Here is a 127,902-nt window from a genome sequence, read left to right as displayed (position 1 = left end):
AGAATGAAATAAGCTAGCATTTTCAAAACAAAAATGTGAGCAACATAAATCAATAAGCACGTGTAGGTCAGTATGCAAGTGTGTGTGCATGGACTTTTCAGATGTGCAGCACAAAGTAATTGTTTTATAGTCCTTCTTTGGGGGGTAGATTGGCATCGCTTCCTCTTTGCCTGCTGCAGCCTCAGGTGGATCAGTACAAGATTCAGTCCCTTGAACAGCTTTGACAATTGCTGCAGAGGCTGCTGTGTGGGAGAGGCACTCCTTTTTTTGAATGTGTAGGGTTACAATTGCTTTTCCTAGCTGCTCCAGGAACCCCTTCCTCTTATTCTGCTTATCCGACAACTAGGTAAGGTGGATCACGTCAGTGATATTATAGAGGATGACTGGGGGCCAGGGGCAGTCATATTCCTGCAGTTGTAAATTACAATCACCTTGTCCAGGTTGTACACATCTCCTTTGTTGTGGTCGTAGTCCAGGATGATGGTTGGCTTCCTGTCCTCACAATCACTGCTCTCTGCCATTTTTTACAGTGTGCTCAAGAGGACCACAGTCTTGTTCCTCTTTGGGTGGTGATAGGGTGAAGGCAAACTTTGATTCACAAAAATTTCCCAAAGAGCAAAAAACACGTAGGACTTATAGGACCTAGCAGCGAAACTCGTGAAAAACATGAAAGGCCCTTTCTAGAGCCAGTGTTTGGTTTGTCCATTCAGGGCTACTGTAGAAACATGGTGGTGCAACATGGTAGGCTCAAACAATTCTTATTTTCACGTGATTATAGGCTTGAATTATACTTGAATGAATATTATATTCCATTTCTGTCTAAATGTCGCTAAATTATACTCACTGCACCTTTAAATTTGTCTTTACTGATATTACATTTTTTTTGTTGATTTTATAAAAAATGTTTTTTAAATTCTAAAGTAATTCAGACTAGGACATTATAACTGTAAGTCAAACATGTGTTTGAAGAAAGGCTTCAGAAAATAGAGATGATCTATTTTTGACACTTATGACAGGTCTAGACCACTTGTACAAATCTGTTCGTATGAGTGCTTCTTGTATGAGGCCCATTGTTTTTTGTTCCTCCTGGACATCTGAAATGATCTGCAACCTGCTGGGCACTGCAACATGCATTCATGGTTTCAGCCAATAGAGAACTGGGTGTACTGTCATCAGCAGAACCTTTGCTAAACAATGTTTTCAAGAAATTTGCATTTCAATTGTGTTGTGTCACTTTTTGGAGTCAAAAAAAAAATCATTACATCTCAAGTTGAAAAGAGATAATTTAGGGGGTGCTATTAAGCATAGTGGCAGGTCATTTTTGACCCTTAAGAAAACAGCAGTAGACACCTACACATGCTGTATCATGCTGCATGCTGCTTCTGTTGAACAAGGCGTGAACCGATTTCCTTCCCCTGCATTGGTTACCAGCAGACAATTAAAGCATATGCATTAATTTGTTTTGCTTTGAGGTAATTAAGCTCTTCCGCATGAGTGATGTTGTCCTTACTGTCCCCTGCTTCATGCAAATATGATTTTCTTCCAATCCTTTTATTACGTTCACTAAAATGCCATTTGGTGCACATTCCATTAAATGCTGAAGACAATACACACAACACTAAGTTAAAGATGGTTAAAGATTTATTTTCATTTTCAGTTAAAGTTAAAGAGCATGAAGGTTGTACTGTAAGTTAGTTAAATAAGGAAAGCACCTGCAATACAACTTGATTAGCAATGAAATCAAATGACCTGCAATAGACCTTTGGTTGATCTCTTGTGGAATGCATCAGGCAGGATTCTTTCCCTTTTCAGAGTGAATCTCATTCCTCCTCACAAATATGCTTTTATTAAGTTCTCCGAGTTCAATTTGAAATGGTTTTGTAATTAACAAGTACTGTAAGCCAAGCTTTAAAATGTCACATTTATTGTATTTTCATATCTCTGAAATTCAGTCCTGAAACAGAATGATGTGTGTTTTATAGCAGTTATGATAAGAGGCTTACACAGTCAAAATCTCTATATAGATCATTTGACAAACGTCTTTGGTGGCCACTCGTTAAATTGGTTTCACCCGCATATTTGGGCCTTATTTAAAAGATATCTTTGAATAATGGTAAGCAGTTTAGCTCCTCTGAAAAGAGGAGGGTGATGCAAATGAACTCCATTTCATTCTGTTTTGTTTAATCTATAACGCTGTACGTTTCTTGCAGTCCTTTCTCAGAGAGGTTCTATATTCCAGCATAGATTAATACAGTTTAGGCATACCTATCTGGAATAAAAGTCTGTATAAAACTCTTCACTGCATATCAAGGACACAAGAAATTATTATCTGACCATTTCTTGCATTCATTACATTAATGAATCAAATATGAATAAGTGTTCCTCTTCACAACTCATTACCATAAACATTAATATTAATGTCATTATGTGGTGATGCTGAGCTAATATTAATTATTTAATGATGTGTTTCAATATGCCAGTGTTTGCAAAATGAAAAAGGAAACCAAAATACTCTTTGTAATTGTTGCTTCAAATACACAAATTAGTTGATGAGAACAATTGTGCAAAACATTTCCCACTAATCATAATTAACATGCTCACAATTTGCAGTCCGTCACTGAGCTGCAGACAGGTAGGGGCATTGTCTGCTCTCGATCTTTAAGCTTCTCACAGACACATCTGTTTGGAATAACAATGTACATCTGCTGAAAATCATTGGATTTCATGCAGCTGCATTTTTCTCTGCATGGAAGCTTTTTAGTAAACATGATAAAAAGTGTGTGATGGGAAAAAATACATAACCATCTCTAGAGATTAAATTTAAAAAATAGACATATTTATTACATTTTACTGACATGGAGCTACTTGGTACATTGATATCAACACACAGTGATCACACTCAGGAAATGCTAGTCATGAAGAAAACAACATATTATGGCATACATCTCAGCTCTGTGCCCCAAATATTTTGAAAAGATGTTGCATGTTCATGTTTACGAAACCAAAGGCATCAACAAGCTGGTTGTATTTTACCGCTACTGAAACGCTGGCTGTCAGCAGAGCTCCCATCAAAAGCACTGGTAACATCCAGTGCCTAGAGCGTCTGGCTCTGTCCTCTTTTTCAGCCAGACCAGTCTCTGGCAGCTGCACGCAAGCACACTGGCCGAGGTCAAAGCTGTCACTTCAGAGGGCACTGTCAAATCTCAGCCAGCGCTGGATAATGTGTGAGTGCTCCCTACAATCACCCAGATGTTTTCAATCAGCTGGGCTTCGCCTATCCTTCTCACTCACTTTCAGCACTGTCTGAATTTTGGAGTGCCACCATCGCCTGCTGGAAACATTTTATGAAAGTGAAAGAGAAAATCTAATTAATTGAAACCTGTACTGACATTTTCAATGATAATTAGTAGTTTTTCCCCCGTCTCATCACCTTAACTCTTGGCACATGTCCATTCCTTTTGAAAGTGTGTGTGTGTGTGTGTGTGTGTGTGTGTGTGTGTGTGTGTGTGTGTGTGTGTGTGTGTCTGTACAATAAATTTCAATTAAACATTTTAAAAACTTGTAAAACCTGAATGTGTGTCTCTTAACCTTTACATCCATATCCATTCCCATCAGCATGGCTGATAGCTAAATTGCTTAATTAATCCCATATATGACTGTTGCGTGGTACAGATTATATATACGTAGGTATCTGGTACAAGCAAGTTTTTACATCTTGCAGATTGTGAGAGCTAAATCTGTCTGATTTGACAATCTTAACATTTCACATTTTACCCAGTGACCTTTTTTCTTAGGCAAATGGACCAGCAGCAATAGCATGATGAAAGGAATAAGAGACGTTACTCACAGTACATATGGATAGACAATCTTACTTAAGTAAAAACTATTTAATCTATAATTTGAATAGATTGTATGCTGTTTACAGAGCTACATGTGACACTGTTTTAACCCTGTTATAAATTAAATAACAATAAATAATAAAATATAATAATAAAAATACAAATTTACAAAATTCTGGGTGAATTGTATCACTGTGAACTCTTACTTGCCTTTAGGCGGAAGTGGAATCATTCTTTGTTTCATATCATCAATGAGCAAATATGGTGAGAAGTGAAGAAGATGAAGCAAGTGTGAAATACGTTATTGCAACTTTCATGTTCAGACAGTACCTGCATGCTACAAAATAAAAATGTGTTTAAATGCAACACCACAAACGATTGAGACACAACAAACAAATGCACTAGTGGAGACAAGGGTATCACAATGCATGGCAGGTGAAAGGCTTCATAGGAGCACAACAGCAAATTTTTGGCCAGGAGCCCCAACTTACTGCTATGTAAGCTTCAATATTGTTACATCTGGTGGATAATGTTCTGAAACTGAAGATAAATCTTTACAATGTCTCCATTATTAAAACAACAGTAGGAATTACTGCAAAAAAACAAACAAATAAAAAAACATCAAATGTGACTGATGACATTATTTAATTCTCTATACTTGTACCTCAAGGACCAAAAATGAATCATGCTTGACTTCACAATGGCACAACAGTGAGACAAGGCGTGCCTCAACCATCTAATGCAAATTACAACAATTTAGAGTGTTGTATTCAGCGGGAGACCATTGCTAAATGGTCAGACAAGCTAGTCACAGATATTAAAATAAATTATGTCTAATTTGAATTTTAGTCACGCTACATTAACTAATAGAAAGTTATTAACATTTCAAAAGACAGGGAAAAAAAGCTTTTGCCTGCAAAATTAACAGTGGCTGGGCTGACCTGTAAGCCATGCAGTCTGATCACTGTAATGACAGCGTAATGGCATATTTACATTAAAATCTGGGCAGCTAATATGGGATTCAGAATGGGAGGCTCAGTCAAGGATTATTTAGTCTGGCCTGCTGGCCTCTCGCTGAATGTTTCTTTCTTAACTTCAATACAAAGCAGAAAGTTCTCATTTCATGACTATTTATGTGGCCGGTCTCTGTGGCTTGCTTTCCCTCTCACCCCCCCTAATGTTCTCTGTAGTTCCAACCCTTTATCTTTCATCTCCTCTCTCTTTTCCCTCCTTGGTCTTTTAAAGGCAATTATCATTTCACTTCAGAAATGTCAGAATCCTACACTTCAGCTGTATCTTGAGGAGCCTTGTTGGGATGAATGAAATTCCTCACCGACAAAGATGAGTAACCCTCTCCAACCAAACCCAAACCTTCTGATATAGCAGCCTTTGAAACAAGAGAGGAATTTCTTTCCATTTTAAATATTCTTAATTTGTTTCCAACCTTCTTTGATATTCTCCAAGAAACTGCTGTGTTATTTCAAGATATAGGATGTTAGCGCGGAAGTGAATCACACTGGTGGGTTTTCTGGTTTAATTGGTGTGATAGCAGTGAAGGAATGACATTCTTGCAATGTAGAGCAGATTAAGCTTTGAATTTTGCCTGGTTATTTTAACAAGTATTGCCACATTATCTACAGAAACGTCAGGAAAAAAGTGAACAATGCCCATCACAAGTTCAAACAGCCCAATGTGACATCTTTAAATAGCTTGTTTTGTCTGACCAACAGTCCAAAACTCAAAGTTATTCAGTTTACAATTATTTGAAACAGAGAATAGGACTAGAACCTCACATTTTGAGAAACTGGAAGTTGTGAATGTTTAACATTTGTCCCATGTGTCCCACATGTTAAGTCTTTGAAGTCTTTGACCATGCTGTCTCACTTTACCTTGGGATGAATTTTGAAGTGCCACATTGCACTCTGCAGGACTGCTGGCTGTGAATATTGGACTCTGACATCCTGCAGGTGGGAGGAGGTGATATGTATTTAAAAATGCAAAATGACATCTAATGTTTAGCGTTGCTGCTTGTTTCCCAGACCCAGGGCGGACCTGACCATCTGCTCCCCTGGTCAGATGGAGCTAAGCTTTTGGCAGCGCTCAGAGTCGTTCCATTGGCCTCCATCTCAAAGGACACCCAGTATTATCAGATTTCTCTTGCCTAGAACAACTGAGACAGTGGCACTATAAGAATAACAATATGGTTAGAGGAGAAAGGGGGTGGAGGATAAAATGAGTAGAATGCAGGGAGTGGGACAACAATAACAACAAGTTGTCTTGCTAGCAGCCAGATACTGTCACATTATGGATGGAATCACTTCAGAAACATGGAGAATTAATACCCTAATGAAGCTTCGAGTGGCCATTAGGTGTGTGTAATGTGGCTCCAGGGGGCTGGGATAGATGTCCAGCAGCTTTCGGCCCTTATTTGCGCGCAGTCACCTCGCTAGTTGCTTTTATTAGGGTAACATTAGAGGAAAAGGGAGGCAACAGACAGATAGCGTTTTATTACTGTGGTTCCCAGGGAGCCATGCTCTACCTGTCACAGGCACACAAAGCATGCTGTTTTAGTTCATTTTGCAGCTAAATGTCTCTTTTACAAATGTCTCTGTCTATGGAACAACATTTGGGCTATTATCACCAGAGTGTTCCAGTGTTGTCTGGAGATGAGTTATTTGCTGTAATGTTTCAAACTGTGTGAAAGGATTTCTGTGTAGACCACCCTGAATACAAATTTCATTCACATTTTTCATTCACATTAATAAACTCCATTTCTCTCTTTTTTTCCCCCACCTCTCTCTCTTTTTCTTTTGACAGGACTATTGCATGCCTCTGCTTTTTATCGCCTTACATTTTCACGGAATGAATTGCTCTCCACTGTCACTGGGCTCTGACCAAGAATTCATTTTTAGTGGGTCAAATGTTTCAGAATGTCATCTTTGACAGGAACCAACCAGCACAATGAATACAACGAAAGACACGGCCTGCTGATTTTTTCTTTTTGTGTTCGATCACAGCATACACTTACGCATGGTAACCATGCAGTGCACAAAGCACGGGCACATAGTGTCTATGTGAAATCAATATTGAATTAAAACACTCCCCACTCATGAATAAAAAACAAAAAAACAAAAATGAAAAATGGTAAGGGGGGGCTATTGGAACTGCAGGACTCTACAGTCAGCTAATGAAGGTTATGTTGCATGGCAGAATTCAGTAATTGCAACACACAAGTGAGGTATTAGACAGGATGTAGCTAATGGAAAACAATCACATTTAACATGGCTCCTTGGTTCTAGCTGTTCAATAAGTGAGCAGCAGGCTGGCTCACAGCAAACAGGAGGCGGGGTGGGGGGGTGGGGGGTGTTCGCACGGCACAGGGTATTAATGTGATCGGACTATAACAGACAATCTATTTACAGTGTGCTCTGGGGAGCTAATAAACAAATGTTGAGTAATTTCAGCCAGCAGTAATTACCCTTGCAGCTGACAAGGAGAGTGTGATACTCTCTCCTTCACCTCCAGCTCAGTCCAGGAGGTGTGGGCTCGTCAGAGTGGTCCTCCTCTGCTCATATAGAAGTGGCTGCTGGCCAGCAGTCAAAAGCAGAGGATCATTTACAGTACACTGCTTCTCTCTGTGCACCAGGGTGTCAGATTCCACACGCCATTGTTCTGCTTTGCTTTGGCAACAGCTCAGCACAAATGAATATGGTAAAAATGGAGCATGTAATTAGTAGAAAATGCACAGATTCACAAGGTGTAGAAATTTTACATAGATGTGTTTAAATTGTTTCCATATAATCCAAGAAAACTCACAGAAAAGTAGTTTGCCAGCTTGAGTGGTAATTAATATGTGTACATAAGTTTAGTGAGACTCTTCATTTCCTTCAGCCACATGCTATTGCCCTCTAACCCCATTTATAAATCACTGGAGGAAGAGAACAAATATTAAGTTTAGGAAGCAAACAAATTACTTTGTAGGTTATACAGGCGAGAAGGCCAGAGGCATCTTTATCCAGGGGGCTCAGTCTTGATCCTTCAGTTACGGTGAAATAGATTTTTATGCAAACATGTCTATATTGATCACTGTGCCCTTCTTTGATGGAACAGGATGGAGAAAACTGCATTTAATTAGATAAAGATAATCATTACAGAATAATCATTAAGAGAACATGTTTACATCAGCCAAGAAAAGTCTGTTGCACACTCAACTATTTAAAATACTAATGTGTGGATAGAGTATCACCAGTTTTAGTGTAGTAGGTGGCCATTTCCACACTATGCTGAATTTATATGTTGTCATACTGATTACATTTATGATAATCTTCCTGTTAAAATGTGCTTAACAGTAGGATAATTAGTTTTAAGAAGTTTGTGCCAGACAGTGATATGTTTTGTTGCAGATCATGCCTACAGTGCATTAGCCGTAGCCCCCTCTGTCTTTCTGACCAGTATGGCACAAACAATGCCACATATCAGATCCCTACATTCTCTCCAGAATAACAAGGAGGGAGAGGAGCGGTGACGTGAGGGGTCCAGTCTGAGGGGCTGACAGACGGATAGTGAGCCAGCCTGTCCCTTATCCTCAGACAGGCAGATGTCCCCTCTCCCTGCGTGGCCGGCTGCTGACCAGGGGAGAGCCAGGCGGCTGCTGAAATGAAGAAACTTGAGAGCTCCTCAGGGGGTGAGCTGGTCATTTGATGTCCAGCACAAGGGCAGGGTGTGATGCTGAATGAGCTGAGAGAGAGGCAGCCTCTGCAGTCTGTTACAATGGCCCAGCCTGATGGGTAGGGAAGGAAGGAAAAATACTGAGCACAGACAGACCATTCCTATATTTCATCTTTTTTTATCAGAGGGGAAATGCTTGTGAAACACATGCAAGAATTTGGTGCAAGACTAACATGGGGCACAAATAATTAAAGCTGCACAAGTATCTGTTAACAAAATCCCCCCCATAAATGCATATCTATAGTATGTAGTATGTATCACTATTAGTTCACTTTGAATTGTTTGCAAAAATGTAGCTATGATCAACGTTGTTATGACTAAGAACTGTTCATGATAACACATAGACGATGGGGGAGTGACACTGACGCAATTTGAACTGAAGTCCCATTGAAATATGTGAAGTACAGTCACAATGGAGCCATGGCATCTTTCTTACCTGACCTAGGTTCAGTGTTACAGGCAGTGGAGAGCCCTTTGAATACTACAGAGAGGCTGAGATGAGAGGAAGCCCTGCCTGCAGAGGGATCAACCATGCCGAAGTGCCAGCACCACAGTGCTGTAATTAATCGCCAGTGATGGCAGCCTCAGTCCTGCAGCCCTGCTCAACTTCTCCCTCACGACAAAACCTGCGGTCAGGAGACGTTAGGCAACATTAACTGCCCGTACCATTTCCATTTTCTGAAAGGGAGTGGCGGTGTATGTGTGTGGAGGAGAGGGGGTGGAGGTGTCCTGGGGTGGGTCTGTAGATATAAGACTACCGTGGGGGCTCAGGCGAGGAGAGCGACGGTGCATAAGCCATGGCTGTGTACCTTTCATCTTGGAGGAGATTTGGAGAGGTTTCAGACCACAGAGACTTCTTAATTCTCACTAATTCATTTGCGTTCCAGATTCACTGGGCCTGGGATAACCTGAGAATGATAATGAACTCGCAAGGGGAGTGCATGGTCCCTTGCCTTTGAATGTGCTCAGAATAGATTCAGATAATCTTTCCTTCTGAATCTTTCTGGAAGAGAAGAATCCTATTAAGAGTGATTTCTTGTCATGAGACGTCCTCAAGTTGGGGAGGTTTAACTTAACCTGCACATATAACCTGCTGTCTGAGGACATACCCCTGACATGATCCTTCTTTTAAAACACAAAAATGCAATATGGATGTAACCATGAGAAAACAGCAAGTTTTCGATTTTGAAATCATACTTTTTTAATGAATATTTATTTGCAAGCCGCATGAAGCTTGAATCAATAAACTCTACCCACCAGCTTATATAAAACATTTTTTTTCTACTTGAAAATCAGGCTTCATCCAAACAATAAATTATCATTACAAACAAGGGAGCATGCCATTTACATTTATGGATTAAAATGCCAGTTTTCAATACCATACACAAGCAACAAGGCTTACATGTTAACATCCTCAAGGCAAGCAAAGATTGCTGTGCAAAAATTGTTACCATTACTTTTTGGCATCATTTGGCTTTAAAATGACAGATTGGCAACAGTTACCATTCTTTTAAATTTTTGTTGAAAAGCAATTATATTTATGACAGTCACAAGCAAACAATCAGATCATTACTGAAACTGGGACTGAAAGAATTTTCCATATGCTTCTTTATAGCAGGCTGACAATGAATAGAGAGATTTTCTAGAGATTTATAGGTCTGTGGAGTTCTGAGGGATAGATTGCAAACTCTTGTGAGAAAAAATAGGGGAAAGCTGCCTACCTCAGGGCCGGGCTCATCTTTGGTCAGACAGAAGCAAGCTTAATTTGGGGGTCTGCCTGGGGAATTTCAAAGGAAAAAAGCTTTGAGTGACGCCAAGCTTGAGCTCCCTGATGTTAGTGAGATGAATGAAAGCAGGGTCTATAGGCTACAGGCCTTCTCACACTCCCACATTAACAGAGGTCTTTCAAGTTCTCATCAAGATAATTGTATAGGATGCCATAAAATGCGAAGCACTGCTTTAGAGGAACCAGGCAGCACTTGTCATCAGTCTGATTAAGTCACATTCACTTACAGTATATGATAATATGTACTCACGTTAAGATAATTATTAAGTAACAACAGACAGTGTGTAATTGCTTTTGTAAAATAACTAGTTGTTATAGACTAATGAAAACTCACTTTAAGCTAACTATTACAAAGTAGTTTGCAGCTGCAACATTCCAATATAAAAATATTTTTCAAACTTATTTCAATTAGTCTATACTTTAAAAATGGGAAATTGTGGCATTTGCTCACATACAGAGCTATGTAATGAACAAAATGAAGGACAATCATTTCCTAGCAGGTTCCCATTGCAGAAAATACATGAATTCCTTCTCCTCCTCTTGGTGTTTTTAACAGAAGACTTACTGTGCCACTGTAAGGAACATTCTGGCCTTGCAATATAAAGACCCAACATTTTGACAGGATCTAATATAAAGCTGCTCTTTATTCTGCAAACAATTCATGAGACGCAGGCATGGGAATGGCTTTAATCAATAGAAATGTGGGTGTACATGATTTATTCTGTGCTTTATGTACAAAGAAATCTCAGACATTGCTAAGCGTACAAGCCATAATAGGCCCCACTCAATTTTCTCTGAAAGCCTGTGTTGTGATGGTTGTTGCAGCAAGTACTTACAAGTGCTATCTGATCAGCCTCAGAGGCTTCCCAACGAGACAGATGATTAGGTACGGCAAACGAGCCTCATCACCAGCTAAAATTGATGACTCAATGCTGGATGACAGACAACTCTATTTGTATCAAGATAATGTGTTGGCAGGTCTCTATCAATCAAAAGTGAGTTATTATTGAGCATAAAGAATGGCATTTGTAATATCATTAAATCCAGATATGCCTCCCTTCACATCTGGCAGGCAGCCATGCGTGTGAAAGGGGGGTTAAGGGACAGAGAAAGAGAGGCAAAGCAAGAAAAAGAAAAAACACTTGGGGCAATCATTCCTGGCAGTGTGCTGGCAGCTGCAGTGTTTTTTGTAATTTCAATATGTTTCTGTGCACCTCAAGCTTGGGTGCAATAACAGCTTACAGATTGCTTATGTCATCAAATTTTGACAAACTTCAAATTTCTTTTGACCTTCATCTTTAGCCATCTGCTTTCAACTCTATTCTTTGCCTTATTTTGCCCTTAGCCTATGTATTTTCACTCAACAGTTATTGTGTACCTGAAATAGGTCATGTTTTCAAGCTACTATCAGATTATTTCATACAACAGCAATTTACAGTTGTTAGTTTAGGTTCGATGATTGCTATTATTTAAATTAAATCTGTGTTAATAGGCTTCCTTGCCACTTGCAGGCATGGAAATGTTCTCACTTTTATTATAGTTATGTCTTCTGTCAAATTAAACAGCTGTATGTAGAAATTACATTTATCTGCAATTAAACATTTTTTTCCAGTTATTTATTTATTTTTTTAATGAATGAAGTGTTACATTTATTCACCACTCTGAAGTCAGCGTGAGGAGGTCGGAGTGGTATGACATGCATTTTAGATGCATGACTCCAACACCAGAGACCTGGGTTCATATCCGGAGTCCTGCGTGTGGTTAGGTTTAGGCAACAACAGCACATTGTTTAAACCTGCAGCATGGCACTTTTGCCTCTCCCTTCTGGCAGTGAGGGTAATTACACTAACACTTTCGACGTCATTGCTGCAGACCCCTGATGCCCTGGTGACAAAATGTGTGTGGGGCGCAGTATAGTCCGCCCTAGCCAACAGCCACAAACCAATCATTGCTGGATGATGTTAAATGCATCACTACCAGGCACTAGGAAAGTCACCACTGACACAATATCAAAAACTCTGGTATACTGTGAAATACAGAGAGATTTACCTGGTGCAGCATTGTGTGAACTCATTTGGCAAATGCTTAAATGTAGCAGACATTCATGTTTCACTCATATGTTAAGTATCAACATTTTTGCAACTTACCAAATACGTTGACAACATTTCCTCATTATGTTGAGACGAAACGTCATTCAGCCAGCTTCACGTTTCTAGCCAAACATATTTGCTGTTGCAATTTAGTTATATGAGCATCATTTCTTGGAGACAGGAATGTGTTGAGGCATGCAAAGACTGTCCTAAAACAATGCTATGACATACAAGAAAACCAAAACAGTGCTGAAGAGCTCAGAGCTATAGAGTCCGATGATAATTATTTGCGTATTTGTAACTATGAGCAATCTCGTTCATATGAGTGGACATTCAATCTTTTGTTAATATAAACATGTTGATTATGGCTGCTTTAATAAAAGAGTGTGAAATCCCCTTTAAAGTTCTCATTAAAACAGATCACCTTTCAACAGGAGTCCTCTTTGCCTTTGCATCAGTTAGATAACTTTAATCACGTATAGTGTGTATTCTTGTTAGCGCAGTCGGTTGTTGTCCTGTGATATAAGAAAACTATCAACACTCCGGCAGAACAAAAGCATAATAGGGACCTCTTAAATAGTCAACGTGGCATTAAGAAGTATCTTGTTCCATGAGCTGGGGATCAGAGTAAACAACACGCTGCGTATAATATAGTCCTTCCACAGTTTGACATTTCCCTCTGATTTTCATATCTTCGCCTGAAATGACAGTCTATGTAACATGTGGAGGCCTTAAAAATGCCATGGCTGATATGAAATCAATTTGCATTTCCCCGGTGCTGGGATTACATGGCCCTGTCAGAGGACCCTGCAGATCTGGTGGAGATAATGACGTTATAGAGGGTGGCTTGCACAGTGGAAAGGATGAAATTGAAAGAGTGACGTTCTGTGTTTCCCATGATTGCCTTGACTGGAAGATGTGTGGCCATGGGACATGTACTCGTCTGTCTTTGCTCCCCATTAGCTCTACTTGTTCCCAGCCAGAGGTTAAGATAGACTAAAGACATCCACAAATCTGACCAGTCAAATCTTCTTTCTGTCAGTGATGGTATTTCAACAGTACCAACTTTTAAGTAAAGAAATGATAAAAATGCATTACATTAATTTGACTCTATTGGTTACCTAATTGATGTTTCTAAACTTGTGATGACCTGCAGCACATAAGAGCTCCAAATACATTCAAAAAACAATTCATTAGATATTTCATAATAGTAATTAAGATATTAATGACACGTCTACTATCAAACGTTTAGACAACTTTTGATGTTGTGCTTCAATATATAGACAGTAATTAATATAGTGATTCACTATTCAACAGGAACAAAGAAGATAATTGAATGTGATATTATTATTATTTTATTATGAATAAAAGAAGAGAAAAAAAGAAGAAAAAAACCCTTCTGACTTTATGCTACAGCACTTGCCCAGTGTTACTGGAATAGCCCGTGAGCCCATCATTATATTTCTAAGAAGACTACACAGTAATAGGTGACTACGTACCACTTTGGCCACTTTGTGAAAATGTGGAAAGGAATAATCTGAATCGTGGAGATCACACACAAGAGTGTACTGCATTTATAAAGCCATATTATGGTGCACAACCCAGAATTTGTTATAAACATAGGAAGTGGGTAGTTGATGGCACAGACCCGAGGACATTTAGACGCAATCACACTGGTGCAGGGGGCCAGCTTGTTATCGAGCACTGTGTACACTGACAGAGACATCTTTCTTGCTGCTGCAACACTAATATACGCTGCCATAAACTGTAGGTGATTCCAGCAGATTTTCCTCACTTTGCCTATTTCAGGCTGTTGGATCTGAAAAAAGTTGACCTCTACACCCCACCCCAGACCACTTGCCTCCTTTGTAATGGCTGAGGAGAAAAAACTGAATGTTTCAGCTACACTGTATTCATTTCTGGTGTTCAGTGATGAATAAACTGCAGAGCCATCCAATTCTGTCTCAATTTTACCTGAACACAGAACCTTTTGTATACATTTGTTTTTTTGTTTGTTTGGTTTATATCATGTTGATAAAACCATAATCACAACAATGTAACAATAGAAGTAACATTAGAATAGGAACAAGCAAAAACATATTCAAAACTAAAAAATAATTTATTTAGTTGAAAATCATATACATTTACCCTTAACCATTGTTAAAATGTGTGATTGGAAGCATAAAATCATTGGGATGGGATTGCTAACTGAATGTATGAGGTGGGAAGTTTAAGATATGAATTACAGATATTTAGCAGAAAACAGATCCAGAACACTGTAGCTCATGTAATGAAAGACAGAAACAGCCTTGCAGCATTTTTGAATGCTGGTAAAAATATTAGAATCAGAATCAACTTTATTGGCTGAATGTTTTCAAGCAAACAAGGAATCTGACTCTGGCTTCTAATGGCTCTCAATGTGCTCACACACAACAACCCTAAAAAGTGTCATTTTTTTAAACTGGAAACAGAATACAAACAGTGTACAAAGAGTGCTGAATAAATACTGAATTGGTAAAATGTCATAAGTTACTTTACACACACACATACAGACACACACACACACACACACACACACACAGACACAAACACATGTATATACAAACATCTACATAGGCGTGTGTGTGTGTGCGTGCATGTGTGTGTGCGTGCATGTGTGTGTGTATGCATGGGTACATACAGAAGAAAGCTGTTTAACATCAGAACATTTCTCTATATTTGCAAATGGTGACAGGATGGTTTTCAATAATTACAGATGATGGTAAATTCTGGACAGCTGTAAAAGTAAATATTTAGGTTGGTTACATTTTTTGGTAGAAAAACATGGAAAATCACGCTGAAGACGTTCAGATACTCTAATTATATTCACGGGTCATGGTTTTATGCAGGATTTTTTTTCTTTGTTTCCATACATATCATTACTTTTTCAAATCAAGATAAAATTGCATTGAATGCCTGGGGATTAACAAGGTCATATTATAAGTATCTAAGAATATATAGTGGGTTTGATGTCGCAGAGGGATTAGTAAAGTACGAAATGTGCTGTTTTCCATGTTATTACAATGAATAAACACGTTCCACTCTGTTTACACAAGTGGTCCACTGGGTCTAATGTCCACCATTTGTGAGCTGTCATCTGTATTTTGAAATAAAACGCAGTACACAAGGATGTCCCACGTATAATAAGGACTGCACTTATAATATATGAAGTAGACAGACTGATAATGAGACTTGCTGACTCTAATCAACCTTATAAATGTCTGAAGAGGGGCAGAAATGTGTCTGCGGCACTAAGAACAACTTTCAATTTATAAAAACATAATTTTGTTCAGTCCCTGTGGGGATTAGGTATAACTTGAGGCCTTACTGCGTAGTGTGAACAAACCTTTATGCTCTGCAGCAGTATGAGTGTGTGCGTATATGTGAGAGACGGTTCCTCTTACTAGTACTCACAGACACACACACACACACACACAGCAAGGAATTATAGTTGTCTGTATGGTTTGTTAGCACTCAAGAGATACAACTTTACATGTTGCTCCCAATTAGCACAGCAGTGACCGTGCACTGTCTCCTGTGCTCAGCTTTCCTTCTGAAGAGGGGCTATTTATGTGAAGACTCATGAGAATGTGAGAATTGAGGCGAGAGAGAGGAGATATGGACTATGAGAGATAGACTGTGTCTGTGTATGTGTGTGTGTATGTGTATGTGTGCGCGTGTGGGTGTATAGGTGTGTATGTGTGTGTGTGTGTGTGTGAGTAAGAGAGGGAAAGAGGGTGAGAGAGAGAGAGAGAGAGAGAGAGAGAGAGAGAGAGAGTGAGTGAAAGAAAGAGATAGAGAGAAAATGAGAATTGAAATGGCTTAAGCATCCATTTTGAGTGGAGAGACAGGTCCTATTAACATTTAACAGCATTTGTGCAACTTGGTGCCGAGGTTATGATGCAAATGAGGAGGAATTAAAACTGGCCAGAGGTTTGTCATTGATGGATTGCAGTCTGGCAGTGCTCACACTTCCTAGTGTCCATCAGAAGCGATTACTGTGTAATTAAACCTTATTTCTGGACTCTCTAGTGCATAATTACTTTGTGAATGTAACCATCATCTAAAAGCTACAAAAATGCTTTACCATTTAGTTTAGCAGTCAGTTCCACGGGCTTGTGTCAGATATAGCCATCAGACAGAGCAAAAGAACTGTCACTTTTAATAAGAGGCAAAAAATTAAATGAAACAGTATGCTTATTACAGAAAAATTAGGCTTTCAAGAGTCCTTTCTGTTATTTGCATAATTTATCCCCCATCCCATCCTACCCCACCCCTCCCCCACACATACACACATTGCAAGCTTTAGGCAATTTCCCTCACATTTAAATAGATTGCACATTTAAGGCTACTTAAGGAAAATTATCACTTTGCATATTTTAATTGTTATGAAGGAAGTGATTTGAGAGAGGTCTGTGGCTCATCCTCTTGAGCCATGTGGTTGCGAAGCTGTCTGATTCGGCTGCTCAGCGCTGCAGCTCCACAGATAACCTCCGAGTTCACACACATCCACTCCAGTTTCATCAGAATGCAAATGAAGCACAGAATACTGGGACAAGTGGATCTTTGATATTTACAAAATAGCCACTAATAACTTGAGTGTAATTTGTTTGACTTAACTTTTTTTTTTTCTTATCAGCTCTGATTTTTTTTCCTGGTCAAATGGCTCTTGTTTAAAAATTCAGTGGGAGAAACAAAGGGCATGTTTGCTACTTGAATTTCTGAGACAGCAGGATGGAGGAAGGATGTGTTGTGTATATATATCTATAGCTATATATCTACTGTATATATATTTATATCTTCTATCCACAGTATGTGTATATACATTCATATCTATCTATAGTATGTCTGTCTGTCTGTCTGTCTGTCTGTCTATCTATCTATCTATCTATCTATCTATCTATCTCTGACAGTGCATTCAGCTGTCACAAAGTACGTCACATTATTTAATGACTTACCTCCTTGTTCAGTCTGAATTTAGCCATGTAGACTGTGGGATTATTGAACATTTAGCAAATAATGCGCAGAGAGAACATGTTTATTAGTATATCTTAGACTTAATTAATAGAACATAACATGTTTATTAAGGCACAGGACTTTTTTCATATGTTGTGTTTTTTTAACACAAGACTGTTCCAATCCAGAAGAGTAGAATGAGTGTTAATGCGTTTTTTCTCATTAAAATGTTGAAATTGTTTATAAATGTTTGTTTTTAACTTGTTTATATTATTATTATTACAAGTATTCAAAACCTACAGCAGACTACAAGTAACTCAAATTAATTAATAATAGACATGATTTGTCACACGTTGTGCTTACCTATTCTGAATACCATTCTGAATAAGAAGAATAAGTTTTTCTAGGGAACAGTTCCTCCAAGGATAACCCCCATGGGAGACAGTAATGTTTAAGTGTTACTAATGTTCCCACTTTGGCAAGCTTATCAGTGTGTACAAGGGAGAGTATTCGGACAGATAGGCAATAATATATATTTTTTTACACCCTTAGTTTTTGAGATTGGTTACATTTATTCAACTACTCCATTTATGTCATGTACAACTCAAGTCTTTATTTAGTAAGGCGCTATGGAATGAAAACATTTTATTCACATGTTTTAGTGCAAAATATGGATGTTTCCCCAATGAAAAATGAAAATGACATAATACATGTACAAAATTCTGTAAAACCACCCTGTTATAGACCCCCTGTTTAGAAAGAAATATATTACATCTGATGATAAACTGTACCCACTACAGCCCATATTAATGTACCCACATGATAAAAAAGAGAATTACCAACACTGACACAATATGCAGTGTCTTTGCTCCTTTATGTTAATTGTACAGAAAACTCCCACACATATATATCACCTACTACTTAATGATAACATGAAAGAGGAATTTTATGCATAGCTGTTTCATTTTCAAATAGAAAAAACAGCCAGTATGGATTTATAAATATTACTATGGATCAAGAGAGGTGTAGAAGTGGGAGTAGTATACTGTATAGAGGAGAGGAGTACAATAAAAAGTAAGCCTCAAAATCAGCCTCTGTAAACTGTTGCAAACTGAATTACTTGCAATATATTTTTGTTAACACCAGTGAAATAGAGAAATTGTGATTACACTGTCTTCAACAAGATATTTGCTTGGAATGGAAATAGCACAGGCTTAAATCAACCACACTGTTGCAAATTTAATTAAGGGTACAAAAATGCATTCAGTTTTCAGGAAGAAAAAAAAAGAAAACATCTTTATTCAGTATTTCAATAGCCTTTATGTACCTTGAAATTAAAATACATTGAAATTCACTGTACTGTAAGTATGGCCATACATACACACATATAACCATGTATGTGGTGCATTTTTGTATGTATGCTGTATATCATTAGCAAATGTACAATACGTACAGCTATGTGCAAGTTAATTCTCTGTACATGTATATGAAAAGTAAAAATTCAAATGTTTCATATCTTAATGTGATCCCCTTGTACTTGCAAGTAGAATTGCAAGTGCACATACTGTACATACACATTAACATGCGCACTACAATTCACAAAGGATTAAAGCAATTTGTTACTTTTTAGGAAATGAATTTGCATTGGAGACCTTGTAGAAGACCTACTAGGTCCACAACAATTCAGTGGAACATGATATTGTAAATAAACTGAACGCAATAGTCAGTATGTGCGAGTCAACTTTGCCCTCAAGGTGCCTTATTTTTTCTGTGACTTGTACTTGACAGTGTAAAGACAGTCTTTTTGAGGTAGACTGCTTAGATTCAAGGGCAAGCTTTTATTTCTTTTTCCTTTTTTTGTATTGTTTTTTTTAACTTTTTTTTCCACAAATGCATGACATTCAAAATGACAGGACATAAGTACTACATGTACAATATGTAGCAATGAGGTAGAAATGGTTATAAAGAATACCAGACTATAAAACAAAATAAGGATGGAATAAAAATATCAAGCGGTTCTTAACAACAACAAAAAGAAGGTAAACTACAGGGATACTGGTTTTGAAAAAGTGATTCAAGTGACTGAGTTGGCATCACTGTGAGACTCGATGTGCTTACCAAAGATTCTGCTCAAGTATTGTTTGTGACCACAGGCCCTTTCATCAGATCACCTTTAATAATGAATGATTTTAATGGTAACATCTACAGTATGTGAAATATACACCCTATTTGAATAAATATGTGATTAACTAACTGACCTCAGATGAGATTGTTGTAATATTTTTACTGTCTAGTTGTAATGACAATTCAAATCATGTAATTCCTTCTCCATGTGTCACGTGTTACACTGTGCTGTATTAAACTGTTTGGGAGACAAATAAAAAAAGCAAACTTGTGTTAACAAGTTTTCAAACCTGATCTCAGTGATTACAAGTACTACTTGAACATACTTTTAAACATACATCTCACCACAAGTTCATGAACAGCCAACCTCTTAAAAATGTGGAGCCTCTTGCTGGTCTCTTGTCACAAACCTTACAATGAGCAAATTACGTAAACCAATGAAACAGTACTTTGCTTGTTACGTGACATTTTTAGAATTTGTATCCAATTAGCCATATTCATATTAGTATTCCAATCAGAGGTGAGTGACTGCTCATAAACTTTAAAATTAACATATCCCTTCATATTCTATGATACAATAATTCAACAAAGCCCATTGAGAGAAGAATACTATTGTAGCATTAAGTGCACTGAAATTCTTAACTCAAACGCATTTTCATCATAATTGAAACAACTGTCTTACTTTGGTTTCAATTATTAAACACCTCAAAGTGCAATATTAAATGACAATATTTAAGGGGAGCACTACAATGTTGTATATTTCTGCTTATTCCATAAATTTGATCAAATAAAGGAAGTGGTTTAATTTTATATGTAATTGGTTATGGCCCCCATGGACTTGAATGATGTATACAACTCATAAATTAAACTTAAAAAAAGACACAAAAAAAGTTACTAAAAACAATTGAGTCTATTTAGAGAAACAACAATAAACAATGCATAAATATAGAAAAAAAACACATTGGAGTTCGCATGAGTTGTGTGAGTGGTATTCTGAGACCAGCTCCAACTAGCCATTATTGTAAATATAGTTTGTGCTGCTGTTAAAATTGACACTTTTTTTAAGCAATACTTTGTTTAACTTTTGCTATTTGTTGTTAAATTTTCACTGTTAAACTTTGGGTTACAAGTAGAAAGAAGTGACTCAGTCAATTGTGAAAACTTAAAATCACATGACCCACACATGTAATACAGCTAATCTAAGAATAACAATACTAATGTACATATGAATGGAAATTTATACTCTACACTGCTGTCTGCTCTCTTGTATATTCATGTAAATGCAGGTCAACATAACTTTCTTATAGTGCATGTTTTGAATTTACTACAGTGGGTTTACAGATTAACCAAATACTGTACTGTTGTGTGCATTCAACCCATCTTATGACTGGGGGATACATCTACATACACAGTGAAACTACATGAGGGGATCATTGTTGGCAAGCTTCCTAGCTTCCTTTGCTGTTGAGTAGTTTCACTGTTTGAATGCTCTCTATACATCCTGATAAGAGTTAATGAAGTCAAACCAGGTAGCTGTAATCAATATACCCACCATCTATGAACAGGTAAAACATGTGCAATAGGCAACAAACATGAAGGGACCTCATCTGAAAACAAACACAAGGTCCTGTAGCGCCTCTGCAGTATTATTCACTTACACCTACAGTGCTAACTACTTCAGTGGCAGTTTTCAATGTGCGAGTGCTTTGCTTTCCTTACTTCTCAGAGGACATAATACATTCAACAATTTTACGTGCCAATTCAGCTCCCAGACCTGCTCTTTCATAGTCAGAAATGCTGAGCGCAATATGTACTTAGTAATACCAACAGAAAGTGATAAATGAGATTGTAAAAGTTTAAAAGTGACAATGAGAACAGTTATTGTTTTGTGTATAGATCTTGTGAGATTAGCCTTCAAGACATGTTCTTAAAAAAGAATACCACTCAAATCACGAATGATACCATTATGGCCTAAAACTCTCAAAATTATTTTCTGTGAACTTAATATTAGATTAATGAAATTGGTTGTGCATGTAATATCACTGTGAATAATGTCATGTTTAGATTTTCCATCATGGAACAGAACAGTCTGTTTGACATACCAGATTCAGGGGTTAAACAAACAATGCAAACAAGATCCAATTGCAGATGTTAGCTAATACAGACAAAATTGCCCTAAGCACATAGTGTATCACACACCTAAAATTCAGTGGTATTCCCCTTTAAGAGCATTATGTGGTGAGAAACGGGATCCTTGGGAGTTATCAAAATGTAAAGCTAATAGATTTTGCACACAACAAAACACTGTTTGGTGTTCTCTCAAAAGGTTTCTTCATCAAACGAGCAGAATAGGTGCTGACATTTTGTTGTCTTCATGAATTTGTCTTTAAGAGATAACTAACAAACTGAGGTAGAAAGGAACTTAGGCTATACATAATCCTTAGGTTTCATTAATGATAAAACAGCAGCAGGATGGAATGAAATAGCTTGGGGCGGGTATATTCCTCAACCCCAAGATGTTTGTCTGCACCTTTCAAATTTCTCTTAGCTCTGCATCACCACAAGCTGAACAGTTGTGTCTGAAAACAGGAAACTAAAAACAGGATCATTGTAAATGACAGAAATGAAAGTATTCTGTCTGATAAACCACAGAAAATAAACCATGTTACAAACAGAAATTAGCTCAAGGCTACAATTAAAGATATATAATGGTTCCATCTTTTTAGGCAAATTTCTAATCATAATACAAATTTCTTTTTCAAACAAATCCAAACATAAATAACCCCGAACAAATTACTTTTTGTCTTGCAAATTAATCAGAATTACTCATACATTCACTGTTGGAACCTTCTCATTTCATTTTAAACTTCTTGAGGTATTATAGCCTTAAGTGGTGTGATGATGCAATATCAAATGCAACTCAAATGCTCTTGTGATGTGTAGTGCTTCGACACAAGCTTATGAGGTACTATACATATCATTATCACTTTCCTGAGTTTTCAAATAGAGAACATCAAATGAAATAATGGTAGAAGTTTACATTTATGTGAAACGTGAATTACTACTGCAACAATATTTTAACAGCAATTACATAGTAATTCATTGTTTAAATTGAAGTCACATTGTAAAATAATATTGTTTTTGTAATTTTGTCAATTGTGGAGAGGCTGGTACAGCAACCAAATTCACCTTACATTTGCTAGAAAACAAATCACTAGCATTGTTCTGGCAAAAAAGTGAATAAATGTCATAGTAACTAAATGATTTACACACATACATATACATAAATGTGAAAATTAATTGCAACTGAAAATATACTAATAAATTCAATTTAGCTCAAAATAATCACAACTGTTCACAGAGAGCACAAAGGAGACACAGCTGTAGAACACTGTTCTAATGGAAAAGAGAAAGCAGGTTTTTTGTCCCATTTTAAAGCTTTTTTATATTAGCACATGTCACCAATGAAGATTGTGAGGCAAAAAACAAAATTTAAACAGCACCACCTCAGGCACTTGATAGCAACTAAATCTCAAGATCAGCAGAATAGTATATATATAGATATATGTATATATATATATATCTATATCTATATATATATATATATATAGATATATATATATATAGATATACTATATATATATGGTATATATGTGTATATACAAAAAGAAGGGGTTGTCTTTTACAAGTTGTTTGAGTTTTAGTGGACACATGGCTTCAGCCATGTAAAGCAATGAATGAATTTTTTACCAATGTGTGATGTCCAGACTGTTGTCTTCTGTCTAAAGCCTTCAACCACAATCCCTTTGCTGTAAAAGGCTGTTCATGTCACCACTGGTTTTTTCCTTCCCAGTGTATGATTACTGCAGCCCAAACACTTACTTGTATTCGATTACTGGGGTTAAAGAAATTGTGTTTGATGGGTCTCATTCACTGACTACAACCAAACATTTTATTCCATTCAGTATACATGTCAAGTTCTTTTTGTGATATGCTGGGCTGGAATTTGCAAAACACATGGTCAAAGTCTTGGTAGGAGATTGGTCTCATCTGACTCGGGTGGATGCTTGATAGGTCAGTACCAGGAATGTCATGGAGAGGACCTACCACAGCCTCTTGACAAAGCTGGGCCACATCCAGTCCTGAAAAGCCCTCTGTCCTCTGAACCAGTAGTGACATCTCTTTGTCACCAAGACAGTAGTTGTGCTGTAAAAGCAGTTGGCTGATTATCTGGTGTCGCGCTGTCCCATCAGGCAAGGGGATGAGTAGTCGCTTGGTAAAGTACCTCCGTAGGGACTCTGGGATCTCTTCAGGCTTATTGGTGGAGCAGACCACGAGGACATGGTCTTCAGCAGAGGTCAAAATACTGTCAAGCTGCATAAGGAGTTCAGCCTTGAGGCGATTCACTGGGCTGTCCTCACTGAGCTGGGCTGACAGCAGCAGGTCCACCTCACTGATGAATACCACCGCCGGTTGGCGACACCGGGCCACCAGGAAAGAAGCCTGGATGATCTTGTCCCCTTCCCCCAGCCATTTGGTCACCAGAGTGGAGCCGCTGAGTCGCATGAAGGCAGCCCCCAGTTGGCTAGCCATGCAGCGAGCCAACAGCGTTCTACCAGTTCCCTGAGGTCCAAATAAAAGGAGGTTGCGAGGTAATGTGGGAAGTCCACTAAACATATCTGGCCTTAAAATGGGCCATAGTATCTCCTCTTTGATGGCCACTTTGGCCATATCAAGACCCGCGATGTCATTCCAGTCTACTGGAGGGCCCTGCTGAAGGATTTCTGCTGTCACCATCTCCACCAGGTTGGAATCACTATTCTTCAGTTGTTCCTCTGCAGCATGGATGGACGAGGTAGCCGTACCAATTTCAGGCCCTGTTAGGGAGTGAGAGAGGTGCTGTCTGTGCTCTTCAGTTTGTTCGTTCATGATGGGGGATCCAAACTTGCTGTAGGACTCGCCAGCTCTGAGATCGCCCACAGAGCTTTTGGTTGATCCAAAGGATGGAGGAGTTAGCGCTCTGCCAGGGTGTATGTTGAATTTTCTTTGCTGATCAGAAGACATTGGCTGTTTGGTTGGCTTAAATGCTAAAGACGAAGCCTCAGCATTTCTGTCAAAGCCATTGCCCCTGTTTGAGTCCGAGACACCACTGTCTGCTATTCTGTACATGGGGCTCTGTGAGGAACGCTGTTGGTTGTAGTTGAAATTACCATAGCTTGAGTCCATATCTCCATGACCACTCATGTAGAAAGCTTTTCGTTTTAATGAGTTGGATGTGCTGCCATTCAAAGGTGTTGGTGCAATTGGTGTATGATTATGAGACTGGTAGGTATAGCCAGGCAGTGTGGACGGAGGGATTGGTGTAGGAGCAGCAATACCGGATGGCAGATAAGCAGACGGAGGGGGTGCTCCCCCAGGGCTATAACCAGGACCAACAGTAGTCTGAGAAGGATACCCTGTTGGAGGATAATTGTAGTTGGGAAGGTTTGGAGACCCGGCATTGTAGCTCGGCACTAAGGTAGGGGGAGGAGGTGGGGGTGGTGGTTGTAAGAGCCCAGCACTGTGCAGGGGAGATGGGTGTGGGGAGGGGAGGGCTGGGGTAGTCTGGCCACTATAGCTAGAATGCAGGTAGGAGCCATTGTAGCTGGCAGTATATTCCTGAGAGGGGAGGCCCGAGTGGAGAGTAGTGGCTGTGTGGCTCCCACAGTTACTGCTAGAGAAGCTTGGCTCAGACAAGCTGCTGGACACCCCTGGGGAGCTGCCTATGCTAGCCGACACATCTGTAGGGGGTAGGGCAGCTGTCATTCCAGCTTTGCTCACAGATATAACATCTGGAGCACAGTTCATTGGGTAAATCCCCTCCTGCCAGGACTCATTCTCTGACTTTCGTCCATTCATGAGTCCAGTGGTGCTATCAGAGTAGGAACACAAAAGGGCTCTTTCATTTGGGCCCTCTAGGATCCCAGAGTACTTCTCTGCATATTTCTTAAGAAGATTGGAGGCAGTCAGTGCAGAGATGTCATCATTTGCCCACGCATACTGGTACGTTCGCTGTAAGTGCCCCCGGTAGGCCTCTACTTTGTGTGCTGGCGAGCGGGTAGTGGATGAGATGTCAAAGTGTTGTTCTGCCCATTGTGTGTGCTCTGGGGTCCACTGCATCTTTAGACCTAGATATTCCGCATAAGGAAGAAATATATCAAAGTAAGCATTAAATCATGGTTAACAATCACTCAAAATATGAATCTTTTGAAATATTCTATAATAATTAAATATTAAATTACTTTAATACTTGGAAATAAAAATGAATGAGTTCAATATATTTTGGCAGTTGCATGTCCTAATGTATCCCATATGGCAAACAGACAACACAACTCTTAGCAGAACATGCATATGAGGACACAGGACCCAACACCTAGTTAGCGTGGTATAATCCACCCGACAAAGAACAGAATGACACAGACATTGCGGGTCAGTCTATAATCCAACACTCATCTGAGGCATTCTGAGACAGTTTCAAATCTGCTTGGAGGAGAGCAGCAAAGCAATCTTCCTTGGCAGCGCTCTGTTGCTTTCATCACACAAACCCCTCAGCCCAGCATGAATTACATCCACATCAAGTCTACCTACTGCTTCCTATTTCAGAGTGTGGGGAGGGGAAAAACATGCTTCACTTTTTCTCTGCCGCAGCATCTCTATACAGCCATAAGACATTTTAATGAGATAAATAACCAAGTTAAATCCTAAAGTAAATATGCAAATAAGGTTTTTTTTTTACATATGCTGTCATCTTTTACTCTGCTTGGGATTATCAGAGGATGCACTATACCCCGAAAGAATGGAGACTATTAGCGAGATTATGGCTCAAAACAATCAGATCAGTCATAATGTGCAAAGGCTCACACATCTTACATCAACACTAATCAGTCCAAAAGCCACAAGGAGATATGGGAGGAGATGCATATAAGTAAACTTTCCCTGCCTGTTATAATGATCCTGCCTTTGCTGAGCAGGCTTTGCAGTACTTCAGTAGGTTAAGTTCTAGTCACATGATTTAGGCAAAAAAACGCTGCTTCTAGAGGCAGAATACAAACATAGCGATTGTCTGGAAAGAGTAAGGCATGTAGTTTCCCTTCTGACTCCCTCCCAGCCACTCGCCCACCAGCCACACCAGGAGCTAATTAGCAGGATGATGCTGCACTAATTGTGTTAATTTACAAGGTTTTAGTCAAAGGGATCCATGATATGGCGTGTGTGGTTGTCAACCGCCCAAGCTAATGATTAAGAAAAAAAAGGCAGAAAGCCCAGGCAGATAAATATAATAACTATACTGGTTCATCAACTTACAGAAAAAAGGACATGAAAATACATTTATTTATTACCGAAGACAATGACCAAAAAAAAAAAAAAAAGAACTAAAGAAAATCTAGCGATCAATCCCCTGAGCATAGTAAAAGTAAGGGTCTGTATATATATACTTTGCAATATTTATCGACTGCTTATTTGTATGACAAATTTCCAGCAACTGCCAGAGCGCCACAGTGCCCACAACCTTGAGTATTCCTGTGGCTCGTGGAAATATAATATTGTACATGGCTCAGTCCAACAATTAATGAAGCAAATCAGGTTATCAGGAGCATGTAGGTCTACTAAACATAAAAAAGAAATAACAAACTATTTCTTAGTTTTTAATTTTGTTTGCTAAAATAAAGGGATATATTAAATAGTCATGTGGGAGATTTGCATTCTTATTCTTATCAATCTCATCAAGAAGAACATAATTTAAACATTAAGTAATAATGATGAATGGAGGTTCTGACACAAATGTTGACATTGATAATTATAATGACATTGAATCCAGCTTAAACTTCTTCATGTCTGACGATTATTATTGGTCACAAAACTAGCTAATCAGGGCATTACCACCAACAACTGAACTGTTTTTTTCTACACAATATACCGGTGAGTTGTGGGATATACATGTTTCTAAGTACCGCTTCAAGTATTAGTAGTATTGAAGTGTGCATCGAGTGTGGGTTAAATGTACTGTGTGTTGGCACATTTCAAACGTGGGAAACAGTTACCTACTGCCTAGCGACATATGAATGTACGATTAAGTGCTCAAGACTGCAAGTGTGGGTATTAGGACAGATCCTGAGTCTCACCAACTATTGCTTTAGACCTATGTGCATCTTCATTCAGTAAGCATTAGTCACCGACAGATCTAGGTTAGCCTCTCTGTTACATTTGTAGGTGGGTACATGGCAAGACATTTTAAATGGAAAATTACTTTTCTACTCCAGCCTGACACACACACACACACCTGATCTATATAACCTATTGTTATAACCACATTATAACACCGTTTCACAAATTGTTGAATATAATATTTTTTCTGCATTATTACAGAAATCTTCATTTCAAAAAACACAAACAGAATTTGTACACTAGTGACTAGCAAAGTGTTCTCAGCAATCATCATTATTGACATTGCAGTGCAAGTATCGGGATAATGGTTTTTGTAAAATCATTCAGTAGAATTCATTAGCACTCAAGGCAAATTTTGTCAATAACAAAATTGCACACGCTTATGGAGAGAGATTCTTCTATTAATCCTCTCTGAACAATGTGCCACTTTGGACAATCAAAGTGCTACTCTCAAAGTGTACTTGAGATTTCTAAGTATCAGGCATTTTATAAAATGAACGATTCAAGATGATTATATAAGTACAGCACACTGCCAAAAACACTTTTTATACAATAATCCCCCCCAAGAGATTTATATTTGTAAATATTGAATCTCTACACATAATTACAAAACACTTCTTTCATATGGGTCTATGGATAGGGTTAAGGTTAGGGTTAACTATGGTAGATGAAGAATAGTTATTCCAGTGTCATATAGCGATAACAAAAGGAAAAGTTCATATACTTAACATTGTTTGTAAAATGTTAAGTAAAAGGATTCAGTGCATCAAACATTTTTTTCTTGAATATAAATGTACTATTACTGTACTGAAAGAGTATCAGACTTTAAATAGTTTAATTTTGTCAAAGGTTATGGAATGGTCCCAGGAGATAAGATATACAAATCTTCCTATACACACTGAGACATACATAGACAAATGTACTACGGTGGCCGAGACCCGCCATAGCTGCAAATAAAAGTAACGCTGCAAACAAAAACAAACGTTGCTGCAAATAAAAAGAAACGCTGCTGCATATAAAAGAAACGCTGCAAATAAAAAGACACACCGCAGCAAACAAAAAAACCCCGCTGCAAATAAAAACAAACGCCGCTGCAAATAAAAGAAACACCGCAGCAAACAAACAAAAAAAACAAAAACACCGCAGCATATAATAAAAAAAACGATGCAAATAAAACAAGCCACAGCGGAAGTGGATTACCGGGGACTGTTTTTGCCGAAACACCGGAAGAAGAAACAACAATATTATTTGTGTTATTACGTTACGCGTTGGACTAAATACATGGACATATTGAGGGAAGTATTTCGATGTTATGGAAACGGATTTCATATTTCACAAGAATGGATACTTGGCGAGCTGTACAGAAAGTCCTGAGTCATAAGATGATCGGTGTGGATAAAGGGAAGACTTTGAAGGTATGTAGAGATTATAGCTGTTTTTACTTTAGCTGAGTGGCTAGCCGAGCCAATCGCTAATACTATTACGGCTGTGAGCAACCAATATAATTCGTGAGTGGTCTTGAATGAATCAGGGCAACCTATGCTTTCTAACAATGTACGGCATGAATATATATGTTTAAGGGTTGGTGTTTAAAACATTCAGAAGGACTTGTGGCTACCTCCCAACCTCCGACCCGTCCCGTAGGTGGAACAGCGTGTTTTAAGTGTCTGCAGTTCTGATCCTCATCCCCATGTTGGCTGAAACAGACAAGTCACCCTCAAACATGCTAAAAAAAAGTACATGTAGCGACATTAAACACTACCATTTTCACTTACTTTCTAGTTCGTTTTCCAATTCGTAGTCCTGTTGTTGTCGTTTCTTCCCCGGTAATCCACTTCCGTTGTGGCTTTTTTTATTTGCATCGTTTTTTTTATTATATGCTGCGGTGTTTTTTTTTGTTTGCTGCGGTGTGTCTTTTTATTTGCAGCGTTTATTTTATATGCAGCAGCGTTTCTTTTTATTTGCAGCAACGTTTGTTTTTGTTTGCAGCGTTACTTTTATTTGCAGCTATGGCGGGTCTCGGCCACCGTACAAATGCACCCCCGTGAGCACACTTGGCCATTAGTATGAAGTTCTTGTATTTTGATATAATGGTAAAACAATATCCTTTATTCCACCTGCATGGAAATTAAAATACAACATCCACAGGTCTTTGAAATGGTATAATTACAGAGCACTCTATTTGAGGAATGTTTTCAGATAGCCTGGGGGCTCCAGCTCAAATTTCACTGATCAGCCACAATCAAATGCAGCCTTTGTTAGCCTATGGCATTGGTCAATTCATAGATTTAAATAATCCTTCATGGTAACTTCAAGATATGATAATATCAGAAAAATATCTTTTTCTGTGATGTTTGTGCAATTTTGTGTGTGTCTCTCTCATCAGATTAGAAATGATCAATCTCTGCTAAATGTGAAATACATTTTTGAGAAACCAAATATTTGTCCTAACAGCATAAATACCTACAGAATCATCATTATGATAAAAGCCGTATTCTGAAATTGTATGTTATATATTGTATATTTCATATGCAATCGTACAGTCACTGAAAAAAAAAACCCAGCCGGAGACGAAATGCATTTGACATGTGTGCTGCGCTATGGTGTTTAATTTCTAGTTCAGTGATCATCATCTACGAAACAGAGATGCTGACCTTTTTGGGAACTATTAATCTGGTAGCCTAGGCCGTTTTTAAGTAAACAAGAGTGGGCCTCCACTCTGTCCATCCAATTTCCCAGTGTGTAAATTGGACCGCCGCTTGCACAATTCTCTATTCATTACTGTGCTGCTGAAAGGAAGCACAGAGGTGGCAGAGCGGTTTTCTTTTCCCTTTTCCATGTCTGTGTGTGTGTGTGTGTGTGTGTGTGTGCGTGTGTGTAAGAGAGAGCGAAAAAGAGAGAGCAAAATGCCTTCCAGGAGGATTCCCAAGCATAAAGAGCTGGACTTTCCTTCCTCATTTTGGTTTAGGGAAAGGGAATGCGGGAGGATTGAGGGAGAGGGGGAGGGAAGTGAAAGCTGTCCTAATTGAAACGTGGCCTAATCAGACTCATTACCATTTTTACCAATTTGCACCACCAAAGATGCTTATTAGGTAACTGTGTTTAATAAGCCACTCTTTAGAAAACTAACTGTAATGAGCTCTTTAAAGTCTGACTTGAGCGTGATTATGCACTGGAAGTGTTTTGCAGAGCCAAAGCAGACTGGTACATTTAGTCATGTACAATGTCATAATTAAGCTGCACGAACTCTGCACTTCACACGACACAATAGTCCCAGCTGAAGCAGTAGACATGCTGAAAAGTATTTATAATTACTGATCATTACAACCCTGGGATTTTCATCGCTGGACGTAAACATAATTATGGCAGCTTTTGCTTTTATTCTGCGCACACAGACCACTCTACTTGACAGGCGTGCAAATATAGCAGACAGACAGTAATTACATTTATAAATAAAAACAAGCTCATATTCATATTTAAATTCACTGGAGATATTCTAAGTAGGGGTGGGGCAACACATTCTAATACAATGTGAAATGGTAATCGTTACAGCCACAGAGTCTCATTCATCTCACATATCAAGTTAAGACTATTTAAACTCAATTTAGAGCTCCAAGTGGCGGTAATTCCAATCTTTAGACGGCAGGGTGCCATTTAACCCCTCATTTAGAAAAGATATGCCTTCCTCAGTCACTGTATTTTCCAGGGCTACTGCCCATACATTTCACAGTCTGACCACCCACAGCAGCGAATTACAACATGTCTTCACACTATCAAAGCCCACCGATCCCAGTGGATTCTACGCTAATCCTAATATAACAGGTGGAAAATGACAGAACCAGCATGCACTTATGTTTATTGTAGTTTACCTGCCAGTCAAGAACGCAACTTCCTGTTTCTAGACCTCTCTTACTGTAAGTGAGCTGGACAATCCATTTTGTATTGATTTTATTGGAAACAGTTTAGATTTATCCAATATTTATATTTATTTACTATTTCAAAAATATCTAACCCTTTATATAATAATAACAGATATAGTATCACTTCAATTTAGTAAACACAGATTGGCTATTTAAAGAAGCTCTCCTGTAGGTCTTTGGAAACTTCGTTACCTGTTGCAAAATTTAAAAAGACACTAATTCTCTAATCACATGCTGTGTATTTATTTATAATATACTCTCCATCACTGAAAATATACCATACCTCAAACAGCTTTTTCTTGATTAATTATTAGTAATAAGATTAGATAAAACATGAAAATATTTTATTCATCTAGAGCAATTTTCTTTACAATTTAATCAGTTTATCATGTAGTCACTAAAATACCAAAAATAATGAGAGCATATAAACTGCTCTCTGCACTGAATAATGTCGGCAGACTGGTGTACTCCAGTTTTATCAATCCTATATTGTACTTCAAACAATAAATAACATGTCAAAATTAATTTTTCAATGTCATTCATTAAATCTTCTTTGGTCAGTTCCTTAATGATCATGTCTGTCACTGAATGTATAAATAGTTTTAAATTCATCAGACACTTTTATGTCTAAAATTCTGAAAGCAATGATGAGAAACATAGATAAGAACAACAATTCTTAACATGTGAAGATAAATATATATAAAAAAAAATTTATGCCATGAATTGCAATTTGTCAATTTTTGTCATAAGAATTGATTTGGCTAATTTTATGTTGGCAGACTGATAACATCATCCAGCTTGGAGCATTTAAATTGTTATTATAAATTAAATGTGTGTACTGTATAAAATGAAATGATACTGTTACTAGAAGTGTACACTGTAAATGTACATCTTAGAAGTTAAACATTTATTGTCACAGTCTCTGTGCTATCAGATTTAATTGGTTGTATCAATGCTACTAACTTCAATGCTTGAAAGCAGCATAGACAAGTCTATGTTACCTAAAAACACTCCTTAGTCAAATATAACAGTGGCTGGTATAACAGCAGACACCTCTTGCTTGTTGTGGAGCACAAACAAGCTTTTTTCTGTTGTGAAACTTAGAATACTGGCTGAAAGGAAGATACATGATCGGAGCGCAACATGTGAGGAAATATTAGTTAAATATACTGATGCTGTCAGCTCAACAAAAACGGTCCCTGATGAAACTTTCTATCTTCTATGATAAGATTGTTTTTGTAAACAGATCAGCCTACTTAACAACCATAACTGGCTGCCTCAGTTCCTCTCTCTGTATTTCCCTGCTATGTCTCTTTGTGTGTGTCCTCCGACAGTGGTTCAGATTTTACAACTGCTTTTTCCAGATGTTGAATTTCAAATGCAGTTTCTTCTACAGCGCAGCAGCTTTGTGTATGACTTTCCATTCCCTCCTCCCATATTTTGCTCATCTAAACAGGAACATCTTAAAATAGATATTGCAGAACATGCCATTTTCAGTGGTGCTTTTCTTCCATTTTACCTTTGCAAATATTCCCTCTTAATGTTCAATAATTTAGGTTAATAACATACTATATAATATAATATGTTTGTAGTAAATAAATCTACCTGTGTTGGTTTATGTCCGTTTAAGACACATCATAAACATTGGCTTGGTGGCACTTCTTTGATTTAAGCATTTGCTGCATATTAAGCTGTGCATTGGCTTGTCAGCTATCACAATGAACCAAGCCAGTTAGCTACATTAGGCAACTATTTCTGAGAAAGACCAAACTATTTATTTGAATAAAAGCTACAAATTGTCCTCTACATCTGGATAATCTAATAAATAAAATGCAGCTTATAGCTTCATTACTAAACAGTCTCAGTCTGGCCAAAGTAAAGTTAAAGTAGTCATTAAACACCTCTCATACACCATTTTCATTTACCTTAATTAGAAATCTATAGATACCAATCACAGTGATCTCCCTTATACTCACAGGCTCAAAACAAGAAGTAACACAGTAAGTGCAACAACGCAGGGCTAAAAACAAGAAAAACCATTTCTTAAGGCAAATCTATAAATAATTGTCTTGAAATTATCTTAAAAAAGACACATACTTTCTAAATGCAATTAGCAGTTTAGCACCTTAAGGGCTAACACATCAATGGGTTTGTTTAGATTAGTGTTGATTATGTCCCAATATCATCATATGGAGCAGAGAAAGATGGTCACTGCAGCTCTTTGGCAGTTCCACAACTGACTGAATAAAATCAGTTTGGCCGGAACATTTTTTTTTTATCAGGTTCACAAGTCAGAAATTTAAGATCGCAATTCCCATCTACTGCACTGTATGTGTATATCTGTGAGTGAAAATATGAATCCCCAGGATATACTGTAAAACTGAATGGCCTGTTCTTGCAGCTTATCCATGGTTTGTGTTAGTATTACTCACAAGATGATTATAAAAAAGAATGAGAGCAAATTCTTTTTCCTCTTCAACCTAAACATTCTGTTAAAAATTAGTTAAAATAACCCACAATATGACACATTATATTAACAGCAGCTGTAAGAGCTTGTAACGGACTAAAACTGTTTGCTGGCACAGAGCCGCTGATGGTTTGAATAATTCATCTGAAATGTAATGAGGAGATGTAAATGTTTCCACTCAGAAATCATTTCATAATTTAACTGTACAAATGGCCACTTTGGATTCTAAATGACTGTTAAACAACTCTGTCTTTAAGAGAGGTTGTATGAAATCAACATATAATTAAACGACCACATAGGTCGATGGTACCATGCACTCCACAATAACCCGTAGGAGCGTTTTCTACCAGGCCGCCTCTATCAGTGCTTTCTAAAGCTGTTACAAAATACTGTTAAAAAATAATTATGTTTTATGGTGTTTAGGCACAAAACCCACATGGTTAGGGTTAGGGAAAGATCATGGTTTGAGATAAAATGACCACTGAAAAGTGGTGTGTAATAAGATAACTACTTCCTTAAAGATATGCAGCCTTTGTCATTATTGCAACAGCAAACATCATGACAGTCGTAATTATGTTATTTTTTTAAACTGTCCCAACCTGCAGTTAGAACAGGAAGTGAACAGTAGTGTCCTGCAGTCCACTTTTTGCCAGCCAATCTGTCATGTCTGATTATTGAAAATTGTCACTTCTCCAGGTAATTACGACAGCTGCTTGATAGCATCTATCACTTAAATGTAACTATAGGAAGTTTTTGAATTTTCTTTTTGAGCACAGTTTGTATAATATCCACTGTGGACTGTTAGAGTGTACATCTTTCATGAAACATATGGTGTAGTGCTCACACACACACACACACACACATACAGTGTTGAGGCAATACATAAAGAAAGCCTTGAAGAGTACTGACATGTTTCTTCATTACAATGGACACGATGCACTGTAGTTTATCATGAGTCAGTCCCATAGTCTCCATGCTGCTGCTGTGAATACTCATCACAGCAACAAATGTGGAATGATTGTAGGGTAAAAATAGTCCTTCCTAACAGTCAACCAATGCACCACTCCTATTCGACAAATGTTTGCTAAAAAACTACAGTGCTGAGCTGTTTGAGGAAATTATGAGCATTTACATTATTGGTTTTCATGTGATTCGTTGACGTGATGTGTGTATATATATATATATATATATATATATATATATATATATATAGATAGATAGATAGATAGATAGATAGATAGATAGATATGTATATGTATATGTAAATGTGTGTGTGTATATATATACCATCATATAAATTTAGAGGAGCAAAAATGTGCAAAAGATGTTATTACTGTGCATGGCATTATAAAGTCTACTCTACAGCAATAGGGACCCCATGCTGTATGGTAGATTTTTCTGTGATTCTCTATAAACACAGCGATGTTGAAAACTTCAATTTTATAAGATAATGTATTCTTTGTAGCTTACCCTGGATATTGTCAAGTCCCATGGGTTTTTTGGGCTGAGATAATGATAAATTCTATTGGCTTGAGGGGAACATGTATTTCTCGTTTTTCCCTGTAATATAGTAAATCTTGAGGTTGAGAGATTCTATGAGCTGTCATTTCTCTGTCTCAGTGATGCTCATTAAACCATGACTCTTCAGGCCAAGAGGCCCCCGAGGCTACATCTTCCATTACTACGCTTAGTATAGCTAAATCCACACAAATGCTAAACTAACAGCTCTCCACACACAAGAAGAACTTGTACACTGAATAAAACTATAGACAAGACAATTATAGGAGACAGACTGTTCTGTAGTGCATAATACTGATGAATACTCAAATGGCTTGTTAGTTAAAGAACAGTTTAAAAATACAGTAGTTGAACTCAAGCACTTGGTGAAACTTGTTTAAGCAAAGAGCACATGTACAGTGGAAGCTGTGTTTTTTTAAGCCTCTATGAAGTTAGCTACTCTGCCTCTCGGGGGATTACTTACACACTTCAAAAGAGGGAAGAGGCAGATTGTGACCTTGGTACATGAAGGCTCATTGACCAAAAGCTACTCACTAACATCTCCATTCCCCAAAGTCCTGTTACCCCAAGGAAGACTCCAATCAAACAAAAACAAAAAAAAAAGGAAAGAGAATTATTTTGGTGTGATTTTCTGGAATTTATCACAGTTAGCAAATCTTGACTTTTACACTTTTACTGAAAGGAAGCAGTTTAATGGCACCAAAACCCAGTCATCTGGTTTACAAACCAACAGGGCAAGCCCCATTCGAAATTAACAGATTATCTTGTTCACTGGTCTGATTCACAACAGAGATTATTTCACACGTCTGACCATTAGACTTTACAGCCACGTTAAGCTGTTCAAGACAGGAGGAAATCACATTGTAAAGAAAGCTCATTCCTCATGGTGTGCCCTACAGACACAAATCATAAAAGAAAGCCACTGCCATTACAGACTTAATTTGTTTAAAGTTTCTAAATTGTAGGTGATGAAGATCTGACGAGTGGCTACATGTTTAAGCACAATAAATATAACAGACCAGTGCTTTGTCAAATGGTAAATACAAATGAAAAAAAAAAGATAACACAAAAAAAGCATATTTTCTCCATAACACAAGCATCACACAGAACACTACTAATTCCTATTTTCTGTATGATGGCAGGGAATGGCCCAATTTGTTTAAATTAGCCTAAAATCATTCCACACTGATGCAAATGCACTTCTGGAGTTCAAAAGTGAAATTTGTTTTTCTTGTACAAGCAAAGCCAGGGCCGTCTGTTGTTCTATTTATTGTTTCCTCACATTAAAGTGATTAAAAGTTTAAATTGAACTCTGATTGAAAATGCCCGAGTGAACAGAAGAAAAAAAGGGATGTTTGCCTGTAACCATTGCCAGCTTTTCGCTGAAGCATTCTGAAGCTTTCGCTAGTATCGACTGCAAGTCTCAAAGAAGGTCACTTCTCCAACACAGGCCAGACAAAAGGTGAAATGAGACAACTGAAACAATCTTAGGTCAATATGAAATAGAAATCTCTCAGCTATACTATAATAAAGTTACTGAAGTGAAGTAGGGAAGCCATAAAGGGGAACTTTTACAAGGAAAGAGCTGTCTAGGAGATTGGTTCGCCCACTGGCAAACAATGGCTTGTAGGAGCTGAGGTGGCATGGTCAGTACAATCACAGGGAGCTGAATTACAGCACTGACTTTCAAGCGTACATTTGTTTTTAACAAGGTATTTAATACTACTTATGTTTACAAGTGTGACAAAATTGTGTTCAGTTGTGCCTTTAAATCTTGATTTTAATAAAATGCTCCTCAAAGGGGGTTTACAGAAGAAACAAGAGAATATCCCATTCATATAATGTAACTGCTTGTTCCTACTGCTAACAGCTGTTATGTGATGCTCGAAATATTCACACCCAGAATGATACATTCTCTTATGGCTGCACTGTCAAGCAAATCAAATAGTGTTTAAGATGTTTTGTGTGTCATTTTTACACATTTACCCACAGTTAGTTTAATATGGTGGGCATCTTTAAACATTTGGTTTGAACAAAATCTGTCCATGTGGGAGCTTTTGATTGGCACTGTAAGAGTGTACGAGCTGAAAGAGGATAACATGGACTCCAGAGTCTTTCCTAAACAGAAATAAATATCAATGCCATGAAGAAAATTGTGAGCAATTTGTTGAGTATTCATTCTGCCACCAAAGGCAATCATTTCAGTATTTACTGCAAAGAAACAGACACAACAGGAATCAGCTCCAAGCTTATTTAGTTAGATGAGATCAAGTGCAGAAAGAAAAACACCTGTTGAGTGTAGAGATACTGAGTGAATCAGCTGGGTTTCCTTTCGATTAGAAGAGTGTACAGCATGTTGTCATCATCACACCCAATTGTCAAAAGCTGCTGCACTGAACGTTATTACATAGAGTAAATCTCCCCAGAAATGATTCAGATTTTTCTTCTATGGTTTAAAACACTTCAGTCAGGAACATTAAACACAGGAAAAAAAAGCAAGGACATAATGTTACATAGATTTCTCCTAAGGTATCCTTACCACACACGTCATGTACAACACACTGAACTGGCCGCCACTTCACTCTACAAGACACTTGCTCTTTGTTTTCAAATGCATTTACTATCCTTTATACTTAAACGATCTTTTGGTTCCATTCAGATAATCATATTCACTCAGGCACACTCATCAACTGTTTTTTATTGTGCCATGAATCTTTAAAGAAATTGGGAGATGTGCTTTTAAGTTTAAAGCACCATCAGACTGGAATAATTTGCCTAACTCTTTCTGATCGATTACTTCTTTCCATTACTTCAAGACCTCATTTTAGTTTAGATTCAGTACTTTGATAAAATGTCATTTTTGATATTTTCATTTATTTGATTTCTTGTTCATTCTTTGCACAGATGACACGTGTAACAGACGTAGCGGATGTGGTTCTGGATGGTGTGAGAGCCTTTATGTGTATGTCCCTGCTGATGTTACTACAGTATGTTGATAGTTTTGTGTATTGTACTGTTTAATTTATTATCATTATTATTACTTGTGTATTCTGTATATAAATGTTTTAAGTGTTGTGTTTTCTCCCTGAGGGCCCCCTCAAAAAAGTAGATGGTGCATCTCAAGGGGGTTTATTCTCTTACTGATTTTTTTTAAAAAGAAAAAAAAGAAAATAATGATAATAACAGGGAAATCACTTAAAAGTTCAATTTAAGATGAATCACACTATAACTCAATTTTCTGCTGCCAGATGGATGGGAAGAAGATGGAGTGGCTCTATGATCACATTTCATTGAAATGTGTAAAAAAATGTAAAAAAATAAATAAATTAAAACAAAATGAGGAAATGCATTTCTTTAATTTCATTTTGTGTGCAATAATACCAAACAAAAGTCATTTTGCATTTTTAACAAGGTAAACATGATAACTATTAAACACTCAAATGCAGAAACTATTGGTCCTTACAAAATATTTTACACTGGTGATGTAGACATAATCATTACTGGTAAAGTAAATAATACAAGTATGAATTATATGCACATATTTCTCTTTTGTACAAATTGCTGAAACTGTTACAGCATTGTAATTGTTATTGTTATTATGAGTGTAATTTGTATAAATGGCAGAAAGAGAGCTGTCAGTGTCTACTGAAAGCATCTGTAAACCACTGTAAGGCTGGTGTGTGAAGAAGGTGTAGCTTTCCCGCTATCTCTATGTGCTGAAATCACTTAAGTAGTAACCCGCTGTGGATGATTGATCAGAATCACGCACGATGGATGAGAGAGTTACTGCCTTCAAACACTTTGGTGCTTTGACAGAAATGAAGCAAGAAAAGACAATGAAAATCATTCCAAAGCATTCCTTAATAGATTATGAAGTAAGGGAAAGAGAAAAAAATAGGTTAATCTGTGGCACGAAGCAATTCTGAAAAATAAATTAGATAATTCAAAGAAAATGAGAGGAAGGCACTTAAAATATTTCTCGATTCTGTTTGTTTAACACATTTTTTGGTGTTATGAATCTGGTCCTTTTGCTAGTTTGGGGTGGTGTGAATTTTACACCACCCCAAACAGAAATGATCACCAAAAAAAAATAAAAAAATAAACAGACACAAAACATTTCTCACATTTCATTAAGTCCACCTAAATATGCAGTTCAAAGTAATGATTGTTCTACATTGTGCTGCATTTGCATGTTGAGAGCTACACCAATTAAAAGCTAATTAATTAGACACAATTCTATTAAGAAACAAATCCCACTCATCAATATACATAACCTAGGGTCACCCATTGCTCAAATGTGAATTGGCTATTTGCGCCACATGGACTAGAGAAAGGCACGGTAGCACTACTGGAGCTCACAATAAACAGTTTGGCATGGATATATTCAATGGAGCATGAACTCATCAGTGCTGATAGATTTTACCTCCCTGGAAAGAAAGCAGGACCAGGAGGTGTCACATGGACATACAGCCTTCTCTCCAATAGTCACTATTAAGAAAACAGCCAAATGTTCATCACAACTTAGAAATGCTCATATGTTATGAGATACACAATTATGTAATGATACTGAATTGGACCCTAAATATAATACACTGATACTGATCAAATGTTCAATCTGAACACACTAAAGCAATTAAATGTTTGAATTACTGTTCTCTCTGTGATGGCAGTCCTGCTTGTTAATTTGTGTTCATACTATATTATTCTGAAGTTGTGTAGAAGTGAAAAACTAAATTATGATGCAAATCTGGATATGTTTGTATGCACTAGCAGTGCTTTATGTGGTCCACCAAGGTGTTTAACAATCAAGAATAATAAAAAAGAGCCTCAGTTGTTCTTCCATATGATTGCAAAATGTACACATGAAGTTACTTGTCATTTACTTACTTACAGAAAGCACTAATTAGTGAACTTGTGACCTAAGTTACTGACTTCTTGTTGGTCCAGGGAACAGTATCTTAAAAGAGTAGGTGCTGTGTGTTTGTGTTATGGGTATTATTGCTTTGTTTTTATTTTTTACTACCTTATCCTTTAAACCCTGTTTGTAAAACCAAATTTGATTTACAAGACAACAAACCACAGCTCAAAATGCAACAGTATTATTATGCAACAGTATTTCTAATATTAACATTTTTGATAAATTGTCCTACTTTAACACTGACAATGGATGTTACATGCAAACTATAGTTGAACTAAAGCCATAGTTTCTAAAATATACTAACACATTTTCACTTTTTTGTTGTTGTTGTTTACATAACAAAAATAGTAGACATGCTTCATGGCCTATGGTTGCAATCTGTGCTTGCTAAATTTGTACTGCGGTTGAACACCAGGTGCTGGCTTTGCATCTTTTACAATGAATGCGTAGATGAGGAAAGTAGGCAAACAGCCTGTTGGCTGAAACACAGTACAAAACAAATACAACTGCATTGTTAATTTTGTATGTTTTGCCTCTCTTACAGGTTATGGGCATATTGTTAAATAAATCTGCCTCTGGCTAGTGTGAGTTCCCTTGATGAATTGTGAAAATCTAACAGTGAAAAGTCCAAGTATACTGGTCCACTTTGTACAAGGCAATTCGTACAGCCTTTCTCATTTGGGTATGCATGAAATAACAATATCCTACAGGGAGCATTCTGAGTTTCAAACATTTGGGGTCAACTACACAAGCAGATTCCACATGTGCAGCCTGTGGCCATTGAGGTCTGGAATCTACCTCCCTCCTGGCTGGGTGACGTTGCATATTCTATTTCCAGACCGAGGGTTGAAGTGAGGCTGCAGGGAGTGTAACACTGACCCACATGACCTGTGGCCTAGAAAAGCTGCCTGAAGCTCTGCACACTAAAAACTCTGCACTCCTTTGCTAAAGCCTTTCAAAGGCAAACAAAACCTTTGCGCATAGTATGTGTCTTTTCATGCCAAATGATTTGCATCCTTTATTCTCATCTTTGACTTGTTGTCAATGTATTCCGTGCTGTTGCAGAGCCTGATGCTCACTCTCTGAAGTCTCAAGTGGGAAGAGAGAAAGGAAGTCGAAGCGGCAAAACTGCTTTACTTTCAGGCCCAGTGTCTACAGGCCACATGTCTCCAGTCATCTGTCACTAGTTTACATACATACTATGACACTTCCTCTCTCTGTGGGAACCCGTTGTCACCACTTGGCCGCCAGCAGAGGCTGACTGGGTGCTAGATGGGTCTCCCCCAGGTACCTCTAGGGAGCCACATTAGGCCTAACTGACAGACTGACAGGAACACACAGTCACACACACAAGCAGGCAAGCACACTCACATACACTCCGTCACTTGCCTAAGCGCTCACTCCTCCAACTGTACACCAGCTCACATGCTCCCAAGGCATGGCACACTTTGCATAAAGCAGTGACTTTGCTGTACACAAATTTTTTTTTCTTTTTTCAGACAGAAAATTATTTTTCACCCCTCTAGCCTCTCCATGTTACATGGAAGTTTTGAAATGAATAATGGAAACAACAGAGCTGAAGACTCATGGGATCCATTTAAAGATGTGGGAGAGGCAATGCAGTCAGGGTTTGGACTGCAGAAACATCACGCTCAACTAAATGAATCCACCATTGTTCTTTACAGTATAGAAATGTTGCTATAAACCAAGTGCCAGTGTATTAAATCCCAACAATGATATAATGTTTGAATCAGGAAAGCATGAGTGTAAAAATGTAACAATAAAAATGATCTTATTTTTATTTTACCCTTGGAAATAATGAAGTTGGTCAACACAGTGCAGTAACAACCAGCTAAAAACTTGACGCTATTCTCTGCGATGCTGTCTGCAGATTTGATATTAGATTGCACACTTAAATTAACTTTTGTTTATTACACACAGTAGACAGCACAATTGGACAAATGGCTTGATTTTCTTTGCTAAAGTGGGGGCTTAAACTATGTTTAGCTTTTCTCAGCAAAACCTTCACTTGGTATTTCCACCTTGCCTCCCTAGATACTTGAGAGTGGAAGTGAGCGAACAAGAGTGGGGCAGTCCACTGTAACAGCTATTTTAGACGCATGCAAAGTCAACACGACTCCCTGAGGTGATTTCCTGTTAATGAACACAAAAGAAGTGTCAGCCCTCATAAAGCTCTGAGATGATGCTGAACTCTTGAGTGCTCGTTTTTTTTGCACTCTTATTTTTCTCATTTAAATTAATCGAATTCCATGTGGACTCTAAGAGGCGCTGTCAAATAGGCCACACGCCAGACAACAAGACTTTTAGTGAATATTCACTTATACCCTTACACCATGCAAGTGAGACTCTAGTAGCTTGGAGAACATAAAATATTCATCCATTTGTGTAACAGACAAAATGTTCACATGACAAAATTATTCTTTCATATTTAATCATTTCTGCATTGCATACAGCAACTGCAACTAACACAGCCCCTTATTCCTTAACAAGCTGGGCCCTATAACAGCAGTGCATAACATCACTGGCTATCCCCAAATTGTCCTGCCTCACTCCTGCGCAGGCTGCTGTGGTCACGTCACAGTGTCACTGCAGACACCCGCTGCTTTGCTGCAGCCTGACACGTTAAACCATGGCAGCATATACTCTCTCTCTCTCTCTGTCCCCTTCCCTTCCTCTCCCGCCGCTCATCCTCATCCCCATCCCCTTCCTCTCCTCCACACTATCAGGCAGACCTCAACCCACCCTCTCCCGTTCCTGGCACTCGAGCCTCCCTCTGCCAGCACCTGGCACAAAGCCAACCTGTCAGCCACACGACTCCACAGAGGATGAATGAATCGCTGAGATTGAGAACTTTGCGAAAACCACTGATAGCTCACATCTCATCTGATCATCATTTTAGCTAATGGTCTCAAATTGATATTTGAGACATGTATTTCAGTACATGAATTATAGTACTATTATATTCTCATAACTATGGCAAGATAAAAGGGTTGACATACAAATTTCTTCTGTGAGACAAATTTAATCAAAATGTATTTTTCTGTCAGTTACATATTTTATCTCTTTATCTATAACTGTTATAAGTTGTAAAAAAAAATACATTTCAAACATTTAGTACATCATACTTACATGTAATGAAACATTAGAATTTGTATTTAAATGTTCTATCTAGAACAGCAGCCTCTATTGGCAGATTAGTCAGACAATGTTTTGTGAAAACACAAGAGGAATTTCAATACAGCAAAAATATTGAGTTTTCTCTTATCCACTTGTGAAAGGCTTGTCGCTCTCTCACAATACAAAACTCCCCAACAGCATGCAATAAAGAAACACCTTGGAAGAAGGACAGGAAAAAACACCTCTCTTCACCAAGGTTGTTCAATGATAAGAAACAGCACTCAAGCACACAATGAGGCTCAAAGTGGCAGCTATTTTCAAAAGTCATGGAACTGTAGATTTTGTTAATCATAGTCCTTGGGACCTGGATATTCACAGTCTGAGAGTAACGGTAAATAATTTGGCCAAAGACATAATTTAAAGATATGGAGGTAGATCCAGTCACAAGGACTTAATGCTGAATGATTTCCTATGGATCCTCCTACAGCTGCCTAGTGGTATTCAGCCCTTGTGTGTAAAGAAACCTACATTATCAGCCATAAATTACTCTGTTATACTCTCTTATAATGGTATATAAAGAGGACTATATCAAGATGGTGAGGACTGTGGAACATCATCAAATATTTTGTGGGATGCAGAAACTATGCAATAAACTACTGAACCTTGGGTACACCCCGGCAACAATCTAGGCATAGTCTACCTTAAAAAAGAGAAATCTCTAATCTTTTTGGTCCCTAAAAGTCAAGAATTCAGTATGTCTAATTAAAATGTAAACAGTGTAATGAGGACATCAGTGATTTAGGCAAATGTTTCTGCGGCTGCCACTGGGGGTATGATAATTACAGAGGCAAATCTATGAATGCACATGAATCTCCTACAAGTCCAGATTAAAAGCCTTAGTGCTAAACCTAGTTTAGTACACCTGGGGATTGTCTATTCTAGCCAATCCCCAACAGGCTCTGAGCTGCCTCGTCTCCTCATGAGTGCAGAGAAACCTCATGTGAAAGAGATGAAACAAAGACTCTATTTCAATGTGTTCGAAACAAGAAGAACAATGAGTTTAAGGCAACACATGCTGTGCGCGATGTAAATAATATACCTGGCATGTATGGCCTGAATAAACTAACCCTACAACATGACTTATAAAAGTGTTTATGTTACAATCAGTCATTTAGTGAACCCTAAGCTCTATCAATGCATTACACATTACGGTATGGATCATAATAACACTGTAGAATGTATGCGTGAAAGATACGTTTCTTGATAGAAAGAAACAGAAAGAGAACAAGACATTCTGTCCTCCCTCCTACTGCTTCTAGAGAAAAAAACAAGCACAAAGAGAAACAGGCAGACCGGCATGCACACACAAGCATGCACACATAGAGTGCGTGCACACACATAATCATGTACAAAGGCCTGCATGCGCTCAATCAAATCAAAACAAAATTTTTAAATGATACAGTGTAAACTACAAAACAACCAGAGAAATCTATGGAGTTAGTATATGAATCACAGGCAGCAAGACACTAAATATTAACTTGGTTTCTAATGTGCAACCTGTGTTGTTTCATCCAGAATCTGTTAAATTTACTAAATCAAACTGTCATTCATTTGTTTGAATTAAGTGGAGTGGAGGGATAACATGACAAAATAACAGGCCTGTAGCTAGGAGACATTATGAAGGGTAAGTACAAGCAGCCAATGGTAGGCACATGCATTTTAGAAAATGTCCATGCCATATGCTGTCACTCAGAAGAAGAAAAAAACAAGTCTGAGCAGACAGTCGCTGTGTCTAAATGAGATGGTAGGAGGAGGAGGAGGAGGGGAGAGAAAGGGAGGATGTCAAGGATTCATGGTCCTTCATCTTCGTAGTAGAGCAAACACATCCCTCAGTATAGCAACAGACAGCTGCCTCCACTTTCTAATGCAGTACAACTTAGATCACTGCAAGGATTGTTAGCGCAGAGAGAAACACACAAAGATAACATAGCAAGCTGCCATGAGGGAAACGACAGAGATGTATATACAAGAGAAGGAGACAAAAAGAGAAAGAGTAAGGAGAAAAGGAGGGAGGAATACGTAAAATACTTAAAAGAAAGATTGGAGTTTTATTCATTCCAGTAGAGTCTTACTCACACTGGGGACTCCCTCCTTTTTATATGAAAAACGGAGAAAGATGCCATTTAGCATATTTGCTTAAAGATGACAAGCCTGCACAGATCTCATACAATATAGTCGAGGCTGAGTGGGAATTCTTGTTGCTACTGACAAATAGATCCATCTGCAAAGATGAACATTTCATCAATTTACAACAGCCCTTCAGACATCCCAGGGGGTGTCTACCCGGAGTCAACTCAAGGAAGTCAGGAGCTGGCTTTAATTGTCACCATTAGTGCACATATATAGAGTTTCAGTCTTACTGTATACTGCTTTCCTGTAGTAATGATTTAAATCATGCTGTCAATTTTAGCGATCGCACTTCAGATTATGGACATTGAGAGGAGCTAAATTGCTGCACAAAAACACATTACACTGTCAAGTCAAAAATTAATCTAACATGTGTTTACCCTCAATTTTTTCTTTCTGTTTTTTTTGTCTTCTCAGACACATTTTTGATCAAGTAAATATATTGTAATATTATAAATAATATTGATATAAAGCAGGGATATAGCATGAAATAGTTATCATACTATAAAACCAACATTTCTAATTTTATGTTTTATACACCAAAAATAAGCCCAGAAAGAAACATTACATCATTATTATTATATAGATTTTTTTAAGCGTCTAAATACATAAATCTGCACTATGGAAAGAAAAACACTGGCTTGGCCACCATTACTTTTGTCAATATAACAACTAAATGTATAATTCTATATCTTTCTGTCACTGTGGAATGTGTTAATGCTATGATCCAGTTTCTTGTTATTATTTACCTCCAGCAATTTAAGGTGTGAACACATGTGACATTTAGTAAAACGGGTGATGAAAACAGGATGGTCAGCATCTGTTGCCAGATTCAGCTCAGAGATTCATGTCAAATAACAGCTTTGATTGCTATCATAAGTGCTATCCTTTCAGAAATAAACAGAGCTGTCAACTTCTTTCCCTGCACACCGGAGGTGTCTGGGGTTAACTAAGGACCTGCAAGAATCACCTAACACACTGCAGGCATGAAACCATTAGACTTGGAACCCCTCCAGGCTTGATGTCTGGTAAATATAGTCACATATCAATTAGGATATTTCATACAAAAGATCAATTTCAATAAATGCAAGAAGTTTTTTTTACATATTAAAAACTGAATTTCTATTCAATTTATGTAAGAACATATGCCAACATGATGCATCATTGTTTTATTTTTGAAAGCTAGAATTATTCTGTTCTAAATATAAAATTGTAAATTTTAACAGATTGAACAGGGCATTTAAAACTGCAAGCTGCGGATATTCAAATTCATTGCTGTAAACACTTTGCCATTTTCAAGGTCCATATCTGAGCAGCTCAAATCAACATTCTTTTGTAATAACACACGAATGCAGGGTCTAATATGAAAGACATAAAAATCTGACCAACAAATGTAATGCCCACTTTACAAAAACACATTACAACTAAACACTCAAACATAATGGATGTGGTAGTAATGTACATTTTTTTCCCACAGAGTGACAGATGCTGGAATGCTGTTATTTTTGAAGAGGAGTGAAAACATACTTCAGTTCACTGCTGATGATGTTAATTTCCTCTCAAAGCAAAACATGCAAATTAAATGTGTGAATACAATTAAGTAAATTGTTGTATGGAGGTGGGAAAGGTTCACTTAGGACAAAGTGTTTGCAAAAGAGAGGCTGCACACAACTTGTTACTTCCCCTGACTTTGTATCCATGCTTAGATCCATTTCCACTGGAACATGAAGAAGAGCTATTTCAGACATTGTCATAGAACTCATTTGTGAGCAAATCTGAATTAGCTTTAACTTTGAATTGCTGAATAATATGAAAACATATACTTAAAACTAGCCCAACTGTGTGTTTCCCGAAAGTCATTCTGGACAACATACCTATACGACAAATATGTTCTCAACATTTTTTGTCAAACTATTTGCTTTTCGGTCACTGTTCATATTATAATTAGATGCCAATATGTACTATAATTGTAATGCAACATGGACCTGATAGATTTGAAACTGTAATGCCAAATGAATTGTACTGAGCATGTTTCATATGCACAGTGTTTCTATTTAAAAAAAAATGTTTATAAAAGATAAAGCCATCTTGTCAATTTTGAATTTTACATCATATATCTTTACATCAATTATTTTAAGGGCATTTTAAAATAAAACACAAAAGCAAATGATTCCTACACACAATAAAAATTTTGAAATGATATATCTTTGTGAGAAATTCATGCCCATTGTCTTTTAGATAAAATAATCATAGTGTTGTAGTCATGCATGCAAAAATATGAAAGCTGTAGAGTGAGAAAGAAAAAGTCCAACTGCACTTGAAGAATGTCAGTAACAGAAAGCAAACCAAATTAAAATGGGAGCTAATTTTGTAGTCCTTTGAACCTAGTTGATGATATCACTTCTATTAAATTAAGCACGACTTGCCCTCATGTCTGGGCTATGATCATGAAAAGTATAATAAGCAAAATCAAGAAAACTTTTGATGATCCATGCATGCACTGAGACAAAAAAAACTAAACAAAAAAACAGAAACAATAGCAGCCTCTTTTTTCAAATATGACAAAAAAAGAAGATAATAACAGTAAGGATAATAATTACAAAATGAACATACCATAAATACTGGTGCTAGTGATCATGTCTTCAAGCCTAAAAACAAGAGGAGAGGGAAAACAGCAGAATCGGAATTTTCACGAGGAGGAATTCCAAAGGTTGCTTCTCATTACAGGCACTTTTTCCCCTCAGATATCGGATTTCACAACTTTAAAAGAAAAAAAAAGCACGGTCCCTTGTTCTTTCCTCAGGTGTTCATTTAGGCCCGTTTACGTCTAATTAAGATCAACGCAACAAACAGAGGAAAACGAAACATGCGAGTATACAGGCTATATATATAAAAGCCCTGGACGGAGACGCGAGAGCTGCACAGGCACGGCTGGAGCCTGTCACTTCTTGCGCGAGTTGAAAGGAGAGAATAGGAAGCATGTGAGAGACTGGCGATGACATAAAACACATATTCTTCATGCCGCCCATTAGAGGAAGAGGCTAAACCAGCGTGATGCCCACCCCCCCTCCCTTAACTTTGAGAAATAGATTACTTGCCAGCAGTTGTCCCACCACCAGCGCAGTGACAACTCCTCTATTAACCTCCCGCCTGCAGATATTGCTGCAAGTTTTTATTCAGGCTGCGATGCAAAAACTTCTGGTTGAAGGGAAAGTTATTAAATAAGACTGGCTCCAGCCATACATGCAACCTTCTCCTCAAACTGCGGAGAGTGACACGTGAATGCAAAGCCGATCTAATGAAAGTCAAAGGCTTTATTTAGTTTTATCTAAAGCAGTTTTTTTTTTGCATCGGGAAAACGCAGAATGAGCGGCCACAGACTGCTGCAGCCCTGTGATGAGAAACACCGTCACAGCGAGCGAGGGGTTTTGAGCGTATAGAGCTGCTTCGCTGTTCTCTCCGGGTTTTTTTTTTTTTTTTTTTTTAATTGTTAACATCACTGATAGAGAGGACGAGACTTACCTGTGTAGATGACAGTGCAGCTTCAAGGTTTATAGTACCATCGATCCGGTGAGTGCGCAGATGTATGGCTGCTGAGGTTAAGCGCGGCTGCTCGCGATTTGAAACCATTCCAAGTTAGTGAGGGGAGGACTGACCACAGCCTCTGCCATGTTGGAATTCCAAACCCTGGACAGCTGCTCCACTGACTGAAGGCGGCACGCTGCACACTGCGCATGATCTCTGCGGCGGGGAGCCAAATTCAAAGAGAATCACCCCTAATGAGCAGTAGTTCGGAAGTAGCCTATCATGACAACACTTCGCCAAAGGCTATTCGACGTATTAATAGTCTAATTGCATGGTCTGCACGCACTACTGGGAACTGCTTTCCTCTGCCCTGCACTGGATCGGCACTGCTCGGCACCATCTGAAGTGCATCATGCTTATGTATATGTGCCTGTGCATTTAGGACGATTTTTTTTGTCTCTGTGAGTCAATCAAAATCCAAAACGTTGCACAACTGTTCTCCAGTACACCATGATCAACATACGCCTTCAGCTGCCTGCCTTCATCAGGTTGGTGTCTGAGATTCTTTTCTTACAACAGCACACTGATCTGTCATGTGACTTAAAGATCAACAAGATTCAGCTATATAAACAAATATATATAAATTTACAAAATAACATACATAACTACACGCAATAGAAAATGAGAATAAATACAAAGCATATCTGTTTACAATCATCTTTTATTCTTTAGGAAATAGGCAACAGGTTGAATATCGATAACAAAGCAACAAATGAAGGCAAGAGCTGAAAATGTTTGCTGAGATGAATAAAACATGGTGTAGAGTTGGAGAAGACTTGTGCTTTAATTTTGATTAAACTCACACTGGTCTGCACCTTGCTTTATGTTTGTCTTCAAAGTTAGAAATTAGTATCTGTAAACATCATCTGCTCAAGGATGTCAACAGCTTTTAAACACTGCTTACACTATATATCTGCCACCAAGAATAATTTGGTCTTATATAATATTAAATATCTTGTATCTTAAACTGATCTTGTATACTTTGATGTGATATTTTTTTGCTGATATGGCGAACTGATTTTTCACAGGGTTCATTGGAGGTACGTATCTGTCCTAGGCATTTTGTCCAGACAGTACTGATCGAGACATGTTTTTGCAGATTTTTTTTTTCTGCTCCTCTGTATTAACTGTGCACAACCTTGAAGGAGCGTTCTCTTCTCCTTTGGGGAAACAGGAAGACCCTGGTTAGACACATGATATGAGCAACGCCACCAGAACTCCTATTATGTCCTCTGATATCCATACCCAAGGCCCTAAGAGTGATGCATTGATTCAGCCTTCAGTACTCCCTTGACTGCACCATGCTAATTCCAACTGCATGAGGTCCTCGGAGAAATCTTACCCATAAGGCAGGATACGAGGCAGAAGCTGTGCTGCTCTGGACAATGACAGTTTAAGCTCATATCGTGCACTCCAGTGTCCCTAGCAGAGGGTCTCTGTTTTCCATCTCTGTAATTCCTCCTGAACATATTGCTGAAAACCGTATATTAGAATAACTGCAGTCATAAACCAAAGGTTAAAGAGCAACTACAGAATCTGTCAAAACTGTCCAAATATGAAATGATTAAACAGAACAATATATAGAATATAATCACAATAACAGAGTGAGATCATATAATCATCTGCCGGTTACTTGAGGACGCATAGGAGATTTTTCCATCCATTGTGGAATAATGGCCTGTTAAAACTCAGCTGACTCCACCAGAAGTGTGCGTCCACGCTTGTAAGAATAGCCTGTGAAAATCTCTGTGTGCTATGGAGGTCACAGTGAAAACAACAGCAGTGCATTTCCAGGTGTAGCCACGTCCATTGTCTTCTTCCTCATATGGGCATGTTCATCCTGTGCCTTTGTCCTTGTGTCAGCAGGCAGGACATTCTAAATTATTTTGCTCAGCTGCTTCCCTGAACTCTTGCTACGGCACGTCAATACACACATCACACGGACACCCGCACATACAGCTACAGGGTTTACAGTTCATGTCCATCACACACTTCAATCCTCCTTGACACAGATGAAACCTGCAGAGGAAAAAAAAAGTTATCCAGTTGCTAAGAGATTTGTCAAATTATGGAATGTGTTTATGATTGTTGGAAAAGATTATAGAGTGTAAGATGAAATGTTGTTGTTGTTTAATTTCAGAGAAAAAAACATATTCATCTTAACTCTACTGGAAAAGGCACATTAGAACATTTTATACACGAATGTCAGTTCTGTAACGAGCAGTCACCATTCGGAGGAATAAAAACAGAATGAATGTAAATCACTTACTGACTCTGTCCTGCATGCACACACACACCCACACACACACACACACACAGTGAAATTGTTCATTTCCCCAGGAACGAGGTTAGGCACGTCACTGCCTGCTTTTTTAACCTTACGCCTAAAGACTCTTATGTCATGTGTGATCACTTCAGCGATGTGGCTGGACATTTATTGTTTCTGCCATGAAACACTGACTTTAGAGAAACCAGCTGCATCATGCCCTTTCTCTTCAGGAGCATGCATTTTGATGTAACAAAGATTTGTTTTTATTCATGTGATCAGTGGTTTGTGGAAATATCGACTCTTCTTTTTGATTTTAACATTGTGTGATAATAACATCACCTAGCATCAATCTTTAAACCAAATAAGAATATATATTGACAAATTCAACTGGCACTGAAAAGTCATGTTTTCCCATCTCCAAACTGTGTTTATATTTTCTGTCATTACACCACTTAACCAAATGTGGTTTGCAGCTTTTCATGGAGTGATGCCATAATCAACATAATTTGCTGAGATCCTGTACTGTATCTCTGGGCTATCAACAGCCAATGACTTTGATTTGGAATAGAGATATTTGAGCAGAAATAACACATTTTTAAGTATGTGACACTGCAGCCTAGTTGCAGCAATGAAACATTTTTATTAGCACCAGCTATTATAGAGACAAAGATGTATAAAAAGTGAAAAATTACTGGCTTGATTTCTCACATTATTTCAAGATGTGTATCCAAGGCTCTGTATAGACTAGAGCTAAAATCCTAATAGGGACAAGCTTGAAGTGAATAGAGCCCACAGAGGATAAGCTACTAAATCTTGCAATAAAAGCAATGTGATTTACAGTAAATTCCACAAGGCTGACAGTGCCACAGCTGAGGGCATAAACACTCCTTTCAATGCTGCGCCTCAGTTCTGTCTGCTGTGAACTACAATCACACAGGCACGCTGCTCAGCAGCAGTGACTTTGATAAATCACCAGGAACTCTCACTGTTGGCTTAAAACTAGAACTTGTTCAGTTGCAATTCTGCATTTGTCCCTCTTTAATGTGTATGGAAGTGGCTTTAGCAGTAATCTGTCAGTGATTGATTAGGTGTAGCCAAATCCCCTCTCCGTTCTCCTCTGCTGGCTCACTGTTCAGACACAGCTGTGTATTTACAGAGAGATGGCTGTATTAGAGAAGAGACTGCCTTATTTACCTGCAGCATAAACGTAGTTACTTCCACTTGGGTGACTATACACTCAGGATGACCACCAGTAAAAGAGAAGACAAGAAGTGACATGTTCTTGTTGGCACTGAATTCATGCGCTGATGGATAAACAAACAGAACTTAAAGACTTATAGATCTATGACTGATTTGTTTTGGGAAGAAGAAACCACATTTGAAGCAGTCATGCATGTTCCTAACAGTCAACAATCACACCAGAGTGCAGTCTAGACAGCGGAAAAATACCCACTAATATCTGAGTGTTACACAATCACCTTTTATCCAGTGATATAAAAACAGGAATATGTAACCATTAAAACATATTTATTTTGTATGTGACACAATAGGTTGAAAAAGCAATTTAGAAAGGGTGCCGGTTATTGATTATAGTTACCAACAGATCCATTTTAATTAAATATTAAGAGAGTGTGCTGCATTGATAGTAACTGAGCAGCAACTGTTTCTTGCTTTACTTTTTGCTGTCATTTAAAAAAAATTGTAAACTAAAGAAGAAGACATGCTTTAATAAAACTCTCATATAATTAGACTTTAAGTATTTAAGCCAGGCTGGGCTATATCTGATACATTTTGTATTCAAAGAATATTTTAGTTATTTTTAAAAGATTGTCTGAGTATGAACATCCGTGCATGAATTTTAATGGAGATACTTAAATGGTAATTATTCCACTCAGGCTCAAACGTAGGTAACAAATGGAATTCAATCAGTGTCCGTGCATAATGATGGTCATTAGGAGAAAGAAAATAATAATGACATCCTATCTGCATTAAACCTGCAGACACTTTACACAATGATCCTGCAGCCATTATTGATCTCCATGGAGATAAGCAATTGTCACTTTTCAGCATTGTGCCTGAATGTTAAATACAGCTCATTTTGTTTTTCTGCAAACTATTTCAGCCAACACTAAATTTTCATTTAATTTACTTCACTACTTGAAATCCTTGGTCTCGTTCCACATGATTGTAATTTTGGGTTCATTGTCATAGCTGCCTCTCCAGTTCCCACTCTCTTTTTTCCACCAATTCCAGCTTTCATATGCCTTGCATAAAATGAACATTACTCCTGAATACCCTGATTGAGATGCTTCATGAGCTTCTCTTGTGTGTATCTGATATGTAAACATGCTATGTTTAAGGCAATGCAGTCACCCAGAAATCAATGCTCGCTTAGTAGGAACTGTTGTTTCCTCCTCCTCAACACAGCATTATGTTGTTTTAAAGGGAAAACTGAGGGAAAAATGCCAACTGATTGATGCAACATTCATTAGCTCACAAACTGTACTATATAGATATGAAAATATGTAGTCTACTACCAGATATTTCATGTATAATATAACAGCTCAATATCTATCTCGTTTTTATCTCTGCATAACTCAATATTAGTTGAATATTGTAACAGTTGCTTACACATATTGTACAGTAGGCAGCATGTATTGAGTCTTCTCCAAGACAGCCACTTGGTTGAATAATTAAATAAGATCTCCAATCAAATGATCCATGATTTGCATGCCTTCTGTTGCCAACGAGCTCCATCTGTTTGGTTTTGAGAGCTCTGACACAGTGGCTCTTATGAGTGAAACAGCAATAATGTAATTGTGGATGTGACAGATACACCAGATGATGCAGGGACTGTTCGAAAGTCTGGTCCAAGGCATACTGTACAGCACGGTGTCATATGGTCTGCAAGAAAGCATGACAAAAACAGTTTCATATTCTCTCTTCATCACTATTAACTTTAAAGACCCTCAATCTGCAGCAACTTGTTCATTCATTTGAATGCAAGCTCCTAAAATTGGAACTGTGTTTAAAGCACCTCTTGAAGCATGCATTGCAAAGTTACTGTATCTTAATTGAATAGCAGGCTTCAAAGCTTGGAGGGTGAAGGACAATAGTAGCAGGAAAGGTTTGGCTGGGTGCCAGTGGACAATGCAAAGCAGGCCTCAGCTCTCAGCAGCGGGCAGAACCCATGCCGGAGTCCGCATCAGGAGAGACAGCCTCCACTGCTTTGATGGATCTGTCATAGCAGCCAGTGTCTGCCCTCAGCTGGGGTTCAGGTATTCACCACCAATAGCATGTTACTATCTCAGGTTAGACTCTTTGTCTATTTTCTCATATTTGTCTTACTTTCCCAATGTGTTTAAAGGAATATACAAAACCTCTGATCACTTTGTTTTTAATATGACTTGTGAGTAACATGTGAAAATAGTGTTTAATTACAGTCAATTTTCTATCTGTACCCAGATACTCTTAAAGGTGAGACACGTTGCAAATGACTTATAATCTCCACTAGCCTCATTCAACTTTCTAAAAGCTGATTCCAATTAGCAGTTAAACATCATTTGGGCCAGTAATAAACAACATTCAAGAAATGGTCAAAGACCTGCAGCAGATGTTGAAATACTTGCTAAAACTCAATTTTCTCCAGGTGTATGCCTTTTGTATTGAAGTGTGTCTGCTTATTAAAACCAGTGATGCCAAGGTCATTCAATTAATGTTGCTCCCCTTTATCAGCTTCAGTGGCTCCACAGCGACTGAGGGCCACTTTGCCCATCACACTCAAGTGCTTTTGTGGCCAAGACTGAACTTCACCATGATCACACATTACAATTTTTTTTAAATCTAGTCAATAAAAATGGAGATGAATAATAACAATATTTTACTTCTTTTCTTTCTTTCTTTGTTTATAGATTTCAGTACGTATGGCCATCATTGCCATCATCTGTGGTAAAATGTATTAGTTTTTAATCATTTAATTGTCAGATGTTTGACTTTAAAACATCTAAAGTGTCTTTAGAGACCTGAGTTATGCAATAATGTATATTTTTTGAGGTGTACGGATAGCAGGTAGCAGGTGATATTGTGTTTTCATTGAGTAGTTACTGTATTCAACACATATAAACAAACTATGCTATATTAAAATATGTCAGTAACTTTTGAAAATCAACTTTTTTTGGCATCCATAAATGACTGAAAAAACACAAATAAATGAAACATGATAGCAAAAAACAAAATCTGAATCTAAAAACTATTTAAATACTGGCTGTTCATTTGTTCTGGGTTACATGAGGCTTACATTGTCATTAATACAAATAAACATTGACACCCAGCATGGGAAACATTAGCATGTGTACAGCCTGTGAGAAAATCAGAGGCTTGTGAAACACACTGCCTGGAGTTGGATTCATTTTGCAAGGCGTTGCTTTTCCAAACGGCTCCAAGACTTCCTGATCGTCTGTAATCCCCAGCTTTCACACATAAGTCATTGAGAGCGATGGAGTCCCCTCTGTTTACTCACTCCAAACCAAATGATCTTTCACAAGTAGACCACTTCAGATGTGAAATGGAATTTGCCAGGGTGTTCTATCCCAAGTCTATTTCTCTGTACGCTTTACCAATTCCCAAATAGGGTTCAGTCGCTCACAGATAATGTCTGTGAGGATTGAGCTCGGCTCCTCTGCTGTTTTAATGGCCCATGGGAAAAGGTATTTGACGGAAGTAAAGAAGTACTCTTAAGCACACATGCAGCACTGAATTTCATTTTGTTTTAGTTGCTGCAATGCATGTGTTGAACACTGAACACTAAGGGGTGTTTATATCAGCATGTGAATGATTTAATATTAAAGCACTTGCGCCTTAATGATTTTATCATCATTCAAATTCCATGCCAAAATGTACACAGCTCATCCAGTTAATAATATGAGAAAAAAAATGGAGGATATTGAATTTTAATAATATAATATATTGTGCATTATAATACAGTAATCTAATATAAAGCATAATTTCTGTGCTAGAACAGAAGTTGTTTACTCATATGCTCACATGTGAGAGTTAAAAGAGCGTAAAGTCGCTGATGGCTTTATCCTTTCAGCAGTTGACAGTGTTACTGCTTTGGTTCGTAGTTATGATAAATGGTTGTTTTAGGAGGGCTGCATTTACTTTGTAGAGTCATTATGAGAATATTATGTATGAGAAAACAGTCATTAATATTCATTATAATTGCAAACTACTGAGCTGAATGCTGATGGAGGGTGTTCAGATGCCAGCATAGGACCGTGTTTTCTACTGTATCTCTCATTGCATCTGTGCAGCAATACATGCAGGGGCTTTGGAGTCTGTTACAGAGCTGTTGTAACAGAATCTGACTTTTACTCAATTTTCCACTCAGTCAGTAAGCTCAAGAAATGCTTGTGGGAAGTAGAAATTAGCATACAAGAGAAATAACATGCTCTAACATTACAAGCATAATTGCTGTCATGGTAAGGTATAACTCAAAGATTATACATTCATCATTAAACTATAAAAGGCTTCATTCTCTGTGTATTTGACCCACTTTTGTAGAATCCAGTGCATAAGATGCCTCACAGTCTCCAAAGGATACAGTGTTCCTATTCCAGCTGATAAGGGCTCCAATTTTGTTTGTGTCTGGTAATTGGAGCAATGTTGAAGTGAGGAGCACTGATACCTTTCCCAGTCTATGTGTGAATGAGGCTGGCTATGGAAGGGAAAGGTCAGGCCCTGGACCTGCCTTTGTCCCCCAGGGCCCTCAGCAGTAGGGGCTGGAGAACACCACAAACAATTAAACATGTTGCTTCACAGGGTAAAGCAGCCGGACTCCTGTTGGTTAGAGAAGTTTTTTACCTTAGCAGGTTGCTGTTGGTCACTCTTCACAGCAATAATCTGCAGGTCTGAGCAATCAATACAGCCGAGAGTGCCTGTGCATGAGCAGAGGAGCACAGAACAGGCATCAACAAAGACATCCGCACGCACTCACATTCACATACACATATATTCAAGCTCATGCACAGATTCAGCCATTTACTCATGTACATTCAGGCACGTGGACATCAACACTTGTATACAGAGATAAACAGACATAGAAGAAGGCAATCGAGACTGACATAAACACATAAAACATATTAAACCAAACATATTTAACTTAATTTAATTTAATTTATTTAGCTTCTGATTCTGTAATATTTGTATTTATCTAAGTCGTTTTATATAAAAGTGTAAAAAATCAATAATTCTTGCTCCTCAATGTATATTTTTTCCCAGAGATTGTAAAATAAGCAGACCTCTTCAAGAGAATTGGAAGAGCACTAAAGACAAACGTACACTAAAAAGGCTGTTACCAATCCTCATTCCCAGGACGTCAAATACTGACGCTCTGTCACACCCCTTGGCATCTGATACCAATGCACAAGACACCCTTAGGCATCTGTATGGGACAACGTGCCAACCAGTTGCAGCTAAATGTCTCTTGAACATTCAGACTTCAACACAGGAATGATTAGACAGCTGTCTTTTCTGTTTTATGCATCTCTATTCATGCCATACATGAACTGAACCCCCCCAATCCTCCACTACCACCACAATAATCTTAGTTGCATCACCATGGATTGATGTGCTATAACTGTATATGTACTTTACCCTATCCTTTTCTTTAAAGCAGTTATTTATCTATTTATCTATTTTATGTGTGTGTATGTGAGTCTATGCTGAGTGAATAGTTTTCTTTTATGAGAGAAAGCAAATTTCATTGTATGTGAACATGCAATGACAATAAAGGCATTCATTAATTCATTAATTAATTCACACTGAAACTATTATATAAATGTCATTTGCTGGACATCCTGCTGAATTCTAAGTGACCTTAAAAAAGTCAAAAGGATGTTAACAGCACCAGATTTCAACAATGTAAGGATACTGAGCAGTACCTCACTGACAACTACTGTATATGGTCCTCTGTTGTTCCTGAATAGCAGATAATAACAATGCAGTCCTCTGAGCCTCAGAGCCAGCACTGTGTGTGCTGGGGCTCGTCCATCTGTGTGCTCTTGCTTGCTTTTGAGCAAGCACAGTAATGGACTCAACAAGTGAAACCACCATTGGCATATCTCCAACAAGACACGGCCCCAAGGAAGGCAGTGCTACAGCTTAGCTTTACAATTAAGCCAACAAAGAGATACCACACTAAATGCTTCCTAGTGGAAAATCACAACATAGAGTAGGATTTTTTTTCAATTACTCATTGATGTGAAAAACACTAATTGGCTACCTTGCCTATTGTGTGTTGTCACCAGTACAGCAGAAGTGGATGTGTCTTACCATTCAGAGTGTGAACACGGAAAGCCTACCTGCCAGACTGTTGCTGACTGGTGCTGTATAGAGCCGACTGCTCTAAAGGAATTATAAGAACAAAAACACAGTCTAACCTTATATGTTTCAATGGGAGATAATTATTTATTATATTTCATCACTTTGAATTAATATTAGGACAATGAAAACATTTTCCAAGATTTTTTTCTTTTTCCTTTTATATTTAGGCAATACTTCCATTTTGCTTTCTTTTATATTCTGCAATGAGCAGAAGACTGAATATCCATGCTGACAAACAGCAGAATGAATTTATGCCTGTTTGCAAAGTAATTGGAATGATAAAAGGAGAGCCATTCTGAATGTGGAAAATACTCAAGGTTGGTTTAAAAGAGGGCTGGTTTTTTTACATTCTTATCATCAATACCTTTATCATTGTACTGACAATAAGGTGCTGAATAGCCCTGTGGGAAGGTGATTCACAATCCGGATACACACCACAAAATTACATGCTTTTGTACTGAGCAGATAATGATTAATAAAAGGTTCTGAGTAGTTTAATCTGAACCAGAAACACTTTACACATCTATTGTGCAGAAAAGAGGTGTGACTGCAGCTTCCAGAGAAGCCAGCTCTCTATTTTATGATAATGTTTTGCGCTTGTCTGTCCTCTCTTTACACAGGATTGTGCTTTAAAAAAAAAACTGATACGGAAAATCTAACAGCAATTTTGCTTTAATAGAGTTTTAAACTGATGTATTCTGTCTTCACAACCCCCAAAATCACAGATGAAGGTTTTAGAAATAGGTTTACCTCAAAGGATCTTTTCTACACTTTTCATTCCAGTATGTGATCTATAGGCTACTGTAGTTTTCATTTTGTTTGCAGGAGGAGGGTTAATATTCGTCTTGTGAATTTTACTGTGAGCTGTGTGCACTCACAGTGCCCTGCAGGTTCAATTTCTCTTAATTGTTCTGTGACCTTTCTCTATACCGTTAGCAATTAGCTGATGAGTTTGTCTGTGCTGTGGGTCAGTGTCATTAGATTGTAATCAACACAAACACAGGGAGGCTTTTCATAAGAGGGACTAGCTTGGCATTCAAGCACTCTTACTCAACAACATTTATTAATTACAAAACAATAATCACATGCTGTTTGATGAAGGGAAGACACATAACAAAAGTTGACCTAGATGCAGTTCATGAAATGTGCAGCAAAATAATCAGAGTGAACCCCAGATGAAAGACATTCACCTCTGTATTTATCTAATTTAATCTAAATAAATATGTGTAATATTAAGAATGCTACTACACATAAGTGCACACATTCAACAGACAACAGTGAAACATCTACATATAACAGTCTTGTAGTGGAAAAACTTGCACAAAAAAGAGCATATTTTCTAGTAGTTGCCATGTGTCCAAAATGTCTACATGCAGAATTAGTTCAGTCATTGAACTTCCTGACACATCTTCGAGATACAGTCCTCATGGTGCCCTTGAGTTGCAAAGCACAACAATACTGGATAAAACACATGAACAAAACATAAAACACAAAGCATTAATTGTAGGTTCATTGCCACAAACCAATATTCTTTGCTGATCTGTTTCTTTTTTATAGTAATTATAAAGGGGATAGGTTTTTATTTTCTGAAATTTGGTTGTGTTTTTCTGATTTGTTGTTGTGTTTGTCTGATTTATAATTTAAAATAAAATCTTTCTTTCTTTCTTTCTTTTTTTCTGTTTGTCAGTTAAAGCCACTATACTGGCCCCAGGGCAGGAATAGAGATTAGAGAGAGAGAGTATCCAGAAAGCAACAGACTAACAGACAACAAACTGTCCTCGTTATTGTTCAAACCAGCAATTAGGTGTTAGTGCAGCAATAGTTTGGACCAGCTTTATTTAAATCAACGGTTTGACATATTGTCACCAGGCATATTGTCACCAGGCACTAGCTTAGTCCTACTTTGGGGGCAGTCTGTTTGAGGGGGAGACAGCATCAACAAAGACTGCTATGGTCTTGCTCAACAAGTGAAGCAGTCATTATTGCGTTACTATTGAAAATATATGTCACAAACACAGTTTTAACAAGGGTGTACAGCTCCATAAACGATTGGCTGAGCTACTGTAGCAGGACCAGATTACAGAACAGCTGTAATGTAGTTTGGTTAATGAGTTCCTTGAAAACCAAATTTCACTTCCTGTCCACAATATTCAAAAAAGTACTTAAACATTGCCCTCACTGTATCAAATAGAAACTACTGGTAAATAGATGCATAAAGGTGTTCATTGACACAGGGTGATCAAGTACACACAAAGTTGTGATATTCCTTTAAAGCTGCAATTATCAGAAGATTAACAAATTCATGCTGCTACGACAGGATGCTGTGAGAATGAATTTTGATTCCAAGAGCACTTGGCCGCCTGCCATCGCTGAAGGTGACAGAAATCTTGCCGATCTTGCACGACGGCAAAGAGGGATGGACAGAACAGGCTGGGTGGAGCTTAAGAATCTGAAAGTCATTGCTGTTTGGGCTTCCACCCTGCCCTTACTGCCCCAGTCCACCAGATCAGCTTTACTCAGCAGATTCCTCCCCGGTGGGAAAACAGAGACGAGGCGGCAGGAGGCTGAAAGCAGTCTAACCTAGCACGTGGCTAAAACCCTCGCTGTTCTGCTGCTAATTATTGATCAGATGATTAGGGCAGATGAAGAGATTTTTTTTTAAAGTGAGAGCTGTGATTGTGCATCTCCGACTTGTCTAGAGAGAGCTGCCAAAAGATCAATACTTTCAATCATGCCAGAGAGCTCTTCTGTCAGTCACGCTGAGTAAGGTGATTACAATTGAGTCTTAAGACAATGAAGAACTTCACGGGGCTTCCTCAGGCACACTCAGCGTCCTCGCAGGGAGTCTAATGAACTCAGACCTGCTAAATAGGCCTGCAAACCACTTCAGCTTGGATCCTGAGAGACTGGTCTTGCTGCACTGCTGCCAAATTCACCTGGTAACAAATTCAGTGTGCACACAAACACACTGATAGAGCAGCAGCAGTAAAACTGTAACCTTTCATTATAGAAAAAGAACAAGACCGGGTCAAAAACTGGTATATGGCTGGACCCGGTATGAAACAATAGACAGCTTTTAATTTGTATGTTGCTGGATAGCTATCAGACATTGACATTACAGCATTTTTAAGATGTTTGTTTTTATGTCACTTTAAGTTGATTTATTTCTGTAGCATTTTTCATATAATAATTGTAACTTAAGGTGCTGCACACCGGTAGGTAGGTAACCATGGTAGTATCCACTCGTCATAGATTGCTAGCTGCTAAGATGACTGGCTGGCAATTGGCCAGAAGCCCTCCTCACATTTCCAAAAACACAAATTATTCCTTGAGCAAATTTACAAATAGGTGTTATTCTAAATGGTTACTTACTTACAGTGACAATTACAACAGCTTTATCTCTGAAATTGGTGTCAGTTGGTGTGAGATGCATTCTGGGATACTTAGCTTTGGTGATCTTCGCTATAGGTCTGGCCCTTATGTTACAGTCCAGGCCAAAACAAAACTGATGACCACTGAAACCTCACAGTGAGCATTTATACAAATCATTCTTTCTTACATGTGAAATTTGAAGCCATGAGCTAGCAGGAGATTTGACAATCAGAAACAGCAGGAAAACCTGACAGAATGATGGCTCTTCCCTCAGTATATTCAAAGCAATCACAGCTTTTTAATTGATAAATTGATATGTATATAACTCCTACTTCAGTAGGACAAATCATATTTCAAAATAAAATCTAAACATCCTATTTTCTTAAACAAGGACCGTTGAATGTGGAACCACATGGAGTCTGGCTGTGACAGACAAGATTTTAACCAGTTCACTCCAAAGGTGCCGACCATAGATTCAAATTCTGGAGCTTTAATACCACCTGTGTCATACTCCTTAACAAGCTGAGACCTTCTAATGTAATGAGTTTTGTTCCTCCACAACTTTTGACAGAGACGCTTCCATTCACAGCAGCATAGGAATGGCACTGACCCTCAGTCGTCTCACTCTCTCCTTTATACCTGCCTCATGTTGAGTCGAGACAACATAGAGCGCCCCCTGTAGGTTTGGGGCACTTCTGTTGTAGTGAGTGATTATGCACTGTTTTCTTTATTTGCATCGTTTCTGGCTTTGCATCATTTCCTTATTTGCACCGCGTTTGACGTTTATGCATTTTTTTTGTTTCTTGCAGCGTGTTTTTTATTTGGAGCATGATTTTGTAGTTGTATTTGTTTTGACTTTTGTTTGTGTTTTGGAGTTTCTATACTTACAGCTTTTCTCCCCCAAATGAAGCGGTTGGCCCCGGTCGGCCACTGTAATGCTTGTGTTTTTGCATATACTATTTCAAGCTTATTTGTGTTTTAGTTTCATTTGATACTTCATGTATTTTTTACTGGCAATGTTGAACCTTTTCAAGTGTCATCTTTGAAGAAATTTGACAGTTTTTGCCATTAAGAAAGGACATAAATGATTGGCAAGTTTAACTTTTTCTTTTATACTGACAACTGAAAGACAGCTGACTGATATCAGCTCTATTTAAAGCACTTCAGTGAAAATCTGACCAACAAAGCAAATACAGTCAAATATAGTGAGAAATAGGCATGCATGTCCCCTGCAAGTGTGCAATAACGATCCACTAATAGTTTTGTGTTGGGGATCTTTCTATGTCTTTAACAGGCAGCATGTAGCAGCGCCCGTCCCTCTGTGGCTGACACCAGCCTTTCAGGGAGCAGGTGACTTGTTAGTACTCTAAGCAACAACGGGAACAGATGTGTCCCTGACAGTGGATGGATGGTCAGGGTCCATCTGGTCAGTGCAGCCCTGGACAGGAATGATGAATACAGCTTCATCAGTGAATAGCTGTCATCAATCGCATGGCGTGGCGATGGCCGGTGACAGCCACATGCCAGCGCCGGGCCCCAGGTGTGGTAAGCAGAGAGCGGGCAGGCTCTGGAATGCAGGTCAATCAGGCAAGTCTGGTCCAATGTTATATATTGCAATGTAAAGTGTATGTATTACAAAGCAGATGAAGTGCATTGCTTTGTCAGGGTGGTCTGCTGGCTCTTTGATACAGACACAGACTAGGCCTTAGATTTATTTCAATGTAATGCAGGGCTGTTATTGAGACACTGTACTAAGGACGAGTACTAGGTGTCTAGACAAGTCATGGCTCTACATTGTCTTCCCTGGCAGTCCCAAATGAAATGTGCTGCATCCTTGTCTGCTTCAGTGCATAGACATGGAGAGGTACTAAAACACTGACCTTGTGGTGGACCATTCTGAATATGTTATGGCTCCCAGGTTCCCTTGAACTGTCACAACTTTAAATTGACCACTTCTAATGGTTTAATACACTGTGTGGTGATCATTATGCAGGATGGCCCACCTGCTCAGTCCTGCTTTGAAGCAAAAATATTACTAGAGATCATACTGCACATCCCACTAATTATTTTATTTATCTATTATTGTTGCAAGAAAAGATGAATTAATAATTACAACTAAGCCTATCTGATGATCATAGGCTTGTGTTCTAGGACTTTGGTACAGTATAAGTGAAAACAGATCATTGAAGTCAAGGGGCAACTTCCTATAATTTTTACCTGGCAATTGCAAAAATAATTTGGAAGCATATATATTACACATGCAACATTTCATGACCATATTTAGTATTTACATAAAGTACTGAAGTTGTAAATAAACTTGAATTGTGTAAAAAACTAGAGGTAAAAGAGAGAAGTAACACAGCAGAACATTATACAGAATAAAAGGATTTTAAATATCAACCAGAACCTAAAATCTCTCCTCGCAGCAGCTTGACTAGATGGGGTTTTTTTCACAGTCAATTGCAGATTAATATACATTTTATGCAGCTGTCATTGGTGTCATCTAGACCTCAGTGTCAAGCTATAAATAGCCTGACCACTAAAGAGAGGACCTAAACACAGGTGCACATATGACCTATTACGGAGCAGCAGTCTAATACATATTTATTGGCACATTTCACCTCGACTGTTGTTGAACAGCAAGTGTGAAACACTTTGAATTCTGCTGTTATTCAAAGCCCCCAATCAATCACTTTTTTGATATTTGATATTACAGAAACAGACTTATAGATGGAACAGAGCATTTCTATGCTAATTAGCTGATCATTAATGAAAATCAAACCTGTTTTACTTGTGGGTTCACAAATGTTACTGATATAAACTTTAAATAGCATAATAATGTAGATTGAGTGGTTTTCTAGTATTAGCGTATAAGCAAAACATCTGTTAGACAGTTTACTAGTGTAAGCATATTCTGATCCTGCGTTTTGTAGTTGGTGGTAATATGGACCAACTTTACAAGTAAAGCCTTTATTCAGGTTAAGGCTATGTAAATAACATTTTTTTTTTCTTTTTTTTTCTTAAAAAAATACCTAATACATTAATTTTTGGCACAGTGTCTAAGTGATTTTAAATGTTTTTTCAGAAAAATAAAAAATGTATAACTAACAAGCATTTTAACATCATCAAGAATGTATGATGCAACACAAAACAGTATTTGATTAATACATTATCATAATTTGTGGTATTAGACCTCAATAAATTTGCATGGCAGTGAAGAGGATTGCTCCTCGATTGTTTATTCCTTTGGCTTGGTTCAAACATTTTCTCTGTGAGCAGAGAAAGGTGGTGTAAGCCAGCAGAGAGCTAGTTTTGTACATTTTTGCTGCCCTGTCGTTTTCTCAGCAGGGTATCTCTTGGGAAAATCAAGGGGAGGGGAAGGCCATGGGGGGAGGGTCTTGCAGAAAACACATACACAGGCATCATGTCTCCAAAACACATTGCCGTGTCGGCTGTCTGATGCTGCTTACATGTGATTAAGCCTCTGCCTCTAAACAGGATACGTTTGATGACCCTGTTGGTGTGTGGCTCTGATGTGTTGTATCGCTATCGCTCTCTCTTTTTCTCTCTCTGTCTATTCCTCCTCTTTTTTTTTCTCCCCTCCGACAGATGCTGCAGATGACCGTCTCAACAAGAATCATTCTCATGTTTGAAGCTATGCTTTGCTTTGTGAGGCTCCCTGAAACTGACATTAATCCACTTTTTCTTCTATAGACTGACAAGTGCATGAAATGGAGGTGTCACACTTGCAGACAGTGGAAGAGGCAGTTCAGCCTTGACGGCCCTGCTAAAGCACTGCTACTGCCTGTAACAGTCAAAGCACTGCAAATTGGAAATTTGGGAGAGATCATCTGTAAAGAACATGTCCAGCGGTGGTGTAGGATACAGTCAGAGAGTGGAGATGAGAAAAAGGCAGAAAGCAAACAACAAGATATAAACCAATAAAAGCATTCCAGGTATTCTATCACTAGCAAAATACAACCAATACATTGCCAAAGCAAAAATTCCAAACAGAAAGGAATTTGCTCACCATTATCCCATGAGGCATTACCAAAAGAATGTAACATGGAACAGGTAATTTATCGTGTCATGTGTGGCCATTCAGCTGTTTGTCAGAAGTGTATGGTTCACATCTTGGCAATCTTCAAACAAAAAATCTCCATCTCTCTGACATCTGCTGGGATGTTGAGCTTTGCCAGGTTCCCTGAGTATTTATTAGAGCATGTGGGGCAAATTGCATTATCTAAAGGAATGTGACCTGGTCAGATGCAAAGATTAACTACATGCATTAAAGTAACACTTTTCTTTGCAGGAACATACTGACTTCTTTGCAGGAATATCTTATTTTGAGTTCATACCGTCACTGGCCAATATCTTGGGATTTCCAAGGCATTCCTCTTCTCTTACATAAAAAGTGCTGCTTGTTCACAGCTCAGCACAGTAATACACATGATTACATCACAGTAGTACCAATGAATTGTATATTAGATATGCTTACTATGATGCAAGGACAGAGACAGACATAAGTGATAAGAAATGACAGAATTTGTTCAAAGTTTCTACCTATAATTGGGTTATCTAAATTGTAAAATAGACATGGTAAGCTTCAGCATCAATTACAATTAACATTTTCAATTTAGACTGATGCAAATGTTGTTGTTGTTTTCTTGGCATAGCACCCACACTAAATTATACATTTTAAGATAAGACTGTGCTGTCTGTTTTTATTCTCTATTCTGTGTGGAGTACCAGCTGCAGTGACAACTTTACTCTGTGATCTAGGCCAAGATCTTTGCTGTTGGGTAGAATCAGTTGAGTCATTTGGATGCCTTGCTTATCTAATGGTTTGGTGATGGCAGAAGCCTTCAGCCTGCATTAAAGTAGACATCAGCCTACAAGAGAGTGGCCCTGGAGAGAGAACTACAGTACAAACTAACAATGGCAGCTCCAGTTTTTTTTATATTTATAGCGCCCAGCAGGTGTCAGCCACAGCAGTCTCCCTGCCCCCTTTGACACCCCATGGCTGCTCCTCCGCTCCACCGTATGAAAGAAAAGCGAAGGGGGGCGAGCTGCCACCTGGGATTAGGTACCTGAATCCAATCTTGAGGAGCAGTGGGCTCCAGTGGCGTTAAAGTGTTTTCTGGAGAATTTCTCATGTTCCCCACTAGCTGATTATTTCCAGATTTTAGTTCTGCCTCAGCGGAGATGAGCTCCACACAGTTTCGCCAGTCGTGGTTAAGATGTAGCTTGACACTCGCTGGCCACACTCAAATGAGTTGTATAATCCTATTTAGAGAAGCACATCCCACAGGCAAATCATATTTCCCCAAACTGGTATTGGTGTTTGTCAACATGTTTGAATATTGTAAATGTAAACGCTGCATTTTAGACATGCACTAGGTAAATCGTTGTTACCATCTGTTATCTCTATTTCAACCATCAAATAACAAAGGCATTCCCTTTTCACCTCTCTTTGCCTTCTTCTTTCACCAGTGTCAGCACTGCTCTGTCTACTCTTGCTCATTAACCTTGCTTGTTCTTCCACTTCATAGCCTTGCTAATATGACCCCCACCTCCAACTCTTAGAAGACTCTGAAACCCTTTGAATAACCAAAGGGAGGGAGGTAGTTCTTGAAATGTAACTGTGCAGTGATTTGCTTCCAGCAGACATCACTTCAAAAATTTACCCCAGTGCAAGCATGTGTGCATGTGAAATAAACTGCTAAATGTGTGTAGCTAAGAAATAGTATATATTGGCATATTTAGCTTAATGGAGTTTAAATGAAAAGTAGCGTTATTTCAGTTTATTGATTATTATAATAATTATTATTATTATTATTATGATCATTATTATCATTATTGTTGTTGTTATTATTCAATTGAAAATGTAAGCTGTTTTCACTCCTGTGTCTATGAATATTACTTTAAACCTACAGTATAACAGCATCTTAAAACTTTAATAACACAGATTAAGTTTTTGTCTATAGCGTTTGTTTGGGTGTCAGTTTGGGTGGAATTTAATCTGTTTTCTTTTTCCTTTAGTTGTGTAAACTCAATTAATAGGTCTTTTTCACAGCAGACATTTTGACATTTATTTAGGGAAAGCACAGGTGTTACTAATAACATTACGATGACTCTGTTCTATTCAAGTACCACAGAAGGCCATAACAATGTGACAGTGTGCCAGCATGCACAGTACCAGGACCCTGAAACTGAAGCAGCTAAATGGAATTCAGTCATCATTAATGTTATTATTTACACCTGTGCTTTCCCTACTGAAACATGTCAAAATATTGTATAAGAGAGGCTATGTGGCAGTAGTGGTGCCAACCTTTTAAAATTAGATTAAATTAGATTAGATTATTGATGTTTTGCAGAATATAGGTACAAGTAAGTGCTACAGCATAAGTGGTGTTATATCTTCCAATAAATGCAATGATGGACAATGGAATTATAAATATTATAATGTAAGTTAATAGAGTTAGAGTGGTTGTATGTACAGTACAAACAGCATATGTACATTTGAAAAAGTATGCAGAGTTTAAACTACATATCTATAGTTTGTTAGATGTATAGTCACATTATTTGAATGTCTGAATATTCTCATTCATTCAAGTCATGATTATCCAAGGAGGGTTGAATGGAGGGCAACTGGACTTGGTTGAGGATACTTGCAAATGGTTCACCTTTTATCCAAGGGGCCTCTTCAGTTCCAACTGACTGGTCAGGAATACCAGGTGTTTAAGCTCTGCGAGGTGATCATCAAGGTCATTGATAGTACTTGGTTTGTTAATTCTCCTGGCTGTAGTAACGACAGTCATTGAGAGTTGTTGGACTCACTCGTGAGCAAGATATGACAGTTGTTGGAGTGGTCACATGAGGCCAAAAGTGAATGGCTGTTAAATGTCCTGGGGAAGGATGAAAGGACAGCATTGTAGGTGGGAGATAAGTGGAGTCATAGACCTTCTCCCCTGTTGAGAGATGGTTTCTCTACCTTGACATAAATGGCTTCCTTCACTCCTCTTTCAAACAATCAGTCCTCCCTATCCAAAATATGCATGTTGTTGTCCTCAAAATAGTGTCCCTTATCTTTCAAATGAAGATAAACTTGTCTTGACCTGTGGAGTTAGCCCTCCTGTGTTGAGACATGTACATATTTAACAGTTGTTTACTTTCCCCCAATACACAAGTCTGTGCAGTCCTCACTACACTGGACTGAATACAGAAGATTGCTTTTGTTGTGTTTGAGTGTGCAGTGTTTCAAGTGGACCAGTTTCTGTCTTAGTGCTTATTGCAAGGTTTGATGCAGTGTTTGTTGAAAATCCTCTTAAGTTTCTCAAATACTCCAAACATGTAAGGATGACTATGTTGTTGCATTTATTCTTCTTTTTTACATCACCCACAAAGTTGTTGTTCTTCCTGGATCTTGTGGCTGTTTTGAGGTTGTTAGGATATCCACAAGTTTTAAATTAAACATACAGGGGATTGTGTTCCTTCTCTAGGGCGCGGGCACTTGTTGGTACATTATCAGCTTGGTGGTGCAGGGGTCTGATAACTTCTAGCTTTTTCTCCAGTGTGTGTGAGTTTCCTGTATATTCCAATGTGGAGGTCCCTGTCCTCCTCAGTGTGTACGGCACAGTCCAAAAAAGTGTGTGAACTTAATGTATATCAGTACTGTTCATCTGAAAGAGTTCAGGGCTCTGCTTTATTCTTCTTCCATGGGAGAGGTTGGCCACAATGGGAGATACTTGTGAGCCCATCAGACAGCCATGCTTTTGTCTGTAAATCGCGGTCTTCAGACAGAGGTCCAACAGTTTGTAAATTTGGTCTGGGCTGAGGTTGGTTCTATTGTTCAGGGTGTTGTTATGTAGCAGTTTCATCTGGGTCCAGTTTCAATCCCTGAACATTGTTCACAAAGTCCATGGAGTTTTGAACATGGTGAGTAGTGTACCAATCAAGATGATAGATATATGTTGGCTTCCTATGTTAGCTTCTCCAGGATACAAGCAATGGTGTTCTCCTGCTTTGATTGTTGTAAACATTCTTGTATCCAGTGCATTTTATTTTATCATCTGTTAGGATTGTGATTTTTTGGTTCCTTGCTCAGTGCTATCACAACCTTACTTTCCTGGATGGTGAGGTTGGAAGGGGTGCCTTTCAACCTGGGTTGTTCTGCCTCCTAACCCTAACCCTGAATGATGCAAATTACGTGTTCATTAAAGTACCGTGAATAGTGTAGTATGAATGTAATGATGGTATCAAAGTGCTGTTGTGGAGTTTAGCAGGATCACAATTTCAGAGATAAAGCTCTCTCTGAGCCTACTTGTGCAAGAACGGAGGCTCCTATAACACCTGCCAGATGGAATAGGGTGAAAAGTCTTTGGTTAGCATGTGAGATGTCCTTGATGATGTTTCCTGTCCTTATGATAAATGTTTTCGATGGTGGAGAACTGCTGTACTACACTAAGATGCAGTTCATGAGTATACTCCCAATAGTACAGTGGTAGAAGTCCCCCAGTATCTTGGGGCCCAGGTGATCTTTCCTAAGGCTGTAGGAAGTAAAGGCACTGTTGCGCTTTTTTTGACCAGGATGGGTGAGTTAAGGGGTCAGTTGAGATCATTGGAGATGTGGATGCCAATGAACTTAAAGCCGGACATATGCTCCACTACCACTCCATTGATGTAGATGGAGGTGTGTGCGTTATTTACATTTTGATCACAAATTATACTAATTTTAGAGCCTCGACTTGAAAGCGCCCTATTTCAAACAGGGTACTTTTACTTGGTACTACCTTTACCATGACACATGAGCACAACTGGCAGAGGAGCATCTGAAAAATGGAGAACACCATAATGCAACACTAACAATACAACTGTGCACAACCTATAAACTATCAGTGTCTTCTACTGATATTCTAAAGATGTATTGCAAGCAGCAGCAACAGCAGTTGGTTTTGGCTTAGTGAAAAAGGAGCCAGTTTGCTCAATCTAAGCAGACTGAAGAGACGCCTCGACAACTTCACAACTTCATGGTATTTATTTCTCAACGCAGCTGTTAGACAAACACATGAATGTTGTTGGTGGTGATGGTGAAATATACAGCTGCTGCTTTGTAGCTGAAATCGTCAGCGAGGAAATGGGGACTACATTTATCTTAACTCTTTTACAATGTGATTGTATAGTTTGTTGGAAAAATAAAAGAACAAAATGAATTTGTATACACAAATGTGCATATTGCATCTCTATGAAATATCTTGTTTTAGCACATAAAATGCCATGATCCTATTTTCTAGATTTATATTAGAAATGTAAAAGCTGTTTCAGTGCTCATTAAACATGGTAATATTTCTCCTTATAGAAAATACAAACATACCTGTCAGACAGACACATGAATGCAATTAGTGGTTATGGTGAAACATATAGATCCACATGGAAGCAGATGCCATTTTACATTAATTGCAGTGGTCCAACCATCCACCATAGCATCTTTGAAAAATCGAATCTAATCAACAAACGACAATCTCACCATCACATTTTCTAACTTGTGGCTGCCTTTGTAATTGTGGGAAGTTGCCTTACTACTGCTTTGCTCATTTATATTACTTACTTATGCTTACTTTTAATTACTTTAACTACTTCTGCCTATACTTATTTACATATGTTTATTTAATTACTTCTTTACTATCTTAAACTGACATTTATTTTTGCTCTGTGACATTAAATTGTGTATGCAGGGTTTTCTACCTTGACATTACTAAACAAACATTTATATTGGTTCTATATTTACTCAGAACACTAGTGCATGAAGCACAGCACCTAACTGTTATACAAGCTAATGGACAGTCACCAAATGTGACAAGACTACTCATGTCTTTTAATATACACTTTGATCAAAGCTAATTTCATAACAGTATATAATAATGTTTACTAGTAGTAGTAGAATATAATAGTATTTGAAAAATCCCAGAGCTGTTTTCAGTACACAGCCCATCTGAAATGGTAAGAGGGACAGGGGCAATCTGATGACTTCAGCCACTATAGTTACACCCAATAAAACTAACAAAAGATAAGATAGGATATTTTCCATTGAAATAAAAAAGTAACAAGACGATATGCTTTCTTTGAAATACAGGGTATAAAGAATGAATATAGAAATTCATTTTGACGAACTTCACCAATCAATAACAGCCCTGTTACATTAACACATTAACATAATATGTGAAAACATGAACAGAGAAAGAACGACACCTACAGAGAGTCAAAGAGTTCCCTGTACTGGTCATACCAATTGATTGCCAAGATATCCGTGCAAAGGTGCAAAAACACCAGTGTTTATGTGTTGGTTACCATAGGAACTGCACAAGTTAGACCTAGGTGCTGTCATTACAATTAACCCCTTTCATCTTTTCACATTAAACTATTTCTGCTTGTTTAATCAGATGCAACCCTTTCACCCAGTGCCTATTTAAATTTATTGTCATGTAGTTGTGTCTTTGGTTTAGTAGATGTTCTTACTCACTGCTGTTGTTGAGGGCTTTAGATACTTGAAATTGTAGATTTAAACTTGACTTAAAACAGTTAAGATGCTAAATGTGCTTAGTGTGAGTGACAGATATTTTGATGCAGGTTTAATTTCACAATGAAGTGTAACTTTGCTGATGGTCTGTAAATTGAGCATAATCATTTTTATTTAAAATATTTTCCAAGACACCGCTGCAACAGACTCAGAACCTGACACTCACTTTCTCATCTGATTGTCCTCTAATTTTTGTCATTCTGGCCAGTCAGTCATCTGATTTAAAGCTAATTATGAGTGGACATGCAGAGTCCTTTTTACTAAAGAATAGACTGACTTTTAATTACAGATTTTTTTCTCATTTTCTGAAAGACCGTTGCAGTTGTCAAAACAGTTGTGGTCAAAAGGTGACCAAGCCTTTTCCATCCAGCAGATCTTCCCTGTCTATCACCATTTCTAAATCCCTTCTAAAGACCCACTTAAAAAAAAAAAAATGGGACAAGAAAAGAATTATAGAGACACAAAGTCCACTAAAGGTAGAGTTAAGTCTGTAAGGATTGGTCAACTAAATGTATAGGACATGTCCAGTCACCTTAACAAAGTGGTCATTTTAACCCAAATCGCAATGTTTCACTAACCTTAACTAAGTACTTATTTTAAGGTAAACCAGACTTATTTTCAAAACCAACAACCATAGAATGTTCTGATCATTAAACAAATGTTTTAGAGGTCACTGACAAAATTATGTCACCCTGCCCATAGGGGTGTCAGATCAGAAAAAAAACACTTGTATATGTTATTGTAGTATTTTGTCATATAATTTAGAGGACTTGTTGGTTCACCAAGTTTTTTTTGAAATGCACTACCTTGTCATTTGTAACTTCGGAAGAAACCACAATCTAAACCATTAAATTAAGGATTCAATGTATTCTCTTGTACACAAAAAGAAGGACCCTTTTTCAACTGTGGAACTCTTCATCAGAAACAATCTGGTGAATTTATTTCAACATTTTATTTATGATATACAAAAGCTCTTTCTTTCAAAGTTGCATACAGAAAGGAGCAGAGTTTCTTGTCTCACATATAGTCTGCTTCCTGAGTGTGCAGTATATGCAACAACATGCTGGTGTTGCTCTTAACTGAGACTGACTTAGTTGTGAGTTTAGGTACTGCAAAGAATGGCTACAAAATGTGTGACCATTCTTAATGTCTCATAGGTTTTCGACATTGACACAAAAGACTTGAGTGGATGATCATACATAGAGACTGTAATTAGTAGATGCCAATTTGACAAACACATAGTGAAGAAAATGTGAATGTGAAAAGAATTGGAAACTGGACATCTAGGAAAAACTTTAATTCATGACTTGCTTAAGCATCAAGAGTGTGAAAGCCAATAATTCACTGTTAGTTGCAAGATGATGACACAATCTACACATTAAAACCTCTGTGTTATTTCTAGTGATGACAGAGGAGGCCGATATGGCAGCAGGATCCAGGGGAATTTCACTAAATACTCATTAAAAGGTCTAATAATTAAAATATTGATTAATTAGTCTTACATTGATTTACAGTCACACTTGATCAAACCATGAAGCACTAATTACTGTGCCATTATGCCACAGCCTGACCTACTCATTTTTTTGTCATGTGTAATGAAAAAGAACATTTCTTTAACTGCCTTTTAAATTTTTGACCTGTAAAATTTTAATGGGGAGTACAGTGGGTGTCGAATCTGGATTGGCAGTAAAGTCATGGGTGGCTAATGTCTGTGAGTCTGGTTAAGTGGCTGTACACACCGGGAGCCGAAACATCTCTCTAGAGGGATTGGTCAGGGTTACTCTGTTTAAACAAAATTGCATTCACCAATCACTGCAAAGGCACAATGAATAATTACGCAAAACTTGACTTTTCTAGTGTTTTAGTGCACTTTTTTTTAACAAAGCATTAAAACATCTGTGAAATACCCCCAAAAATGCTTTTAAGAAGCATGAAAATCTAGTTATAAAAGTTGTTTGATAAAGGCTCTTTTTGTAGTTGGCTTTTGGTGGTTAGTCAATGAAGAGGTGTTGAACAGGAATTGAATCCTATTTTCCACTCCATAGAGTTAGAAAATGGTACTTCAGACACTCAGGAATCCCAATTTTCCTCCTGAAATGGGAAATGTGTAGACATGAGAGTGTGGTGCAAATCATCGACATAGTTTTGGCTGACCGAAAGTGCTGAATTCAACTGTCCATATATTGCTGTCTATCAATATGCTACAAATTATGTTGCACATGGTCATTTTGTATGAAACTGTCAGTTCAACTTACAGTAGCATGTTTTTTGTCTAATGCAACAAGCAGTATGCTATTATATTCTGCTTTTGATGCCAGAAATATTTGGAAGGGATACATGTTGTCCTATGGGAATTATCTTCTCCAGGAGAATGTCATCTTTTAACAGCAGGTCCATTTAATAAAAACCTGATAATTGTTTTTATTGTTATCAGTGCAAGCATCTCTTGTTAACAGTCCTGCAAAGAAGAATCCTTACTCCAGTGAGACGTTCAGGTTTTACTGTAATGACTTCTCATGTTAAGACTTGCTCACAAACTCTGCAGTGCAATTGGAAAAAACCTTTCAAAGAGCTTATTTATTTACATGAACATAACATATGAACACATAAAATTATACAAGTAATAACAGGTTATTATAATGTAACACATAATGGGGCACTTTTCATAAATTGCCTTCATACAATCACTTAAAGCCTCCCACCAACCTCCCACCTGATTTTAAATGCTTCCCGGTTGCATATTTTACAGGGCGTACCGCGTGATAGATAGATAGATAGATAGATAGATAGATAGATAGATAGATAGATAGATAGATAGATAGATAGATAGATAGATAGATGGATTTCAAAAAATGTAAAATCTCATCACTAAACCCCCAAAAACACCCATTTTAGCCCATTAATAAAAGGTTGATGTCTGATGTCTTTCTTATTTTAATGAGATATGAACAATATTACACCTCCATGATTTTGCTGCATCAGAACCTATATCCACTCCACCTTTGTTTGCACCCCGTATTTGCATTTCAAAGGGAGCCCCTGGGAAGCCGCTTTGCATATTTACATCTGATTAACAACTTTAAATGAACATGTCAAAATCTGAAAATTGACGTGGAGAGGACTAAGTGATTCTGTAACATAAGATGCAACACTAACAAAACATTGAACACAAGCTGTGGTTACAATGACTTGATATTGGCTTGTAAATGCTATGAGTTACTGTGAACGAAAACATTGTGTTAATTAAATATGTTTCTGCCGTGTACATAGATGAGAGGATCATGTTAGGAGGTGGAGAATCTGGGTCTTGTACAGGGACACATGAGTAGAATACAGCATGAAGGGAAAAACAATATGTTGCTTCCTCTGGCCACATTTTCTAAAACCACAAGTTTAAACTGGTAACTAAACTATTCCATGTCTGGAAAAGGGCTTAACTTAACTGGTCAGAGACTGGCTTTACTGATTTAGGTATACATCTTATTTCAGAGTGTATTCTTCCAAGATGGACTCATTCAAGTTTCATGACCATCCCTTAGTGATCTCATTATTATGTATTTTTTACACATCTGCCCATAATAGTGACTTAAAAGGAGGGTGAAAGAATGGTCAAGCTCACACATCATTAAAAAAATCCTAAAATCTAGCATTCGAAGGGAAAGAAAACATAAAGTTCAAAGTGTTAAGGCAAAGCTTGGTCATAGTTAGGAAAAAAACAATCTGTAAATTTCCAATGGAGCCTTTGTTCTACTGAGCTCTCTATAAGATATAAAATATGAACTAACTATGTGATTATTAATTGGGCCCATTGTAATTTGAGGATTCTGGGCTGCATATTGTTGGCAGCTCTCCACGGGGTCTGTCTGTGCAGGAACGTGTCGAGGGGGTACCAGCCAGAATGCCTCAGCCATTTAGAGAGCAGCTTGCCACTCGCACATCGGCATACCAATGAGTGGGGTTAAAAAGGCACGGCTCCTCTCAGAGACAGCCCTCCTTCTCCAGCTCAGCTCCAAAGGGTCTCCACGGACTAATTTCCAAAACCACCTCTTAATGTGGGCTTGTGTCAATCACCTGAACAGACAGCTTCATCCCCTGATATGGAGTAGTCACACAGTAGAGTCAAGCAGACCAAAGGAAATACAATAATGCTTTACAGTAGCAGCCGTATTGAAAATAATAAAGACAGATATTTATTATCAAATAGATTATAATTTATAGGTTTTATTTATATTAGAGTGGAAACACTGAATCAAAAGATACGTTGATTTTACAATGATACACTTTGTACCTGACATGAAATCTGAATTTCAGAGATTTATTCACAAATTATAAATCTATTGACTGTGATTATATATATGATTCCATTGATATGAATCTATTTCATATTATGAACATTTAAATAAATATTCACAAGTAACTACAGAGGATGATACTTGATGTGAAATGTATCCTAAATTATTTCATGTGTGTGTAATCGAGTCATGTAAATTATCTTTAAAAAGCAAGTATTTTACCATATTCATCTCATATAAAAATGCAGCAATGTGGGGGACAAGACTGCATGTGTAAAGAATGGGTGAATGAAAAGGAAATGTTCAGGTTTTGTAATCCACTGTTTCACTTTTGAGCTCTTTTAACTAACTAATACATGTCTCAGTGTGTCTCTAAATGACTAGCTATATATCACTGTATAGTTACAACAATACAATGAAATTCACAAGCAATAATTGCAAATATGTCAGTAAGCGCTTTGTGCGTGAATGTAAAAGAATTAATTACAGTGTGATGCAGAGTGAAGCTGATGAAGAATCTTACAATCTCATAAGAGCAATAACAGGGTTACTGCAACACGTGTTTGCAAATGAGCTGCTGTATTATTAAATGTGTTGTACTTTCCATCATTTTGTAGATTTTTACATAATGGGTTCCTTCTCAGTAAATATAAAACAGCCATGAAATAGAAATAGAAAATGAGTTCATACTGACTGTCACATGAAGCTTGTATAGACATACAGTTGTCTTTTCTGACTCACTATACACACTCTACTTAACTCCTAAACACAACTTATGCCACACTTCTTGTGAAACCCTTTCACGCTCTAGCTTCTCTGCACATTGACTTGCTGAGAAACCATCCCTCATACTGAGTTTTGCTTTTTGTGTTACAATCCAAGATGACATACGACACGAGATATGATGAGAAAACTGTAGGGAGGCTTCCAGTAGATTGATTCTCCCATCGCTTCATTCTTTTCTAGTTAGTCTTTTATTGGCTACAAAGGTAGAGTCGTTGTGAAGCAGAGTGAGAGAGGAGTGAACCAGCTTGCCCTGTTTAATCCACGGGGCATTGAAGGAGGGTGATCACTTCTTAAAAGCACAAAGGCCTACAAGGAAATCAGTGCAGTCTATGAGATCCCAAAGCTGATTTAAAGGAGAGATGTCCCAGCTTGGGCTCCAGGCCTTTAACAGGAATAAGGCCATTCTGTACAATAACAATCTAAGACTCCAGAGGAAAGCACTATTCATGGTCAAATAAGAAGGTCTCAGGTTTGGATGGAAACCCTGTGTCCCTTATAAAAATAGAGAAATTTGCCTCTCACAGAAAGGAAAAATGATATCTGAGTTATACACTCAAGGCATCAGAGGCATTGCATGCCGTAATTCTAGATTTGTGAAAATCTACTGAAGTAATTCAGTTACATGATGTGATTGTTTAGTTATATCTACTGGGTATATCAAACATTTCCAATTACATGCATGTACAGTGAAGAAGGAAATCCTGTGAAATGTGTGCTTTTTCCCTCTTACAGACTGATCAAGTCCATCTTTGCCCAAAACCCTAATCAAAGCAGAGCTGCCTCGAAATGAAAACCCACATTTTCCATTTTAGAGGGAACAGAAGATAAGGATGTTATTTATATGACTGTACTGAATATGAAATACAAAGCCACCAGATGTAAAAAGATTAGTGACACGACAGTTGGCTGGACAGCCAGTGGCAATTCTAGGGAGATAATCAGTGTTCTTGGGTTTTCCTGCGGCTTTGTCATCTTTATTTCAAAAGCATTGATTGCACTTATGAGCTCTTATCTACCTGATGATGTGCATTCATTCACACAATGTTAACATTATCCCAAACTAGTACGTTAAAGTTTATGTAATTTTTTGCAAATAGTTTATGTGGACAGAACCAGTATTGTTGCCAATACAGGCTGAGGATCAGAACATTTGTGCGATGTATATTTCTAAAGACTGAGTTCAAAATTAATGAAGGGGAACTTGGACTTTTAGTCAATGTAAAAATTTCATTAATGTGATTATTCAGTCACCTCTATGGTCCTGAATTTATATCATAGAGACCTCATGTGTTGAATCCTGATTGCATGTATTTCCATTTCTTCAACATCAGGGGACCTGAGAGCTGAGAGAGGGGCATCTGGGATGCTCCAAATGAGAAGCGCATGAGCGACATAGTGTAACTGAGAGCTGAATATATTTGTTGTACTGTTTCCATGCAAACCATTAACCTGTAAATCTCCTTTGTCCAGTTTTTAGTTTAATTTAATTGATCATATTTAATCTGGATGTGTTTGATATGGAGGAATAGTCACATATTTTGAATGGCATATTTTAAAACCACATGCGGTATCTTTAGAGATAGATTTGTTTGTTCATTCTAATACTCTTATGTCACAATAAAATTAAAATGTTCTATAAAGTTACATGATTTTAGGGCAATTTGCATTGTCATAGCTGAAAAGACCATATTGCTACACATTTGGTATTTCATTAAAATATGTGCAACAATGAGTGCATGATTAGTAAGGGTCATCTCAATAAGTGATGCCATTTTGATGCCCTATTATATGGAAATTTTATACAGACATGCTTTGTCATTTGGGGAAAAAACGGAAAAAGAAAAGAAAGGATAAATACAGAAATATACAGGCTTTAAACGTTGCCTTGTTGTCTCATTGATTCTTAATTTTTGTAACAGATCAGATTATCATTGATCTTCCTCAAATATGATCAAGGATAAATAATGGACAGACAGTGTTTAAATGACAGTGGTATGTCAGTGGAGTAGTGTCATTCTGCAACAGTATTATGGAGCTCACAAGTGCAGCACGCCTCAGCTTGTTATGAAATCAACTCAAAATGGCCTACTCTTGCACTTGTTCTTGTTTCCTCTTGTGCTGCTGCTTCAATTTATACAAGTTTTATTTTCATAGAATTATACTGAATACTCAATACTGTTTTTAAGCTGGTGAAGGAGTGAAGAGTTTCAATGACCTTTGACATTCAACTCAAAACATACGACGAGCTCAATGAACTGCAACAAGAAACACGAGCCAAGGATGAAAACCTCTTCACCTATCATGTATATTATTATATATACTGTCAAGTTAGTAAAGACGTTTCCTTCACTTGCTTGTGTTTTGTCTATTTGCATTGTTTAGTTGCAGTGAGTTGAGTTCATAGGGTAGGGCCTCCAAATAAAATAATCACATATTCAAACAGATCAGCATTGAAACATGTCAGTTAGGAGTAGTACACAGCAGAATTTATTGATGAAACTGTAATGTTGCTTAAAATGTAATAACTGTATCAACTGTTAGTTGGCAGCCAGTGTGTGTTAAGATTTTAAAGTTAATCAGTTGTTGATTGTAACCATTTGTCAATTATTTTGATGTGGCTTCGTAAAATTGTTCATGTTGACCAGTAAGCAAGGATTCCTGTTAAAGACCAAATGATCATTGTAATGGCTGTTATAGAGTATCTCCCAATGCACAAGGTAAGTTAACTCTCATTGTATGCTTACTGAAAGAAAAGACAATGTTCTCTCACAACGTCACCAGCATTAAGTCCTTTACTGTTTTCTCTGTGAATCAGGTATCCCGTCGTTCACAGCTCAAACCATTAGTAGCAACTTGCAACTACAGCTGTGCAACACAACCTATAATTTGCTCATCTGGTTCTATATATACTGTAATAATGGAAACTGCTGGGCTTTGCCTGTATTAGGCTCAGCCCTACATAACTCTGCATGGCCTGATTTAGACTCACAGAACTTAAAAGGTAAAAAGTAAACAATATTTATATGTCAGGTGTACATGAGGGGGTCGAGATGATATCTTTGTGTCCCTTGAAGACTTGTTTGGCAAGTAATACACTGAAATTGGGTACTGACTTTTTGGATGGAATGGATTAGATTACATAGGATAAACTGTTGAAACACAGTCGTTTGACCTAATGAAAAAATCTTGCCAGACTGTTTGTTAGAAATAAAAAAGGGGAATTCAATGTACTGTAACTCTACACTGGTAAAAAGATCAAAACCATTTGCACTGCTCAGTTTGTCACACTATAGCTTGTCTACTACATACAATCTATGGTTTACTCCAACAGAGGTGGCAATAAAACACTACACACTAATTACACCATCTACAGGTATAGCATTCAAGTAATTACAGCTGCCTGAGGTTTTTCTTAAAATGGCTTGAGAAATGCTCCCATTAAACACCCAGTCATTTTAATTAAGATATAATAATTGTTTGTTTGTTTTATTATTATTGGTCTGAGAGCCTGTATCAAAGACTCGTGGGAGCTGAAAAAAAGAACAATAAGAGAATATGAACAGAAAACTGTGCTCTATCATACTGTTAAGTGAAATATATAAATATATGCTTCTATTTCAGTGAAAAAGCCTTTCACCAATTGTGCTATCCTCATCTGCACATACATATACTGTACAAGGAGATGCCTGGTTGAAAAAAAAATACAATGTCAGATCTTCCTTCCTTTGAGACTGCTCTTCAGTTCATGAAAAGGGGGAACGTCTCAAGTTCACATTTTAAGATCATGCAAAGTTTGTTAAAACCTCAAGTAGAAAAGCTGGAAAACCAACAACATACACAAAAGATACATGACATAAATAAAAAGTAAATGTAACAATGTAATGATTAGATCTCAGCCATAAATTGACTATGAAGAGAAAAAGCATGTATTGATGAAGTTCAGTCTAGTTTAAAATGTACAGGATAAGATTGGAATAAGGGTTTACAGTATAACGAAACACTTTTTGAGCATCCATATGTAACTTGGAGCAGAGAGAACCTGGTTTATTTATTGGCATACACATCTGTATTAGCAGTGCAGTGCATACTGTGTCTACACCTTTTCTCAACAATATTATTTTCATGTTTTCACACATGGAAAACATGGAGTACATGCTATTGATTTTTGCCCACACTACATGGCCAAAATCATATAAATAGAATATAAATATTAATATATGGAAACACCCTGACATTATATTGATATGGAAAACATTCATCATAATTTATATTTACAGTAAATTTGATGTAATCTACAATTTTCATGCTGTATTTCTATTACTTATTTACATATTGAAGTAATGTGTGGCATTTATTATAAATACATTACATTTTTCTTTGCATCAGTTGTGCTATACGGCAAGTGTGTACTTCCGTCTAGGAAAAGGCAATGTGTTTTATGTCTTAGTAGCAGCATTTTCAATGTGAAATACACAGCTTTAATTTCATATTAAAATATATATTTATCCCTCAGTCAGTCTGTATGCTTGATAATGAAATCTGAGGCGTCAGGTATGATACAAATAAGACTCAGTTCCTTGGAAATGTTGTTTGCTACAGTTTTTACATTAGCTGTTGTGCAGAGTGGAAACATTTTTATGTAATGTATATGAGGAAGAGGGGACTCAAGGCCACATTTGGACACAGCAAGCTATTTCTCTGTTTATGTAGTTAAATTAGCAAACATTATGCATGGTCAGCTAAATTTCTTTGGCTGCCGCACCACCACAGGCCATGTCTTGGCTCATTTCACTGTTTGTCTTTGGAAGATTTGGCCATAAGAAAAGCAAAGGCCCACCTCTGGACTTTTGTTCAACAGCCTCAGCAATCCTACTCAGCACATCCACTGTACAGAGGAGGACAGAGCATCTGTGGCATCATCATCTTTTGGTGCACAAAAATGCTTCCATAACCAGCACCTCTCAGCAGTTGGGGAAACTGATGGACTAATGAGCGCCTTCATCCATGTGTCTTAGGAACCTCCTCTACAGCTTCTCATCAGCTGAAGAGAACCATTAACAGGTGGTTCAGAGGTACAGTAGAGGCCTGCTTTTGACTGTCTTCTGGTACTGTTTAAGTTCACTCTGCTTTTATGGGCAAGACTTTATCTTACAACCTCAGCTCTGAGAGACAGCCTGCCTTTTCACATAAACCACAGTTATGTTAGTGGAGGTACCTGGCTCCATCGACACTGAGGAAACCGTTTTACTATCATCATTACAATTTCATCATCTTGCTCAATGGCTGATGTTTGCACGTTTGCCATTGAAGTACAAACATGTCCAAGTATAGAAGCTTGGTCACATAATAACCAGTCATATGTGAGAATTTTCAAACCCAGCTCACATGATGACAATCAAACTATTTTGCTGATGTAAGAGCAAAATCCATCCACTGTGAAATGCAGTTGAATATGGACCATTTATAATGCCTAAATAAAAATAAATCAAACAAAGAAATAAAGTTAAAAACATTACACATGCATTTACTGTGTCAGAATTCATTGACAAACATTTGTAAAAGGACAATTATTTACCTTCAAATCCCAACATGGAAAACAAAGTGAAGAGGCGTATTTGCATTTCAGGGCTGACCAACAGAGAGCAACATAAACCTGCTAATAATAAATGCAAAGCGCTGTCATTCATTTTCATGACAAGGCGCAGAAAAGATTTTCTTGTTTTGAGATAGAGACGCATCCTCTTAACTTTGTTTTCTGTTCTGTGATTTGATTATAATGTGGCATGGAAAAATCATGTCACGTTGAGAAGGAATATATTCACTTATTGAAGGCAAATTGCAAATTATTGTCATCTTGACATACAGTCTGTTTTTCATTTAATTATTACAAAATAAATCATTACATGAAAAGGGAATGTAACAATGTGTATTGTATTTCAGATTGTCTTTGTTTGATTTGATTTTTATTTAGGCATTTTAAATCTTCCATACAAAAAGAAAAAAAAAAAAAAAAAAAAGACTGAAAACAGCTGTAAAACTGTATTGCCTCTGTGGACTAAGGGTATTTTCTTGACTTTTATATATCTTTTATATATTTGCCTTTTAAAGGAACTGGCCTATAAAATAATAATAAGTGTTTCATATCAAAATGTTCAAAACAATCTCAGCTTTCTCAAGTATGAGGCCCAGAGAATTTTGAACCAGAGCACTGTTTGAAAATGTGAAAACTTACCTTTACTAAAAATTGTTTTGGTGCTTGAAATGGGTTTATCAAAGTCTTAGTGTAGTAAAGCATGAATAATATATTAATATATATGTGTAATATATGAATAAAATAATATCTAAATATATTTAAAAAATCATTTTTTTGAGTAAAAGTGTTGTGTGTCACTCAACTTTCTTATGACACTGGCTAATTTGTGACATTTACAGTCAGTGTAACAAACAACATTAGAGGACAATCTTATTCTCTCTGGTGATAACATGGGTGGAAAGTCATTTGACCAGTTTTTCACCCAGGGCTAAAATGTGAAAGTACATGTGTATTGGCTTATAGCCATGTGCTGATGATGCTTTGAGCACCAAACACAAACTCCCATCCACCTCCTTCGTTCACACACAGGGACACACAAACATGTACACACAGAGACTATAGCTGGTAAATTCTTATTGCCGTGTTTCAGTCGTTGGAGAAATATGACAGCAATTACTCCACCACGATGTTAGTTGACCACCCCTGCAAACCATTACACATAAATATCTTGTGATCCCTGTTATGTGTTCAACAGTCAGTTATGGATAAAGATGCATTCCTTTCCTTTTAGTGTGCAGTAATGTCTGAGGTCATGGCCATTTTGTCCATATCCCATTTCCTGGTGCATCTTTAGCAAGCCAAGCAAACCGTGTGCTGTATCTCAGACTGAAGTCTTTCTCTGTTGTTGTTGTTATATGTGGGTCAAAGAGGAATCTTTTGAAAACAGGAAGATAGGAATACTGGCCAGCACTAAATGAAACACGTTTACAGAGCTAGAGTTATTCTCTTAAATGTCTGACCAGAGCAAACTGATATTCAGTGGATATACTCTTAAGTGCAAATATTGCTACACCTGCTCCAACACGTTTGTACCTTTATACACACAGAAGCATCTGGAAGGCAGTACTGGACTGAGATTCAATTAACTTGTGTTATAATAAGGGGCAAAGACAGGGAGTTAGCAGTACACAACTAAGGTCCAGAGGTATGATTGACGTTAGCCTCCATTCAACCTCAGCAATGAAAGGAAGCGCTAAGTAAACAAATAGCTTCATGCTCTGAAAAATATTCTCCCTGTATAAAATTGTAAAAAAAAAAACAACAAATATGTTTTTTGGTAACATGAAATGGTGTTTGCACACGATTAAAAGGTACTGTGCTGTCTACTAGATCAGTGCTGGAATGTGTATTGCATTGTGGCTTGTTGATGAATTGAATAAGTCTGTGAGCTGTGGCTGTAAATCTCTGAGTTGAAGGACAAGCTGTATCTCATACTCGCCTCTATCTGAAGGAGGAAAAAGCCTCTGGGCAATGATAAGAGAGGTAGAGAGGACAGTGAAGGGCCAGCGTTTTTAATTTTTCATTATTTATATCAAAATGGCAACAAATACTGATTGATCACGGAGGGTTTACTTTGTGTCATACTGGTGTTCTCATAGTTCTCTGCAGATAATAAAGATTCAGTGACAAATGGCTTTTTATGTGTGCTGAATAAATGACAGTGTCAGATCCTGTCGCAAACCTTTTATGTTTCACTTCACTGCACATTTCACAGCCTTTCTCTTCCCTACAACAGCCACAGAATATATTACTCCTGTTGTTCTGGTGCTTGGTCATATTGCAAGACGTACTGTACATATAAACTAAAGACTAATCTAACACATGTAACACTGATGTTAAGAGGCATGACATGTTCACTCATATGTTTTCACTTTGCAAAATTCTAACTTTTTATTCAGGACATCACCTCTTTTAAGCTGTTTGATTCCAATTTAAATTGCTACCATCATGGCAGTATTGCTTGTATCTGTGGCACAGCATAGGTGTATTTACACAGTATAACCACATGCTGTCACCTTAAACAGCAAGCCAGTCTGTCACTCAGTGTGGTTGCTTTGTTGGACTGTGTCAGTGTGTCAATGTGAGTAAATTAACAGCTAATCAGTGGGTTGTGTTATGTATGTTTGTGCTATTTTTATTCCTCAGTGTTGTTGTACAACTTGTGGGACTGTATCCACCCCAACAAGCATCGATCACCGTTACAGGGCCGATTAGTCAGCAAAGTCTCTGCTCTGCAGAGTGAAGACACACTCTCTGTGTGAGCTAAAACTGACAGCTTGTCTCTCATTTTGCATTTTTATGATTTTTATACTTTATACTTTATTTTTCTTTTGTGATTTTTCTTCTGTTACATATTTCTTTTTCAGTTTTATGCTTCATGAAGGCCAATTAGAGAGGACAGTTTTGCAAAATGTATCACATAGTGTAACTTATTGTCTGTGGATATGACAGTGAAGCTTTGAATCCTTCATCCCTTCATATTAAACTTTAAATCCTTTGTTTGTATTTTACTAAATTTGAACTGCCATTTGATTTGGCTTGATTCATGTTGTAGGATAACTGATATTTTCTATAATTCTCTTCACCTCTAGTTCAATTTCAAGTAAAACATTTCTGTATGGTAATCTTTTGAAATAAAGCGATTGTTTTACAACAAGCTGTTTAACTGTATCCTCTTCATCTCTATAAGATCCATTAAAACTCACTCATGCCTCTCTACCATACAGCTGTCTATCTGTACTGATAAGGAATAATGGACATATCCTCCAAAGTACTACACCGGTACCATCATTAAGAAAGTACACCCACACTAAACAAGGCCTGGTGGCATATACAGTCTAATATAATGAATTTTAAATTCATTAGATTGTGTGTGTTTGGATAGTCTCTGCCCTCTTGTGGTGGCACCTTGTAGAATGAGGCATTTCACATAATTTCATCAGTATGCGAGTGACCAAAATTGAAGGATTTACAATAAATAAATACATAAATACAGTATGAAATAGTGTATAGTATAGTGTATGAGTACAAATAGCAATAAAGGATTGTAAAGCACATAATATACCTTTGTAAAAATCTACTTGAAAGAGAAATAAATATGATTACATATAATAATATATAACTTAAATTATAGAGGCAACTGTCAGTTTCATGCAAATTCTAGTTTATTGTATGTTAATCACATTTTTAGGCTTTTGTTGCTAAATTCTTTTAATGCCTCTTTGACTTCTAAAATTAAAACAAAAGATTTAAATAGAGACATCAAAGTAAATGTACAAGCAGAATAGATTAGCATAATTTAGAATCAACAACATTATATAGTAACACAGATCCTCCCTGACTCTGAGCCAGATTATACGGAGAGTGAATCTTTTCGCAAATGCCTAGCAAAAGGTCAGCACGGTATTGAATTTTTTCAAATATTTTTCAAAATACCTCCTGGCATTGCAAATATTTTTGACCACTGCGTAATACTTTGGGGAAGGATGAATCCCCTCTCCTCCATGCCCCCATCTCTCTCTCTCTCTCTCTCTCTCTCTCTCCCTCTCTCTGTCTCTCTCTGTCTCTCTCTCTCTCTCTCTCTCTCTCTCTCTCTCTCTCTCCCTCTCTCTCTCTCTCTCTCACACACACACACACACACACACACACACACACACACACACACACACACACACAGAGATACAACCACACAATGGCTGCCAATCTGCACAGAAAAACACCGCTCTGGGTTATTCATCGATTGACCATTCAAATCCCAACATATGCTGCTCTGCTTCTACTCCACTGTGTTCTCAGAAATGGACCATTTCCTAATTCTTCCACAAGGCTGCCTACCCTGTTCAGGAGTCACTCGCACACCATGTAAATGAGAGAAAAAAGTAGGCAGGAATGTAAATTGATCCAACATGAGAGTAAATGTGCTTGTGCACATGCGCACATGTGCATCCGTGTGTGTCACTGTGAACATTTTGACCTATTTTGCAGAAAAATGCAAGGAAGATATATCATCCTAAGATCTACTCTGTAACCTTGAAGTAAATTGCCCCATGATATACAGTTAGGTCCATAAATATTAGAACACTGACACAAGTTTTGTTATTTTATCTGTTTATCAAAACATATTCAACTTACAGCTATATAATGAATATGGGTTTAATGTGCAGACCCTCAGCTTTAATTTGAGGGCATTCACATCCAAATATGAGAAAAGGTTTAGGAATTACAGCTCTTTAATATTTACCACCCTCTTTTTGAAGGGACCATAAATAATTGGACAACTGGCTTAAAAACTGTTTCATGGACAGGTGTGGACAATTCCTTTGTTATTTCATCATCAATTAAACAGCTAAAATGTCTGGAGTTGATTACATGTGTGGCCTTTGCATTTGGAAACTGTTCCTGTGAACCTACAACATTAAATCAAAAGGCTGCAAAAACAACAACAATTCCATCAGAGAGATCTTAAGAACATTAGTAGTATCCAAATTAACATTCAGGTTCATTCTGAGGGGGAAAAAAGGTCCTGATGAACTTGGTAACTTGGATCCTTTTCATGTTTAAGAAAAGCCCCTTCACAGCATCCAGCCAAGTGAAGAAAACTCTCCAGGAGGTTGGCATATCATTATCCAAGTCTACCATAAAGAGATGACCTCATGAGAGCAAATACAGAAGATTCACTTCAGGTTGCAAACCATTCATAAACTTCAAGAACAGAAAGGCCAGATTAGACTTGCCAAACAAACATCTAAAAAGCCAGCGAAGTATGGGAACAGCTTTCTTTGGACAGATGTAACTCTGATCAACCTGCGCCAAAATGATGGGAAGAAAAATGTGTGGACAAGGCTTGGAATGGCTCATGATTCAAAGCATACCACATCATCTGTGAAACTAGGTGTGATGGTTGGGCATGCATGTCTTCTAATGGCAATAGGTCACTAGTGTTTATTGATGACTGGATGAATTCTGAGGTGTATAGAGATATACTGTCTGCTCAGATTCAACCAAATTCAGCAAAAGTCATTGGACCATGCGTCATAGTACAGATGGGCAATGCCCAAATACATACTGTGAAGGCAACCCAGGTGTTTCTTATAGCAAAGAAGTGGAATATTCTGCAATGGACGAGTCAATCACCTGATTTCAACCTCATTAAACATGAATTTCACTTGCTGAAGACAAAACTTAAGGAGACCCACAAACAAATAACAACTGAGGAGGCAATCCTTAACATCTTTAAACCACATTTTTTTCCATTCCCTTGAATTAAAGCTAGTACAGAGCCAACATTTTGAAAACTGTGTCACTGTCCAAATATTTATGGACCTAACTGTATATCATGTTGTTTTGAAGTTTCTTTGCCAAACTACATGTTGTGGTATGAACAATAGAAATAGAAATAGAAAATACAACAAAGTGAATTTGAGAGTTTGGGTTTACTTTTACAATGTACAATAATATTCATCCCAAGTGCTGCACTGTCAAACATCTCAGCTTAACTTTGCTTTTCATGTCTTTCTACCTTTAAAGTCCAAAAATGTTTTCCTCTCCAAGATCCCCTCCTGATTTTACCCCTGTCGTTTTCCTTTTCTTATCCATCCTTTTGATCACCTAAAACATCACTCCATCACCACCAGAAGCTGTGGTTTATGTCTCCCTGCTGTCCATAGCTCACTGTCTGCCTTCCAGTGAGAGCTCCCCCCGCTGAGCCACTGCCCGTTTGCCAAACTCAAGTGTTTGTGGGAGAAGTGAGCAGGTTTTACATGGAGGACTGCCTTAATGTTGTTCAGTTGGTGGGCAGCCACACAGGGTGCTGCACTTCAGATTCACTGTTTGTTCATCTGTGTAGGGTGAAATTCACTCCTCTCTCTCTCTCTCTCTCTCTCTCTCTCTCTCTCTCTCTCTCTCTCTCTCTCTCTTCTTTCTCTCTCTCTCTCTCTCTCCCTCTCTCCTCTCTCTCTGTCTCAGTTTCTCACATACACACAAACACAAGCTATAACTAATACATAGACAATGTTTTCAAATGAAATAATTTGAATGAAATAAATATATCTTGATAGATGTCAGGATTATCGTCTGATATCATGTAAACACTTGGCCTGCTGGGATGTTACCATTTCGTCTGAGCGGTAGAGGTATGCCTTTCAACTGGGGATTAGGAGGGGACGTGGCCTCTATAGGGCTCCCTCAGAGCAAAGCCAGTCCTCCCATGTTAATTTCTCAAGGTCAAGAAAAACCTCTGCAATGTTTCAGCTTTGAAGGTGGACTGAAAATACAATAACAGGAACCCTGCTGTATAAGGAAAAAAGAACACACGGATTCAATACCACAACATCTACCTGTTTGCTAAGATCGAAGAGGCCAGTTAGAGAGGTGTTTCTGGCCAACTGACAAAAGACATATATATGTCTGCTTAATGTGATCATATAGGACTCAGTATTACATTAAACTTCTAGCTTCAACATAATAAAAGCAGTAACTCAGGAAGAAAAAAAACCCCACACTGATCTGTGTTATTGTAATAGAGCATCTTCCCGCTCTTGTCGTTGTTGTCTCAGTTCCTGTAGGAATAAGCATTAATATGACCATTTATCACTTCCTGTCTTAAACAGTTATTCTACAAGCTGCACTGTCGAGGTCTAATTGAGCTACTTTAAATTGCAATAAGGCAACAAAATGCACAGGATTAGAGCAGACCTTGTTCACTTGTATTTAAAAATAGGGCTTTGGAAAAAGCTACATTGTGTGTGTTTCGCCTTTTGAGAATTTAACGACTATCCTGTGACTCCACTGAGAATTACTGCCAGTAATTGATTATTAAAACTTGAAATTGCAAACCACATCCATTATATGACGAGTGCATGTGTTATCCTTGTAATTAACAAAGCTTGCTACTTACCGTTTGGCAGTTCCAAGACCCCTAGAAAAAGTATATCAGAGGTTAGAAAGGCGACTTATAGAGCACGTACTGTCTGAGCAATTATCTCAGACATAACATATTACCAAAGATACTCAATACACGAACAGCCCCCGTCCCCCCTCACACCACAGCAGTGTGTACAAAAGTATGAAAGACATTAATTGTGTGGTATCTGTGCTGCTATTGTTTCCAATATAATTTCATATATTTTTAAACTGCATATAACTCAGACCACTGAAAACTGCAAATAAACTTGCTGATCTTGAATATCAAGCACTGTGCAACTACTTAGAATTAATTTACTGATCATAAAAACCTACATTTTCATTTGATCAATTAATTACATGTAAAACAACTAACACATAATGTACTGAATGTACAGTATATTTAAAATATCGGTGGACATTCTGAAAGAACTGGAATAACTTCCAACATCCATAATGGATTCATGTTATAACATTTAATAGGAAGAAATACATCAAATATTGTGTCACTGTGCATTTATCCTTTTTCATTTACCAATTATTAGACATTTAATAAAGGTCTGTATTGTACTTGAAATAATCAGCACTATTGCTGGCTTTAATAAATACATTTAAACCAAGTCATATTTTATAGTATGTTATAAATTAATCTGTAAACTAAAGTGGTACCACTGTATCAATCTCTCTTCAATCTGGGTTTATATGCACAAAAAGAGAAGTGAAAAAAATTGCACTACAACTGTGCAATGTAGCCCAAAGTAAACTACAGTCCACAGTTTAAATATGATGCACAGATGAAATCATTAGTTAAACACTATTGTGTGTTTCACCCATTATCTGAAAATCAAAACAGAAGAATATCTTAGATGCAGTTTTTTTTTTTTCAAATCGACCTATGGTTATCTCTGCTCCGGTCCACTGTGGCCACTGTAGCCACAGTGAAGAGCTGCTGGATTTGCTTCTGGCTTTAGATATTCCTGATAGGGGAGCCCTTTGCAGAGGAGCTAACCTTTGCTATATTCAATTCCTCACTTTTATCTGGTCAAGTGCCTAATTATTTTAAATCCGCTACAGTTCAACCACTTCCCAAAATGCCATCTCTTGATCCATCAATTTTAAATAACTTCCGCCCAATATCTAAACTTCCCTTCCTGGCTAAGGTCTTGGATGAAATAGTTGCAGGCAGTTGTAGGCAACTCATCAGTCATCCAAATGGCAACATACTCTTTGATAAATTTGATAAAAGAGTTCTTAAAGATATTCTTTTAGCAGCTGAAAATAGCCAAACATCTGTCTTAGATCTTATGGCTGCTTTTGATATCTGATCATGTGATTTTAATTGATCATCTTAAGCATAAGGAATCTTAAGTTTCCATTGTTATGCAGACGACTCCCAAATCTATTTCTCATTTGATTTCAACAACACAACACAACTGGTCTAAATACAACTCTGTCTTACAGATCTGTCTCCCAAAACTTTGTTCATTAAACCCTCCATCAAGTTAAACTTAACTTTAACCAACACCTGAACTAGTTGTTCAATTATGGTTTCTACAACTTTGTTATACCTGTATCTCGAAAATTAGATCTTTTAATGCACTAAGAATGTGGAAACTGACATCCACACTTTAATTACGCCCCAATTAGACTACTGTAACTTGCTGTATTCCTGTCTCACTCAAAACAACCTCTCCAAACTTCAATTACAAGATTACTTACAAAATCCAATAGAAGAGCCCACATATAGCCCTATTTTAGCATCTCATTGGTTACCTGTAAGTTTTAGAATAGATTTTAAATTCTTAATAATTACTTTTAAAGATTACATCACTGACTTACTAACCCCTTAAGAGCCTGAATGCAGCCTGAGATCCTCCGGCAGAGGTCTGTTAGTAATTCCTAGGTCAAGGCTAAAGACCAGAGAAGACTGAGCCTTTGGAGTCAGGGCCCCTCGACTCTTGAACGACCCGCCGGAGGAGATCATGCAGGCTCTGTTTCTGCTTTTAAATCTTCCTTAAAAATGCATTTTTTTTCCAGAATTGCCTTCTCTTTAATTGACTATTCTTCTGCTTGTACTTGTTTTATGCCTCACTTGTCGTAACTACTGTATTAGTTCTACTTTTTTTTAATCTGGTAATTTATCCTGTTTTTGTCTTTGTAAAGCCCTTTGTAACTTGTTTTTGAAAAGTGCTTTACAAATAAAGTTATAATTGTTGTTGTTGTTATTTAGTAATAGCAGTAGTGCACCCCATAAACAAACCTAGCAAACCTAACAAACCTTTACCTTACAGACTCATACCCAAGTCCCGATAAAGCTGTTTTGTGGATCAAGAGCAGTGCAAACAGCAAGGTCTTCACTTCATTGGATATAATCAGTATTTGGCTGAATACAGCGACCCTGATAATTGAATACAGACTAGGGGAACAAAACAACAAGAGGGGCAATTAAGAACAGAATTAAGTTGACAACTTTCAAGTACAAAACCTGAAGTCATAAGAGTGAAAGTGCAGGAAAGACTAAATTCAATGTAGTGGTGTGAAGAACAGTGGTGTCCATGGGGCCATCTTGTCCAGGGCCAAGACAGAGCGGAGAGAGGCTTTCTTTACTGGGAGAAACGCTGTATCCACAGGCCGTTTGTGCTGGATGGAGCTGGATGAATTCATTAAAGGAAGCGCAGTCTCTCCCAGCTGCCATCTCTCCCCCTGCAGCCAGACTCCGATCAATGGCAGGAATACATCCAAAACAACATTTAGCACAAGACCTCGGAAGCAGGGGTGCATTTAAGACTTCTCTGTTTGTGCACATCTCCCCTGGATGTGAACACTATTTCAAAATGTGCTATTGAAGTAGAGCAGGGGAGGTATAGGGGCAATGTGTTTGTATCACAACAGAGAAGATTGTTTAACACGAGTGCTTCAAGACAAGACATTCTGCCGTTTACTATTGTGCAGGGAACCACAATCTTACCTAACACAAAGTTACTCATGTTCTATGAAACCTTGAAAATCTGAAGTGAAAAATATGATTCGTTACTTGCACCTGTTATTCATTTACTCATCATTACTCATCGGTAAGAGCAGGCAAGCAAGATTGTTGTTGGTGTCAGTGAAAAATCTGCTTTCTTATCCCTATATTGGTGTACGTATTTCTTGGTGTATTCTCAGGTAATTCTTAATACATAAAATATCAGATGTTCAGCACCACTGAAGTCTGGGTCACAAAAGTTTTAAGTAACTTAACTTTTTTCAAAGTTAACATTAACCTACCTTGTATCTTTGACACATTATATATTTATTATGTAATTTAAATTGCACCAGAACCATTACAATGTAAAACACAAAACTGGACAAGCAAAAGCAAAATGCTTCTAGTACCATCTAGTGGTTGTAGAAACTATTAATATCACTGCAGCAGGATGGCACTGTGGAGAACAGATAAAGAATATATGCTCTCTCTATATATACTGTGTGAACAGAATTCAGTAAATCATACGTGACATTGTAAGGCTAATTTGCTCCATACACAAGCTATATAGGTGACTAACAATGTGCTCGTTCCCATTACAAAATCATGACTTATGTATTTACTATAAAAATCTTTCTGAGCAAAGAAGCACCCCACTGTGCACTGAAGAAAAGGCTCACTTAGACATTTAATTGTACTCTTATTTTTAATGTTGTCATTGCATTTAAATGGAGAATTCTCTGGATGTCCTATTTAGTGAGAAATACACTATACAAGGACCATAATTAATAGATATATGTTAGATAAAGGCTGAATTTAATAGTCATGGGTTATTTTATCTTGCCTTATACTGTCTTACTAATTTATTGTATTCATCCTTGTTTTATTATAAATGCTATGACTCGATGCTTTAAGAGCTTTCTGTAACATTTTATCCATGAATTGTGCTATAGAAATAAAATCAATATTATGATGTCTGAGCTTTTTAGTTTTTACCGAGCTGCACACTATGCAGCAAAACCACTGAAACCCACTGTACTGTAATATGGCTTTAACTTGCAGTGTTCTTACATTGTAGTGTATTTTTAAATGTGACAATCAGTGAAACAAAACCATATATTACAGACTTTGTTTATATATAAAACTACGCAGTCCATGACATTCATTGTTCAATGCATTATTAGAAAAAAAACTTAAACAAAAAATGGTCATTTCAATCATGTCAGTGATTTTGATTGCTTTGTTTTTAAAAGCTGATTCATTGTTACCTTTTTTGCAAAACATCATCCAACACCGTATGTATCCACAGCAGTGGTAAAAACATCAAAATACAACCTACCCAGGTGTTACAAACAGTACACCTGACTTTTAGTAAAATAAAATAAAAAATAAAAATTCAATATACATTTAATTCAGATAATAATAAGATAAAATCAGTCATAGAGTATTTCTGATTTTTCTTCTTAATGGCTTTAATTTTAAAATTGATATATTTCACTGCCCTTGCTCTTGAGCGAGCTCAAAACTAATTTCATGTAATACAAACCTTTCATTTAATCACATACATTTAAAATGAATGTACATTGCAGGCCAGTGAGGTTGTGTGCCGTTTCTCCCCACCTGTACATTACCTCTCTTTTTCTCTCCACAGCAGTATCAGTCCAGCTTACAAGGCATTGTAATATGACACTTCCTGAGAGGTTGTTTTATCTCTCAACTAGAAAACAACAATCATTTTCTTAGAAAATACCTGAATACTTAGATACAATGACAATGAAAAGTAAGATAGCTTAGTCTTTTTCAGGTTTAACAGGACAGAGGTGTCCTATAATTCCCAGCATAATATGGTGGTAAAAAAACAATAGATTCAACCATCATTAGCTTTGATAGATATACATACTGAACATATTGTATATAAATATAAGAAATTCTTTTTTTTAAGATAATTTTGGGCAGTTTGGCCTTTAATGAATAAATGATAATAAACAGGCAGAAAATAAACAAGAGGAGAAGGAGAGGTGTATGACATGCATCAACTGTGTGGTTGTGTAGTAGGTACTATGACCATTTGGCTACAGGGGTAACACCAGTACACATTCAATTGTATTGTGAAAACTCCAAACTTCAAATACCAGCTGCTGTTTGTTAGTTTAAGAAAAAAACTAAAAAAACTTTTTCATAGGTATCACAATGTTGTTAGAATCACACGCTGTTTAGAGTACACATTTAGCTTTACTATATACAGTACAAGACAATGGATTTACTACCAAATATAGGAACATTACAAGGCTGAAGAATAACATCCACCAGACAAAATAGCATATGTTCAGCACTCGAGTCAGTTATTATACAGTACATTGTCATTTCGGCTTTTGCTGAAAAAGAAAAATAAGGACAGACCAGCCACCACATTATGAATGCTGATGTGTGGATGATTCAGCTAGCATGGCCGTTCACGTTTGCTGAGTATCTTTTTTCTTCAAGGCACAAGAACACTGGGAGTGCTTGTCCAGAAACACATTAAGGTGCATGTGGGCCATCGAAGGTCTCTTGGGTTTTTTGTTCACAGGGTGATTCGGGCACAGTAGTGTTTGAGTTTGCAGGGCAGGATCCCCCGGTTTAGCTGGTAAAAGTCCACCAACTGGATCAAGTCACTGAACCGTGTGTGACCGTCGTCTGGACTGTAGAATAACTCCCCCTCATCATCCACCTACAGTGTAGTATGCACACATACACATGCAATCATCCTCACACAAAGGAATCACACAAGAAATGAGTGACCTATTCAACATAAGGCTCATATTTTGAGGTACTTTGTATAAAATGTATGGCAAAACAACACATTGGAGCTGTATATCAAAACGGTTGAACTTTCTGAAGGGCTAGGAAAAGGATTACATGAATTGCTTGAAGACATTTTGCCTCTCATACAGTACAGTGACTGACTGGTGGAGAGTCCCAGTCAGTCAGAACTGAAGAAGCCTTTTGGATCAGAGGCGAAACATCTTACAGAATCGAAAGCAAGTTTAGTTGCCCTTGGCTTAGCCCTTCTGTATGTCCCATAACCTGGATGACAGTATCTTCACAGGCAGTGGATTGTACTCACCGGTAAGATTTGAAAGTGTTTAATCTTCTGCATGTGGCACAGTGACAGTACGAACGTTTTAGGGTTACTTTGGCTGTCCCTCAGAAGAAATACTCTGAAAACAAAAAGAAAACTTTTCACTTTTATTCTAAGCCCTCACTTTTATCCGAAACTTAACCACTTAACACACGCCCCTGTTTTTTATGTTGTTAGCCTAAACGACATGCCCAAGTTGTGAGCAGCACAGATCCCACATAGTTTGAGACTCAGAGATGTGTCTGGTATCATTGGAAAGGAAACACTCTCAGGATTCTTGTAAAAGTGTCTGTGTGATTCTGTGACTTACTGACAAAGAGTGGCAGAGGTTACAATGATGGGGTTGTTTACTCGCCCATAGGTTTGCCTTTACAATGACATGTGTACAGACATTCAGTGACCTCTCAGCAGGATATAGACACAATGAGGCCACAGCCACATGTCTTGGCTTCATGCAGTCCAAATTTGGAGTCAAAAGACCAAAAGATGAATTTTTCTGAATTATTTTTCAACAGGTATGTCCATGCGTTTTCCTCAGGTCCTTTTTGGAGACTCCAAATGGACACTTGGTTACCAAAGCTGTATAACCACAATCAAGCACCTATAACTTCACATCCCCTTTGCCTACAATCAAAATCTTGGTCTCTAATGAAAGCTGACGCCATATTATTATTATTATTATTATTACATATAACCATATTTTTTTGTTTGGCCATATCTATCTATCTATCTATCTGTTTATTATGGAATAAGTCAAATGTTAAGTCGAAGAAGAACCAACCGTGTACCAAAATGCCGTGTGCGTAATGATATATGGTTCAACTCTTTTACGCACAGGGCGCACGCCGGTTACGCTTGGAGTTTGTTTATGGACAGCCAAACTAATAGCTTAGTGTCATACACCGTTGGAAACCTCTGACTATTGGCTAAAAGGTTATCAACTTCATTTCACCAAATATTTCCATAGGCTGGAACAGCAGTCAATCAAACCCATGTCGTCATTGTTGTCGGTCACATGTCCTCATTGGCTTTGGAGACATGTACTGCCTAAACCTAAACACCGATTGGCTTGTGTGTGGTGTCGTCAGAAGCAGGAGAGGCTCACGGTCGTAAACATCTAGTCACGTGTACTCTGAGATGGACGCGCAGGTCAGGAAATGACGTAAAAGTGACCGTATATGGTTTGTTATTTGTGTTATTACGTTACGTGTTGGACTAAATACATGGACATATTGAGGAAAGTATTCCGGTTTTATGGAAACGGATTTCATATTTCAGCAGAATGGATATTTGGCGAGCTGTACAGAAAGTCCTGAGTCATAAGATGAACGTTGTGGATAAAGGGAAGACTTTGAAGGTATGTAGGCATTATAGCTTTTCTTACTTAGCTCAGGGGCTAGCCGAGCTACTCGCTAATACTATCACGGCTGTGAGCAACCATATGATTCGTGAGTGGTCTTGAATGAATCAGGACAATCTAAGCTTTCCAACGATGTACGGCATGAATATATATGTTTAAGGGTTGGTGTTTAAAACATTCAGAAGAACTTGTGGCTACCTCCTAACATCCGTCCCGTTCCGTAGACGGAACAGCGTGCGTTAAGTGGTTAAAATTTACAGTAAACAACAATCTAAAACATTTGCGAGAAATTACATATCATGCAGCATTTACTGATACTTTAAGAACGACATAGGACTCTTACAGTCCTATCTAAGATGGACAACTAGATACATAGCCTTAGGTTCCAATGATCTGCCTCTGTGGACAAAATTTGATGATAAATTCATGTTAATTAAATAATACAATTGTAATTCAGATGTTTCTCCTGTCTTCTGAACACATCAATCACACTTACCTAATGATTATATCTTGTAACTACCAACTATCTATTGTACAACTCTGTAGTCTACTTGTTAAAAACACATGTGATTTCTCTTGTGAAAAGAATTCCACTGACATCAATTTTATTTAACTGAACTTTTTTTTATCAACTACCATACTAGTCTTTAATGAAAGTAGTTACTGTTCATGTAACAAATCCAGGGGTCAAATTATTACCAACATGCCAAATGTCTTTAATGGCACAATGCAAATCAAAAAACAAAAAAGTGAAATGTAGTTGCTTACCCATCAATAAGACCATGCTGAGTGATAAGACGCTGAGCCTCATCCCGAGACAGTTTGCCGTGGAACCAGGGCTGAGTCAAGTGAATAGCTGAAACACAAAGCAAGACAAAGCTACAAAATGTTCTTTATGTTGCGTACATACAGGAAGTTGAAATAATATATTAAGCATCTAACAAACCTATGTTTGACACTGAACTTTGTGATGTGGAGGGGCTCCCATGTCCACTCAGACGGTGGCAGCTTTTTCTCTGAAAAGGGGAGAAATTAGTTAGAGCATCAATACCAGTTGAAGTCATTTTAAAGGGAACCTATTATGCTTTTCTTTAGTTTCTGTCATACGCACACACGCACAAACACACACACACACACACACACACACACACACACACACACACACACACACATACATACACAAACACACATAGACACACACACACACACACACACACACACACATACACAGACACACACACACACACACACACATACATACACAAACACACACACACACACACACACACACACACACACACACATACACACACACACACACACACACACACACACACACATACATACACAAACACACACACACATAGACACACACACTTTTCAGACAGCTCTGAACGCTTGGTTTCCAATAGTTTTTCTACTTTTAGCCCGGGCCGGTGGTTTCTTCATATGACCATCTGTTCCATGCACAGCACACAAGTTCACTGTTATACACAGCTAACATTATGGCATTTTTCCATTGTTTAGGGGGTCGTCGCGCTAAACCATGACTCGTGTAGCTGGCATGCTGTGAGTGTTTTTCCATTACACAGCAGGGCAAAGTAAAATAAGTAGTTTACCTGTTGGAGGTGTGCTGGTTGTCTGCACCTTTTCATCAAACATCATCATCACTGTTTCTGCTTGTACTGTTCTTCTTTCTAACTGGTCCACTAAACAAAGAGCTCTATATATCTCCATATGCTGTTATGTTGACTGTTTTTTACCACCGCCTACAAAGCTCTGCTAATTTCATATCCTGTACATTCTTCTCAATTAAAGGCTCCCTTTATTTAGTCATTTAAAAGTCTTTAATATGAGGTGGCATAAGCAGGAAATGTTTTCATCAGTAGTAACTTAACATAAATCTGATACTACTGCACCTCAAAGGGCTTCTTGAAGACAGGCCTATAAAACAGGGTGGGCTCATCGTAAGGGGGGCCTTGAAGAGACAGGAGCTAAAACTGCCTGTTAGGTGTAGAGGCTCAGCTGAGGGGCTGCCATAAAGGAGGCTAGTATAGGATAAATACGTTTTCATAACTTTTAATTATGCAGAGCTACTCTAATGAATAAAAATAAAGAGCCAAAAATTAGCACAATAGTTCCCCTTTAACACAAAGTTAATTTATCCAGTTTTTCTCATCTTTTCTATTCTAAAGGGTAAGATTTTATGAGATGTTTACAACTGACCTTATGAAGTTATATTTTGTTGTGATAACCCAACGTATGGTTACCTATACTGTGTTTTGGGCAATACAGTACATAAATCTTCATCTTAACTCTTGTTGTTACTTTTTGACATGTGACAAGGTTGTAAATTGTAAGAACATATGATTACATTATATGTGAAGAATTTTAGCCTAATTCTAATTTACTTCAAGGCCACCAACATGTCAAAACACATGTTTACAATGGGTGAAACAACAGGAATATTACTATAATTAAATAAAGCATTACTGATTCTGAACCCAATTTTCTTCTTAACGCTGTTGGGAATTTTTTCTATCTGTTATTTCTCAGTCTAAGTTTTTGACTTACCCTCCATGACAGACCTTCCTCTACAGCCACAGACAGTGCCTCAGACGGGTTTTCGATCACCCGGCTCTTTTGCCCAGAGAAATCCATGGCCACTAGTGAGTTCTCTGAAATGCTTCTCTGAAATGGCACATATAATATATTCAAATATTATTCTGGGTTGACTGAATAGATTTATATTTGTTTAAATTATCCCTGGACTTTTGCTTCATTTTCTCATAACAATTAAATTCTCACAACAGTTAAATTTCCTTTGTACACTGGTGAGAGAAAGTAGACTCACTTAAGCTGTCTTGTGGGATTGTATTGCCATCTAGTGTCTGAGTAATGTGACTCCATTTTCATCATTTCTACATGACTCGAGACAGAATACTACCATGAAAAAGGATTAGATTGGCTTTGAAAAGAATGACAGATGGGCACATTTCAGTGCTTTAAGCTGCCATGTTGTGAGTGACTCTAAATAACTGCACACACAAAATTCTTCTTATCAGGATTACCAAGAGACTTTTAAATCTCACATTTGTTCCTCTACCACCTACTAAGCTTACAATTGCGAGTGGTTGAAACAAAGTGAGCAGTGTTTGCTTTAAGGATAGAGACCTTTCCCTCTTATCCATCCTGCTTCAATTAAATGTGTTACTTAACCTTCGATTTAACACAAGTTTTATTTACTTTTCAGTACAATGACATGGAGCAGTGTTGTCAAAGTAGTATGTTCAGCTAAAACAGTCAAGTAGACCGCAGAAGACTCAGCAGCCTGACCCTGCATTTGCACATTCATGTGCTCTCCTATCTTTGTGGCTAATCCTTTTGGCAAGGCTGTTGGTCACATATGACCCTCTGACAGCAGAGAAGAGGTGATGAGTTGTTAAATCTGAGAGCAGCTGATCATTGTATTTTTAGAAAGCAGAGGGTTCACGAACATGTCCAAAACCCATAAATAGACTGTTCACTGCCACAAAAATACTCCCAGTAAAGCCTGAGGCTATTCTGGGACAGTAAACCTACATTAACACACTGAAGGTGCCTCATTTGCCCTATACAATTATATTACAACACTGTTAGCTTCAGCATATATTAAAAGGCATACAACTTTAAAGCCATATTAATTGGTATTTTTGGTCATTTGGAGCAGCCGAACAAGGTGAGAACATAACATTGATTATCACCTTATAAAGTTGTAATGGTGAACATGATAGCAAACAGCTGCTCATGTACACATTCAGCAAATGCAGAACAACATTACCACACATTTGGAATTGTGTTTCTGGCCACTCAAGTCCAATATTAACTCTCTTTTAATTCTGTGTCTTATGTTTTCCATCAAAGCATCTGGCCCTTTTGCTTGTAGATGATCCATATTAGTTCAATATAATAATATATTAAGATAAGCCCCTTGACATGTACATTCCCTTTTTTATGGAGGGCCCCAAATGTTCACCAGATAGTTGCTAACTTTTTTTGCTATTTATTGCTGGGAACATATGATACAGTGGGTTTATAAACACAGTAATACTTGAAAACAGTAGTTTTTGGGATGACATACCAAAACAATGACCTAGGCTAAAAGAGGCCAAAAGGCGCCATACAACTGAAATGAACTGCAAAGGTGGGTGGTATTGTGGACATCGCTGTTTTGTTGAAGTAATTTGTTACCATTTTAATATAAAACATCGACAAATGCAGCTTAAAAGACATGACAGTCTTGATGAAATCATTTAAGTTTCAAGAGAATCACATGACATATATAAGCTTCAACTTACCATTGGTGACGCTTTTTGTTTTTGGTGTGGCTGAATGAAGTTTTGGTACAGTTCCATTCCATACTGAAAGACAGAAAAATAACAGGATTTTGAATTGTAATCCCTAATTTTAAATATGGAGTAAATTACAGTCTATTGTGTGGTCCTGTACACTATTTATAGACTAGCAGGGGAACAATTAATTCTCTAAACTGTATCCAGCAGATATTCAAACAATGAACATATGCTGCTTCTATCAAGAGCACTAATCCAGCATCACTCAATAGTTTCCCTTGACCACCACACAAAGCTAAATCTGATTCTAGCACTGACTCAGCATTCCTTAGTTAGTGATCAGCAAGCCAACCTTTAACAAGCGCATGGCCGTGATCCAGCATGTCCTGGTCTGCTCATCATCCGCACAAAGCAACTTCGAGTCCCGGGCTGAACTACACTTTGTGGACTGGAGAAAGATGTTACAAGGAGACAAAAAGAGTTCAAAACACTGGGAATCAATACACTACTTCTGCGCCTTTTGTACAGTTTTGACATTTCTCTGTTTTATGGCAACAATCCTTGTTACAATACTTCAAAGAAAGCAACGGTACCTTGACACAGAAGCCAAAATCTGTAGGTGCTCCATGCAGTTTTTTGGCAGAAAAAACAGTGTAGACATTGCTGTCACTAAAGTCAGCAATGAACTGGAGATGTCTGGGTTCCTGTAAAACAGAGGGAAGCCTTAATAAAACTAAAGTACAGTACAGATATGAACATCTATGCAACATCAAATGAAGGAGTTGGGTTTAAAGTATTCACCTCTTCAACAAGCCTGCAAATCAGCTTCAAATTCATGTGAGGGATGGAGACGCATGCAAGTGTTTATGTGTATTAGTATCTGTCTTGCTCATTCAGTTTATTTTACTGTATGGTCACAAATGTGAGGAAGACAAAAAGAACAAAATAATGCATAAGAAAGTAATTTACTTTTAGAAATTAATGTGGCATGCTTTAACTGGCAAAACTAAAACTGCAGATAAAAAGTGGATAAATAGCACCAGTATTTAAATCAAACTATATTATGATCTGAATCTGATCTGCTGGGTAGAATAAACAAAAAAGCTCTTTTAAGCCAGACATGAAGCCTATCACGCTTAAACAATACCTATTTATTCATAAATAACAGTTTTATCAGTCCCTCTGGGTGCGGTTAACATATAAATGTGAAGAAAGCGATAAGGATACATTTAGACAAAGTGATAGGGCCTATACTGAGGCAGTATCAACAGTCACTGTGCCAAAGATACATTTCCAGAGAAAAAGAAGCACAAAGACTACCATTGTTCAGCTTTCATGTGACACATCGTTCCCACTTCCTTATTTAAAGTAATGCCACAGCTGTTGGGGTCTGTGCTGACTGACTAGATATGTGTCTGACCAAGACCACATATGAATGGTAAACCAACTAGAGTAAAAGTGGGCACCAAACCAAAGCCTCACTGTTCTTGACAACAAAAGGTCTTCTGTTGTAAGAAATGAAAGCAGTTGAGAAGTGGTTGTGTTGGCATGGCTGGTGCCTAGGTATAAGCTTCACTTGTCAGCAGCATTTGGAGTACTGTTTCTGCCTGGCTGCCATGACAGCTGACCTTAGGAAAATCAAGTTCAACCTGTTCCACTGCCCTCTTGAAACATCAGTGAGATTTATACAGTACAGAGATTTATACAGCTCAGATGATGGACATGCAACCCCATAGTGTATAAGCAAAGGACTAGCATGCATCTTCACTAATAAGTTCAAGATTTTTTTCCAATTGGCAACATACAATTTAGTTTCTTAGTACTTTTCTGTGTAAATAGTCATAGAAAACAAACAAAAGTCATAGAAAAAAACATGTGGACTAATATGCAATAACATAGCAAAATGGGGGCTGCATGCAACAGAATGCAAAAGGCAACAAAATACCCACAGTATGCAGTTTTCTGGGTTTTTTTATATAGCTTTTGATTCTCCTAAGACTTCGTGGAAGATTTAGGGTTCCATTCAGATTTGGTTTACTGACCTTGGAAGTTCCTTTATTGGAGAAATAGAGCCCTGACCTTCGCAAGACAAAATAGAACCTCTTCCACGACTTCCTGCTTTGCTCTTTGGCATGGAGGTGTCCATGGATCTCGGGACATGTGCTGGAGTTGAGAAAGGTCTGTGTTGGGTAGAGAAATATTTGTCCATAGATGGGTGTGTACGGTAGATATATCAAGTTAACACACCAACACTATGACAGAGGCTAAGCGCCTCACAACTGCCACCCAAGAACAAAGAGAGTGCATGGTAAACATAAGAACTTAATACCTCTATAAGCTGAGAGTGATCCACCATCCCATTGGTTTCACTGGATATGGAGACCATGTGATCAGGGAAAAAGTCCTGCCAAAATGAAAGCAACATCAGTTATTACACCACTCTATACTGTAAAACATATAAGTGAAAGAACTACAGGTGGGTTGGTTATAACAGATTTCACAAACTCACCAGCGGTTTCCTGAAGAACTCATATTTAGCATAATTCTTCCTAAAATACAGCCGGTGGTCTGTGTCCATCCCCCAGCCTGATAGCACCTCCATAACAGACTCATGGTCTTCAATGGTTCTCTCTAGTGACATAATGGGGAAACAAAATGAATGGGAAGTCAACCTTGGCTTTTCACTACTCTACAGGGAAAAGAGACCAAACAGTATATGTTGCAATGAAACACTAAAATTACAGAAATTATAATACACTAATCTCTGTGGAAGACTTTCAGGCAAAGTGTTGTATTGCTTTACTTCAAGCAAGTCACGTAGATTGATTATTAACCTTATATCAATGTGTAACCTATTAGGGACAGCATGACTCACAAGTCAAGCGACATTATGTAAACATGAATTATTTCCTAAAATTTAAAATGATTGTTGAATTAACAGAAAGCTTTTTTTCCCAAACAAACATGTTAAGCAGTGTTGAACAATGAATCATGAACTACCACCAACATCAGGGCAAAGAAATCACCAGACAAGAAGCAACTAAGACATGATTGAATGACTGACCCACTGAGGTCCAGTTTTGTAAATGAATTATGATCTGATCTGAGGATTGTGCAAAACAAACAAACAAACAAAAAAAAAACAGCCCTATCATATAAAACATTTTTATGTTTATTTCACTAACCAGTAATAATGTGTTGCTTTGATGCTTAAAAAACAAGCATTGATGACTAACAGAACAATTGGATGAATTTTGTATTGAGAGAACTATTTTTGGCAATCATATTGTCACATGGACTTGGGAGCTCTCATTTAAGATTGCGGGATGCTTTCAATGTCATATATTAGACAGATTGATAGTTGACAGTCCTTCAAATCAAATGGGATCAAGTCAGCAGCAACATGTGATGTTGATGAGAAAAGCAGACCATACAGCAATCTGATTCAACAACAACAGCCATGTGGGCAATACTTGAAAGACTGAGAGTTATACAAGCGGGAGAAAACACTGCAATGTAGACAGTGATGTCTTCAAGGATGCACTGTCCTACCTCTCTACTAATGTAATGCCAGTGGATAAACTACCAGTTCACCTCATTCACCTCTGGCTTTATATTCAACAGCACACAGAGTTCCTACAACCACTCCTCCCGTCAAACCAAGCAAACCTCGCCCATTGGACTAACATTACCATCACATGATTAATACTAGCACTTACTATAAATATGTCAAAATCAAGGAGGCGTTTGTTTCATGTACAACTTTTAGGCCATCAATCCTTAACCTGAACTAAATTGTTTAGGTTAAGTTCTTCACATTCAGGTTAAAATGCTAAAAGCCACATGTGACATTTTAGATTGTTAGATTGGGACCAAACCTTTACAGAAAATCCATTTTGAAGTCAGCAAAACAGTGAGCTGTCATGTTGTTATGGAGATTTTTATTTTCTCGTCACAATGCAACTGCTACTATTTGCACAAAAAGATGCCAACATTGAATAAAACAAACACTTACCTATTCCCAGATGGGAGATGTGTTCAAAAAGAGTCCAGCTGTGATCATCAATGCAGTGGTTCTTCAAGACGAACAGCTGGCAAATGTCCCGGGCAGTGATGTCACTGGGAACCTCTACTGCTCTGCTGGTGTTATCTTCATTATAAACTTTGATTACCTGTAAGAGAATGATCAAATTAACAACCATTTAACCATTCAGGAGGAATGGATACTTTTTCTTTGTTACCCTAAAGGAGTACTTGTGAGCAGAGTGCTTTGTGGTAGTAAGTACAGAAAAGTATCAAATTAATTAGTTTGTCCCACATACAGCAGTTAACCAAAAGACGATTGCAGAAATGGTCTGCAACAAAATATTCAGAGAATCAAAACTGATGAAAGCCCAACAAAGCAGTGAACAATGTGCAAATCATGATGTAAAGACTTCAGCTTCTGAGGGAAACAAGTAATCTTGCAATACCACATTGAGACATCAAACAATTAACAAATTAATCTATCTGAAAGTAGAACTTACCCCCCTGTTTGGAGCCACGCACAATTCTGAGTTTGGGCAAGCTCTGTAACCTATATATGACTGACTACACAGCATTGCAAAGGAGAGCTATAGTGAGAAATATAAAAAACATGCATTAGACAACACAGTGAGTGTCAGCTGGGAAGCAGTGAGTCTCTCTCTTACTCCCTCTCTCTGGTTCTGTGCTGCAGTGGTGCTGAAAGAAGGTAATTAGACAAAACTGCCTCTTAGCACACAGCTTTCCTGATTCCACACATATCCGTATCACTGGGGCTCGATACCAAATCACCTGCAAACTTTATGCACCACTGAAAGTCAAGAAGCCGGAGATCACTCTCCTCATTCACTAGGGGGTGGAGAGTGAGAGAGGCACACAAGGCTCCAACCCCCTCTCTATTCACATTCACACACCCATGGCAAGCAGAGCTACCACTATAATGCCCTGCAAGAGCCCAGAGAGCAATTACAAAGGTGCTTGTTAAATGTAATGCTAGTTAGGTCAACTAAGTCTAAAGTTGACAGAGGCGGGTGCGGAGAGAAGGGGAGGGAGGGTGGGGGGGGACAGAGACAGGGGCAAAACCAAATGGCTGTCTCTTTTCTCTCAGAGAGTTCTATTGGTAGTTTAAAGCCAGGGAGGATGAGCCCTGATATCTTTTGTTAAGAGAAAGGAGGTCAGAGCTCTCCTACGGGGCTGGGGTTAGTGCCCTCAAGGAGCCATCAGCAAATAAGCAATGACATCACCTCTCAGTGTAAACCACTTAGTGTTTAATCAGCCTGTGTGGAGCCTTCAAAGACAAATATCTTTGTTTATAGTTGCCTAACAAAGATGAAGATTGGTATTAAACAGATTACTCCAGCAGCTACTGTGAAGGGTTATACACACTGCATATTCATTTCATCACAAGAAACCTTGACATAATATTGCAAAAAAATGATATACATAAAAAAAAAAAACTGAGAAAAAAAACGAGATAAAAACTGTACATGATATGTATTCACTGCACTGCTGGTGATGACTGCATCTAGTCTGGATTCCAGCCGAGTTGCTGTAAAAAAAGTGGTTTCCTGGGAATTGTCCAAATCAAATCATTCAGGCATCACATTTCACCAGGAACAGGGTAGCATAAAAAGGAAAACCTTTTTGTTCCACGAGCATTGCAGATGCAGTTAGAGTTAGTTTTATGCAATTTTTAAAATTTGGATGAAGACAGACAATCAATTCTCCTTGAAAGAGATACAATTTTTACCATAATGCTCAGATCATAGCCTTTGTTACGACCCCGATTGTGTCTAGGGGTGGGGACGTAACAAACAAAACAACACAAACAAAAATATACCAAAACACAAGAGATCCGAACCCAAAACTCAATTTATTAACGATTAACTTAAGACGAGCTTCCAAAAAACAACAAGGGAAACCGATCAATGAGTGGGTAAACTGCACTGCTTCCAAAAACCTGTTTTATTAGTGGAAGAGTGAGGGCAACTATAAAGTGCTACACAGACAATTTTGTTATAAATTGTGTTACTACATATGCTTTTATGTAAAGAAGAAACTACTGTGTTCTTTGGTCGAGATGGTGGACAATGTGCATACAAACATTTGACCAAGTTGCACCAGTTACAGAATCATGGCAGAGTGACAAAGAAAAGGAAATCACATGGAGGCCTGTGATGGCATCAGTTTAAACATACCATCCCTGCCATTTGCTGTAAAGGTTTTATCTCTGCAGCACAATTGTAGCTTTCCATAAAAAATGTTGGTCTCCTTGGTGTTTCCTGGGAAAATACTGGCCTAAAAAGTCCACACTGCTGGATTTAAACTGTGTGTGTGCAAATTTAGAAAAATAAGTAAGGGAGATAGAGAAAGGGAGGGTCTTGATAGATTGAGTTAAGTGCATTACAAGTGTCCTGATGTGACAGAATGTCAGCCATTTTTTGGGAAGCGCTTTATTATCAAGATACTGCTGTTGGAGAGAGTGGACTATTGTCAGAGCCACAAAAGCAGACCAGTGTCCCCTGTATGTAACTGCTGTCTCCATGGATACCGTGATAGCATTTTGCATTATATTTTTTATTAATTGACATAATTATTCCCAATTATTTGATGTAAAATAGTGATTGTTTGGCCTAAGGCACCAAAATTGTGTTTGCGTGGTTTGCAATCAAAAGCTGTTTAGAAGAAAGGCACAGCACCAAGGAGAAATGAATCCTATTTTGCAGGTTGTTTTAGATTCACTAATTAAGTTAGCTGATGTCTGAGCCATGCAGAATTGAACCAGATGTTGTTTCCAAACATAATATCCAAACAAAATTACATGCAAGACATCCAAGATTTTCCATTTGATGTAATGGGACTGTCATGTAAAATGCAATTTTATGTTTAAATTGTATGTACAGTAGATTATGTAAAATCTTAAGTAAAACTTCAGCATCTTGTTGAGCTCTATTACTCAAGTTACATTTCAGGGAGGTGCCACATGAGACATTTTAAAAGCAGCAAGTGTAAACTTTCACTTCCACTGAAAAATATAGAGTAAATGCTGTAAATGCAACAGGTGGGTCTAATAATCATTATTGTAGTACATCAAAATGAACTACAAACTAATTATTGTATCATTATGCATCATTTTCACCACAGATTAATTGACAGCACTGAGGGAATGGTACTGTTAATCATTGTTGAAGTGTTTTTAATGAATTACCATGCAAGGTAACATGCTGTGTAAACTGATGGTGTCGTTATCTGTGAACACAGAGCTGCATTCATCAGTAAGTAGCCCTGATCCAAATGTACACATACTTTCACCTGGAAAACATTCATGTCTGCCTACATCATGTCAGTCAAGTACTCCTTTTATGTTGTAATGTGCAAAATAAAAGAATGTTACCTGGAGAGTTACTTTTCTCTTTGATTATTGTCCCTCACTTTAAAAGGGCAATATGGGAAATTGTCTTCAGCTATTCAACTAAAAATATGAACTAAACTTTTTGGAACTGCCAAAAGTCAGGGACACCAAAATGAGATGCCTCTTTTAAAAATGTGGCCAAAATGTGTGTGCAGTTTAATTATATTTTGATATTGAGCTACCTGAATGAACGAGATGAACCTCCACAAACCTTGACCTGCTGGAGGGTGGTGTTTAATAGATGTACAAATATATTCTGACTATGCAGGTACACTAGGCCTATGCCACCTCCCAATATTTGTTTTTGAGACATAAACAAATACATTTAAATTTGTTTGCACCATGGCCACTAAGAATTATTCATTCTGATTGGCTGGGACGCATAGATTAAGTTTTAGTAATCTGACAGTATAACCAGATACCTACAGCATGATGTGGGTGTTTGTTTACTGTTCAAAATTATAGCACCAGTATTACATTCTAAGTAAGGAAAGCAAGATACGAAAAAATAGATAGTTAACTCCTAAGTGAAGCTGGTAGTGGGTCTGAGGTACAGATGCAGAGGAGAGGAGAGAGGACATGTGATCAAAACCACACAAACACATACTATATATATACAGTATAGCTTCAGTTTCAGGGTCCTGGTTTACTGAGACACTAGAATACATCAGAGCCATTGTTAATGTTATTAGTAACACCTGTGTTTTTCAAACTATAACAAGTCAAAATATATGTCGTCAAAACGGGTTATTCTAAAGGCTCAGGAACTACATTTTAATGCTATTTAAAACAGGAAGGCAAGATCAAAATGAGTTGTATGGCTAAATAAACTAATTGTATTCTAATTTTATTTCATGTGACATTTTGTTTGCAAGTGGTCTGCTTCATCCATTACAAGCACATACAACTTGTTAGGTATTATCCCTTATATATTACATAACTGTGACCAAGATATATTGTACACTGAGTGACATTTTAATGTTAGAAAAATAAACTCACCAGTGTCCTTTGATGGAACTATGAAATGTTTCTAAATTATCGCAATCTTATCTTTGGTATTTCGTGTTACATCAGCCGGCAGATACTGATACTGATATGCAATAAGCTGTATTTGCCAATACTATTGGACCACCAACTGCCACATTCAACACACATTAATGCCAGTGCCACAGGGACTGTTCATCTGTATCATAAAGATGAGATCCACAGAACATAATGTTCTGTATTATAAAGGCCTTTCAATGAAAAGTCAAAAGAAAAAATGACTGAACAAGGCAGAGTAAATCCAGACATTGAGCATGCACTAAATATAGTCTTGTTGAGCATAGACTGCTTTATTAGACCTTATCTCAAGGACAGGACGGTGTGAGCCGTTTTGCCAATTAGACTACTCTGGTTTAGCCTTGAACTACACTCCCACAGCTGCAGCTCTATCATTGAGTGATGGTAAAGAAGGAGGTGGCCTCCAGCTTTGTCTATCTCTGAAAACTGTTGAGAAACATCCTCCAAGATCCTCATGGCATTTACACCTTAACAATTACACTTCTTACTGCATTATTGGTGGGCTCCCAACCATTAACCATGTTATTAGTGCTCTGAGTGCTGAAACTGAGCTAGACCACAAAATACAGAGTACTTTTCATAAAATCGCTTTACAGTAAAAGCCTTCAGTGTGCACTAAGAAAGAGATGAATTACAATGCAAGACAAATGTTATCAAGCCACGCTGATAAGCATGCTGGGAAGCTGGTTACTACTTCAGACAGTAAAAAATATTGCTGAGCTGATATGTGGTTATTAGTTGAAACATGTTAAGATTATTTTCCTATTTTTTATTATAATTATTTTGCTGGGATTGGATTTGCACATTTGCACACACTAAGATCTGAAATGAAAAAGATATTTGAGGTGGCTTGAGATGACTATGAACATTTTGAACATTGTAGCTTTGCACATGATCCCCTTTATAAACACATTATGCCTCTCATACTACCTATACATGGTTTGCAAGAAAGCGCCATTTGCTGCACAGATCTACCCTTTCACTCAAATTTCAACTTTCTGTGTGGTTTACACTTCAGGTTTCATCTTTCAGTAACAAGTGATTTCACTATTAGCATAATATACAGGATAACAACATCATGTAAAAGTGAGCTTCAAGCCATAAGAAGATGGACAGCAAGAATGTATAAATCTATAAAAACAATGTAGCAGGATTTTACATTTAGTTTTTGATCTAATTTTTTAAAATATGTGAACAACTCTCAGAAGTTAACAGAAACAACTCACTAACCAAGTGCTGCTCCACATATAATACAGCTGTCTGCTCCGACTCTGGTCCTACTATGTGGGATGGCTTGTTCAGCATTGTTTTATATTAAAAGTTAACTGCACATTTATCGTTTATATTCACAGCACAATAAATAATCAGCCGCTGTTTTTCCTGTGTTTCATACGATCTTCCAAAATACATAAAGCGCCTGCATTAAAAATAATTCATGGTCAAGTAAAATGTGTAAAGAACCCAATAAATAAATAACTCAGTTAAAATAATTTAGACTAGAAATATTATGAAGAAAATTTTAAAACATTTATGAATTAATGAAGATACATCCAGCCTTAACTGAAAATTAGAATGATCATGAACAGGAACAAAAAGAGACAGAAGAAAATGAGACCGTACAGAGGAGATCTGTGTAAGATTCCTACCCGCTTTTGCAGACAAAGTGGTGTGATGGCAGGCAAGGTAACTCTTCTTGCATGGAAATTCATGCTTCTGTCTTAGATGCACAACTAACTGCATGAAAAATATCCATACATAATAACTGCAGATAAGGATAATCTATAGTTCCAATGATGAATACACTTCACGTTTAATTACTGACACAGACTTCTATCTTTTCTGTATTATAACAACGGTACACTGGAAGCTACAGTCAGATCGTTCACAATTAAAGTGTGAGAAAATGAATCATGTTGCCACCACATAACAGAAACTCCTCCTTTGTCCTTGGGAAAGTAAATGCTCTCCTTTTAGAAAGGCAAGAACTTTGTTTTTAAAAAAGATTCTCTCATGGTGAACAGAGTTGAAATATACAAGGTCAGTGAAAGCAAAACACTTGGAATAAATTCTGCCCAGTGATAAAAATAAAAACTTGCACCAAAGTTGCTTAGGATTTTCCAGAAAGTACATGTATCTGATTGTTTTTGCTGACTTTGTCACATTTTTAGGCTCTGACATGGCACATATTTCACCAATCAAACATTCATATGGTAAGCATGTTTTCAATATACTCTACATTATGCCAAAAGACTTGACTGCTGACTCCTCAGAATCATGATGTGAACTCACACTTGGTTCAAACTTGCATGACTCAAGTCAAATTTTATGGTTCACTGTTTATTTGTACAAACAAGTTGCCTTAATGGCACATGACCATGCTGTTAGGTAATTTTGTTCATGTGATGACAGAATATTATGTGTGTGTGAGAGAAAAAGAAGAGTGAGGGATCCAAAATAGTTCTTACTCCTGCTCCCACAAACATAACCCACATCTGCTTAACTGTGACATTAGACAAAGAGACCTTGTGAAAATGAGAGTGCCACCTTACCAAAATGAGCCAATTTTCAAGCCTCAGTCTTAATCATATAAGATTAGAGACTGCTGTCAAATAAAACCAAGTTTTAAAAGTGTGCAATTATACTGTATTGTAGGTCAAATATACTTTTAAAATATGTCTATCTTGAAATATTACAATATATCTACCATTAAATAATGCTAATAACCCTTTCACAAATTACAAAACAGATAAGCAAGTAATGTATGAACATTTGCTTATGCTAAAGATACTAAATGCTGTTTTTCTTAAGGCTACAATGGAAGAGAGAAGCTGTCACAGACCATAATGAGCCTGAAACACACCACACAAACTCATCTGGCTCACCTATAGTAATGCTGTAACTTAATATTGAGACCGTGTGCATATTAATTTCTCTCTACAGTAGATGACAGAAAGTTCATGACTTAACTGGTATAGTTATTGATTTGGTCACTGTGTAAAATTTGTCAGAATATGAGCATTTTGACTCACTCAGTATAAGCTAGAAATGGGCTAAAGCAGCTATATTGCAGAAGTTCCTCATACTATGGTTAAGCTTGTCTGTCACCAAAACACAGCCTTAAGTAAAAGCCTATGGTAAAAAGCTGGTATAGCGCATTTTAAAATGTGCATGGGTCTAGATTTGCTTTATCCTCTCTCCTTATAGATAAATACAGTACTTGTCATATTTAACCTCAGAGCACTGAATTTTGAGGTTTGGCACCAATCATTGTCCTCCCTTTCAACTCATGAGAGCACACAAGACAAGAAGAACCTCCCACAGCAGGCTTCGTGTTTATCTAGAAACACAGCACACTGACTTGTGAGAGCCCAGACAAGCAGACGCTGCTAGTTATCACACAGCTAAAATGAATTGGAATTAATGGAGCCAGAATGATAACAAAGTCTCCACAACTTCCATAACAAAGCCAGCTCCAGACACATTGTCCTTGACCAGGGTTGATTCAATCAAGACCCCTATGCAGGGTCTCTCAAAGTAACAAGACAGCGACCAGGGGTGTAGTGATGTGTATATGCAGGTTTACGGTATACCCACCTCTGAGCAGGGGGATGTGCACTCTACTTACCTAAAAATACACCATAAAAATGGGTGTATAAGACGCACCTTTAACGCAATATTTTTTCATTGGGGTGCATCTTATACACTGGTGTGTCCTATTCACCAGTAAAATACAGAGAGAGTTTGGATCTGTATATGATTATAGGTATGTAAAAGGGCGGCGACACTAAGGACAATACTATAACAATAACTAATACTTTAAACATAACAATATGAGCATCCACACTTATGAACTATAAACAGCAGTGTGCACACACTGTACGCTCCAGCTGAGTCTGAAAAACAATGAAAATAAATAGACTATTGATGACCCGTTACTGCTATATGTTGGACGGAAAAATTATTATGTGTTAATCAAAAGTATTTGGGGACACCGATTGCTGTGATGTTTCAGTATTTACAGACCAAACTGATGTTGAAGCGTGATGTGCAAAAGCGCGACTCGGGTGCAGTAGTCTATTTGCGCACAGCGACAGCTCTGATGAAGGGTTTTTGGGACTCAAATAAGCACACAGGTACACACTGTATCAAATATGTAAAGTTACTGTGTTCTTTTAAACTTTTTAATTGAAACTCATAGATTCGTAGCCAGCTCTCCTGGCCACAGGTGATGTTCATTTCCAACTTCTACAATTTTAAAAGAAAAATGCAACTACAATCATTGCCTAACCTTTACTTTATTATTGTAGCCATGATGACGAAGGTCGCCTAACTTTAAGGAAGTAGTAACTTTACCCATATCACGTTTCTCTAACCTTAGTAAAGTGATTGTTTTAACACTAATCATGATCTTTCCCTAAACCAATTGTTTTTGTGCTTAAACCTAAACCTGCCAGATTAGAAAACTGGAGTGCATGATCAAACTACATATTTGGTTGTTTAATTTGAAGGACTTGTTGAAAAGATGGCTTCTAGTACGCAAGAAGCTACATTTTAAGGATAAAGCTACATAGGATTAAAGTATTAAGATAAAAAAAAATTCAATATAGATAGAACACAAAAATTGTGTAGTAGTAAGGAGTAGTTGTAGTAATAGTAAGTACATTGACCAAAGCATATAATTTAACTTTAACAAAACTGATAACAATCACACACAAAATCCAAATTTTTGATTGATGACGCCTGGGTTGAGCTGACTTGGACAGTAACAAGTATAGTGGTCGTTAGAGGAACTACGGTTTAATGCACTTTCCACTGGACTTGATCCAAGATGTTTGGCCAAGACATTACATCTGTGATCAAAAGGGGATCTGTGCTGTACACAATTAACTACACCAACCATCATCATGTAATTTCCTACACTGCTCGTGATAAGATCAGAAAGGTGTGAACACAGCCTTGGCAGTGTGTGTCTGTGTTTTCATGTCATACTAGTCTTGTAGTTTAATGGCTGGTTGTTGCTGTTTACACAAGATCTGTGTCTTTAGCCATCATTCCACACATCACAGGTAAACCTTAGAATAATACCAGGTCTTGTATATTTCCTAAAGATAGCTAAACTTGAAATTATCACAGGACTGTTTACTCTGAACCCTCAACAAAATGGAAGAAAGCTGAAGAATTCTGGGGACAATATACAATATTTCAAGGCATCTGGTGTAGTCAGTGGATATCTGGGCCAAGACTTCCTCATCGATGCACTGGTCATTGTTTACAGGCCAATTAGGGTCCAGACGAAATTTTGGCTAATTGCTATAAACAGATATATGCCTATGAATGCAGTTTTTTTAAACAAACAAACAAAACAAATAAAAAGCTCAATTATCTTCATCACATGATAACTGATGGGTTCGAGGGTCGCTTTCCAGTCAATACAGTCTGCCTCTTTTGCTCTCTACATGGACTGTTTACTTTTATGCAACCAAAGCCTGTTCAAATGTAACTGGTCATTACCACTCAGACTACAACTCGACTACAAACAGAAAGCAGAATGCTTCCAGTTCCAAAATCTTATTTCATTGCCTATGGATCCTGCATTCTTATACAGTTATCTGTTTATAGAGATTGCTTACTAGTTTAAATTGGTGTCCTCATTCAGTACAAAAACTCTAATGAAAAGAACTTACCTGGCCTAAAAGTTGAATCCAATATCTTTTATATGATTTTTGTAATCCCTTAATATTTACTAACTGTACAGTAATCTTATAGTTCTTATGAAAATCACTGTTCACGTTTTTCAAGTATTAAGCCTGGTTAGGAGCAGGGTAGATAATTTGTGCTGAGCCGTCCAGAGCCACAAGAAACATTATTTTATCTCACGACTGTTGGACATAAAGAGCAATAAGGAGCTGCACGCGCATCGAACACCAGACTACTGCCTATATATATATATATATATACACACACTCTGTTAGGTACAAGGAATGATAGCTATGTGCAGAGTTTACAGAGCAAGACTCCTCTGATTCTCAAATTAAACTATTGCATTACTGAGGCTCTGAAGTCACTGATGATCGAACAACATGAAGGCCCTGTAGATTCAAGATTCACTGTACACAAGGGGAAGTCTGTAAATTTCAAATGATAAATAATGTATGGCATCATCTGCACAGCTCAGTCTGCTCAGTTTACATACAGCAATAGGCAGCGTAGTTGGATAAAGACCACATGAATAAATGTTTTATATTTGTTAAGTGTGACCCAGAGGACCGTATTACATCTGCTCTAGAGGAGAGGCTGAATGTGAACATGGTGCATGTTGCATCTGAAATAACATCTCTAGAGGGGCAGGCATTTCCTCTGACTCATATGGCTGAACTGAACACTCAACACTGTCTGGACGAAGACTGTGTGCTTATGGTTTTTGGTAAGAGTCCAAGCATATCTGCCCACTATATTCCTGAAGAGTGGAGTCCTTGCCAGATAGTGTTGGCATTACTATTGTTATGGCCCAACATTGTCAATGTTGTCTGTAAGGCAACCAAACTAGTTTAGATTAGTGAAGTTATGTATCTGACATTTCACTTAAAACCAAGTTACACTGCCTGCATTCACAGCATAAAAAATGTGTTTACGTAATGACAATCTGATACTAGCATGACAGGTTTTTACAAACAAGCATCATCACGTCATGATGGAACATGTGTGTGTTACATCAGCAGTGACATGGTGCTGTAACTGAGCAATCAACCTTAGAAGCTAAGTCCTTGGCATTACCAGTGGCCACTTTTTCTGAGGTCAATTTCAAAAGTGCAGGATGATTTTATTTCACAAAGTAAGCTCTGTCACAGTTGTATGTCTGAAACAGCTGATGTTGCACAGGGCAGATACTAATATGTTCCCCATGCCAAAAGATCAGTCCTAACGAGCATACTTACCATAATTTACAGTACATATAACAAAGCACCTCTACAGTATGTGAAGTTGACCTGACAAAACACTTAAAGCATAAGCATTTAAGAATGTATTTTTTGGAAACTGTTGTGCTGACAACAAATCCTTGGCTCTCATAATGCAAATACTGACTTGGTGGCTTTGTTATGGAAATGGACCATGACGCTGCATACACAAGGCTAACAGGGGGTTCACATAAACCAGCTTTGCACTAGTGACAGCTTTAAAACAAAGCAATGACAAGCAAAGGGCTCGCCACAATTCAGCCAAGCCATTTAAATCAACTGCAGTAAAACAAAAACATGGGCAGTTTCCGAAACCACTCCCTTATTCACTCATTCACTGTTCTCTACATAATAATAGACACTAAATAGTTTCCTCAATACTGAGCAGCAAATCAAGATTTTGGACTTTTTTTTGCATTGTGGGAATGTTAGCAGAAAGTAGTTCACATGCCATATACTTTTTTCACTGAGCACTATATAGGCGATATATTTACACACTAAGCATTTGGACACGCAATGAAATGGCAGAGGGTAAATGTAGTGTACTATATAGAAAATAAGGAGTGATTTTGGACACAGCCATGGTCAGCTAGACACTAAGTTACCACAGTGACAGACGTAACTGCCATTTTCCTAGCCTGCGCATTTCATAATCTAAGTCTGTCCCTTGTAGAAAATTATTATTTTCCCATAATTGTAACTGATGAGAAAATTACTACCCCAAAAGAAGCTCAATAGACAACTTTCCTTTAGAAAAAAAGATAGAAGGTTGGGTGAGGGGATGAGTGCTGCAGTTGGAGCAATGATGTCATTTGTTTCTTGAGTGCTACTGAAAGGAGGTCATAACCCTGCAACATTAGCATTGTGACACAAAAACAGCTGTTCAGCCTAACATAGTGTTCCCAGTAACATTGCTAAAAAGGCTGAGAGGCTGTTAGGCCTATGAGGAGCAAGCACAGGCCTCATCAGTGAGATACATAAGGATCACTTTAAGATTTGCTAACAAGGAAGCCACATTGTTGCAGAGTTGAGGTCAACTGGGTGCCATTTTGCTCCTTCACTGAGAAACTCGAGGATTATTTTTGCACTTATCAAAGAAAACGCAAAATCTGTGCAAATCCCTGACCTGACTTCACAATAGAGTGGTTAGAGAAAAGGAGACCGGCAATCACTCTGCTTTGCATATCAAGTGTAGACATTCCAGCATTAGACAATCAAACAATATTACTACAATACATACAAAGGAACAAATACCAGTTTGATTTCTCTCCTGTGATAATTTAATCATATTGTCTTGTTCAATACAATGGAAGCCTCTTAAAAAGTAGAAAACACACATTTTCAGCTTGAAAGCAACACACAAGCAAAGAGAGGTCTAATACTGCTGATAGTCCTTGGTAGCTGCTGAGCTCTGTAATTTCAAGCTTTCCTATGAGTCATTGCTTTGAGCTGCCCCCTGCTGCTACACATGCACACAAAAATACACACATTCATACACACGGACACACCACAAAGATACTGAAAAACCTGAAATCAACTTCAGCACACAGTATAGGGATCCACATCCAGGAAATATTTAGTGGTTGACAAACCAGACTAATTTAACAGCCCTGGAAAATGTATAGACAAAAATTCATTTTGAAACCCATGCACTTTTGAAGCAGGCCCATAATTGTTAGGCTTTCAACATAATGAATGTGCTCTCTTTTTAGAATGTGGCATTGAGCTCTGTATAAATGTACAAATCAACTACATATCAAACAAATGGTAAAATAAAAGAAATATTTTTTCTGTGCATGATAATACATTTTCTTCTGACTTTAATTTACTGGTTAAAAAATTTAAAGGAAATACAAAAAACAATCTTTGATCATGAGCTGTGTATTACCTGCAGTTTGTTTGTGCATTAAAGTTTTTGTGTTTGATCTACTGTCAAAATCAGATCTTAGCAAACTCACATTTTTGGGGTATAAGTTGTGTTATTTACTTTCCTTCTTTTTCAAAGTTTGCTATTTTTTTTATTTTCCCTTTTTCCTCCTGACAATTATTTGTTGCATCACTATCGATTGTTATGGTACTGAGGATTTCTAGATGCTATGAGTCTCTGTTACATGCTTATTTCTTGTGGCTGTGTTTTAAAAAGCATAATAAAAACATTGTTTGCAAAAAAGAATCTTCATATTATGAGCAACAATAACTGTGAAAAGCCTGTCAGCGCACACTACTACTACTACTACAGTCTACAGTTAGCCAGTTAGGTGCGAGTTAGCCGCTGAGCTAGCAGCTAAGTTAGCAGCAGAAAGCTCTTAAGGCTGATCCGACGGCGTAGCTACGTGTAGCCCTCTGCGTCGACGCGGACCCCTACGCCGTAGCCTGACGTGCACCTCAAAAAAATCCTAACTACGCGTCACGGCAACGCAGACCGTAAGGGCTGTGATTGGTCCAGTCAAAGCGTCAGTTCCTCCAGCAGTTGCTTTATTTATTAATAATGAACAGAAGGTATGTGTTTTCTGTTATTAGCACACATAGCGCAATGCTACATGCTACTGTGACCGGAAGATAAACAAGGCTACAGATAGAGACTCCTCTTAAACCACACACACACACACACACACACACACACCCTAGCAACACGTTCCCTCGACGCACAACTTCGAAAGGACAACGACGGCGTCAGAAGCATAAATTAACCTTTAGATGTAGCGAAAACCTATCCAACACTGGCAGGTACGTCCACACATTGGGTGCATTTCAAATCACACACCCTGTACTAAAACAAACGTACAAGAGTGGCTGTTGGGCAGTGAGCCAGGTACTTCAAAGTCAAACCATAAAGTTATATTCAAATTTCAAATTGCAACATCAACACATGGTATCAGTCATCACATATAATGCACATTTCTATGCTCATTGTTGCCACTGTATGCAGGCACAAACTTGGGATCCCAAAAGCAATAACACTGTGTGTGTGTGGATTGTCAGAGTGTGCTGACACAGCATTTTTATCACTTCACTGAAACTAATTTCCATACTCGCACAACTGGTTAGACCATTCATATGCCCTGAAGTTTCAAACAAAGCACAAGCCACACAACATGTAAGCATGCATTTATTTAAATCTAAATATGTCCTGCAGTTGTTTTTCTGGTGCTTGCTCCAATTAAAGTTAGCATGACTATGCTGCCCGGGGTAACATATGGAAATGGTTGCAACAGAGGTCTTATTTAAAAAAAATAATATGCCTCTTTGTGTCATAAACACCCTCGAGCAGTGGAAATGGATCACTCACCTGAGTTGCACTACTTTTGGTCCAAGGTAATAAACATTCAGTGACGAGGGGGGACAGGGTTGAGGGGATAAGTTCAGGAAAGGGGTTTGGAACACGTGAAGACAATGACTCCTCTCCTTCTTTATTGCTCCTGAAGGACAAAAGAAAGAAAGAAAGAAAGAAAGAAAGAAAGAAAGACTTCATAAAATGTTCTGTTCTTAATACCAACCACTGAGATAAAGAGATTAGATTTAGACTCAGACTGGCTTCATGTTTAGAAATTTAAGACACATGGCTAAACATTATTTTATTAATGGAATTTATTAGAACCACGTTAAATCATATAAGAGAATTGGGAAAATGTTTTAGAATATTTACATTAAATGTAATGTTGAAGCCATTAAATGTTTGTGTGTCTTGGTGTTATCAAATCAAGCTTTTAGAAAGATCAATACAAACAAATGGAGCACTTGTCTTCCTATTTGCCTGTTAGTCAGTTGGATCAGGAATATAAATTGTGAAGGAGATAAAGAAACCATCAGACCTGACAGAAACACAATGCTGTCTCTATATGGACTCCTGCTCTCAACTAAGAGACAACACCCCCCTCTCAACAGGCTTTTGATAAGATGGCAGATAATGCATGTGAGCAGCCCCTCACTTCATAATATAATAATATACTGTAGTGGCAAACAGACACAGTCTGTGCTTGAACTGCTGGCTAGAGGAAAGTAAGCTTTATTAAAATCAAAAAATGCAATTACCAATTACAACTAGTGAAGGATGCAGCATCCGTTTCTGCAAAGGTTTTGTAGCATGCGCTAACCAGGATAGATGTTTGGTTCTTTACGTTAGAAACGCATTCTACTTTTAATTGAATATACAGTAAATGCAGAACAGGTGTCGTTCACAGGACAGTTTCTAAATGCACTATGAAATAGGCAGGGATAAAAGACCAATGCATCCTAGAGAAGTCATTGAAAACCAAAATCCTGGAGAAACTTTCTGTGATTTTTGGTCACCTTTTATCTGCAAAAAAAAAGTACATGTTCTGTTAATAAAAATATGTTTTGTTTAGTTCCATTTGTAGCCTGTGGTTGGGGGAATGATTAAATATGTGGTATATATTGCTTGTAGTACAATTTGATTAAATAGGAAATAATATAGCATTTAAATTAGCATGTCCTTATAGCGAACTCACACTCAAATCAATCAGAAAAATAATATGAACAGGTCATCTACAACACTGTGTTCCAATATCATCATCATGTAAGAGTGTTAGATTTCAGCACATATGCAGTTGAGAGGGCCTCTCTGAGATTCGGCAACGCTGTCTTCACTGCTTTTTAAACACAGCAGTTACTGAGTTACTAATTATCTCCCACAAACTAACAGGTGACAGCTGCATATGGGTCGAGCAAATTGCACTCACAGGTACAAAGTCTAGACCACAGCTTTTAAACAGACTTCTGTGTCTCACTACTGCAAATACAAACAGTGTACTATTCTTTTGCAGCATAGCTCACATTGTTGAGTTTAGAGCAGAAACACTGCTTTCAGTTTTAGTGCAACTAATTGTACATTATAAAAGACTGGTGTCATTGAATGAAAGTGTAACAGAAAAAAAATATATCATACCTGTTCCCCTTGCAGAGCGTAGTCCTGGTCTTCTGGGCATTTGGTGTTAGTAAAGGAGCTCGCAAAGAGATGAGAGCTGGGTTGGAGAAGCCACTCACATTACCCTTGCCACTCTGAAAAATCTCTGCTTTCTCTCCAAGGTTTCCAGAAGTGTGTAGTCCGTCCAGTGCGTTATTCATATCACTCATGTGGGCCGGCTAAATCCAAGGCATCATCTGGAGCAGAGAGAAGAGGCGAGCTGTTGGACTGGAGTGTGTTAGAGCAGGCTGGCTGGCGGGGTTCCTCTGCTCACAGCTCAGCAGAGCACACACATACTGTACATACACAAGTCTCTCTGGCTCATCTGCTGCCCGCGAGGCTGGCTCAGTGGGGCAAAACGATCCCTCCTACCCAAACATGATCCACCACAATAAAGATATTTTTAACGCAATGACTCCCAAAACAGTCATCCTTGCTGTGACACAGTAGCGTATTAATAATAAATGAATTACTTCAGCCTCCTTTTAGGCAGACTTTTCTTATTGTTATTTCTTCAATTTTCCTTCTTTTGTTTATGTTTTTTGATATAGGTACCTTTCAAAGTTCAAAGTTCAAAGTCAACTTTATTGTCAATCCTGCTACATGTACAGGACATGCAGAGGATAGAAATTATGTTTCTCTCAGACGCTGAGGTAGACAACAATAATAAACTTGTCAACACTGTTGTTTTAGGACAGAGAGGGGCTGCTGTGTCTGAACCCTAACCATTTAAAAAAAAGCAACAAAAAAAAAACAAAAGAAACCTAAAACCTAAAAGAAGAAATGTGAATTTATAGAACACTGACGACACAAACAAGGGGTGTCTTTAGCTCAGTAATGAGGCAGGAGGAGTTGCCTGCACTATAAAACCAACTGTTTTGTCATGGACTTTGCACAGGGATCCAAATTGCAAATTAAACTTAGTACACGATAGAAGGCATGAGGTTATACAGTGTAGCCAGCCCAGTAGATTGGTTGTGTTGTGGGCTGTGTCATCCAGTGACAGGCTCCATGTGGGGGATGGTTGGGAAGACCTTTTTTAAAGGTAATGTGTAACAGAGTCTGACCACGGGAGGACAGGCTACTGGAGACCCAAACTAACAGGCAGCACAGGGTTAACTCAGTGCCACACTACATTAACAGAGGACAGGCTAACTTAATTACTTTGGTAAACGTGACAGCCTGGTGCAGAGGTCAATACCCAGTTGTTTTTACTTTCAAATAATACTACAACATTGCTCCTCAGAATGATTAAAGACCATGGGCTCTATTTTCCAAAAAGAGGCCGCAGACGTAAACACAAGCAAAGTCTCTGAGCGCAAATGCACAAAGGCGTAACCAGCACGTTTTTGCGATTTGGTTGACCACAGGCTTTGGCGCAAAGCTGGCATACCAGGACTACCAATTATAGTTTTTCAAACTAATAGGCTAATACATTGAAACTCAGTGGTTCTGATCCTCTTCTGCATATTTGAAAAGGCTAATTTATGTCAATGACAATAACCGAGTCCAAATGCTAAACATAAGTCCATGTGTATGAAAAAAATCTTCAAAGAAAATAGGGTTTGGAGATTTGTTTAGTTTGATTAGTTTTCAGAAAAATGTTACAAAGGCATGGTTGCAAGTGGCAAAACAGACAAGCTCACTGTTATACAATGATCTTTTTGACATTAAACAAAAAAGTATTTTGATTCTCCAGAGAAGTTTGGATTTAGGACAGCTGCTTTACTCCAATTTATTTTACTATTAATCTTGGGATTTGGAATGAATAGCTTCCAGTCTGATGTTTACAAAAACACAGTATGTTAATTACCTTTCAGACTGACCTTGTCCTAAATCCAGAGAATTACTAATGGATTTACCACTGCTGTGACATCCATGCATAAAATTACACAAACACACACACACACACACACACACACACACACACACACACACACACACACCCCTACCTCACTGCATTGCAAAGACCCGGCATTCCACAGGTTGTTGTGGGAAACTTTTGAGTTGTATTCTTCACTGTATTACACTTGTGGACCACAGGAAGAGTAACTATTGCCCAGTGCAATGCAAAAAAATTGAAACAGTGTTTGCCCTAGCACAGGATGGAAAACAGGGCCCCGTGAAATTTAGCCTGATGAATAAATATCACTTGTGAGGCATAGTTTTATTCTCAAAGTTCAAAAAGTTTGTAGCTTGGAACTGGAAGGTTTTCAAATTTATCATCTTATTTGGCTCATTCTGGTCTCATTCTGGCCAAATCATAACGTGGTCCTTACTGTCCCCTGAGGCCAGGGGTGGAAAACACCTACTGGTGCTTGACAGTTGATGGTGAGTGCAATCACAGTGAGTGTTTTACTCCTCAACATCCCACAAGGGGCAGCAATGAGACCATGTCACACTCTTCATATTTACAAAAGAAAAGACTTTGAGGATGATTACCATTAGACTCACTTGTTGGTTTGGCAGATGTATGTCTGCCTGGTCACTTCTGATAAAGAAGAGTAAACAGCCGCTTTAAGGTTAGGAGGAAAACCAGCAATATCACTATTAGTTTATTGAGGTTCATTGGAGAGTGGAGAGCAGTAAGGGATGGGACCACACAAATGGTTTAGTGGAGATCCCACAGTGGACTGATAGAAGGACAAGAACCCCCAGGCAGTATGAGAGGGCCAGAAATAACCCATAGCCCGGAACACATTCTTTTGGTATCAGTCAATGCAAACGCTAATTACGTTGGTGTAGGATGAACTCCAAATCTATTTTCAGGACTTAATAACACAGTGTCTCACATAACTGTAACACAGTTTTTAAGAAAGTGTAAGAATGGTTGCTAAGAGTTATTGCTGAGGAAATAAAACTTCCTGGCTGACTGATAGACAGGCAGGATTATATGTTTTAGCTTTTACTGGACTGAACTGGACATTGATACACATCCTGTAGTGTAAAACATTGCAAAAGAGAAAGATAGAAAGCTGTCAGTTCTTGGCTAATGTACACGGACCATGTACTGCCGTGCATTTTGGTTTTATATAAGATCTTGTGCACAATTTTACTTTTGGGACAATAATCACTAAATGTGGCAAATAATTAGAAAACTTCATTCTCCTGTCTACAACATATATACAAATCAATTAATTGATGATAGTGTTGTTGGTTTTTTTTACATATTTATCTATAATAGAATTTGTTTATTTTTATAGGCTTAAATTTTATTGATTAAGGTATTTCTTTTCCATTATTTCCATCATTTTCCAGGTAAACATTTTCACCTTGTTGGAACAATTTTGTATTAAATGATAGGTGCAGTTTTGCTGTCATTGTTTTGCTAAGCACCACATGTGACATCAGAGATGCAGATTATTTGGTCTAATGAGACAGACTTTAGCTCTACTTTTAGTGCCACAGAACCAAGGCTGCATTCACTTTGCCTGCCAGAATGCTGACTGCCAGGTTTGTTTGCATTAAGGTGACAGCAGTGAAGAAAGTGCTTCTAATGTTGTTTTCGTGCAAACACTAAGAGAGTGTAATGGCACTTAATTCATACTTAATCATTTTGCTTCAGTCTAACAGTCTCCACCTCACCCATACTGAGGCCATCCTGCATACAGTAGGTTATAAATGCCATCCCTCTGCAGAGGGACAAGGAGATAGAGGAAACTGGATATTCCACCAGGTTGGCAGGTTGGCAATGGTGGCCAACAACCTGGGGCTGTTGGGAGTGTCCCTATCCCAGCTGTAACAACAGGTAAGACTTCTGTATCAGCTAAGAGGATGGCTCTTGGGAGTAACAACCTCATCAGTGTGCCAATGATATATAATCACCTGCCAAAACAAGATCTGCTTGGTTGTCCCATTGTCACTATGAGGGCTGTTTGGATCACCTATGTCCCTCACACACCTGTGTTTTTCAGCATTGTAAAGAAAAGAAAAACATGTCTAAACAGCCCTTACTGTTCCGTTCTTACTGTTCCTATTATTCTACCAGCTCTGAAAGGAACAATGTCCAGCACCAAAAAGCTTAAACTCAGAGAGCACCAGAGGACATTTGCTTCCACTATTTGGCTCAACCAGCTCTACCAGAGCACCTTTTGACTGATGACCCCAATTTCTTTTTGCCTGTACATACTGTTATCATGATGCTCTAGTCTAGATGGTTCAGGTCATTCTGGGCAGCATATCTGTATATGAAAGTGTCCCTGCTGCATGTAGAGTTGTAAGTTTGAAGGAGAATTTAAAACTCTGGGTTGCTTTCCATCCAGGTGCTGTTTGTTGTTACTGTATATTGTTGTTTGCTTTGACTTCAGCTAAGAGGGGTCTTAGTGGTATCCAATAATGTATGACTCAGACAAAATACTTAATAACATCAAGAGGTTAGTCAAGGTACAGCTGTTCAGTTCAGCTCGATGCACAAATCTCGCCTAGGGCACCAAAATAGCTAGAGTCGGCCCTAGATGCACGATGCATCTGTCTAATGAAATAGTTACTACATTTGTGCACTGCACGTGTGTTGGCTTATGTGGTATGCATGGAATGAGGCATAGCAGCTGCTTGGCACTACGTGATGTGGGGGGTT

At 37.8% G+C, this 127,902-nt stretch overlaps 2 protein-coding genes across 6 annotated transcripts; both read right to left on the bottom strand.

Annotated features, from left to right (window-relative positions):
- Window positions 1-23,492: 23,492 nt before the first annotated feature.
- fign (fidgetin) lies at window positions 23,493-49,561 on the bottom strand. 3 transcript variants are annotated; one of them, XM_053328823.1, is made up of 3 exons: window positions 49,438-49,498; window positions 48,529-48,563; window positions 23,493-25,729 (listed from the first exon to the last, which is right to left on the bottom strand). In XM_053328823.1, exons 2-3 carry the CDS (start codon window positions 48,551-48,553, stop codon window positions 23,493-23,495), a joined length of 2,262 nt encoding a protein of 753 aa, XP_053184798.1. In that variant the 5' UTR covers window positions 48,554-48,563; window positions 49,438-49,498. The 3 variants fall into 3 exon arrangements, with proteins under 3 accessions (XP_053184798.1, XP_053184799.1, XP_053184797.1); XM_053328824.1 differs by lacking the exon at window positions 48,529-48,563 and having other exon boundaries at window positions 49,438-49,561; XM_053328822.1 differs by lacking the exon at window positions 49,438-49,498 and having other exon boundaries at window positions 48,529-48,618.
- Window positions 49,562-95,254: 45,693 nt separating this feature from the next.
- Window positions 95,255-123,797, bottom strand: grb14 (growth factor receptor-bound protein 14). 3 transcript variants are annotated; one of them, XM_053328978.1, is made up of 14 exons: window positions 123,309-123,797; window positions 121,692-121,821; window positions 106,965-107,121; window positions 105,459-105,580; window positions 105,279-105,353; window positions 104,992-105,129; window positions 103,543-103,653; window positions 103,302-103,397; window positions 102,956-103,018; window positions 101,193-101,309; window positions 99,565-99,634; window positions 99,387-99,474; window positions 97,244-97,337; window positions 95,255-96,847 (listed from the first exon to the last, which is right to left on the bottom strand). In XM_053328978.1, exons 1-14 carry the CDS (start codon window positions 123,494-123,496, stop codon window positions 96,701-96,703), a joined length of 1,596 nt encoding a protein of 531 aa, XP_053184953.1. In that variant the 5' UTR covers window positions 123,497-123,797; the 3' UTR covers window positions 95,255-96,700. The 3 variants fall into 3 exon arrangements, with proteins under 3 accessions (XP_053184953.1, XP_053184956.1, XP_053184955.1); XM_053328981.1 differs by lacking the exons at window positions 121,692-121,821; window positions 123,309-123,797 and adding an exon at window positions 113,093-113,170; XM_053328980.1 differs by lacking the exons at window positions 121,692-121,821; window positions 123,309-123,797 and adding an exon at window positions 107,476-107,903.
- Between the last annotated feature and the right edge of the window lie 4,105 nt (window positions 123,798-127,902).

Source organism: Scomber japonicus, chromosome 11 (assembly GCF_027409825.1).
Source record: "Scomber japonicus isolate fScoJap1 chromosome 11, fScoJap1.pri, whole genome shotgun sequence".
Lineage (NCBI taxonomy): Eukaryota > Metazoa > Chordata > Actinopteri > Scombriformes > Scombridae > Scomber > Scomber japonicus.
The sequence above is the reverse complement of the archived record's forward strand: the minus strand, read 5'-3'. Positions and strand labels throughout refer to the sequence as shown.

Coding starts and splice junctions, on each gene's coding strand:
- fign (XM_053328823.1), bottom strand. CDS start 48,553: ATGATCACTAGCACCAGTATTTATG. Junction 25,730..48,528: donor CACTAGCACCAGTATTTATG/GTATGTTCATTT, acceptor CGGAATATCTAG/GTCTAAAGATGCAGTGGACC.
- grb14 (XM_053328978.1), bottom strand. CDS start 123,496: ATGAGTGATATGAATAACGCACTGGACGGACTACACACTTCTGGAAAC. Junction 103,654..104,991: donor CCAATAAAGGAACTTCCAAG/GTCAGTAAACCA, acceptor TCTGTTTTACAG/GAACCCAGACATCTCCAGTT. Junction 97,338..99,386: donor CAGCATGGTCTTATTGATGG/GTAAGCAACTAC, acceptor TTTTGTTTTCAG/AGTATTTCTTCTGAGGGACA.